The sequence below is a fragment of the Moschus berezovskii genome, chromosome 18 (genome assembly GCF_049115385.1).
Source record: "Moschus berezovskii isolate FMDL1 chromosome 18, NW_MosBer_1.0, whole genome shotgun sequence".
In the NCBI taxonomy this organism is placed as follows: domain Eukaryota; kingdom Metazoa; phylum Chordata; class Mammalia; order Artiodactyla; family Moschidae; genus Moschus; species Moschus berezovskii.
This window is the reverse complement of record NC_142477.1, coordinates 58,899,069-59,020,964: the sequence shown is the minus strand read 5'-3', so window position 1 is coordinate 59,020,964 and position 121,896 is coordinate 58,899,069. Positions and strand designations below refer to the sequence as shown.

Here is a 121,896-nt window from a genome sequence, read left to right as displayed (position 1 = left end):
TCCCTTTGAACAGTTGCAAATCAGATGATCAAGTCCTAGGGGGAAAATCCTGAGAAATAAAAAACACCTCACAGCCCTGCGGCACAGGACTGCAAATTTCGGTCAGATTCAAAAAAACAGAGAACTCAAGTTCCAGGGAAAGAGTACGCTACCAAAAGAACCACACTGGAAGCTGAATGGGGCCCTTCTCCAGCTCTTATATTGTTCTTTCACTCTGTCGACACTCCCTGTGGCCAGGTGCTCTTGTGTAGTTTTCACACGTCCCTCCACTTGAACAGGCTGTCCACTCGCTCCCTTTCACTGCCCACTTCTCTCAATCTTAGCCGCAGCCGCTAGGTTCAACCGCGCTCTTGAAAGGGTGTACAGGGATTTGTCTATCCAGCCCAGCCGGGTTTCGGTCTCTGAAATACACAAGCTCAGAGCGATCCCTCTGCGGAGACAGCTTGCGCGCGCGCAGGCCGGGCAGGGTGGGCACCGACTGCAACCCCTGGTCTCCCGCTCGTGGTTCGCTCCGCCGCTGGAGCTTCGGGAGGAGCCGCCCACCGCCCCTCCTTGGAGCCCCGCCAGCCCCGCCCCGCAGTTCCCGTCACGTGCCTCCGCGCCGCCCAATCAGCGCCTGCGGCGCGTGGGCTCGGGATTCAAACTGCGGCGCCTGGGACTCCCGGCGATCGGCGCTGGTCGCCGCCGCGGCGTGCGGGCCCATGGAGCACCGCATCGTGGGGCCCGGGCCGTACCGGGCCACCAGGCTGGTGAGTGTGCGTGCGGGGGTCTGGGCGAAGCGAGTCCCCGGCCTGGGGCCGACCGCGGACTCAGCCCTCGCGTCTCCAGAGCGAGTCGGGCCGAGCCCTGGAGGCGGGGTGTGTTTCAGGCCAAATTCTAGGTGACGCTTGAAGAAAGGCTCGCCCGGCCGCGGGCCCGGCCCGTCGAGGGTGGGCGCGGCTTGCATCCCGAGACGGTGGCTGGGTTCTCGCCAGTGAACGGCGACTCCGGGTTTAAAGCGCCCGGAGAGCACGACGGCACCCTCCTCCCCTTTCCTGATGGCCGGAACCCTACACCTCGCGCCGGGAGAGGAGAGACCCAGTCAGCCCGTCACTTTCGGGCCGCCCGCCGCCCGTTACGGCAGGGCGTGTCCATGCTTAGTGTCACTTGTGGTGACACTTGAGGTTCTTTGCAGCGGAACCCTAAACAGAGGTGGATCTCTCTGGCCACGTTTCCGGCTCCTGATGGTTCTTTTTCTATCAGCACCCACCGAAATGAAGGGGAAGGGTGGGCCCGGAATGATGGTTTGAAAGAACTTTTTCAGCTTCCCTGGTGGCTCAGACGGTAAAGCGTCTGCCTGCAATGCAGGAGGCCCGGGTTCGATCCCTGGGTTGGAAAGATCCCCTGGAGAAGGAAATGGCACCCCACTCCAGTACTCTTGCCTGGAAAATCCTATGGGCGGAGGAGCCTGGTGGGCTACAGTCCATGAGGTCTCAAAGAGTCGGACACGACTGAGCGACTTCACTTTCTTTCTTTCAGACCCCAGTGGTCCAGGGTGCTGCCTTTTTTTCCTGGGAAAGGAGCGTTGATAATCAGAGTTCTGAGGCATACTTGATTTCTTTGTGACCTGAAGCAAGTGATTATAGTGATTTCATAATGGAATAAGTGGAGAGAACTTGATAATGACCAGGGTTGGTTTTAGACGACTTCTTATGAAAGCTTAAAGGTGATTTGGGAGGAAGAGACTGCACTCCTTGGTCTGTCACCACTTCTGGCCACAGCTAACTTGAGAATTAGGCTCATTGTTCCTTGCACTCCTAGGGATATCCAGGAAAAGATAACAGGATGGAAGAAGTTATTGCCCTCATTTTTGCAAATAATCCACTTCAGACACCCATAATGATTTTTAAAAAAATTTTTAATTGAAGGATAATGGCTTTACAGAATTTTATTGTTTTCTGTCAAACATTGACATGAATCAGCCGTAGGTATACATAGACCCATAATGATTTATTCATTAAAAAAATTCATATAAATTTAGGTTTTCCTTTGGGCTAGTCTCTAAGAGGTATGGATGCTGGTGGCAGGGGACAAGTAGAGTTTTTTAAAAATAGTGTTTTCTTATCAAGTTCCATTTCACAGAACCTCTACCACTTGAAACCATCTGGGGTCAAGGCTATTGGTTGGTCCATTTTTAGAAATGAGATACAGATTGTGCTTTATCAGGGACGTTCAAAAACTTGACTCTCTTTGGGACTGCTTTGGCTGTCCCATGGTTAAGACGTTTCCTTCCAATGCAGGGGCTGTGGGTTTGATCCTTGGTCAGGGAGCTAAGAGAGCACATGCCTTAGGTCCCCCCATACCCCCCCCAAAAGGAAAAGGAACAACACCCTACACCCTCCAAACAAAAAAATATAAAGCAGAATCAACATTGTGACAAATTCAATAAAGATTTTAAAAATGGCCCACATCAAAAAAAAAATCTTAAAAAACAAAAAAAACAAAAAAGCTTACTCTCCTTTGTGGAGGGAAAGTAATATTCTCCTACTTCAGAAAAGAAGAGGACCACAGTGGATGAGATGGTTAAATGGCATCACAGATTCAATGGACATGAACTTGCGCAAACTCCCAGAGATGGTGAGGGAGAGGGAAGCCTGGTGTGCTGCAGTCCATGTGACTTGGCAACTGAACAACAACTGCCAATTTACTCACTGCACAGGGGAAGCAGAGACACTGGATCTTGGGGTGACTTGTTCTCATTCTTCTAGCTTTAGACTAAAAAAATAAATTACATGATAATTGAAACTTTTTAAATCTCGTATTCACAGAATTGTATGAAGCAACTCTATAGATGCAGTCTGACTATTGAAAGACATTCTTGATTCTGAGTCACATTAAAGTATTATCAAAAGAATTTATGAAGAAAAGTACTCTGTTCTTCAGAAGTTTTCAGTTCCCAAGAAGCAATTTTCAAGTCACATTTAGCCAAGACTGATCAAGTTAAATAGGAAACTAAATTATGTGAATAATTGATGAAAACACCTCAGTTTCACCAGAATTTGCTAAGTATCAATCAGTTTTCGACTTTATTCTGTTTGAGAATCTTGCACTTAAACTCAGATTTTTGAAAACACAGAAAGCGATAGGTTCTTTCTTCTAAAAGTGAGAGTTCCTGATATATTGGTGATCTCTGTATTCATTACAGGTACTTTCCCCCCATTGTAAAATCTCTAAGTGTTATCAGCTTTTATCAGTTAAATCAGTTATCCCTCTTTCTCTGCCTCAGCTCTGCTTACCTCCCCGGTTCCCAGTTTACCATTTCCGTCTTTTCCCACCATCACACTCAACCTAATCTTCAGAAAAGCTTGGGAAAAACCTAGTGGTACACAATGAGCAGGCCTTTGCTTCTTCCTTTCATGGCTCACTATACTTTCTCAAACCATGTACAGCTCCATTTTCTAAGGTACCAAAGTCTTATCTGAAAATAACATTATATGGACTAGGTAAATTTCTATGCCCAAACAAATGACAGACTCTGTACGTCAATTCATGGTGAATATGGAAGCTAATTAGCAACTTACTCATCTTCACTTCACAAAAATGAAATAACTTTCATTTTTGTAATCCATGTATTAAATAGTTCTATAAACAAAATCAAGATTGCTGGGAGAAATATCAATAACCTCAGATATGCAGATGACACCAACCTTATGGCAGAGAGTGAAGAGGAACTCAAAAGCCTCTTGATGAAAGTGAAAGAGGAGAGTGAAAAGGTTGGCTTGAAGCTCAGCATTCAGAAAACAGAGATCATGGCATCTGGTCCCATCACTTCATGGGAAATAGATGGGGAAACAGTGGAAACAGTGTCAGACTTTATTTTCTGGGGCTCCAAAATCGCTGTGGATGCTGATTGCAGCCATGAAATTAAAAGACGCTTACTCCTTGGAAGGAAAGTTATGACCAACCTAGATAGCATATTAAAAAGCAGAGACATTACTTTGCCAACAAAGGTCCGTCTAGTCAAGGCTATGGTTTTTCCCGTGGTCATGTATGGATGTGAGAGTTGGACTGTGAAGAAAGCTGATTGCCGAAGAATTGATGCTTTTGAACTGTGGTGTTGGAGAAGACTCTTGAGAGTCCCTTGGACTGCAAGGAGATCCAACCAATTCATTCTAAAGGAGATCAATCCTGTGTGTTCATTGGAGGGACTGATGCTAAAGCTGAAACTCCAATACTTTGGCCACCTGATGCGATGAGTTGACTCACTGGAAAAGACGCTGATGCTGGGAAAGATTGGGGGCGGGAGGAGAAGGGGACGACAGAGAATGAGATGGCTGGATGGCATCACCGACTCGATGGAGATGAGTTTGAGTGAACTCCGGGAGTTGGTGATGGACAGGGAGGCCTGGTGTGCTGTGATTCATGGGATCACAAAGAGTCGGACACGACTGAGCGACTGAACTGAACAAGAAATGATGAGAAAGAAAATTGATTTTTCTGAAAACAGCATAAATCTACCAATACTTTTTTTGAACTTAATTCTGAGTTGTCTGTATCTTCTGATATAACAGGTAAACTTTAAAAGACTTACAGGCGTCATTGAATCTGAGAGTTTGAATGGACTCTGAAGATTCCAGTTCTTTCATTTTATTGTTATCATTTAATCGCCAAGTCGTATCCAACTCTTCGTGACCCCATAGACTGCAACACGCTGGGCTCCCTTGTCCTTCACTGTCTCCTGGAGTTTGTTGCAATACTGTTCTTTACAGCATTGGACTTTACTTTCACCATCAGACACATCTACAACTGAGCATCATTTCTGCTTTGTCCCAGCACTTTCATTCTTTCTGGAGCTATTAGTAATTGCCCCCTGCTCTTCCCCAGGGGGACACCTTCTGACCTGGGAGAGCTCCTCTTCTGGTATCATATCTTTTGTATTTTTTTATACTGTTCATGGGGTTTTTGCAGCAAGAATACTGGAGTGATTTGCCATCCCTTCCTCCAGGGGACCACGTTTTGTCAGAACTCTTCACTTTGACCTGTCTGTCCTGGATGGCCTTGCACAGCATGGCTCGTAGCTTCATTGAGTAATGCAAGCCCCTTCGCTACAACAAGGCTGTGATCTGTGAAGGGGACTCTCATTTTATTTAGGCCTAAAGTGGTGAACTGACATGGTCAAGTTCACACTGCCAGTGTGTGGCAAGTACACCTATATCTAGCACTTGTTTGTCTCTGAAGTCCCTAGCCAGTGCTATATTATAGCACCACTATCATCATATTTTTGATACTAAGAAGAAAAGGAATAATGTTCAAGAGAAAAAAATAGGAAGCACATTTCAATACTCAGAAAACTAAGATCATGGTATCCGGTCCCATCACTTCATGGCAAATAGATGGGGAAGCAATGAAAAAAAACAGTGACAGACTTTATTTTCTTGGGCTCCAAAATCACTGCAGATGGTGACTGCAGCCATGAAATTAAGAGACACTTGCTCCTTGGAAGAAAAGCTATGACCAACCTAGAGAGCATATTAAAAAGCAGAGACATTACTTTGCCAACAAAGGTCCGTCTAGTCAAACCTGTGGTTTTTCCAGTAGTCATGTATGGATGTGAGAGTTGGACTGTGAAGAAAGCTGATCGCCGAAGAATTGATGCTTTTGAACTGTGGTGTTGGAGAAGACTCTTGAGAGTCCCTTGGACTGCAAGGAGATCAAACCAGTCCATCCTAAAGAAAATCAGTCCTGAATATTCATTGGAAGGACTGATATTGAAAATGAAACTCCAATACTTTGGCCACCTGATACGAAGAACTGACTCATTGGAAAAAGACCCTGTTGCTGGGAAAGATGGGAGAAGGCAGTGGCACCCTACTCCAGTACTTTTGCCTGGAAAATCCCATGGACGGAGGAGCCTGGTAGGCTGCAGTCCATGGGGTCGTGAAGAGCCAGACATGACTGAGCGACTTCACTTTCACTTTTCACTTTCATGCATTGAAGAAGGAAATGGTAACACACTCCAGTATTCTTGCCTGGAGAATCCCAGGGACGGCGGAGCCTGGTGGACTGCTGTCTATGGGGTCGCACAGAGTTGGACACGACTAAAGCGACTTAGCAGCAGCAGCAGCAGCTGGGAAAGACTGAAGGTGGGAGGAGAAGGGGACGACAGAGGATGAGATGGTTGGATGGCATCACTGACTTGATGGACAGGAGTTTGAGTAAGCTCCGGGAGTTGGCGATGGAGAGGGAAGCCTGGCATGCTGCAGTCCATGGAGTCACAAAGAGTTGGACACGACTGAATGACTGAACTGACTGACTTCAACACTCAGTGTTGTGTTTTGTAATTTGACTCATGTTGTGAAGCAAAAACAGTTATTAATTACATTTTATCTATGTTGTTCATCTATGTTACTGCATGTAGCAATAGTTTATTCTCATTACTTTCCAGTATTCTGTTGCATGAATTTGTTTATCTATTCTTATGTTGATGGACATTTGGGTTGTTTTTAATCTATTAAGTAACAATAGTGCTATTTTGAACAGTGTGGCTTTTGGTTAACATACTTCTGCTGAATATATATACACACTTAAGAATGGAATTTCTGGGTTACACAGTGTGCATATAATTTCTGGTTGCCGCATGTTCCGGTTGGCACCTAGTATTGCCCGTCTTTTTCATTTTAGTCATTCTGTAGGCATATATATTATTGCATTGGGGATTTATTTGCATTTCAGTGCTAATTCTTGGGCTGGACCATCTCTGCCTATACTATGGTAAATTTGGAGATTCTTTTATGTGAAGTGCCTGTTTAAGTGTTTTTTTCATTTTTCTATTGAATGCCCTTTCTTGAGTTGAATTTTTCATTTTGTCTTAGAAATTCTTGTTATATGTTATCTTACTGTACAGATTGCATTGTTTTTGTGTGTGGTTTTAGGAATTTTAAAAAAAGTTTAAATCTGGACCAACTTAATTTGAAGCATGGCTGATCGTAGTGTCAAATGAAGTAGAAAGATTGATATGCAGAGGGCATAAAGATGGTTGAATTTGACCAGGAGGAAGATATGATTGAGAATCAGAGTAAAATTAAATTGCATGAAGTTAGGAGGTGGTTTAATAAAAATAGGAAAAGGGAAAGACCAGTTAGATGTTTGCATGTTGAGTACCTGCTGTGTTTGCTTTGCCCAGTGCTGAACATCCAGGGAACATGCTTGAATAGACCTGACCTGGGCCCTTGACGCACCTGGTGTTGTGTGTACTCAGGGACGGTTACTGTGTTTGAGAGAGGCCAGCTATCAAAGGGAGGAGAGAAATGGACCACAGGTGCAGAGGTGACTGGGCAGTGGAGAGTATGAAGAGAAACTTGGAAGAAGAGAAAACAAGGTTACAGTGTTGGACAAAATAAAAAGAACATGTTGAGGTCAGAACTATTGCTGAAAGAAAAAGGAAGAGCTGATTTCAGTAGGAAGGTAGGTAAAAAATAAGGTTCAGAGTCTGTAAATTAATAGACTTGAGAGAGGCTCATGAAAGAAGGGAGAATGGTTGTAAGAGTAAGACTGAGTTTTTGGAACTTGTAGGACTGGTGGGATAACTCATCCTACCTTCAGTCTCTCCTTAGGACTCCTAAGGAAATGGAGTAATTATGTAGGAAGAACATCACATGTGAACATTTTATTTAATTTTGGGATGGCTGATAATGGTGTGGATATCTAGATTAAAAAATTTTTTTTTTCTTTTTTAAATTTGGCTGCATCATGTGGCATGTGGAATCTTAGTTCCCTGACCAGGGATCAAATCCTTGCCCCCTGTATTGGAAGCTTGGAATTCTAACCACTGGACAGTCAGGGAAATTCCTAGAATTTTTTTCTTTTCTATTTTTTTTTTTAATAGGAAAGTATTCTGCAGAATTTTTAAACATGCTTTGACGCCAGGAACTATATTTTATATATCTATCTTTTCCTTTCCCCATACAATGTCTTTCGTGTAATAATCAGTCAGTACTTGCTGAATGAGGTAGTTATATTAAATGTCGGGCTCCAAGAATTAAATTATGGGCTCAGTTTTTACTATTAGTTTTGTTCATATATTTCTCATTAATATAAAAATCCATTAAGTTCACATCAAGGACAACTTGATGACAACATTTCCAGTAAATATTTATTGAATGAATAAATGTATTTGTTTATAAGGTTTCTTTAGCATTTAAAGGTCGTAAATAGAAAAAAAAAAAACTTCAACTAGTTATGTTATTAAGACAGTCTTTTAAATGGAAAAACTGCATTCTTGTCCTAAATATTTGGGATGCAGTAACCTTTTAAAAAATTCACTAAATGCTTTCCTCTGTTTTTGCCCCAAGTGGAATGAAACAGTTGAACTTTTTCGCGCCAAGATGCCATTACGGAAACATCGCTGTCGTTTCAAAAGTTACGAGCATTGCTTCACAGCGACCGAAGCTGTGGATTGGCTACACGAACTGCTGAGGCGCAGCCAAAACTTTGGCCCGGAAGTGACCCGCAAACAAACGGTCCAGCTGCTAAAAAAATTCCTGAAGAACCACGTTATTGAAGACATCAAGGGAAAATGGGGCCAGGAAGACTTCGAGGACAACCGTCACTTGTACAGGTAACGGCATGTCAGCCCTAGATGGATCTGGTCAGTCTTGATGAACTTCCTCCTGTGAGAGAACTTGCCTTGTCCCCAGGAGGGATGCTTGTACTTGTTATTTGTTGGGTTGGAGAACTGCTTCTGTTGCTTTGAGAAAACTGATTGTGCTTTTTCTTGGCTTCATAGAGCACCTGTAAGTAGGCTTTTGTTGCAGTGGCTTTCAGTAGTGGAACCTTTTCGTGCCTTCCGTAACCTGGAAGGATGGCTATAGTAGCAGAGTACCTCTCCTGGGGAATCTGAAAGGGTGAAACAGTAGCTCTGGCTTGCACCTTTCTGAGCAACGTGAGGGTGTGTGTTCAGGGGGTTAGTGGCAGAGGTGTCTGATTTGCAAGTAGAGCTAAGGCTTATCATGAAGAATTGTCCTGGAATTCCCCCATGTCTCAGATTAACTCTGCAGGGCATGGCTGCTTACCCCCACGTTTCCGTGCTCTTCTGTGATTGCGTACTTACTATGCGATAATCTGAGGGCAAGGATGTCCCTCTGTTGACACTGCCCTTCTCATTGCACGCTGCTGCTGCTGAGTTGCTTCAGTCGTGTCCGATTCTGTGCGACCCCATAGATGGAAGCCCAGCAGGCTCCCCTGTCCCTGGGATTCTCCAGGCAGGAACACTGGAGTGGGTTGCCATTTCCTTCTCCAGTGCATGAAAGAGAAAAGTGAAAGTGAAGTTGCTCAGTCGTGTCCGACTCTTCGCGACCCCATGCACTGCAGCCTACCAGGCTCCTCGGTCCATGGGATTTTCTAGGCAAGAGTACTGGAGTGGGGTGCCATTGCCTTCTCCATCATTGCACGGTAGGCTGGTTTATTCCTGGAGGTGGAAAGGGCCTGCCTGAGATTCAGGGAGTGGGGGAATACTTGAATGAAAAGAGGAATCGTTGAATTATCTACAGAGAGGGCTACCAGGAGCACCAAGAACCTGTGAGGGATTAAAGGAAGAAATGAAGATGTTGAGCCCTTAGTATTTGCTGTCATTTACTCCAACAGAAGAATAAGGAATGCTCTTACAGCACTTCAGCGCGGCATTTTGGGGCCACTGGGACACCTGGCTTTGAGCAGAGAAAATCTGACTGTTCCCTACCTGAGTCATGTCTTTGGTTCCTTTGGGACTAGCTGCTGAGGAAGGCTGCGGAGCAAGTGGAGGGTGGTCAGCAGCACTCAGGCTAACACCAGACAGTGGTGTATGTTTAGGATCTAATTTCATGGAATTTCATTAGCAATCTCCTCTTCTAGGCATCACGATTGTCAGCTGGGCAATTAGTTGTCTCTCCACTTGGCAGTTATTTCTGGCTTGCTTTTAATTAGAATCTTGGGTGATGTTAGACTGTTCTGAGATCATAGTGCTTATTAGTATCAGGCAGTGGAGACTCTAGCCCTGGTTCCACATGACACACTTCATTGGGAATTGCTTTAGTGATTGTTTCTCTTGGGAAGCTATAATTGCTTGTACCCCATCAAGAGGTAGCTCACACTTCTAGAAGGTTGTCTGGAGGAGTAACTTGGAGTCTGTTTTATTGTGACCTTAGATTGGGTACCATCCATTGAGTCCCATGAGGCTTTCAGAGATGCCAGGCGAGTAAAACAGGAGCCTGTTCTAGGAGCCAGCCCCCCTGTAGTGACTGTCAGAGCATGTTTCACCTCAGTATGAAGACTTAGTCATTTGTTCTTTAAAAATAAAGTTCACAGATAGATTACATTCAACCATGAAATAATGACTTTTTTTTACCCAGTTTCTCTTGTAAAATACTTGTGAGCTGTAAAGGGAATAGTACCGCTTTCATTGTTTACCACTTGAAGACACATAGCTTTCTGTTTTTCTAGTGTTAAGTCCTGTACGTTAACAACTGGTGTTTGATGTTCTCAGATTAATCGGGGATGAAGTCTGTTTAGACAGTCAACCATTTGTTAAGAGGCCCATGCCTTGAGTTGAGAGTCAGCTCACTCAGGAGTGTAGAGGCACCTGTTGGCATGAGGCAGCTTGCAGGACTGAGTGTACAGCTCGGGATGGTATGCTGACTTGCCAGTGCCCCGGGGAGGATTGGGGACAGGCTGCTCTCCCTGCTCAGTGTCCACCTGCTCCTTGTGGCCAAATAGTACCACTGCCAAATCTTAATGAGAGCCCATGATGGACAGTAGGAGCTCGAGGTGTATTAGATTTGAAAAAAAGGTGAAGAATCTATGAGATAAACTCCTACAATGCTTTTAAATATCAAGCTTTGTGGAAGAGGAGCCTCTGTAAATAGTGTCAAAGTTGGAATGGGCAGCTGAGTTCTTACTGGAAAGAAAGGAACTAGCACCGTGGAGCGCCTGTGATGGACCAGAGTCACTGCGTAGTCATCATTTCCCTCAGCACCTGCAGATGTCTCTTATCTAATCTTAAAAATAAGGAAATTAATGAGACCAAAGGTACCAACTTGTCCACAGTCACTCAGGTGGTAGTAAAGGAGAATCTGAACTGAGGGCTCTGCATCTGAGGCCTGTGTTCTTGTGGTGTGCCAGACTGCCTCCATTTCTGCAGCAGGAGGTTGACTAGCTTGTTAACTAATTTAAGGACTGGATGAGAAAACACACAGAATAGTAAACAAGAAATAGTTGGTGTAGTCAACATGTGTTCATATAGTCACATCACAGAATTCCAGGAATGTGTTGAGTCCTGTGTAATACATATTGAATGGTCAACTGTCTTCTTAAATAGAGGAGGTAAGGTAAACTTAATCAGCTGAAATACTTATGTAAATATAGGATGGGTGGCTGCCTGGGTCTGGGTTACAGAAAGGCATAGTTAGACAAAGCAACATGAAATATAAAGACTCAGTATTTTTTGAAGACAGAAATTATACACACACACACACACACACAGAATTTTATAACAGAAATGATGAGTTATGTTTTTACTTTGTAATGTATTAAATCTTATTTCTAGTTTAAAAAATGTATTTATTGTATGATTGCATTCACATATGTTAACTATGATTTTATTTTTCAAGAATCTAAGAGTTAAGTATAGAAAATAGGAAATAGTGAATTTTTGTGTGTTAAAAAGGAAAAGAAGATCTAATATGAGAATGCCCCTAACAATCAGAGATGCTGCAGAGAAAGGTCCAGAGCTATTTACTGAACCACTTCTTTGCTGTTAGTAACGCGGATGACTAGAAAGAGTGGCTAGATTTGCTACCAGTGAAGACAATTACATCATAGTCATCAGGGTCATCATAGGGTCATCATCGTCCAGCCAGACAGATGCTATCACCTGTGTCTAACCAAGCTTTGTGGCCCTCGACTTCAGATGAAGAGAACCTGCACTACCTTGTATTTTTATGAGAAATTTCAGTTTATGTAGCAGTTTCTCTTTATGATCTCATTTGATCTTCGTGACAACCCTGTGAAGTAGACAGAGTGGATATTTCATCCTCAGAGAACCAGACACTTGTCTCTTTGAAACATCTAAATAGAACACCAGGAGATTACATGCTGATCCCTGAATCGCCCATTTATGTATGTGAACAGATAGTTATGTGGGATTATTTGAACCTAATGCCAAAAAAAAAAACCTATGGTTTTTCCAGCAGTCATGTATGGATGTGAGAGTTGGACCGTAAAGAATTTGAACACTGAAGAATTGATGCTTTTGAACTGTGGTGTTGGAGAAGACTCTTGAGAGTCCCTCGGACTGCAGGGAGATCAAACCTGTCAATCCTAAAGGAAATCAGTCATGAATATTCATTGGAAGGACTGATGCTGAAGCTCCAATACTTTGGCCACCTGATGCTAAGAACTGACTCCTTAGAAAAGACCCTGATACTGGGAAAGATTGAAGGCAGGAGGAGAAGGGGACGACAGAGAATGAGATGGTTGGATGGCATCACTGACTCAATGGACATGAGTTTGAGCAAGCTCTAGGAAATGGTGATGGACAGGGAAGGCTGGCATACTGCAGTCCTTGGGGTTGCAAAGAGTCGGCATGACTGAGCGACTGAACTGAATGTAGTAGATTATATAAAAATAGAAGTGTATACTGTGATCGTTGCTTGTTTTGGACTGTTTAATAAGGAGAGCATTTGGTCTATTTTAGATTTTTAGCGGGATAGGTCCTTGATCTGGAGCCTCCACCTGGCCCTTGCCCTGCTCTCATTTCCAGTGCTAGCTCTGGGATGCAGTTGTAACTGGATGGTGCTCACGGTTTACAGAGAGGAATTCACCAGTTCCAGTGTAGTGTGTGTGAGCTAATGTGTTGTTGTTTAGTTGCTAAGTCGTATCTAACTCTTTGTGACCCCGTGGTCTATAGCCCACCAGGCTTCTCTGTCAGTGGGATTTCCCAGGCAAGAATACTGGAGTGGTTGCCATTTCCTTCAGGGGATCTGCTTGACCCAGGGATTGAACCCTTGTCTCCTGCATTGGCAGGTGGTTCTTTACCACAGAGCCACCAGGGAAGCTCTGATCTAATATGTAGGGAACCATTTTCTTTTTATTCTTATTCCTGTTCCTTTTTTTTTTTCGTCCCTCTGTTACTGTCTCTTTATGTGTATCATCTCATGTTCCCAATTCTTTCCCCTTTTCTTTTTCTTCTACTTAGTTTCTCCTTTTCTTTCTGTCTTTTCCCTTATATTTGCTTTTTTTTTCTGGCTTATTTCCAACCTGTTTATTTTAATTTGAACTTAAAATTTGTCATGTAGGTTTTGTCAGCTTTCTTGAATATAAGTTTCACAGTTCTTAATTTAAACACCAGGAGTCATGCTATGCAGTTTCAAAACTTACCCTATAAACCACAGTAATGAAGACTGGTATTGGTGAAGGGGTAGATGGATGCTTGGATCAGTGGAACAGAATCAAGTCCAGAAACACACTTAAGAATATGGCCAACTGACTTTTGATGAAGATGTAAAAGCTCCTTTAAAGGATGAGATCAGTCTTTTTGGCAAATGACGTTGGAACAATTGGAAGGCAACTGTGCTCACCACTATACCACCAGCAGTCACAGCATTGGAACAATTAAACATCTGTTCATCTACATGCAGGAAACGAAGCTCCACCTCAACCTCATTTTTTTATACAAAAATTCATTTAAAGTGAATTATAGATTTCAGTGTAAAACTATGAAAATTTTAGAAAAACAGGAGAAAATCTTTATACCCAAGAGTCAGACAAGGAGCTTTTAGACATGACATCAAATGCATGATTTATAAAAGAAAAAACATGATAAGTTGGACTTCATCAAAATTAAAAACTTTTGCTGTGTGAAAGGCGCTAGTGAGATGATGAGAAGACTAGCGACTGTTGGGGAGAAAATAATTGTAAACCACATGTAAGGGGACTAATGTCAAGAACATATAAAAAGTTTCCAAAACTCAGCTGTGAAAAAACAACTCAAAAAATAGATTTGAAAGGACACTTTATCATTAGCACTAGGGAAATGCAAATTAAAACCCTGGTGAGATACCTCTATGTATCTAGTAGAATGGCTAAAATAAGAATACTGATAATGCTAGAATCTAGTGAGAGTGCAGAGCAATTGGAAATCTCATCCATTGATGGTGGGAAGTCTGGGTTGGTAAACACTTTGAAAAACAAAGTCACTTTGGAAAACAACTTTTCAGTCTTTTTTCAAATTTAACATGTATTACTTACATATGACTCCATATTCTGTTCCAGAGCATTTACCCTAGAGAAATAAAAAATTGTTAACACAAAAATTAGCATGTGAATGTTTATAGCTGCTCCATTAACTCAACTGTTCCTCTGTGGGTGAGTGGATAAACACTGAACATCTGTATGGAATGCTGCTGTGTATATCGGGTGCAGTGAGGGGTGTGACTATACAGAGAGAGCAGGAGAGAGATTTTATGGTGAAGAATGGAAATGTTTCCTAATTGGGATGATGGTTACACAAGTGTCTATTGATAGAACAGTTTATATATACACACACGCAATGGAAAAAATGATCAATTTTGCTATATGCTAAGGTGATGGACAGGGAGGCCTGGCGTGCTGTGGTTCATGGGGTCGCTAAGAGTCGGACACGACTGAGCGACTGAGCTAAACTGAACTGAACTGAAGCAGAGACTACTTTGCCGACAAAGGTCCGTCTAGTCAAGGCTATGGTTTTTCCAGTGGTCATGTATGGATGTGAGAGTTGGACTGTGAAGAAAGCTGAGCGCCGAAGAATTGATGCTTTTGAACTGTGGTGCTGGAGAAGGCTCTTGAAAGTCCCTTGGACTGCAAGGAGATCCAACCAGTCCATTCTAAAGGAGATCAATCCTGGGTGTTCATTGGAAGGACTGATGCTAAAGCTGAAACTCCAATACTTTGGCCACCTGATGCGATGAGCTGACTCACTGGAAAAGAGTCTGATGCTGGGAAGGATTGGGGGCGGGAGGAGAAGGGGACGACAGAGAATGAGATGGCTGGATGGCATCACCGACTCTGTGGACATGAGTTTGAGTGAACTCCGGGAGTTGGTGATGGACAGGGAGGCCTGGCGTGCTGTGATTCACGGGGTCGCAAAGAGTTGGACACGATTGAGCGACTGAACTGAACTGAATAACATTTTTTAAATACTGGAGATTTGAAAAGTCTCTCCAGTGAAAGAAATCCAAATGCTCCTGTGGTCCTGGAAAAGTCTTCATTGTTACCATATGGACAGAGGAGCCTGGCAGGCTACCATCCTTGGGGTCACTAAAGAGTCCGACATGACATGACTTAGTGACTAAACAACAGTATCTTTTGAAGGGGCAGATAAGAACTTCTTCAAGTTAATGGACTATTGGCTCCCTCTAGTGGACACCTTCTGTTCAAAACGGATTTTCTTTTTCTTTTTATTTATTTCCTCAAGTTTTGTGTTCTTATCCTGTGATGGCTAGATAAATTTTGTACCCTTCCTATGCATCAGTTTTTTCATCTATAAAATGACAGGACTTAAAACATTTATTTATTTTGGCTGTACTAGTCACTGTTGCTGTGCATAGGCTTTCTTTGGTTGCAGTGAGTGGAGGCTACTCTAGTTTTGGTGCGTGGGATTCTCATTGCTATGGCTTCTCTGGTTGCGGAGTGTGGACTCTTGGGTTCGCAGGCTTCAGTAGTTGGCACACGGACTTAGTTGTCCCACACCCTGTGGGATCTTCCCACTGTGTGTGCGTGTGTGCTCAGTTGTGTCCAACTCTTTGCAGCCCCGTGGACTGTAGCATACCAGGCTCCTCTGTCCATTGGATTTCCTGCAAGAATACTAGAGTGGGTTGCCATTTCTTACTCCAGGGGATCTTCCTGATCCAGGGATGGAACCCGCATCTCCTGCATTCGCAGGCAGATTCTTAATCACTGAATCATCAGGGGAGCCCCTGAACTAGATCTTTAAGGTCTTTTTCCATTCGAAACTTTCATCATTCCAAATATTGTGTACTTACCACAGGGGTTTTCCAAGGATTAGGTGATGAAGAAGATAAGAAATAAATATGACATTCTTTTCCTCCTCAGTTTTACAGTCTCTCTTGAGAGAGAGTATACATGTATGAAAAAGATATGTGCAGAACCACGGCAGTATTGAGTTTAACCAAAAAATTAGAGGCACTGCACTGACAGTCCTTGTGTTAACATAGCTATTTTGTTTGACTAGCATTATGTTTTCAGTCACTGAAATTTTTTTTCTCATTTTTATTTTTCAATTTTGTATATTTTGTGAAGATAATGCATTCCTGTGTTTCAAAATTTACAAAGTACCGAAGAGTATATTCGAGGAGGGCATGGTAACCCACTCCAGTATTCTTACCTGGAGAATCCCACGGACAGAGGAGCCTGGTGGGCTATAGTCCTGGTGGGCTCTAGTCCATGGGATCACAGAGAGTCGGACACAACTGAAGTGACTGAGCACAGCACAAAGAGTATATTCAGTGAAAATCTCCCTTCTACTCTGCTTCCCCAAGGTGGGGTTCAAGCCTTAAACTTGCACTGAATCTTTCCTATTGTTATTATTTATTCTAAAGTTGTGTTGGCTTTTTTATACCCTAAATTACAGTTTGCCCTGGATGTTCAGTTCAGTTCAGTTGCTCAGTTTTGTCTGACTCTTTGTGATATCATGGACTGCAGTATGCCATGGACTGGCTTCCCTGTCCATCACCAACTCCCAGAGCTTGCTCAGACTCATGTTCATCAAGTCTGTGATGTCATCTAACCATCTCAATCTCTGTCATTCCCTTCTCCTCCTGCCTTCAGTCTTTCCCAGCATCAGGGTCTTTTCCAATTAGTTAGTTCTTTTGCATCAGGTGGCCAAAGTATTGGAGCTTCAGCATCAGTCCTTCCAATGAATATTCAGGACTGATTTCCTTTAGGATTGACTGGTTTGATCTCCTTGCAGTCCAAGGGACTCTCAAGAGTCTTCTCCAACACCACAGTTCAAAAGCATTAGTTCTTCAGTGCTCAACTTTCTTTGTAGTCCAACTCTGACATCCATACACGACTGCTGGAAAAACCATAGGTTTGACTAGATGGACCTTTGTTGTCAAAGAAATATGCTTTTTAATATGTTATCTAGGTTGGTCATAGCTTTTCTTCCAAGGAGCAAGTGTCTTTTAATTTCATGGCTGCAGTCACCATCTGCAGTGATTTTGGAGCTCAAGAAAATAGTCTGTCACTGTTTCCATTGCTTCTCCATCTATTTGCCTTGGAGTGATGGGACTGGATGCCATGATCTTAATTTTTTGAATGTTGAGTTTTAAGCCAGCTTTTTCACTCTCCTCTTTCACTTTCATCAAGAGGCTCTTTATTTTCTCTTCACTTTCTGCCAAAAGGGTGGTTCATCTGTGTATCTGAGGTTATTGATATTTCTCCTGGCAGTCTTGATTCCAGCTTGTGGCTCATCCAGTCCAGCGTTTTGCATAATGTACTCTGCCTATAAGTTAAATAAGCAGGGTGACAATATACAGTCTTGACTTACTCCTTTCCCAATTTGGAACCAGTCCATTGATCCATGTCCAGTTTTAACTGTTACTTCTTGACCTGCATACAGATTTCTCAGGAGGTAGGTAAGGTGGTCTGGTATTCCTATCTCTTGAAGAATTTTCCACACTCTGTTGTGATTGACACAGTCAAAGTCTTCGGCGTAATCAATAAAGCAGAAGTAGATGTTTTTCTGGAACTCTCTTACTTTTTCTGTGATCCAACAGATGTTGGCAATTTGATCTCTGGTTCCTCTGCCTTTCTAAATCTACCTTGAACATCTGAAAGTTCATGGTTCACATGCTGTTGAAGCCTGGCTTGGAGAATTTTGAGCATAACTTTTCTGGCGTGTGAGATGAGTACAATTGTGTGGTAGTTTGAGTATTCTTTGGCATTGCCCTTCTTTGGGATTGGAGTGAAGACTGATATTTTCCAGTCCTGTGTCCACTGCTGAGTTTTCCAGATTTGCTGGCGTATTGAGTGCATCACTTTTACAGCATCGTCTTTTAGGATTCGAAATAGCTCAACTGGAATGCAATCACCTCCATTAGCTTTGTTTGCAGTGATGCTTCCTAAAAGCCCACTTGACTTCCCATTCCAGGATGTCTGGCTCTAGGTGAGTGGTCACACTATTGTGGTTATCTGGGTCATGAAGATCTTTTTTGTATAGTTCTTTCTGTGTATTCTTGCCTTTTTAAAAATATCTTCTGCTTCTCTTAGGTCCATACCATTTCTGTCCTTTTTTGAGCCCATCTTTGCATGAAATGCTCCCTTGGTATCTCTAATTTTCTTGAAGAGATCTTTAGTCTTTCTCATTCTGTTGTTTTCCTCTATTTCTTTGCACTGATCGCTGAGGAAGTCTTTCTTATCTCTCCTTGCTATTCTCTGCAACTCTGCATTCAAATGGGTATATCTTTCCTTTTCTCCTTTGCCTTTAGCATCTCTTCTTTTCTCAGCTCTTTGTAAGGCCTCCTCAGACAACCATTTTGCCTTTTTGCATTTCTTTTTCTTGGGGATGGTCTTGATCTCTGCCTCCTGTACAGTGTTACAAACCTCCGTCCATAGTTCTTCAGGTACTTTGTCTGTCAGATCTAATCCCCTGAATCTATTTCTCTCTTCCATTGTATAATCGTAAGGGATTTGATTTAGGTCATACCTGAATGGTCTAGTGGTTTTCTCTACTTTCTTCAAGTCTGAATTTTATCATTAAGCAGTTCATGATCTGAGCCACAGTCAGTTCCTGGTCTTTTTTTGCTGACACTGTAGACCTTCTCCATCTATGGTTGCAAAGAATATAATCAACCTGACCATCTGGTGATGTCCATATGTAGAGTCTTCTCTTGTGTTGATGGAAGAGGGTGTTTGCTATGACCAGCATGTTCTCTTGGCAAAAAATCCTTTGCCCTGCTTCATTTTGTACTCCAAGGCCAAATTTTCTTGTTACTCCATATATCTCTTGACTTCGTACTTTTGCATTTCAATCCCTTGTGATGAAAAGGACATCTTTTTTGGGTGTTCTGGAAGGTCTTGTCAGTCCTCTTAGAACCTTTCAGTTTCAGCTTCTTCAGCATTACTGGTCGGGGCATAGACTTGGATTACCGTGATATTGAATGGTTTGCCTTGGAAAGGAAGAGAGATCATTTTGTTGTTTTTGATATTGCACCCAAGTACTGTATTTCGGACTCTCTTGTTCACTGTGATGGCTATTCCATTTCTTCTAAGGGATTCTTGCCCACGGTAGTAGATATAATGGTCATTCGAATTAAATTTGCCCATTCCAGTCCATTTTAGTTTACTGATTCCTAAACTGTCAATGTTCACTCTTGCCATCTCCTGTTTGACTAGTTCTGATTTACCTTGTTTCATGGACCTAACATTCCAGGCTCCTGTGCAGTATTGCTCTTTACATCGGACTTTACCTCCATCACTAGTCACATCCACAACTGGGTGGTGTTCTTGCTTTGGCTCTGCCTTTTCATTCTTTCTGGAGCTATTTCTCCACTCTTCTCCATAGCATATTGGGCACCTACCTATGATCTGTCAGTATCATGTCTTTTGCCTTTTCATACTGTTCATTGGGTTCTCAAAGCAAGAATACTAAAGTGATTTGCCATTCTCTTCTCCAGTGGACCACATTTTATCAGCACTCTCCACTATGACCCATCCGTCTTGGGTGGCCCCACATGGCATGGTTCATAGTTTCATTGAGTTAGACAAGGCATATTCAGTGAAAATCTTCCTTCTACTTTGTGTCCCCAAAGTAGAATTGTATTGAATCTTCCTTATTTTTATTATTTATTCTGAAGTTGTGTTGGCTTTTTATACCCTAAATTCCAGTTTGACTTGGATGAGAAATCATTAAATAACTTTCAGATGCACAATAGCAGTAGAGGGGGAAGAGCAGATTAGAAAATACTTTATTGTTTATTTTTTCCATACAAAAGCCTTAGCAAAAAAATATAGAAAAGTCACAATGTTAACAGTAGCTATTTCTGGATAGAGGTTTGAAAGCAGCACAAATTATCTTCTCTCTTCTTAACATTACTTGTAGAATGTATATTGCTTTCATTTTCAGTTTTTTAAATCATAGCAGTAAAACAGGGATAAATCCTTTTGTGTGAAAGTTTACAATGACAGTTGTTGAGTTGCTAAGTCATGCCTGAGTCTTTGCAACCCCATGGACCCCAGCATGCCAGGCTTCCCTGTCCTTCATCTCCCGGAGCTTGCTCAATGTCATGTCCATTGAGCTGATGATGTCATCCAACCATCTCTTCCTCTATCACCACCTTCTCCTCCTGCCCTCAGTCTTCCCCAGCATCAGGGGCAGAATGAGTTCTTTTAGGCACCTCTGCTCCATACCGTTATCCCACTTGCTTCTCTGGACTAAGAAAGCCTCTTGCCATTGTCAGTAAACAGAGGATGTTGCTGCCATTGAGACTTAGGATGAGAAAGCAGAGGATGCTGGTCTCAGGTAGCTGAGGTGCATATCAGAGGAGTGAGTTCCTTAAGCCCAGACTCTTGCATCATCCCATATACATAAAAGTGCTAAGTTCATTAACTTGAGATATGTGATTCTCTTTAATTAACAGTAATCTTTCATCATTCCCACTATCTGGACTTTGTCACAAAACTCCTATATCTTGGCTCTCCCCTAACCTCTTTGGAGCAGTCTCTCAGAGTTATGGTTTCAGTTGACAAGAATAAAAATTCATCCAGAAGAGAAAAGGCACAAAAGTAGCCAAAAAATCTTGGACAGAACTTTTTGCTTTATCACAAACTAAAATGCCATGGGGCTGAACAGTGTGATAATAGACCTGGAATAAATAAATATGGACCTGAATAGAGTAGAGAAAAAGACAAACTTTCCACCCAGTTGCCTTTCCCACAGGCACCTAATATTAGCTCCTAACACAGGATCTTAACATTTGTGATCCTGCAAGTCTTTAGAAGAGAAAGTCCTGCCCCCCCACCCCCAGTTGCCACCTTTCCCATCACTTCTCTACATCCTTCCAGATTGTATCATCCTTTTGTTGTCTGCCTGGTCAGTGCAGGAAGAGTTTGTGAGCCAATCAGTGTGGATGGAAGTTGTGCAGCCTTCTGGAGGAGTGGGTGGAGGACATCTGTCTGGGTCCTGAGAATGGGGTAGGGTCTGGTTGATCAGATGGGAAAGGGAGGGGGTGGGTACTACAGGAGACAGGGATGGTAGGACCACGGCTCTCAGTCAGGTATGCCTAAGGCCGCATTACTGGGAGAAGACGGAGGAAGGAGTTTTATTAATAGGAAGTCATAGGGCTGAATTTGGTGATGTTTCTTAAACATCTGGCTGTGGCATTGACGTTTATGTAAAAGGAAAAAGCAGTCAACGCCCATGTTTTGAGTTGAAATGAAGTCTGTGTTCTAGAATAGAATTAATTGAATAGTAGTAATAGAATAGTTAAGGCAGAGAAACTGGTGAGGTTTTCAGGTAACTGCGGTGGGGGACGGTGTTGCCCAGATGAGAATGCCAGCCATGGGGTTGAAAAGGAAGGACCCTTAGTTTATAGCCAAATTCCAAGCCAGCCCCTAACTACTCTGTAGACCTTCAGGCTTGCCTGAAGTCTGATCCTTATTAAACGTGTTATCCATTAGTCTGAAATCGTTGTTTTTGTTTAGAATCTTTGTGAATATTTAGCATTTTCTTTTACTGATGACTGGAATGTAACAAAAGTCTTTTTCAAGGCAACTGTCAATCCATTATACCTTGTAGTTCTTCAGACACCTACAGTGTTCAGTGGGTGTCTGAGTCTTAGGAATGGCTTTGTTCCTCTTTCCTGTCGCAAGGGCTCTGGGGCCTGGGGTACTGGATGAGCATGTCAGGGTGTCTGTCCCCATACCTCCCACACGGGTCAAGAATGAATGTCCAGGTTGTGCTGTCATAGTTGTGGAGTAATGATGGGAAAATATGCAGTAGACATTTGACGTTTTTTTTGCTGCCACACCTTCTAAACTCCTTTTTGATTTTGCGGGAGACCTTGTTCGTGTGAGCTTTGGTGGGAGACAGGCCCCGCCCCTAGTGGAAGCCTCGGCGGGTGAGACGCTGTCTCCCAGCCCCTGAGCGGTTGGCGTGCGGGCATGCCTCCGCCCTTGGCAGTTGGTGTGTTTTTCCTGGGGCTTCAGACGGCTTAGCCTTTCTTGTGGTGGCAGCGCTGGCTTGGGAGAGCAAGGGCAAGTCACCATGGCGCTAGTGGCGGCTTTCAAACTCACCTGTCACTTGTGGTTCCTGCTGAGTGTGCTGGGGGACTTCCTTTTCTCCCTTGTCCTAGCTCTTTAAATTTTAAGAATTTTCTAATCTCAGTTTTCCAGGCTCAGACTGATATAACAAGCAGTGCCTATGGAAGTGACAAAACTGGGGCAGCTTTCTGGGCCTAGGAAATAGTGCCATACTTTCTGTGTGCCTGAGAGCCAAGCACTGGATCAGATTGGCCCGAAGCCACCAGAGACTTGGACACAGAGCTCAGGATCCCTGCAGCACAGTTGCAGAGTCTACTAAGAATAGTGGTTACGCGTGGCCCGAGGGCTGAAAGTTCTGCACCAGTCTTGCTTAGTCTGAGATTACATTATCATTGCCATCTTTGGATGTGAAAGATGCCAGGAGGGTGTGTTACACAGAAGGTTGAACTGGGTTGTCCTAACTCTCAAACAGCAACTCTTGGTACTGATAAACTTTTGTTTTGTAATGTCCTTTTTCAGGCTTTTGGTGATTAACTCATGCAAATTTTAAATTTGTGATTTATTTTTCTATCTTGGACCTTCATTTTTGGTCATAGCTACATGTTCCCTGTCAGGTTACTTTATATCCCTTCCCTTTATATTTTTTTGTTTTATCCACTTGGTCTTCATGGACTTGCTCTTGAAATTTTTTCTTTTTAAACCCGTGCCCAGATTTCTTTCCTATGAATTTATGATGCCTGGTTATTATCACTAATAGGGAATGATGTGTCATTAATAGGGAATGGAGCAGTGGAATCTAGAAAAATCAAAGGTGCTCAGCTCACTGAATGCTCCCATTTCAGATGGGGAGACAGCTGTTTTCAGTCAGAGAAGGTAGATTGAATAGTAGTTCTCAATACAGTTGACCTTGAAACAAAATAGAGTTGACCCTTGAACATCGTAGGGGTTAGGCATACAGACCTCCTTCACAGTCCAAAATCTGAGTCTAACTTTTGATTCCCCTCCACCCGTCCCCCCAAATTTAAGTACTGAGAGCCTACTGTTGACTAGAAGCCTTATTGATGATAATTAACTGTCAGTTTTAACACATATGTTGTATGTTATGTATCATACTCTGTATTCTTACAACAAAATAAGTTAAAACAAAATGGTAAGAAAATCTTAAGGAAGAAAAAATGCATTTATAGTATTAAACTGTGTTTATAGGTTATATTCATTCTTTTTTTTTAAAGAGTCTACATGTACATGAAAACAAACAGTATTTGTCTTTGTTTGACTTATTTTGCTAAGCATAATACCCTCCAGATCCAACCATGCTATTGCAGATGGCAAATTTTCATTTTTAACGACTGGATAATATTCTACTGTGTATGTATGTGTGTATATATATATATATATACCTACCACATCTTTTTTATCCATTCATCTGTTGATGGACACTTAGGTTGCATTCATGTCTTGTTTGTTGTAAGTGATGCTGCTATGAGATGGTTGGATGGCATCACTGACTCAATGGACATGAGTTTGAGCAAACTCCTGGAAATGGTGAAGGACAGGGAATCCTGGAAAGTTGCAGTTCATGAGATTGCATAGAGTTGGACAGGACTGAACAACATTGTGAACATCGGGGTGCATGTATCTTCCTTTTTAAAATATTTATTTGGCTGCCTTGGGTCTTAGTTGCTGCGTGTGGGATTTTTGTTGTGTCATGCAGCATCTTCTGTTTGTGGCACACGGGCTTTCTAGTTGTCGTGCTTGGGCTTAATTCCTCCATGGCATGTGGGATCCCCACATGTCATCTTGAATTGGTGCTTTTATTTTCTTTAGAGATATACCCAGGAGTGGAATTACTAGGTCATTTGGTAATTCTATTTTTAGTTTTTTGAGGACACTCCATACTGTTTTCTGTAGTGGCTGTACCAATTTACATTCCCACCAGTAGTGTGTAGGGTTCCCTTTTCTCCACATCCTCAGTAACATTTATGTTTATAATTTTATATTTATAGCATATATATTTGCTGCCATTTTGACAGGTGTGAGATGATACTCTGACTGTGGTTTTGATTTGCATCACCCTGATGATTAGCAAAGTTAAACATCTTTCCATGTGCCTGTTGTTTATAAAACTCCTAGAAGAAACCACAGGCACTACACTCTTTGACATGTCTTAGTAATAGTTTTTTTTTTAAGCTGTCTCCTGAGGCAAGGAAAACACAATAAAAAATAAACAAATAAGACCTAATTAAACTTGAAAGCTTTTGTCCAGCAAAGGAAACCATTGATAAAAAGAAGACATCCTACTGAATGGGAGAAAATATTTGCAAATAATATGTATGACAAAGGGTTAATACTCCAAATATATAAACAACTCATACAACTCAATAGCAAAAAAAACAACCTGTTTAAAAAATAGGCAGAAGACCTGAATAGCCATTTTTTCTAAGAAGACATACTTATGGACTGTATTTATTGATAGTGTTAGTTGACGCTGTCTGTTTATAGGATGAATTGTCTGTCAGCACTTCAATCAATATAGTCTTATATGATACAAAACACTGTAGATGTTATATATATCACTAACAGTAGACATTAAAAATGAAGAGATAATATGAAAAAGAAATTAATATTTATTTACAGGTGTAACAGTTCATACTGACTCTTTGTGACCTCATGGACTGTAGCCTGCCAGGCTCCTCTGTCTATAGGATTTTCCAGGCAAGAATACTGGAGTGGGTTGCCATTCCCTTTTCCAGGGGATCTTCCCAACCCAGGGAAGATCCGAGCTACAAGTGCTTCACTAAAAAATCTGCCTGCAATGTGGAGACCTGGGTTTGATCCCTGGGTTGGGAAGGTCACCTGGAGAAGGGAATGGCTACCCGCTCTAGTATTCTTGCCTGGAGAATCCCATGGACAGAGGAGCCTGGCAGGCTCCAGTCCATGAACACGACTGAGTGACTTTCACGTCACTATAATGATTCATGCATTGATAACAAAGAAGTAATAGTATGATTGCTCCACAGTAGCCTACCCTACACACTAATGAACGAATTCTTACAAAATTTTTATGGTGTACAGTATTAAAGTCATATTCATAATACAGTATTAGAAACACTGTTACATTTAAGAAAAAAAAAACTGGTTACCTGTGATGATAGACTGATATTTTCTCCAAATACAAGAGAGAGATACTGCATACTGTACGATAATACACTTTGAAAGCAAAGTAATGAAATAGTTTATTATTCGTTTTATATTAAATAGTTATTTAATTATTTATATTACTAGTTTTATATTCATAATATAAAGTAATATAACTATATTATATAAATATAAATGATATAAAACATATTTAATAATATAAATCATGATTATTTAATTATTTACATTATTTAAAAAATTTTTTTTATTTAATAAATGTACAAAGCACAATGCCAAAAATATTAACAGTTAAAATTTCACCAAATGAAAAAATACTATAGAATACACAGCTGTAAAAAGCTACATTAAGTTATTTTACAACTGCCTCAGGCTTCAAAAAGAAAAAAAAACCCAATGCCCTACCTAAGTTATCCCTCTCTCAAAATACATTATTTTATATTAAATATCACTCATCTTATGCCTGTCTAAGGATAGGCTATCCACTTCAATACAAGTCTTACACAAGATGTTCTACAGAGTGAATATTTAGGTGATGATGATAATGATGTCTCACTAGATTTTCACATGTAGATAAGCATATTAACTGTACAGTATAAAAAGCCTCTTGATGACAGTGAAAGAGGAGAGTGAAAAAGTTGGCTTAAAGCTCAACATTCAGAAAACTAAGATCATGGCATCTGGTCCCATCACTTCATGGGAAATAGATGGGGAAACAGTGGAAACAGTGTCAGACTTTGTTTTTCAGGGCTCCGAAATCGGTGCAGATGGTGATTGCAGCCATGAAATTAAAAGACGCTTACTTCTTGGAAGGAAGGTTATGACCAACCTCGATAGCATATTAAAAAGCAGAGACATTACTTTGCCAAACAAGGTCCGTCTAATCAAGGCTATGGTTTTTCCAGTGGTCATGTATGGATGTGAGAGTTGGACTGTGAAGAAAGCTGATCGCCGAAGAATTGATGCTTTTGAACTGTGGTGTTGGAGAAGACTCTTGAGAGTTCCTTGGACTGCAAGGAGATCCAACTAGTCCATTCTAAAGGAGATCAGTCCTGGGTGTTCATTGGAAGGACTGATGCTAAGCTGAAACTCCAATACTTTGGCTACCTCATGTGAAGAGCTGACTCACTGAAAAAGACCCTGATGCTGGGAAAGATTGAGGGCAGGAGGAGAAGGGGACGGCAGAGGATGAGATGGTTGGATGGCATCACCGACTTGATGGACATGAGTTTGAGTGTACTCCGGGAGTTGGTGATGGACAGGGAGGCCTGGTGTGCTGTGATTCATAGGGTCGCAAAGAGTTGGACATGACTGAGCGACTGAACTGAACTGATAATGAATATTTACCATTCATCAAGTAGAAGTGGATCATCATAAAGGCCTTCATCCTTGTCTTCGCAATGAGTAGGCTGGAGAGGAGGAGAAGGGGGAGGGGTTGGTCTTGCTGTCTCAGGGGTGGCAGAGGTGGAAGAGGAGAGGAGGTGGTGGAAGGGGAGGCATGAGAGGCAGGCACACTTGGTGAACTTTAAGGAATGTATCATAATTTCTGACTTCTGTTTTTGCTTTTTCATTTGTCTGAAAATGTTTCTGTATCGTATCAATCATTCTACCATTTGCTTCAGTTTCAGTGCTTGTATCATAGATGGATCCATGTAGTAAACGAAGTCAGAAGCAGTCTTGAGTAACTAAAATCCTTTGGCACTGCTTCTTCTACATCTTCTTCCTTATCATCTGGCACAGGGTAGGAAGCATCTGTCTCCGTCAAGTTGTCTTTTGTTAATTCTTCTAGTGTGACATCTGTTAGCTCTTGAATTTCTCCAAGATCCGTGTCTTGAATCCTTGCCCTCCACCTTTTTTTCATATCCACAGTATTTTTCATGATTTCCTTGATTGGCTCTGTTGTAAATCCCGTGAAGTCATGTACAACATCTGGACATACTTTTTCTTTAGCAGGAACTTACTGTTTCAGATCTGAGAGCTTTCAGAGCTTTTACCATAGCAACAATGGTATCGGTGGTGTAATCTTTACAGACTTTATGACATTCTGTCAGGGTTCTCTTCCATAGTGTGACAATCCTTTCTATAGAATATCTTGTGTAAATTAGCCTTAAAGGCCCTTATGACCCCTGATATACAGGCTGAATTAGAGACGTTGTATTTGAGGGTAAGGTGGGCTTCTGATGGGGTCACACAGAGTCGGACACAACTGAAGTGACTTAGCAGCAGCAGCAGCAGCAGCAGATCACTTTGACGTCTTCAGTGTTGAACTCATTGGGTTCTGAGTGGCCAGGGGCCTTGTCCAGTATCAAAAGAACTTTAAAAGGCAGTCCCTTACTGGCAAAATATTTCCAGGGACAAAGCACCAATGGATCTGGCCCAGAAAAGGGGTTCTTGTTGACCAGGCCTTCTTGTACAACCAGAAGACTGGCAACTGATGTTTAGTTGTCCCTTCAAGGCTCAGAGGTTCGCAGCTTTATAGACAAGGGCAATCCCGATTGTAAACTCCACTATGTTTGCACGCAACAGTAGAGTTAGCCTGACCCTCCCTGCCTTAGATCCTGGTGCTCCTGTCTCTTCCTTATTAATAAATGCCCTTTGTAGCATTCCCCACCCCCTCAACCCCAAATAATATAGACACTTTGATCTGTATTAAAAACCTGCTAAGGCACATATCTGAGTTTCTCCTCAGTGATCTTCTTAATGGTGTTGGGGAATTCACCTGCTGCTTCTTGGTCAGCAGAAGCTGCTTGTTCTGTTATCTCTGCATTGTTGGTAAGCCAGACTTTTTTTCTGAAATTACCAAACCATTCTTTGCTGGCCTTAAATTCTCCAATTTTAGATTCTTCACCTTTCTTTTGCTTTAAGTCGTCCAAACAATGATTTTGCTTTTTCTCAAATCATATTAGAGTCTATACATCTTTCTTATAGCAATCCTGCACCTACATAAAAGCTGCATTTTTAATGTTAAAAAAAAAAAGTATTTCTCAGAAAGTGAAAGGTTTTTGTACCTGCTGGCTTATTAGTGTCAGCAGCAGCTTCATGAATTTCTTTTCCTTTTTTTTTTTCTTAAAGCAGTGATCCTTACACTGGATTCATTTATCTTGAGCAGCCACACCTTCAGACCTCAATCTCTATGGTACATATCAAGCAGTTCAACTGTTTCTTGTCATAGCATGACTTGTCTGTGCTTTTTAGGCAGCACTTCCAGCATCTCTGGTGGCATTTTGTGTGGGTCCCATGGTGTTATGAAAGGTTTATGGCACCAGACATGATAAAAAAACACATGAGAACTGTGAGAGATCACTTTTTACTTTGAAATACAATTTATTGGAGATATGAGCTGCTCATGTGGAGACGGTCAGTCACAGAGCATTGTAAGCAGATACTGGGAGCATGATCTCACTTTAATGGCAACAGGATGTAACTACAAATTGCTTCAGTAGTACAGTGTGTACACAGTTTTATGTAGTTTTAATATTGCATTTTTATATTGGTTAGATTTTTCTCAACTGCAAATAGTACCATGTACAGTCTCTGAGTTTATGTGTAAATTTTGATAAATTTTAACTTTTTATATAGATTTGTATTTATTTTACAGAAGTAAATGATAAAATAGACTAGTCTCTACATATGGTTTATGCATTCAGGACACTCTCTTTTTCCTCCTAATTTTTGTGATAGTTCTAGGTTCATCTGTGAGTTTTTTCAAATTGTTGCATCTCCAAAAAATTCCCACTCTGTTTATTGAAAACAATCTGTTTGCAAGTGGACCCACACACTTGAAACTTGTGTTGTTCAAGTGATATAGATCATATGGGCATCAATCAGGTCTCAGTTAATCCTAAAACTAACCTTCTGAGAAGAGTGGGAATTTGCCTCGGCACTCAGGTTGTTCATTGCGCATGCGTACTCAGTAGTGTCTGACTCTGCCACCCCATGCGATGCCTCCAGGCTTCTTTGTCCATGAGGTTTTTCAGGCAAGAATATTGGAATGGGTTGCAGTTTCCTCCTCCTGAGGATTTTCAGACCCGGGGACTGAACCCGAGTCTTCTGTGTCTCCTGCCTTGGCAGGTAGATTCTTTCCCACTGAGCCACCTGGGAAGCCTGTAGGTTATAAGACTAGGTTTACAGAAGTCGTGGAAACATGCCTGATACGCAGCATACACTTAAGATTGTTTGAATTGATTTGAAGGTATCACACAGAAAGGAGTGCACATTAATAGAAGATTCTGTTAGTTCAGGTCCTCCGAGAAGGGAAGGATTCACCAGGAAGGCGGTGGATATGCAGGCATCATAATGCCAGGGTTGGGGGGAAGCACCTGGGAAAGATGAAAGAAAGGAAAGAGGAGTCAGGGAATGAGGGCCAAGCCCACAGGGTCCAGTTCTGAAAAGGTCTCGGTCTCGGCCCGGCTGACGTGATGGGAAGTCCTTGGGCAAGCGTTACCTGCTGGGGGGTCTCGTGTCTTCTGGTGGGATTGACCTGACTCCAGTACCTGCACCGTGCTCACTGGTGCTAGAAGCATCCTGGGGGAAGCCTGAAAGGTGCAACAGCTAGAGGCTGGAGGCTGTCCTAGAGGCTGCTGCTCTTGAGGAGGGCTATGAGCTGTGCTCCTCCGTGTCCAGGCACCATCCTTTCTTGTGCCGTGCAGATTGGCTCTTGGGCGCCTTTCTTTTTGAGACAAAATCTAGGAGATGGATATTACATTCTGCTGGAAGAGTATATTCTGCTGCTGCAGCTCATGGCTACGTGAGCTCGTGTATGTAGCTCATGGTCTCAGGGCTGAGACTGGTGCAGATTCTCTCCCTTCTCCACTCTCCATGGTCGATTCCCCCACCCTCAGCTGTCACGTTAGCAGACTTGGGTGGCTTACCTAGAAGTGTGACCTGGAAGTTCATTCTGAGAATCTAGACCCTTGGTAACCATTCGCTTCTCAGGCGTGATGTTTGTGTACGGGCCTGTTCACAGTACAGTGGGGGAGGGGAGCACGAGGTACCCGGGGGTATTTATCCCTTCCTGCCCCCTAGGGTAAGAGCAGCCGTGCTTCCTTCTGCTGGTCAGGATCAGTTACTCCTGCTCCGATAAGGGGTTCCTCTTCTTGCCTTCTGCTCCCTGCCAGATGCTGGCAGGATAACTTCTCTTTGGAGGATGGGACTTCTAACTGCAGAGCCCAGGGTCCTAGGGATGGGAAACACAAAGTCCCCCAGTGGGTCACGGGAAAGATGGTAAGCTGTTCCTGCTTCCACCCTTGGTCCTGGGCGGGTATTCATGTGTGTATTGGGCCCAGCACTGTATAGAGCCCTCTGACTGAACTTGTACACATTCCATTGTTCTGTGTGTCCCCTTGTCTCCAGTACCACACTGTCTCCATTAGAGTAGGTTTGTAATGAATCTTGAATTCAGATAGTGTCCTTTAACTTTTATTTTTTATAAGTTGTTTTGGCTATTCTAATTCTTTTGCCTTTTCATATACATTTTAGAATCAAATTGTCTATTTCTAGAAAAATTTCTTTTGAGATTTTGGAATGAAATTGTGTGGAATCTGTAGGTCAGTTTGGGGATTTTTGATAACAAAATTGAGTCTTCCAAATCACCATGGTATATCTCTCAGTTTATTTAGGTTTTAAATCTCTCAGCAGTGTTTATAGCTTTAAATATACAGACTGCACAAATTTTTTAGATTTAGATCTAAGTAGTTCTTTTTTTGTGTATGCTATTAAAAATAGAGGTAGTTTTCCCTGTAGAAAACTAGTGCATTTCTTTATTTTTTCATCATCAATATCTAATATATTTTATTCTGTTGTAAGTGGAATTTATTTTCTAAATAGTTATTGCTAATCTAAATCAAGAATTTCTTTCAGATCAGATCATGTCTCAAGAATACTCATTTGATCATTTACTTATGTTGGAATCTATTCATACAGAATACAGAGTAATTTCTGAGCTTATAGTTCAGAGTTCCTTAGTGTATCAAGTAACTTTTTCCAGCTTCATCTCTCCTGAAATTCTCTCCTGGAATTCTCCAGGTCAGAATACTAGAGTGGGTAGCCTTTCCCTTTTCCAGGGGATCTTCCTAACCCAGGGATTGAATCTAGGTCTCCCACATTGCAGGTGGATTCTTTACCAGCTGAGCCACTAGGGAAGCCCAAGAATACTGGAGTGGGTAGCCTATCTTTTCTCCAGCAGATCTTCCTGACCTAGGAATCGAACTTCGGTCTCCTGCATTGCAGGCAGATTCTTTCCCAACTGAGCTATCAGGGAAGCCCGTATCTCTCCTTCTCCTTCCCTCAAATACTTTCAGTTCCTGCTACACATTTAAGCAGAATCATGGGATGTAATCATTGGCAGTTTTTCAGCTTTTAAGTGATACAGGACTATATACTGTTATTGGGCTCAAAAAATATGTTGAATGGTTTATAAAGCATAGTGAAACCCAGCAAAATACTGTAAATTTACCTAACCTACGGGTTTCTGGGAAACAGCGGTCTCAGAGAAATCAGCTCCTGTAATAATCACTACTGGGCTGGCTTTTTTATACAAAGGCTTCAGGCTACTAAGGCAAAGAGTAAAAGCTGGGGATGCTGCAGATTTCTGCTGACGCTAAAGGAAAATTTTTAGCATGTATTGTGGAAAGGACTTTAAGTCATTCCATCCCCTGTCATTTATGAATCAGATTTATTAAGATTTATAAATTGTTTTCCTTAGTGTTCAGATGCTTTGGAATGTTGATTGATTGATTAGGTAATAAATTCTATTTTATTTAGAGTACGTTTGTCAAAGGGTAGTAGTTTGGGTATGGATTATTATTGCTTTTTTCCAACTAGTATTTGGCAACTGAGGCAGTGGTAGGAGACCTGGGTTGCTTTGTTGAATGATTAACTGTGGTTAGTTCCTTTTCTTGCCTCAGATTTTTCAGCGTACAGATGTGGAGTTTGTGCTGGATCATTTCTAAGGGGACTTTATCATTTTGGAATCCATGATTATCTTGGGATTAAATTTGTAGTTTGTATTTTATTATTTTTTGACCCTGCTGTACAGTCTGTGGGATCCCAGCTCCTCAACCAGGGATCAAACCCAGGCTGTTGGCAGTGAAGTTGAGGAATCCTAACCACTGGACTGCCAGGGAATTCCTTACAGTTTTTAAAATAAAGACAGATGTTGCCCATTAGAAAGTGAAGGTGTTAGTCGCTCAGTTGTGTCCAACTCTTTGTGACCCCATGGACTGTAGCCCGCTAGGCTCTTCTCTCCATGGAATTCTCCAGGCAAGAATACTGGAGTGGGTAGCCATGCCCTTCTCCAGGGGATCTTCCCAGGGCAGGTAACTCAGGTCTCCTGAATTGTGGGCAGATTCTTTACTGTCTGAGACACCAGGGGAGCCCCCCCCACTAGAGAGAGCTCTGCTCTATTTGAATGTCCTCAATTTTGAGAAATACATTTTTCATGCAAGAGTGTATAAACTATATTTGAACAATTTATATAAGAATAATAAAGCAAACACCTATTACCCACAGTTTCTTCTCTGGAGAGATCCTCAATATCCCGACGTCTGCATTGATCATTTGCTTGCTTATTGTTTTAACACTTAGGCTTGTATCCTTAAATACTATTTTTGTTTCTGAAACACTTTTCTTTGTTTTGGACTTTATATTAAAGATATCAAAGAGTGTATGTTCTATGACTTATTCTTTTGTTTTTCATGATTTTTGAGATTCATCCATATTGGTATACTTAATTATAGTTCTTGGAATTTCCTCAGCTGTATTATATGTTCTCTTATATCAATATAATCTCTATAATCTGTTTTTTTCTCCTGTCAGTGAAGATTTGAGTTACTTTGAGTTTTTTGCTTTTATAAACAATGCTGCCATGAACATTCGTGGGTATGCATCCTTGCCTATGTGTGAGTGTATCTTTAGGTTACTCAGAGTTACTGAGGAATGGAATTAGTGTACAGGTTATGTGTATGTTCATGTGTGCAAGTTCAACTTTACTAGGTCATGCCAATTGTTTTCCATAGTGAATGTGCTAATTTTTATTTCAGTGAAAGTTGCTCAGTCATGTCCGACTCTTTGTGACCCCATGATACAGTCCATGAAATTCTCTAGGCCAGAATACTGGAGTGGGTAGCCCTTCCCTTCTCCAGGGGATCTTCCCAACCCAGGGATCAAACCCTGGTCTCCTTCATTGCAGGCGGATTCTTTACCAGCTGAGCCACAAGGGAAGCCCAAGAATACTTGAGGGGGTAGCCTATCAACTTCTCCAGCGGATCTTCCCAATCCAGGAATTGAACTGGGGTCTCCTGCATTGCAGGTGGATTCTTTACCAACTGAGCTATCAGGGAAGCCCTTTATATCAGTTCAGTTCAGTTCAGTTCAGTCGCTCAGTCGTGTCCGATTCTCCGCGACCCCATGAACCACAGCACGCCAGGCCTCCCTGTCCATCACCAACTCCCGGAGTACACTCAAACTCATGTCCACAGAGTCGGTGATGCCATCCAGCCATCTCATTCTCCGTCGTCCCCTTCTCCTCCCGCCCCCAACCTTTCCCAGCATCAGAGTCTTTTCCAGTGAGTCAACTCGTCGCATGAGGTGGCCAAAGTATTGCAGCTTCAGCTTTAGCATCAGTCCCTCCAATGAACATCCAGGATTGATCTCCTTTAGAATGGACTGGTTGGATCTCCTTGCAGTATAAGGGACTCTCAAGAGTCTTCTCCAGCACCACAGTTCAAAAGCATCGATTCTTTGGCGATCAGCCTTCTTCACAGTCCAACTCTCACATCCATACATGACCACGGTAGTAGGAAATAATTTGCTATTGACTGACTTTAGCTTTTGCAGATCTGGTAAGAGTGAAATGATACTTTATTGCGATATTATTTTGAATTTCCTTGATTACTAATGAGATTGTGCTTGTGCTTGCAGTCAGTCTCTTCAGTCGTGTCTAACTCTCTGCGACCCTATGGACCACAGCCCGCCAGGCTCCTCTGTCCATGGGATTCTCAGTGTCTTTTTTTATTTAATCATAGTTGATTTATGATCTTGTATTAGTATCAGGTATACAACAACAAAGTGATTTGGTTTCATATATATATGTAAATTCTTTTCCGTTATAGATTATTTCAAGATATTGAATGTAGTTCCTTGTGGTATACAGTAAATCCTTGTTATCTGTTTTATATATGGTAGTATGTATTTGTTAACCCCATACTTCTAATTTATCCCCCATACTTCTAATTTATCCCCCACTCCATGTTTATTTATCATTCCTGATTCCATACCTGGAAATGCCTGCTTCATGTCTTTTGTCTTTGCAATAGGATTTTGCTTTTCCTCATAAGTCCTTAGCAGTTTAAAAAAATATATTCTGGATATTAATCCTTTGTCAGTTATATAGATTACAAAATCCCCCATTTTTTTTTTTAACCTTATGATGTCTTATGCATGGAAAAGTTTTTAATTGTGATGTGAATGAATGTATCAGGCTTTTTCTTTGTACCCTCTGGTTTTTATATCTTGCTTAAAAAGAATTCCTGTATTGCCCAAGGTCAGAGAGATACTGTCTTGTCTTGTGTCCTAAATTGTTTTCTTTCGTGGCTGTGCTGGGTCTTTGCTGTGGCGTGCAGGCTTCTCTAGTTGTGATGGGAGCGCTTCAGAGAGTGCAGGCTCAGTAGTCTCAGTTCCCCAACCAGGGGTCGAGCCCACGTCCCCTGCACTGGAAGGTGACTTCTTAGCCACTGGACCACCGGGGAAGTCCCAGTGCCCTCAAGTTTATGGTTTTGCCCATGGTTCTTATTCATGCTGAAAGCAACGATTTTATTTAGCTCATGACTTTTGTGTCAAGAATTTAGAAAGAGCTCAACTGGCAGTATGCCCCTTATCCACAAGGCATTAGTTGGGCTAGAAAAGTCACTTCCAAGATGGCTCCTTTCTCTGCTCACAAATGTGGTGCCTTCGGGCATCTTGGCTCCTTTCTCTTTCTACCTGAGCTTTATCCTCTAGGGCATCTACATGTGTAGGTTCTGCTTCTTGCAGCATGATGGGCTTTGGGCACTTGCTATTCTTACGTGGTTGTTGACTTCTAAGAGGTGTATTCCAAGAATGAACATCCCAAGAGCTAGTATTTGCGATAGGCAAGAAGAGGAAACTGCCAAGTAGCTAAGATCTATGCCTGCAGTTCACAGTGTCACTTCTGTCTGTTCTATTTGTCAAAAGAATCATGGGGCTCACTCACATTCAAAGGGGTAGAGAAATAAAAAATAACCTCCTCCTGTTGATGGAGAGTGTCAAAGCCACACTGTGGAAGAAGCATAAAGAATGGGAGATATTATTGTGGTCATCTTTGAAAAATACAGTCTGACCACTACAACATTTATTTTGAAACTACATTCACCCCCTTTGTCAAAACTCTAAAAATTTATTCTTTTATGGCATCACATATAGCAATCAGTAACCTGTATGTCAACAAAGGTCCGTCTAGTCAAAGCTGTGGTTTTTCCATTAGTCATGTATGGATGTGAAAGTTGGACTATAAAGAAAGCTGAGCGCTGAAGAATTGATGCTTTTGAACTGTGGTGTTGGAGAAGACTCTTGAGAGTCCTTTTCACTGCAAGGAGGTCCAGCCAGTCCATCCTAAAGGAGATAAGTCCTGGATATTCATTGGCAGGACTGATGCTGAAGCTGAAACTCCAATACTTTGGCTGCCTGATGTGAAGAACTGACTCATTAGAAAAGACCCTGATGCTGGGAAAGATTGAAGGCAGGAGAGGGGGATGACAGAGGATGAGATGGTTGGATGGCATCACTGACTCAATGGATATGAGTTTGAGTAAGCCCTGGGAGTTGGTGATGGACAGGGAAGCCTGGTGTGCTGCAGTCCATGGGGTCACAAAGAGTTGGACACGACTGAGCAACTGAACTGAACTGAACCCATAGGTAGCACTTATTATGTACTTGAAACATGTCTACTGTTCCTTGATTAGGTCACAGTTCTGCCTCCTGGATTCTGTGTGGTTCCTGGCTATACCCTTGTACTCTTAGCTCTAAATTTTGAGTCATTTTGATCCATGATTGCAGTGGAATAGCTTTCTAAGATGCTTCCTGCTTATAAAAGTTTGAGATTCTTAGTTGTTTTTTTTTTTTTAATTTGAAATTGCTTAGTCCAAACGAATGTGCTCCTGGTGAATTTAAGGTTCTTTCTTCGTCTCAGAAGAATTTGGAGATAAAGCAGGAAGGTTAAGCAAGTAAAGTGAGTTTATTTAAGCAAGGACCTGCTCTCAGAGGGAAAGCAAGCAGACAGGCATGGAGCTGCTGCCCTAGGTTTCCTTGGCAAGTTGTTTATGAGGGGCATACAAATGAAGGGGTGGAATATTCCCTGGGGAAGGAGGAATTTGGGGGTTGTATTCCTTGATTTTCATCCCAGCTCCATCTTCCCAAGGGAAGGAGGGATTTTTGTCCTTATTTAGTTTACCTGGTGGCTCAGAAGGTGTAGAATCTGCCTGCAATGCAGGAGACCTAGGTTTGATCCCTGGGTTGGGAAGATCTCCTAGAGAAGGAAATGGCAACCCACTCCAGTGTTCTTGCCTGGAGAATTCCATGGGCAGAAGAACCTGGTGGGCTGTAGTCCAGAGTCGCAAAGAGTCGGACACAACTGAGCTACTAACACTTTGACTTTTCACTTCGGCTTAGACCAGAGGTGTCATGGTATTGGTGCATAATGGGTACTTCTTATCTGTAAGTCTACTTTTGTTGTAATGCACAATGAGCAATAGGTTATGTTTGGACTCAGGAGATTCCCATCTTTTCACACATATCTTTGTCTGCTTCCAGGACACTTGTGGCCCAAAATATGTGGTTTCCTGTCAGTTTGGAGGTTCCTGCTTTTCTCTGGCTGCCTATGGGCGCCTCCTGTTTTTAAGATGTATGATATCCTGCCAACTGTCCTCTGTCCCCATTTGTCTGCTCATACCTAGCTACCTGCCTATTGAAACCAATGGTGATTCTGTTAGTACTATTTCTGTGACTCTTATTGTGCTTTAATCCATTAGACAAAAGTTATAGTCATAAATCTCTTTGAGATAGGCTCTATTCTGTTATTAAGTCTGCTGTAGTACAACACTCTAAGATTCCTAAAGTGCTGCTTTATAAGGTACTGCCCTAAATCTCTCTGAGGTTATAGCAAAAGTTTTATAGCCACATACTTGTGATTACTCCGAGACAATAATTTACTAGAAACAGCTTGAATTTGATATTTGTCATAAGGCCATTTTTACTTTGAGAACCTTTTGCTGGGAGAGATGAGGGGTCGAAATAGCTTTACTTTTGAATCATCAAGTCATGACTCCTTTATAGTTCCTGTAAATTCTGCTTAAAAGCCAAAAAGTTCCTTCTTTAGTTTATCTTTCTCTGTCTAAATCTTGTTATCAAGGCTAAAAGAAATAAGTTGGCACTTTCATTGATATGTAATGTCTGTTCTGTCATAATGTTTCTAAACATGTGTGTATTTGTTTTAGATTGCCTTTTTGCACTCTAGATTTTCAACTGGGGGTTATTCTGGAGGGAATAATAGTTGGAGACATTTTTGGCTTCATACGTGGGAGAAGGTGCTACTAGCATCTAGTGAATAGAGGCCAGGCTTACTGCTGCTGCTGCTGCTGCTAAGTCACTTCAGTCGTGTCCGACTCTGTGTGACCCCATAGACGGCAGCCCACCAGGCTCCCCCATCCCTGGGATTCTCCAGGCAAGAACACTGGAGTGGGTTGCCATTTCCTTCTCCAATGTATGAAAGTGGAAAGTGAAAGTGAAGTCGCTCAGTCGTGTCCGACCTTTAGCAACCCCACGGACTGCAGCCCACCAGGCTCCTCCATCCATGGGATTTTCCAGACAAGAGCACTGGAGTGGCTTGCCATTGCCTTCTCCTAGGCTTACTGCTAAGCATCTTATGATGTACAGGACTGCCTCCCGCAGCAAAGAGTCATCCAGCCCCAAATGTCAATAATGCTGAAACTCAGAAATCATGCTTCATACCACCAGTGTTGTCCTACTGTATTATCTTAATTAGCTTAAGGTTGATAGAGTAAGTCACCTCACTTTGCTTTTCATCTTTAAGAATGAATGTCTTAATTATGTTTGATCACTGTGTTTCCATATAAATTTTAGAATCAATTTATCATGTGTCATGAAAAACTTTATATTTTGGTTGGAATTTCATTATAACTATATATCTTCATGAGGAGATTGAGATTTTATGATATTGAATCCTCTTATTCACTAATATGATATTTCTATCAATTTAATTCTTTGATACCTTTTAACAAAACTTTATAATTTTCTTATTAAAAGGTTTGCTAATCTTTTGTGCCAGATTTACTCTCTTGGCCAGTTAGCTGCGAGGCTTGTAATAAGTTGTGTTCTTTTTTTGGGCCTTAATTTCCCAAAGTGAAAAATGTGACATTTGTAGATCATCTTTAACAGGTTTTCAAGCCCCAGATGACAAGATTAAAATTTTAGAAATTGAAAACTTGGAATTTCACAAAATACAAGTAGTCCACTAGAGGGAGCTCTTCTGCGTTTAGTCTCTTACCAGATTGCCAGTCAGGTATGAAGGTAACTGCATCAGCTACTGATGTTAATAGCACACCTCATATTATCAGGGCAGGGGAAGAAGGTGATTCCCTGGTATCTCTTTGGTCACAGTTCTCCACATAAGAAATGTTGCCTTGGTCCAGGGAAGATATCTTTTTTTTTTTTTTTCTGAGTGTGGGAAGACAAGCAACATATTTAGAACTTAGGAGGAAACTTACAGATCATGCAATTTAATTCCTTTATTTAAAAGTGAAAGAGCTATAATTTAGAGACACTTTCACTTTCCAAAGGACAAACAGGCAATTTGTGAGAAAGCCAAGGCTGGAACTCACGTTCATACTTTTCATACTATAGTGAGGGAGAAAAGAAGTAAGCAGTGGATTTGAGTGATGAAATGGGAGTAGGGATTATGTTTATTTTTAAAGGACTGAGAGGTGGGTGGTCTGTGAATTCCCTGGAATTATTATATGTATGTCAGGTCTTCCCAGGTGGCACCAGTGGTAAGGAACCCTCCTGCCAATGCAGGAGACATAAGAGATAGAGTTTTTATCCCTAGGTTGAAAAGATCCCCTTGAGGAGGACATGGCAACCCACTCCAGTATTCTTGCCTGGAGAATCCCATGGACAGAGGAACCTGGCAGGCTATAGTCCGTAGGGTTGCAAAGAGTTGGGACACTACTGAAGCGACTTAACATTCTTGCACGCATATGTATATGAATGTGAGAGTTTGTGTGTATGTGTCTGCACGTGTGTGCACACATTTGCTATATTTTTGATGTGATTGTTGGCTTCTAAGAAATAGAATTGGACTGTGGTAAGCCAACCTTTACTTACAAAGCAGAATAACTTTCACCAGTTTTAGAGATTCATTTAATTTATAATTTGTAATCATTTGGAAATACTGCCTTGGTAACTTGATTACCCAAATTTAAGCTATTTTTCAGTTTATTTATCTTTAATTTGATTTAATGATTTCCAGATCTCATTTTTTTCCTTACTCAAAACTGACTTTTCAAATAAAGTGTGGTTTTTGTATATTCTTTTCATAAGATGGAACTCAACTGCTGTCTATTGTGACTGTTTTTGAAATGTTTCTCCATAGTACTCTTATTATTTATAATTCTACTGGTTTACCTTGATAGAGACTTTCCTTGCAAACTGTAGACATTTAAAATTTCCTTATTTCTGCAGTTGCCTTATGAATAGTATCTATGTTTTACTTGGATTACTTGTTTATGGATATCATGGACAAGATTTTAAGCCTTTAGTTTGGCTTACATAAATAAAAAGTAAAAATAGAAGTCTTTGCCTATTGACTTCTATGTCAACTTTTAAGAACAAGAGTTCTTTTGTTACTTTTTCAATGCAGTACAATATATTCTTCTCTAGCAAGCTAACAGAAAAAGATGCTCTGAGAAAAATATGTATTTAATTGCCTCTGTTGTTCTTTATCAGGTATGCCCTAGCCCAGTTTAAAGAGAGTCAGATTGTATTTAGACTTCTATGTATTTGTCCATGGAGTGATGATACCCAGGGTGGATAAATGCAGAGAAGGGGTATAAACGGCAGAATAAGGATACTGGGACCTGGAGGAGGGCAAGGCAACCCACTCCAGTATTCCTGCCTGGAGAATCCCCATGGACAGAGGAGCCTGGTGGGCTGCAGTCTGAGGGGTCTCAGAAAGTTGGACTGAGAGACTAAGGACAGCACAAGGGTACTGGGAAGCTTTCTGTCTCCTCCAAGATGAAATTTGAGACTGTAGCTTCAATCTCAGTGTGAAGTGTCAGATATTCAAGAAAAGGAGGGTTCATCTTTATTAGAAACAGTTATGAAAATAAATATCAGGCCAAATGATTTTTGTTCTAATGTTCATCTCTTCAGCAAGTATTACTGAAGTTTTATCTATCGATAATTTCAACTTGCATGTATGCTTAGTCGCTCAGTTGTGTCTGACTCTTTGCGACCCCATGGACTGTAGTTCGTAGGCTCCTCTGTCCATGGGGATTCTTCAGGCAGGAATACTGGAGTGGGTTGCCATGCCCTCCTCTTGGGGATCTTCCAAACCCAGGAACTGAATCCAGGTCTCCTGCACTGCAGGAGGATTCTTTGCCATCTGAGCTACCAGGGAAGCTTACTTGCATATTCACCAGCTAAAAATTTCAGCTGGAGTTAGACGGCAGTAAGGGTTTTGAGCTGGGTGAAAGAAATGACTGTCTTTCTAGGGTTAGAGTTCCATTAAAAACATCTTTAATCATGAAAATCAATGAAAAAAATTAAAAATTAAATTTTACTTAAAAATTAAAATTCAATTTTTAATCATTTAAAAATGTGTCACATGTTTGATTCCTGTTTTTTCTTCATAAAGGTGATTTGATGGACGTAATGGATGAATGTTTTTTAAAAAATCATATATTGTTGGGTACAGTTAGATGTGTGTAATGATTTAAGTATGAATTGAGTATCCAGAGTTTGGAATTATATAAATTCTCAAGGGTACAATAAGTGGGGATTACTGTTAAAATATCTGTGTTTCCCACTGACTGTAATAATAGAAATTTTCTTCTTGGTTTTTAGATTTCCTCCTTCTTCACCCCTGAAGCCTTATCCAAAAAGGCCCCCATATCAAAAGGATGTTATTAAATTTCCAAAATGGAATGATGCCCCACCAGGCACTTCACAAGAGAACATCCCGGTGAGGCCACTTGTGATGGTAAGTGCCATTATAGAAGCTGGTGGGCTAGCAGCGGGAGAGAGAGAAAAAGTCTGTGAACCATTAGGCTTCAGTTCAGTTCAGTCGCTCAGTCGTGTCCGACTCTTTGCAACCCCATGAATCACAGCACGCCAGGTCTCCCTGTCCATCACCAACTCCCGGAGTTCACTCAAACTCATGTCCATCGAGTCGGTGATGCCATCCAGCCATCTCATTCTCTGTCGTCCCCTTCTCCTCCCACCCCCAATCACTCCCAGCATCAGAGTCTTTTCCAGTGAGTCAACTCGTTGCGTGAGGTGGCCAAAGTATTGGAGTTTCAGCTTTAGCATCAGTCCTTCCAATGAACACCCAGGATTGATCTCCTTTAGAATGGACTGGTTGGATCTCCTTGCAGTCCAAGGGACTCTCAAGAGTCTTCTCCAACACCACAGTTCAAAAGCATCAATTCTTTGGTGCTCAGCTTTCTTCACAGTCCAACTCTCACATCCATACATGACCACTGGAAAAACCATACCCTTGACTAGACGGACCTTTTAGGCTTAGTTCAGTTTTTTTATTGGCCCCTTGGAAATAGTGGTGTGAAAGCACTTTAAACGGAGAAGGCAATGGCAAGCCACTCCAGTACTCTTGCCTAGAAAATCCCATAGATGGAGGAGCCTGGTAGGCTGCAGTCCGTGGGGTCGCTAAGGGTCAGACACGACTGAGCAACTTCTCTTTCACACAATGGAGAAGGAAATGGCAACCCACTCCAGTGTTCTTGCCTGGAGAATCCCAGGGACAGGGGACCCTGGTGGGCTTCTGTCTATGGGGTCACACAGAGTCGGACACGACTGAAGTGATGCAGCAGCAGCAGCAAGCACTTTGAAACAATATCTTAGCTGTCAGTAGCTGAGAGACTAGTAGCACAAGAAGATTGGCTTTTGCATTTTTCACTCTTGCCCATTGACACTTTGACCGAATAGGTGGTAGCCATTTTCATACATTTAGACTGAGGAGGTTTCTCATAAAACTCCCTTATAATTTCCTTTTCTTTTCTATTCTGTAATTTCCTCAATTCACTTTTTGTCTCCTCTTCCTAAACTTTGTTATAATTATTACCAGTTGAAAGTGTGAAGGTTGGGACATGGAGAATTGTGGAGTGAGCTCTGATGATATGAACAAAGGTATAGTTTGGAGAAACCTAAGCGCACAGTGTAGAACAAACTGCCTTTTTGGGGGCATACTTTTCTCTTGAAATATCCCCAATAGAAAACTACTAAGATTGAGATAATTCTAAAAAATAAAATGTAGACAAAAACTTCTATAGGCAATTTTTTTTTAAGAATTGTTACTAACAACCATGTTTTAAGTTAATTTCGTCTTATAGGACTAGATGTCTAGTTCCTATATTTGCAGAGGTGTGTTGTAAACAGTTTTAGGCAATGAGATTGAATGTGGTTATATTGTATCTCAGTTTGGAGAGAATAATTAAGCAGCTTAGGCAATGGCAACCCACTCCAGTACTCTTGCCTGGAAAATCCCATGGACGGAGGGGCCTGGTAGGCTGTAGTCCATGGGGTTGCTAGGAGTCGGACACGACTGAGCGACTTCACTTTCACTTTTCACTTTCATGCATTGGAGAAGGAAATGGCAACCCACTACAGTGTTGCCTGGAGAATCCCAGGGACGGGAGCCTGGTGGGCTGCCGTCTATGGGATCGCACAGAGTCGGACACGACTAAAGCGACTTAGCAGCAGCAGCAGCCTTTATCAGTAATAATTCAGGAGTGAGACCAGTGACAGAAATGGGGACTCCCTATGGACTTGCAGATTTGTCAGGGATAGTGATGAATGTAGCTTTAATTATGCTTGATGATAAAGGTAGGTGATATTATATGGAAATGTCTAACAGGCAGATGGAGGTAATAGCCCTGGAAGTTAGATGAGAGGTCATATTTGAAAGTCATTAATTTATTAATTCAACGAACATTTATTGAGTGTTTTCTGTGTGCCGTGCATTGTGCCAGGTTCCACAGATACAGTTGAATGTGATATAGTTTTTCCTCCAGAAGAGCTCATACAGTGATAGGTGATTCGGAAACGGTGGGACTACTCTGAAAGATTGAGCACAAAGGGTATTTGAGGATCATTTAATTCATTACTAATGAGGAGAAGTTAATTAAGCTCTAGTTGATAGTTTCTGTGCTCGAGAAAATTAAAATATAAGCTCCATGAAATCAGGTTCATTTTTTAAAAAAACATTTGTATTTAAACACCTAATATGACCCCAGTCAGTAGAGTGGTTATTCAGCAGATGTTTTTTCATTGTAAGATCATCTAGTGTTGTTTATATAAAACAGGTAAAACTCCATATTAAACTAATGTGTATATATGTCATCAATATAATAACTTCCCTTTTCTGTTCTTTTTGGTTCTGTGAACCTGTAGGAAGACCAGCTGCTCATTAGTCACTTTCATGCACCAGTGAAGAAGACAGGGTCTTCCCTCTTCTCTCGTCTATTCTCAGGTTCTCATTTTCAGCAATCCTGAAGTCATCTGCCAGTGACTCCGTTCATCACCCACCCCCCGCCCCCATAGTTTGTCATGTCCCTGATTATCTGTATATTTCTGATAACCTTGCTCTAGCCTTTTCTTGCCTTAACGTTAAATTAAGGGGTGGAGGTTTGAGCTCCTCACTTGTTCCAGCTTCTCTAATGCTTGGGCTCTGCTTCTTGGGAACTGTCCAGAGAAAAAATAGCAGAGTAGGATCTGTTTTCTCAGTTGGGCCTCAATGCAGTCGTTAGATTGATGATGTTAGTAGTCAACAGAGAAACAGTCCATCTTTCTTAAAGGACTTGAGTTTGTCTTCCTTTTTTTAAATCTTACTTTCCCTCTTTCTATCTCTGCCTCCACTTTTCTTGTTGGTTTTGTTTTTGTTCTGTCCTGTCCTCTCTCTTGCCCAGCCATTATATAAAATAAAATGAAGTGTAACAAATAAAACAGTTTCTTGTGTTTGCTGACAGGCAGCAGTGGAGAGTGAGCTCTGGAGACAGACTGCTGGGTTTGAATCTTGGTTCTTTGTTTATTAGCTGTGCAAGCTTGTTTCTCTGTTTCATTCGCTGTGTCTGTGTCCAAGTTTTCTTTTTGGTGAGAGTGGGATGATAACACCCACCCTGGGGTGAGATGCTTATGAGACTCAAGTGACGTTATATCTATAGTGTGTTTACAAGGGTGTCCACTGACACACAGGCTTTGGAAAACTGTTAATTGCTATTGCCATTATTAACAGAGTTGTTCATACCATCTGGTTGTCCAGAGACACACTGTGCTGCTGCAGGTGGTGGGAAATCATGAGGTTCTGCTGGGGCTGGAGGCCCAGGAGGGAGCCCTGTGGGGAGCGCATGTTGGGGGACTGGCTGTAGACCTTACCCTCCACGGCCTGCTGCTTCATCAGCATGAAATTCTGCTTGGTCATGAGGCTTTGTGGGTGTGGGGGGGACACAACCCCCTGGTGCAGGCCATGGGGCACCATGCCCTGGTGCAGGGGCACACCTGTCCTGCTCAGCAAGGACACCTGTCCTGCCCTGCTGCGGGGGCGCACCTGCCCAGCAAGGACACCTGTCCTGCCCAGCAAGGATGTCTGTCTGTCTGGGGTGGCACATAGACATGTTGAGCTCCCACTGCTATGCGTGTTTTTAACACTGTAATGAGATCATGCTGTGCCGTTTTGGTTGCCTATATTCTTCACTTATAACGGTGTATTGTGTCCATTTTTTTATGGTATTAAACATTCAGTATCATTTTTAATATCTGCATCTTGTCTGTAAAGTACTATAGTTTATTTATCCAGTCCTTCACGGTTAGATATGTATTATACCATGTTTTCAACTTTTTCATTCTATGTGTAAACAATTTAATTAGCAGTATCTTTACAGATAAATAATCGAATATTTGTTTAAGATAACTTTTGAAAGTGAATTTGCTAGGCAAATGCAACAACTGACACTCCTGCCTTCAAAAGAGAACACCTAATTTAGACAGTTTATAAAAAAGTACAAATCCACATGATCTTCAAGTTTATTTTGCAATTCAGTAATTCTCAAAAACAAACCCAAAAACCATATCAAAGAACAACTTTCCAACCTTTTATTAAAAAAAAGCACTTTGTAGATGACTTCTTATATGTTTTGCCTTTAAAAGTTCAAAAGTTCCACTCTGTGATTACCAAAAGGCAGTTTTAAGACTTCTGTCTAGTAGCCTAAATGTGAGAAGGGAGATGCTAAGAATATTGACGTGTTAAAGCAGTGTGAGTTTGAACAAATTACTTAACCTCTTTGGACTTTAGTTTTTCTTCACGGTCATATCCAGATGTCCTTGTCGAGCTTTTGTTTTTCTGCCTTCTTCAACTGTCTAAGATCTCAGGACTGCTATCTAACATTGTACTTACTTGATCTTTTCTTTTTTTAAAAAAAGAGTTCTTGAAAGTGATAGACTTTAATGCTATTGTAGGCAGTCACTTAATTTGAATAGTGTGTGAATTTGGATTGATATTCCTCAAGTTAATTTTGAATTAATGAAATTTTATCACTCCTTCTTCACTGATTAGTTGGCACTCCCACAGGAGAAAATAGCTAATGTCATGCTTATTGCCACAGCTCTTTGACAATTCTTGACTGTTCATTTATGACATGATCTGATCTTTAAGAGTTATACTTTATTACTCTGAAGTCCATGCAAAGAAAGTTAGTTTATATTTAAAATGATTATTTGAATAAAGTTTAAAAAGAGCAAAATCAAAGAAGTTTTTATAAAATCATACCACTGTCTACTGAAATGTTTGTTCTCTCTGTCTTTCTCCCCTCCCTTACCCCCAATTAGAATTCTGAGATGTGGTACAAGCGTCATAGTATTGCTATTGGAGAGGTGCCGGCTTGCCGTCTTGTGCACCGCAGACAGCTGACAGAGGCCAATGTAGAAGAAATCTGGAAGTCTATGACGTTATCATAGTACGTGCATTTGATGTTAATGAGAACTTTAATATTTTTTCTGTTTTGCTTCTCTGCTACTCTCTGCATACTTAATTTTCTGAAACTGTATAAAAATCTCAACTTCTGAGTGCGTTGTTTGCACCTATCCTGCTTAGCAAGCAGACTTTAACTAAATTCAGGGAATTTTCTATTATCATTTACATACTAGTTAAGAATAGAACTTTAAAAGTTCTTTATTTTTTTCTTTTGCCCACAAGATCAAAAGTATTTACTTTTTAAATATTTTTATTTTTAAAAATTTAACTGTAGTTGATTTATAATATTGTGTTAGTTTCAAGTGTACAACTTCAGATTCTTTTCCATTGTAGGTTAGTACAAGATACTGAATATAGTTCAACATACCGTGCTTCACAGTAAACCCTTGTTGTTTATCTGTATTGTATATAGTGGCATATGTCTGTTAATCCCATACTCCTAATTTATCCCTCCTCCTGGCCTTTATCCTCTGGTAACCATACATTTGTTTCTATGTCTGTGAGTCTGTCTCTGTTTTGTAAATAAGCCGATGTGTATTGTTTTTTAGATTCCACATGTGACATCATGTAATATTTGTTCTTCCCTGTCTCCCTCACTTCTGTTAGTGCTGTAGTCTATAGGTCTACCTGTGTTGCTGCAAATGTCCATATTTTATTCTTTCTTATGGCTGAGCAATATTCCATCGTGTATATGTACCATGTCTTTATCCATTCATGTGTCGATGGACACTTAGGTTACTTCCATGTCTTGGCTATTATAAATATTGCTGCAGTGAACCTTGGGGCGCATATATCTTTTTGAACTAGAGTTTTCATCTGTTCTGGATATAAGCCCAGGAGTGGGATTGCTGGATCACATGATAACTCTATTTTCAGTTTTTTAAGGAACTTCCACACTGTTTTCCATAGTGATTGCACCAATTTACATTCCCATTTACAGTAGAGGAGGGTTCCCTTTTCTCTACACCCTCCATAGCATTTATTATTTGTAGACTTTTTGATGATGGCCATTCTGACTAGTATGAGGTGGTGACTTGTTTTGATTTGCATTTCTCTAATAATAAGTGATGTAAAGTTTTTAAACTTTCTAGTTACACTGAAATCTTAAGCTTAATGAAATATATAATGGAAAATTTGGTCTTCTCGATATATGATATACAATAGGTAACTAAGTTAATGTCATAGCAGATTTTTTTTAAAAGAAATTTTAAAAATATATTCTTGTAGCAGTTTCTTATCATTGGTTTTTAATATTAACTTAAAAATAATTTTCTTGACATTCAGTGTGTTATGCTTTTAAATTAGTGAAGTACTACATTAATGACAAAAGGGTCTCTTTTAAGTTTGCTTTATATACTCAATGTCTGGCCTTTTTGCCCCATAAAAATCAGGTGAAGCACATGAAAACAGTACATTTTAAAGATCTTCTATAGGGCTGGGTCTTAGGCAGCTGATTTTTAAAAAGTAATTAATATAATCATTGTTTATCTTTTTAGTTTACAGAAAATCCTTGGCCTGGATTCCTTAGAAGAGGTTTTAGACATTAAACTTGTCAACTCCAAGTTCATCATCCATAATGTATACAGTGTGAGCAAGCAAGGAGTTGTTATCCTTGATGACAAGTCAAGTAAGTGCATAAAAGCCATTTTGTTCTCAGTTGACCTGGTACATCAGCTGTACAGGTCCATCTGCTTCTATTTGACCTTTCTGTAAACCCTACTTAAGTTTACCCCTCACTATGTATAGCTTTAGCTTACGTCCAAAGACCTTTATACTAATTGTTTGTATTCAGGAAATGTCATAGGAAGATGAATACCCAGGAGTGAAGGCCTAAGCCATATCCATTTAGAGGCTAGTTCAGTAGTGGCCACATGGTAGTATAAAGTGGTTCTTTATCATCCCCAGAAAATCCCTGAGAAGTGAGTAAGTTTTAATGCCTAACAGATTCTCTGAGTCAACTTTTAGGTGGTCCTGGGGCCTGACTGATTTTCAGAGCTCTCATTGACCTTTTCATTGTGGTGTCTTTGTGTCAGATTTTCTGGGATAGTCTTGGTTTATATCATTTTTGTCCTCTTTTCTTTTTTTTACAAAGGTAGCTTTTTAGATGTTGAAGGTGCTTTAATTTTTTTATACCTTTTTACTCCAAGCCAGTTTACAAATTGGGAAAAATAAACATTTAGGAACTCCCTGTCCTGGTTTTTGATTAAGAAAAATAAAGCGCTTGTAACTGTAGTGAGCCAGAGTCCCCAAACTGATTTAAAAATATCCTTCCTCTGAATAAGAGATGGATCCACATTAGATGCTGTGAAAGTGTTGCACTCAATATGCCAGCAAATTTGGAAAACTCAGCATTGGCCACAGGACTGAAAATGTCAGTTTTCATTCCAATCCCAAAGAAAGGCAATGCCAAAGAATGCTCAAACTACTGCACAATTGCACTCATCTCACACACTAGTAAAATAATGCTTAAAATTCTCCAAGCCAGGCTTCAGCAATATATGAACCATGAAGTTCCAGATGTTCAAGCTGGTTTTAGAAAAGGCAGAGGAACCAGAGATCAAACTGCCAACATCCGCTGGATCATTGAAAAAGCAAGAGAGTTCCAGAAAAACATCTATTTCTGCATTATTGACTATGCCAAAACCTTTGACTGTGTGGATCACAATAAACTATAGAAAATTCCTCAAGAGATTGGAATACCAGTCCACCTGACCTGCCTCCTGAGAAACCAGTATGCAGATCAGAAAGCAACAGTTAGAACTGGACATGGAACAACAGATTGGTTCCAAATAGGAAAAGGAGTATGTCAAGGCTGTATATTGTCACCATGCTTATATAACTTATATGCAGAGTAGAATCCCAGGGACGGCAGAGCCTGGTGGGCTGCCGTCTATGAGGTCGCACAGAGTCGGACACGACTGAAGCGACTTAGCAGCAGCAGGAGCAGCAGCAGCAGAGTACATCATGAGAAACGCTGGGCTGGAGGAAACACAAGCTGGAATCAAGATTGCCGGGAGAAATATCAATAACCTCAGATATGCAGATGACATCACCCTTATGGCAGAAAATGAAGAAGAACTAAAGAGCCTCTTGATGAAAGTGAAAGAGGAGAGTGAAAAAGTTGGCTTAAAGCTCAACATTTAGAAAACTAACATCATGGCATCCAGTCCCATCACTTCATGGCAAATAGATGGGGAAACAGTGGAAATAGTGTCAGACTTTATTTTTCTGGGTTCCAGAATCACTGCAGATGGTAATTGCAGCCATGAAATTAAAAGACGCTTACTCCTTGGACGGAAAGTTATGACCAACCTAGATAGCATATTAAAAAGCAGAGATAATACTTTGAAAACAAAGGTCCGTCTAGTCAAGGCTATGGTTTTTCTCGTGGTCATGTATGGATATGAGAGTTGGACTATAAAGAAAGCTGAGTGCTGAAGAATTGATGCTTTTGAACTGTGGTGTTGGAGAAGACTCTTGAGAGTCCCTTGGACTGTGAGGAGATCCAGCCAGTCCATCCTAAAGGAGATCAGTCCTGGGTGTTCATTAGAAGGACCGATGCTAAAGCTGAAACTCCAGTACTTTGGCCACCTGATATGAAGAGCTGACTCATTTGAAAAGACCTTGATGCTGGGAAAGATTGAGGGCAGAAGGAGAAGGGGACAACAGAGGATGAGATGGTTGGATGTCATCACCGACTCAGTGGACATGGGTTTGGGTGGACTGGTGATGGACAGGGAGTCCTGGCATGCTGCTGTTCATGGGGATGCAAAGAGTTGGACATGACTGAGCGACTGAACTGAACTTACTTCAAACTGTTGATCCTAGGAGTTAGCTGGAGCTGGAATGACCTTTGGTTGTGGGAAGATGGTATAATACTTTCTGGTTTTTATAAATTAATATTAAATGAAGCGCTGGAGGCTCTTGGGCAGCAAGCAGAGCTGACCTAGTAGGAGTCTGAGCAGTGAGAAGGGAACACGTTTTTCTAGGCCATGTTTCCTGACAGGAGCAAAATGTGTCTTTGAAACCTGAAACAGTTTTCCTTTAAAGCCCACGTATCAGGAATGGAGAATGTTAAGAAACAGAAATAAACAGCTTTGCGACTTCTTGAATTGTCAGGTTAATATCAATGTATAAAATTAAGTTACATAGAATGAGAGGGCTATTGCCTTTGAAATACATCTAAAACCCTTCTACATTTTCCTGAGTACAGCAGACATGAATACTTCCAGCTACAGCTGGATGATCAATTTTGTTTTATTAAGTACATACTTGAGAAAGAAGAGAGCACTTCATAAGCCTCAGGTTCATTAGCTCTAACACAAGTCAACCAGTGTCTTTGCAGTTTCACAGACAGTGAGAAGGTGTCAAGTAGAAGCATGAGTGCTGGTCCATCAGTCTGTGGCAGGGCCAGAGGAAGAGATCCTGTACCAAAAAGTTCAGCTGGGGTTTTTGTAGCGATGCTAACCATTATTATTTTGAGTGAATGAGTGAAGTCGCTCAGTTGTGTCCGACTCTTTGCAACCCCATGGACTGTTGGAGCCTATCAGGCTCCTCTGTTCATGGGATTTTCCAGGCAAGAGTACTGGAGTGGGTTGCCATTTCCTTCTCCAGAGGATCTTCCCAACTCAGGGATGGAACCCAGGTCTCCCGCATTGTAGGCAGATGCTCTACTGTCTGAGCTACCAGGGAAGTCATTATTATTTTAAGGCTGTCCTAATATTGATAGCCTGTACTGATATGTCAGTGGCACTTTCTTGCCTTAAGACATTTTGAAAATTGAAACTTGTAAAGTGATTGAACATTGGACATAATTCATCTTTTTGTTTTTTTTAAGATATTTTGTGAACTGGTTTCATAAATGCATTTGATGATTCACACTTTTGCTTTTTCTGTGTTTTTCCTCTTTCTGTATAATTCTTAGGATAATTAATTTGTTTCTTTGGAACAAACTATCAAATTTCTTCTTTTCCCTAAAGTTTTACAAGTACATCTTGTCTTTAGAGAAATTTACAGGTATGGTTTATATAAGAATGAGTTATAACATTGCTGCTAAGGAAAAATTTTTATCTTTTCAGTGTTCTGATACATAAGTAAGTGATTTGTGATTAGCCAATATGTTTCATATTACTTGAGACAAGTATCATTCTTATGTTACCAAGTGTGTATATAATGCTTTGAGTTATATGTAATTGAATAAAGCATCATTTCATTTTCCTTTTTCTGCAGAAGAACTTCCTCATTGGGTACTGTCAGCTATGAAGTGTTTGGCAAATTGTGAGTACTAATTATCTGCCGTTTTTATGAAATTGACAGAAATTAGTGCCCTAATTACAAAATATTTTTGCTCAATGTCATGAACATTGATTTGACGCCTGTGAGACTGGCAGTTAACTGGGGATTCCTGTGCTTTCAGTGATAAATTTGTGATTTAGTGAAAGGACTGAGTTATAGAGCATTTTAAAAGGGATTTTTGTACTTCTGTTTTCTTGTGGGTAAAATCACACTGCAAATAGCATCCACATTGCTTCTTTGAATGCTCATCACAGAAAAGAATATTTAGTAATATTGAAAACAATATTGTAATAGATAACTGGCTGTCAGCAGTTTATTCCTAAGGCATGTATTCTTAAGTATGCCTTATATTTACATTAGATTACTCAGCAGATTCTGTTTCCCACTGGCTTTTTATAGGGCAGTGGTTTAATTTGGAGAGAAATGTTTTAGAAGACAAATCTAATTAGTGTGCAGTATAGTTTGGAAGGAGAAGAACCTGTATATAGAGAAACAAGAAAGACTGTTTCAGTAATTTGGCATTCAGGTGAGGGGTCTGGACAAGACGATTCCTCTGAAGTTTTTCAGAGGCATATGAGGTCTTCTTCATAGGATATCATGGGCACTGTGAAGAAATGAGTTATTAGAGTATTTCACTAACACAAATGAGTTATTAGAGTATTTCACTAAATGTTGAATTTCTCTGGAATTTTTAGAAGTCTTAACTCAAAGAATGGATTCTAATGGTTAATGATTTAAGCTATACAAGTGATTGTAATAAGAATTCTAGTTATCTTAGCTGACTGAAAGGTAATATTTGGTCTTTAGAGTCTTAAAGATCACCTCAGAGAGGTAGTTTCTTTCCTCCCTTTTGAGTAAGACTAGCATGTATAGATGGAGAAGGCAAAGGCAAGCCACTCCAGTGCTCTTGCCTAGAAAATCCCATGGATGGAGGAGCCTGGTCGGCTGCAGTCTGTGGGGTCGCTAAGGGTCGGACACGACTGAGCGACTTCACTTTCACTTTTCACTTTCACACATTGGAGAAGGAAATGGCAACCCACTCCAGTGTTCTTGCCTGGAGAATCCCAGGGACGGGGGAGCCTGGTGGGCTTCTGTCTGTGGGGTCACACAGAGTCGGAAACGACTGAAGTGACTTAGCAGCAGCAGCATGTATAGAGATTGCTGTATAAATTATTAAATTAGTAGGCTCTGAATTATTAATTTCACTGATTAGTTTTGTTTGATTATAGAATGAAACTAAAATAACTGTTAAGTCACTGTGGGTGATCTTAGTGATGATGTAAAAATGATGATATACTATCATCCTGAATATGAATAGCAATGTTAGAAGATCAAATTTCTCTGAGTTTATTAAGATTTTCATTGGGTTTTGGTTCATGTTTTAGAACATCTGAGATGTAGAGTCCTGTGGTTTTAGTTTGGAGGAATGCTTTTTATTCTTGCTCAATCATTTTAAAGAAATTAATCTAAATTATATGTTTGGCCAGAGTTGGCAAAGACAAAATAGAAGCTGTGAATGGGTTAAATGACTCATGTATGACTTTTTGGAAAACCAAGGATCTTGAAAGTTGGTCAACTGGGAGTGAACAGAGGAAGCCAGTATAACAAATCTAAGCTATAATATGTTATAAAGTATATATTAAGGTTTTAGAAAAGGCAGAGGCACCAGAGATCAAATTGCCAACATCCCCTGGATCATGGAGAAAGCAAGAGAGTTTCAGAAGAACATCTATTTCTGCTTCATTGACTATGCCAAAGCCTTTGACTGTGTGGATCACAATAAACTGTGGAACATTCTGAAAGAGATGGGAATCCCAGACCACCTGACCTGCCTCTTGAGAAACCTGTATGCAGGTCAGGAAGCAACAGTTAGAACTGGACATGGAACAACAGACTGGTTCCAAATAGGGAAAGGTGTACGTCAAGGTTGTATATTGTCACCTTGCTTATTTAACTTATATGCAGAGTACATCATGAGGAACACTGGGCTGGAAGAAGCACAAGCTGGAATCAAGATTGCTGGGAGAAATATCAATAACCTCAGATATGCAGATGATACCACCCTTATGGCAGAAAGTGAAGAGGAACTAAAAAGCCTCTTGATGAAAGTGAAAGAGGAGAGTGAAAAGGTTGGCTTGAAGCTCAACATTCAGAAAACAAAGATCATGGCATCTGGTCCCATCACTTCATGGGAAATAGATGGAAAAACAGTGGAAACAGTGTCAGACTTTATTTTTTTGGGCTTCAAAATCACTGCAGATGCTGATTGCAGCCATGAAATTAAAATACGCTTGCTCCTTGGAAGGAAAGTTATGACCAACCTTGATAGTATATTAAAAAGCAGAGACATTACTTTGCCAACCAAGGTCCGTCTAGTCAAGGCAATGGTTTTTCCCGTGGTCATGTATGGATGTGAGAGTTGGACTGTGAAGAAGGCTGATCGCCGAAGAATCGATGCTTTTGAACTGTCGTGTTGGAGAAGACTCTTGAGAGTCCCTTATACTGCAAGGAGATCCAACCAGTCCATTCTAAAGGAGATCAATCCTGGATGTTCATTGGAGGGACTGATGCTAAAGCTGAAACTGCAATACTTTGGCCACCTCATGCGACGAGTTGACTCACTGGAAAAGACTCTGATGCTGGGAAAGGTTGGGGGCGGGAGGAGAAGGGGACGACGGAGAATGAGATGGCTGGATGGCATCACCGACTCTGTGGACATGAGTTGAGTGTACTCCGGGAGTTGGTGATGGACAGGGAGGCCTGGTGTGCTGTGATTCATGGGGTCATGGAGAGTCGGACACGACTGAGTGACTGAACTGAACTGAACTGATGATGTTGAATTCTCATTGGTGATCACAATGTAATGAAGAGTGTAATTTCCCCTTAAGAGAGATTTATATAAAATCCATGAAACTTCTGCTGAAAGGTTCAGGCTAACTGAGATTACCAGTGGAGAGAGAGATATGAGGATTGACTCAGTCCTGTTCTCCACATGTATGAGGTAGTGTTAGGTTACGTGGAAATTCTTGGGAATGGGGATCTGTCTTACATGTATCAAGTGCAGTACTTTAGAAATGGTTGGCACATCCATAAAGATGCTTGCTTGTGTGTCAAAGAAAAAGGGTGGCCAAAGAACGAGGTCAGCCTTTTGAATAATTTTATAAAATTACTGGTTTTTCCAAATTCTCATTCCCCATCTCCTGAATTTACTATGAGTCTGTCAGAGTCATAGTCTGTTGCTTATCCTTATGCTTACTGAATCTGGGTTTCCGTTATTGTTGTCCAGTAGGGAACAGAAAAGATAAGAAACTTTTGGAGGCCTCATGCCTCTTACTCTGTAGGTTTACTGCTCGTCTCTTCCTTGGGGGCGATCTGTTGCAGACCTGGGTGCCTTCATGGTTGGCCATAGGTGAGGGACTGATGTTAAATAAATAATACAAAACCAGGTTAGCTGTTTTTCTTCCTTGTGCACGTAGATTGCAAAAATTCAGTAAAAGTAGATGTAAATAGTTCTTTTCCAAAGTCTTTCAGGAATAACATTTATAAAAACTGATTTAAAAATATATTCTGAAATTCAACATGATGGAAAAACAAAGGATCTTCGAACTTAGCCTTCTCTCATGGGTTTGCCATTCACTGGCATTTGAAAGAAAACTTTTTCTTGGCTTATTTTTGCGTATTTTTGTCAAGAATGATAAAGTGTTCTGTAAGAAATACAACTGCTTAGAATGAACTGCATACTTATCCTTAGAGGGAATAAATAGTTCAAGGTGACGTGTATTGCTTGCTAAGACATGTCACGCAATTTCAACTGACTAAGCTTGGGGAGGAAGCAAGTAAAAATGGCTATGTTTGCCACTATGTTAAATGAGGTACCACACATTTAATAATTTTCATTATCTTAGTCCAAGTTTTTTATAAGCAGCAAATAGAACATTAAGAGGTAAGAGACTTTTTAAGGAGACTGACAAAAAGTGGTTTTCACAATGTTTCAATGGCTTGTGGATGTGAAGGCCCAGAAGCCTTAACTGTTCTTTTTTGTTTGATCCTTTCTCATTAGTTACAGTGATTCTGTAGGAAAAATTTCCTTTCAATTTTTACTGGCTTTTCTGCTGTCCTGAGGGTAGAAATCTGTTCAGGTACAGTAGTTTAGTCTTACGTTCTGCTGGCCCAGAACTGACCAATGCAGTCAACATCACTTTCCTCCATGCTGTGATGGAAATAGACAATGTTGGCCAACCACAATGGCAATGGACCACTTGCCGTTTCCCTCAGGCATGGGCAGATCCAATTGCTCTCTCTACTTGGAGATGTAAATCCTTCCATCTGTATATGGATTGTTGTGGGCCTTTGCTGCTAGCTCAGTAGAGGCTTGGGGCTTCTCTGATGGCTCAGATGGTAAAAATCCGCCTGCAGTTCAGGAGACCTGGGTTCGATCCCTGGATAGAGAAGATCCTCTGGAGAAGGGAATGGCAACCCATTCCAGTATTCTTGCCTGGAGAATTCCATGGACAGAGGAGCCTGGCAGGCTGTGGTCCATGGGGTCACGAAGAGTCAGACATGACTGAGTAGCTAACACTTTCACTTTCACCGCAGAGAGCTAAGCGTTTCTTGTTCCTCTTTGGTCCCTGATATAAGGGGATCTTTGGTTCACTCGCTTACTCCTTGGAAGGAAAGTTATGACCAACCTTGATAGTATATTAAAAAGCAGAGACATTACTTTGCCAACCAAGGTCCGTCTAGTCAAGGCTATGGTTTTTCCCGTGGTCATGTATGGATGTGAGAGTTGGACTGTGAAGAAAGCTGATCGCCGAAGAATCGATGCTTTTGAACTGTGGTGTTGGAGAAGACTCTTGAGAGTCCCTTGGACTGCAAGGAGATCCAACCAGTCCATTCTAAAGGAGATCAATCCTGGGTGTTCATTGGAAGGACTGATGCTAAAGCTGAAACTCTAATACTTTGGCCACCTCATGCGACGAGTTGACTCACTGGAAAAGACTCTGATGCTGGGAAAGGTTGGGGGCGGGAGGAGAAGGGGACGACGGAGAATGAGATGGCTGGATGGCATCACCGACTCTGTGGACATGAGTTTGAGTGAACTCCGGGAGTTGGTGATGGACAGGGAGGCCTGGCGTGCTGTGATTCATGGGGTCACAGAGAGTCGGACACGACTGAGCGACTGAACTGAACTGAACTTGGTTCACTTATTCTAAGGTTCTTGGTTTCTTGGTTGTTCCAAGTTTCTTAGAGTTACTTTGCAATATGGTTCTGCTTGATAAATTATCTTTTATTTTTAAACTTATTTTTAGCAGAAAACATCAGTTTGATTCTGCTTTGGTATTATTTTCTATTATAATTTTGTTTATTACAAATTCATTAAATGCCACTATTCACTCAAAAGTGTTGGGTAAATAAAACCTAGACTCTTAGATAAAAAAATTGAATAGGAACTTAGAGGCCACTTTATCTAGTCTTCCATGGTCTCTGAGGAGCTTTAACATTAAAAAAATTTTTTTTTAGTACACATTATCTTTTGATGGTGATCAAATGGAGAGTTTTATAATCAGAATGAATTTAAGACCCAATGTAAAATCTCCTTTTCAGAATATCTTCAGGAAAAAGAGTATACATTCTTATTAGTCTAATATTGTTTACAGGCAGAAATTGTTTATTTCACTCAATTCTAATTCTAGAACTTTATAATATAGCAATGATAAAATAATTAAAAACTTTAAAAATTGCTTTATAGATTATGTTCCATATGTGAGGTAGTTACTATATTAGACTAGGCAAATATATATTTCAAAGAAATTTATCACTGTTTGCATTTAATAAAAATACCTTTCAGAAGGTCATAAGAGTCAGGTTTTTTTTGAAAATGGAAATGAGCCAGTGTTTTCCTCATTGTTTTATAATAGACTTCAGTTGAGGCATAAAGCATATTTATATAAGTAAAATGTATGATATCAGTTTTCCTCTTGAAAACTTTTCTGATTTTGCATATCTGTACATACCACTTATATGCACAGAGACTAATATCAATACTTGCAGGTGATTGCCTTACTGATGTTTTTCTTTCTCTTTTTTAACAGGGCCTAATTGTTCAGATTTGAAACAGCCTATGTGTTTAGGATTTGAAAAAGATGTCTTTAAAACTATAGCTGATTACTATGGTCACTTGAAAGAGCCTCTACTTACGTTTCACCTTTTTGATGCCTTTGTCAGTGTATTAGGTAAGTTGGAATATAGTGAACATGTATTTTCATTATTGATATGCAAACATTTCATTTTTCTTTATCTTGAGACTTCCGTTAGCCCAATTTCCATAGTATTTTTGAAATAAAAACAAATGAGATGCTTGCCTAGTTGGAGTCTTGCTCTATGCATGAGGAAACGAAAATAGTTAAGCTCTATTAATAAACCTAAACATGGACCAGTAGTTTTATTTCTTAGGAAAGAATAATATGTTCATGTCATTTTTATACAAAAAAAATAAACATCTATTGATAGAGAAGAATGTAAATTTGACATTTACTGTTCATGACTACTCTGGATATGACTTCATGAATAGTCAACTGTGAGAGACAAATCATTTAGAAATCTTTTTATAGAAATAACAGAGTTTTGTAGGATTATTTGTTATTTGTGACATGTAAAATAAATGTAGTAACTATTATTCTCTAAAACTTATTGTGATTTCTTACATATATTTATATTTCAGAATGTTGTATACTGTCAAACATGGTAAAAGAGGGAAGAATCAATATTATTGGTGTAGGTCTTTCTGACATTGCTCCTTTCTCTTTGGAAATCAGTTTTTTCTGTTCCTATTGTGGTTGTTGAATAAGTATTATTGTTTTCTTGTAAACAAATGTTTAATGACAAAATCACTGTGTGGTTATCATATTCTGTTATGTAAATTTGTAGAAATTCACGTCCTTTTGGTTTTGAGTGTTGTGGAGTTTAGCAATCTTCACCTTCCCATTCTTCCTTCCCTTTTTCATTCTTGCTTCCCCTTTTCTTCCCTTTCTCCTGTCCTATTTTCTTCTTAGAAAGTATGTATGCTGCCACAGTATCCTAACAAAGTATCAACAATATGTAAGTAATATACCTAGTCTCTTAGCACAATACTTTAAATTTTAAGATTTCACAGGATTTCTGATAAAAAGCAACATGAAACAATTTTAAATCATGTATCTAAGAGGGAGTTTGTTTCAGAGAGATCAACATTAAGAACAGATGAAGGGTTGAGGCCTGTTACTGTGTTTTGAGATCACTGGATCTTGATATTTTGTTTTCCACCAAGGAGTATTGGAGGCTTGTGTACTTATGAATATCATGCCTGATGATGAGGACTAGCTGTTGTTTAATATGCATAAGGACTAATTGAGTAGATTCTCTCCATAGCTCCTTAGTGCCTTTATGCCACTGTTAAGTAATTCCAAAGACAAGATTACAAACCAATTCTTATATTTTCTTGTCATTGTCCATTTTCATAATGTTTTCTCGTAAAATGATCTGATTTTGAAACAAAAGAACTTGGAATTTAAAAAAATTGTATTTAAAAAAATTTATTTTATGTTAGAGTATATTTGATTAACAGTGTTGTTAGTTTCAGATATACAGCAAAGTAATTCAGTTATGCATAAACATAACTGTATCCATTATTTTATTACCCATTTAGGCTATTACAGTGTATTGAGCAGAGTTCCCTGTGCTATACAGTAGATCCCTGTTGGTTATCTATTTAAATATAGGAGTATGTACGTATTAGTTCCAGATTCACAGTCTACTCCTGCCCATCCTCTGGTAACCATAAGTTTGTTCTCTAAGTCTGAGTCTGTTTCTGTTTTGTAAATAAGTTCATTTGTATCATTTTTTTAAAATTTCAAATATAAGCGATAGCATGTTATCTCCCTTTCTCTTCCTTCACTCAGTATGCTCATCTCTAGGTCCATCCATGGTGCTGCAAATGATGTTTCATTCCTTTTAGTGGCTGAGTAGGTCCATTTATATATGTACCACAACCTCTTTTCCCATTCATCTGTTGATGGACATTTAGGCTGCTTTCATGTCTTGGCTATTGTAAACAGTGCTACAGTGAACATTGGGGTGCATGTATCCTTTCAAACCATGTTTTTCTCTGGATATATGCTCAGAAGTGGGATAGCTGGGCCCCACTCTAACTCTATTTTTAAGGTAGCTCTATTTTTAGTTCTTAAGGAACTTCCATACTTGTCTCCATAGTGGCTGAATCAATTTACATTCCCACCAACTGTGTAGGAGGGTTCCCTTTTCTCCAGGCCCTCTCCAGTATTTATTGCTTGTAGATTTTTTTTTGATAATGGCCATTCTGACTGGTGTGAGGTGATATCTCATTGTAGTTTTGATTTGCGTTTCTTTAATAATTATTGATGTTGATTATCTTTTCATATGCCTCTTGACCATCTGTATCCTTGGAGGAATGTCGAGATTTCTGCCCATTTTTTGATTGGATTGTTTGTTTTTTTGATATTTAGCCACACAAACTGTTTGTAAATGTTGGAGATTAATCCCTTTGGTCACATCGTTTGCAAATATTTTCTCCCATCTGTGAGTTGTCTTTTTGTTTTCTTTATGGTTTCCTTTGCTGTGCGTGTGTGCTAAGTTGTTTCAGTCGTGTCCTACTCTTTGCGACCCTGTGGATCATAGCCTGCCAGGCTCCTCTGTCCATTAGATTCTCCAGGCAAGAATACCGGAGTGGGTTGCCCATGCCCTCCTCCAGGGGTCTTCCCAACCCAGGGATTGACCCCACATCTCTTACATCTCCTGCATTGGTCGGCAAGTTCTTTACCACTAGGGCCACCTGGGAAGCCCCCATTCTTTTTTTTAAATTTATTTTTAATTGAAAGATAATTGCTTTACAGAATTTTGTTTTCTGTCAAACATCAACATGAATCAACCATAGGTATACATATGTCCCCTCCCTCGCCCCCATTCTTTTGCTGTACCCAAGCTTTTGAGTTTAATCAGGTCCCATTTGTTTGTTTTTATTGCCATTACTCTAGGGGATGTCTTGAAAAAGATATTGTTGCAATTTATGTCAAAAGAGTGTTCTGCCTATATTTTCCTCTAAGAGTTTTATAGTGTCCTTGCTTATATTTAGGTCTTTAATTCATTTTGAGTTTATTTTTGTGCATGGTGTCAAAGAATGTTCTAATTTCGTTTTTTTACATGTGGCTGTCCAATTTTCTCAGCACCATATATTGAAGGGACTGTCATTTCTCCACTGCATGCCTTTTCCTTATTTGTTGTAGATTAATTGACCATGGGTGTGTGGTTTATTTCTGGGCTTTATTTCCTGTTCTATTGATTTATTTTTGTTTTTGTGCCAGTTCTGTACTGTTTTGATGACAATAACTTTGTAGTATAAGAAGAAGTCAGGGAACCTGATTCCTCCAGCTCCGTTCTTTTTTCTCAAAATTGCTTTGACTATTTGTGTTTCCATACAGATTTAAAATTTTGTCTTCTAGTTTTGTGAAAAGTGACATTTTATAGAAATTGCACTGAATCTGTATATTGCCTTGGGTAGTATAGTCATTTTGACAATATTGATTCTTCTAATCCACGAATAAGGTATATCTTTCTATTTTTTGTCATCTTCAATTTCTTTATCAGCATCTTACCGTTTTCAGAGTACAGATATTTTGCCTCCTTAGATAGGTTTATTCCTAGATATTTTCTTCTTTTCGTTGCAGTGATAACTGGGATTGTCTCTTTCTCTTTTTGATCTTTCATTGTTAGCATGTGGAGATGCAACAGATTTCTGTGTATTAATTTTGTATCCTGCAACTTTACCGAATTCATTGATGAGCACTAGTAGTTTTCTAGTAGCATCTTTAGGATTTTCTATGTATAGTATCATGTCATCTGCAAACACTGACAGCTTTATTTCTTTCCTAATTTGGGTTTCCTTTATTTCTTCTTTGATTGCTGTTGCTAGGACTTCTAAAACTGTGTTGAAAAAAGTGGCAAGAGTGGACATCCTTGTCTTACACCTGATCTTAGAGGAAATGCTTTCAGCTTTTCACTGTTGAGTATGATGTTTGCTGTAGGCTTGTCATATATGGCTTTTATTATGTTGAGGTGTGTTCCCTCTGTGGGAACAGTCCATAGGGGTCGCAAAGAGTTGGACTCGACTGGGTGACTGAACAACAACAGTGTTCCCTCTGTGCCCACTTTCTGAAGAGTTTTTTTTTTGTCATAAATGGATGTTGAATTTTGTCAAAAGCTTTTTCTGCATCTACTGAGATGATGTGGTTTTTATTTTTCAGTTTGTTGATATGGCGTACAACACTGATTTGCGAATATGGAAAAATCCTTGTATCACTGGGATAAATCCCATTTCATTACGGTGTTTGATCTTTTTAGTGCATTGTTGCTTTCAGTCTGCTGCTGTTTTGTTGAGGATTTTTGCATGTGTGTTCAGCAGTGATACTGGCCTGTACTTTCCTTTCTTTGTGACATTGTTGTCTGGTTTTGGTGTCAGGGTGCAGGTGGCCTCATAGAATGATTTTGGGAGTGTTCCTTCCTCAGTACTGTTCTGGAATAGTTTCAGAAGGATAGGTCTTAACTCTTCTTTAAATGTCTGATAGAATTGTTTGTTGGGATTTTTCAAATCAATTTCACTTTCAGTACTTGTGATTGGTCAGTTCATATTTTCTATTTCTAACTGGTTCAATCTTCAGAAATTGTATCTTTCTAAAAATTTGTCCAGTTCTCTAGATTTTCCATTTTATTGGCATATAGTTGCTTGTAGTAGTCTCTTATGATCCTTTGTATTTCTGTGGTGTTCATTGTAACTTCTTTTTCATTTCTAGTTTTGTTTATTTGAGCCTTTTCTTTTTCTTGATGAGTCTGGCTAAAGGTTTATTTTTTTTTATCATTTCAAAGAACCAGCTTTTAGTTTCATTGATCTTTTCTGTTGTCTGTATTTCTTATTTTTGTTCTAATCTTTATGATTTCTTTCCTTCTACTAACTTTGAGTGTTTGTTCTTCTTTCTTTGCTTGCTTGAGGTTTAAGGTTAGATTGTTTATTTGAGATTTTTCCCTTTTCCTGAGGTATGATTGTATTGCTACACACTTAGATCTTAAAGGGGCTTCCCAGGTGGCGCTAGTGGTAAAGAACCTGCCTGCCAATGCAGTAGATGTAAGAGATGCAGATTTGATCCCTGGATCCAGACGATCCCCAAAAGGAAGAAAAGGCAACGCACTCCAGTATTCTTGCCTGGAAAATCCTATGGACAGAGAAACTTGGCAGGTTACAGTCCATAGGGTCGCACAGAGTAGAACTGCCTTTGCTGTGTTCCATGGATTTTTGATTGTTGTGTTTTGTTTTCATTTGTATCTAGGTAATTTTTCAATTTCCTCTTTGATTTCTTCAGTGACTCATTGGTTTTTTAGTAGCATATTGTTTAGCCTCCATTTGTTTGTGTGTGTTTTTTTTTTTTTTTTTACAGTTTTTTAATTTATAGTGGATTTCTGATTTCATAGCACTGTGGTCAAAAAAAGATGTTTGATATAATTTCACTTTTCGTAAATTTACTGAGGCTTGCTTTGTGGCCAGAATGTGGTCAATCCTGGAGAATGTTCTGTGCGTGCATGAGAAGAATGTGTGTTCTGCTGCTTTTGAACGGAATACTCTACAAATAGCAATTAAATCATCTTGTCTAATGTGGCACTTAAGGCCTGTGTTTCCTTATTGATTTTCTATCTGGATTATCTGTCCATTGATCCAAGAATGGTGTTAAAGTCCTCCACTATTATTGTGTTACTGTCATTTTTCCTTTTGTGGCTGTTATAATTGCTTCATATATTGAGATGCTCCTATTGGAGCTGGGTACATATATATATTTACAATTGCTATATCATTTTCTTGGATTGATCCCTTGATCATTATGTAGTGTCTCTATTAATTGAGTTTGTCTGGTGTGAGTATTGCTACTCCAACTTTCTTTTGATTTTCATTTTCATAGAAAACCTTTTTCTATACCCTCATTTTCAGTCTGTGTATGCTCCTACATCTGAAGTGGGTGTCTTATAAACATCTTGTATACAGGTCTTGTTTTTATATCCATTCAGCCAATCTGTGTCTTTTAGTTGGAGCACTTAATCCATTTATGCTTAAGGTAACTATGGGTACATATGGTCTTATTGCCATTTTGTTAATTGTTTTGGCTTTTTTTTGTAATTGGATTTGTTTTTGTAGGTATTATTTCTTCCCTTCCTCTTTTGTCCTTTTGTGATTTGTTGACTAACTTTAGTGTTGTGTTTTGGTTGTGTGTCTATTGTAGATTTTCAGTTTGCAGTTACTAGGAAGTTTTGATATAGCAGCTGTTTATAAATAAGATTGTTTTAAGTTGCTGGTCTTTTAATTCCAAATGTGTTTCCAGTATTCTGTATTAGTTTCTCTTCTCACAGTTGCTGGTTTTGATATCATATTTGTTTGTGGATGATTTCCAAGCTTTACTCTATGTTTGACTTTACTGGTGAGCTTTTTCATTTGTAATTTTCTTGTTTGTAGTTGTGGTCTTTTCTGCCTAGGGAAGTTCCTATAGCAAATATTGCAAAGTTGGTTTGGTGGTGCTGAATTCTCTTAGCTTTTGCTTGTCTGTAAAACTTTTGATTTCTCCATGGAATCTGAATGAAAGCCTTGCTGGTTAGAGTATTCTTGGTTGTAGGATCTTCCCTTTCATTATATTGTTCCAGTTCTTTTCTGGCCTGCAGAGTTTCTCCTGAGATATCAGCTGATAACCTTGGGAATTCCCTTATATATTATTTGTTGTTTTTCCTTTTTTGTTTTTAATATTTTCTCTTTGTATTCAGCTTTTGTCAATTTGACTATTATATGTCTGAGTGTGATCCTTCTTGGGTTTATCTTGCCTTTTACTCAGTATGTTTTGTGGACTTGGGTGACTGTTTCCTTTCCCATGTTGGGAAATTTTCAGCTATTATCTCTTCAAATATTTTCTCAGGTCCTTTCTCTCTCTCTTCTGCTTCTGGAACCCCTATAATACGAATGTTGGTATGTTTAATTGTTGTCCCAGAGGTCTCTTAGACTGTGTTCATTTCTTTTCGGTCTTTTTTTTTTATACTGTTCCATGGCAGTGATTTCTACCATCTGTCTTTCAGTTCACTTATTCGTTCTTCTCCCTCAGTTATTCTGCTATTGATTCCTTCTTGTGGATTTTCATTTCAGTTATTGTATTGTTCATCTTTGTTTATTCTCTGTTTCTTTGTTAAACATTTCTTGTATCTTTTCAATCACTGCGTGCATTCTTTTTCTGAGCTCTTCGATCATCTTTACTGTCAGTACTCTGAGTTCTTTTTTTAGGTAGATTGCCTAGCTCCACTTCATTTAGTTGTTCTTGTGGGTTTTTATCTTGTTCCTTCATCTAGGATGTATTTTCTGCTGTTTTGTTTTGTCTGACTTTCTGTGGTTATGATTTCTATTCCACAAGCTGCAGAGTTGTAGCTCTTCTTGCCTCTGCTATCTGTTACCTAGTGGATGAGGCTGTCTGAGAGGCTTGTTCAGGTTTCCTGATGGGAGGGGGTGGTTTTGCCTACTGGCGGGTGAATCTTGTCCCTCTTGGGGGCAGAGCCATGTCAGAGGGTGTGTTTATCTGAAAGTTGTGTGTTCAGGAAGACTAAATAGCTTATCTGCTGATGAGCGTTGGCTGTATTTCCACCTTGGTGGTTTGGCCTGAGGTATGCCAGCCTGGAGCCTGTGTGCAGTTGAGTGGGATGAAGTCTTGGTGAAAAAATGGTGGCCTCCAAGAGAGCTTAGACCAATGAGTACTCCCTAGAACTATTGCCGCCAGTGTCCTTGTCTGCACAGTGAGCTGCAGCTGCCCCCTGCCTCCGCAGGAGACCTTCAGTTCCAGCAGGTAAGTCTGGCCCAGTCTCTTATGATGTCACCACTTTTTTCCCCTGGGTCCTGATGAGCATGAGACCCTGTGTGCACCCTCAGAGAGTAGAGTTTCTGTCTCCCCAGTCCTGCGAATTCCCATGATCAAACCCCACTGGCCTTCAAAGCCAGATTCTTAGAAATTCTTCTGTTGCCAGATCCCCAGACTGGGAAGCTTTACATGGACCTCACAGTTTTCACTCCTTTGGGGGAGCTTCTGTGGTATAATATTTTTTGGTGTTTGGGTCACTTACCCAGGATGTGTGGGATGTGATTTTATCGTGTCCCTGCTGCCATCTTGCTGTGGCTTCTTCTTTGTCCTCCGATGTATATCTTTGGGTTGGTTCCAGTATCTTTTTGTTGATGTGTGTTCAGCAGGTAGTTGTGATTTTGGTGTTTCCATAAGAAGATGAGCTCATGTCCTTCCACTCCGCCATTTTGTCTCCTCTCCCCATATGGAAAATTTGAACTTGTTGTAAGTGATATTGTACCACTATTCTCTGTAACCTAACAACACAGCTAACGTCCTTTCAAATTTATTTTTATTTTGAGTTCAGTCTCTTCTGGAGATAACTATGATGGTTGAGGACATCAAATCTGTGGTTGAGCAGAGACACGTGGGTCACCATTGTATATGTTCTGTGTATAGTCTAAATGACAGGAGGCTTGCACTGCAGCCTGGACTTGCTGTATAACTTCTTTGGTTTTTGACACCCCTGAAATTGGCAGGGTCAGTTGGAAGCTTGGTGGAAGCTAACTGAAAAAATTCTCATTTGAGCAACTGGCTTCTAGAAAATCAAATGGAAGGTGTTTGAAAATGTATGAAATACAGTTTCAATCAGTTATATTTGTGATAGCACTTGTCTATCCTAACCCCAGTTACTCATTTTGATCTCATCTAGGAATTGAAGCTGGTTGTTTCTAAATTGATGGCAGAGTCAGCCACCATCTAATAGAGAGTTTGAGGTGGAGAAGGATGGTTAGAATGAAGATTTATTATACTTCAGTTCAGTTCAGTCGCTCAGTCGCGTCCGACTCTCTGCGACCCCATGAATCACAGCACGCCAGGCCTCCCTGTCCATCACCAACTCCCGGAGTTCACTCAAACTCATGTCCATCGAGTTGGTGATGCCATCCAGCCATCTCATTCTCTGTCGTCCCCGTCTCCTCCCGCCCCCAATCCTTCCCAGCATCAGAGTCTTTTCCAGTGAGTCAACTCGTCGCATGAGGTGGCCAAAGTATTGGAGTTTCAGCTTTAGCATCAGTCCTTCCAATGAACACCCAGGATTGATCTCCTTTAGAATGGACTGGTTGGATCTCCTTGCAGTCCAAGGGACTCTCAAGAGTCTTCTCCAGCACCACAGTTCAAAAGCATCAATTCTTCGGCGCTCAGCTTTCTTCACAGTCCAACTCTCACATCCATACATGACCACTGGAAAAACCATAGCCTTGACTAGACGGACCTTGTTTGGCAAAGTAATGTCTCTGCTTTTTAATATACTATTTAGGTTGGTCATAACTTTCCTTCCAAGGAGTAAGTGTCTTTTAATTTCATGGCTGAAATCAGCATCTGCAGTGATTTTGGAGCCCCCCAAAAAATAAAGTCTGACACTGTTTCCACTGTTTCCCCATCTATTTCCCATTACTTTGGCCACATCATGTGACTAGTTGACTCACTGGAAAAGACTGATGCTAGGAGGGATTGGGGGCGGGAGGAGAAGGGGACGACAGAGAATGAGATGGCTGGATGGCACCACCGACACGATGGACATGAGTTTGAGAGAACTCCGGGAGTTGGTGATAGACAGGGAGGCCTGGCGTGCTGTGATTCATAGGGTCTCAAAGAGTCGGACACGACTGAGTGACTGAACTGAACTGATAGTGAAAATGTACGATGTAGTTATGGAAGACCATAATTTGTTTATATGGATAACAGATTATCTAATATAGTAATCCTGTTAGAATCTGGGAAAGCCTATCATATCTAAGTACATGCAAACTAGTTGTGTAGGTTGAATCCCAGAAGGACTGACTCATTTCTTAAACCTTTTTTCTTACTTTGATTGAAATAGGATACCCTTAGACAAAATACTTTAAAGTAGATAATCAGTCTACTTTGTGTGGAAGCTAATTCTATAGCAGTTTCAATGGAAATGGGTTTCTTTTGAGGGTCATTCCTTTGCTTCTTGCATGAAATAATGCTAGCTTCTTGCCAGAAATGTGACCCTGAGAACAGTCACTGATAGGTGGAATAGGATATTGAAGAGTTCTTAAAGAAAAAATTGAAAAAAAAGGAAAAGGACTTTTTTTGAGGTTTAAGACTTCCTGTTATAATTAAGAAAATGATTTACTTTGGCTCAGCACTCTGACCTAACAACATAACTGAATAGTAATCTTCTTTTCCAAAATGTCAGTTTCTTGTGTCAACATTGGAGTTTGGCTGACTCTTGAATAGGGTGAATGGGATAGCAGAGCAGCCGTCACTCACACTGCACGTGCACTCACGTCACATGCTCCCTGGAATCCATTGATTGTGTAGCTTGCAATAAGTTGGCATTACTGAGGAAGAAGCAAGACATGAAGCACAGAAGAGCATGGGAACAGGAAAGAGTGTTTAGGAAAATTGAACGACTTGTTGTGTATCGTGTTAAAATCTGAGATCTTAGAGTATGGGCCAGATGTGTCTCATAAATACATCTGGTTTAACCTGTGTGTTTTAAAAAGAAAATTTATGGAATTCCAGTTGAGCTATTTCAAATCCTGAAAGATGATGCTGTGAAAGTGCTGTACTCAATGTGCCAGCAAATTTGGAAAACTCAGCAGTGGCCACAGGACTGGAAAAGGTCAGTCTTCATCCCAATCCCAAAGAAAGGCAATGCCAAAGAATGCTCAAACTACCGCACAATAGCACTCATCTCACACGCTAGTAAAGTCATGCTCAAAATTCTCTAAGCCAGGCTTCAGCAATATGTGAACCGTGAACTTCCAGATGTTCAAGCAGGTTTTAGAAAAGGCAGAGGCACCAGAGATCAAATTGCCAACATCCGCTGGATCATGGAGAAAGCGAGAGAGTTCCAGAAAAACATCTATTTCTGCCAAAGCCTTTGACTGTGTGGATCACCATAAACTGTGGAAAATTCTGAAAGAGATGGGAATACCAGACCACCTGACCTGCCTCTTGAGAAACCTGTATGCAGGTCAGGAAGCAACAGTTAGAACTGGCTATGGAACAACAGACTGGTTCCAAATAGGAAAAGGAGTACGTCAAGGTTGTATTTTGTCACCCTGCTTATTTAACTTATATGCAGAGTACATCATGAGGAACGCTGGGCTGGAAGAAGCACAAGCTGGAATCAAGATTGCCGGGAGAAATATCAATAACCTCAGATAGGCAGATGACACCACCCTTATGGCAGAAAGTGAAGAGGAACTCAAAAGCCTCTTGATGAAAGTGAAAGAGGAGAGTGAAAAGGTTGGCTTGAAGCTCAACATTCAGAAAACAAAGATCGTGGCATCTGGTCCCATCACTTCATGGGAAATAGATGGGGAAACAGTGGAAACAGTGTCAGACTTTATTTTTTGGGGCTCCAAAATCACTGCAGATGCTGATTGCAGCCAGGAAATTAAAAGACGCTTACTCCTTGGAAGGAAAGTTATGACCAGCCTAGATAGCATATTAAAAAGCAGAGACATTACTTTGTCAACCAAGGTCCGTCTAGTCAAGGCTATGGTTTTTCCCGTGGTCATGTATAGATGTGAGAGTTGGACTGTGAAGAAAGCTGATCACTGAAGAATTGATGCTTTTGAACTGTGGTGTTGGAGAAGACTCTTGAGAGTCCCTTGGACTGCAAGGAGATCCAACCAGTCCATTCTGAAGGAGATCAAGGTGTTCATTGGAAGGACTGATACCAAAGCTGAAACTCCAATACTTTGGCCACCTCATGTGAAGAGTTGACTCACGGGAAAAGACTCTGATGCTGGGAGGGATTGGGGGCGGGAGGAGACGGGGACGACAGAGAATGAGATGGCTGGATGGCATCACTGACTCGATGGACATGAGTTTGAGTGAACTCCGGGAGTTGGTGATGGACAGGGAAGCCTGCATGTCGTGATTCATGGGGTCGCAAAGAGTTGGTCACGACTGAGAGACTGAACTGAACTGAACTGAAAACTTTAGGAAATGGGAAATTTACATAAGAATTTATGATTTGCTTTCTTTAAAAAATTGGAAAATCTGACAGTTTTAGATTTTAAATTTTCAGTGGTATAAGCTGCTATAGCTGTGTAATGAGTGCCTCCACTAGAGGGAGCCCGTGTTTCAGGGACATGAATTCGAATTTACCAAGACTCCAGGGCTCCCTATTGTTCTCAGATGGTGAAGTCAAGTTCACTTGACCCCTTTTGCTGCTCATTTATTCCATTTGTCTGCCCTATAGGCAGGTGGGCTTGCGGCTTCCAATTTTTGTGCTAATAGTCTGGAAGGCTGAACAGCCCTTTGCTTTCCTTTTCTCGTAGAGGTGAAATTTAGAAAGTGCCATTGAAATTCACTAAACTGATTATCTAACGTCTGGTGGCTCAGTTGGTAAAGAGTCTGCCTGCAATGCACGAGACCCAGGTTTGATCTCTGGTTCGGAAAGATCCCCTGGAGAAGGAAATGGCAACCCGCTTCAGTATTCTTCCCTGGAGAATTCCATGGACGGAGAAGCATGGTGGGCTACAGTTCATGGGGTCACAAAGAGTCTGACACTACAGAGTAACTAACTTTCCCTTTCAGACTAGATGTGATCATCTAGCTCAAAGGCTGAGATCTCCACCTGTGTTTTTTAATCTAGAAATATCCGTGAAGTTAGGTTTTCTGCTTTTTGATTCTTGTGTGGAGTGACTTGTAGAGATCTGTGGAGCTGTGTGCCATCTCTCTTCGTCCTCATGCTTCAGATGGTCTCAGGGTCCTTATCCCAGGGTCATCCTTAGGGAAAAGCAGTTCATTTTTTCAGAGAGTGCCTGTTTGGTGTGCTTGACCAGAGAGAGGGACTCGCCCATGTTAGTCCAGAGTTCTTGCCGGTGATCTCTGCTGTCAGGCCCCAGGGCTTATGGCCTGAGCTTTCGAAGTTGCCAATGGGCCAAGTAAGCATACTGAATCACCTCCAGATGTAATGACTACTGTTATGTCAGGACTGTTGGAATAAAGTGAGTTAGGTAGTTCTTAAAGATAGAAATTTAGGCAACGCCTAGACATTTGCTGGCTATAACTAAACACATACATTATTTATAAGTATACTAGTAATCAGAATAATTAACAAAACTTGGGGAAAATTAAGACCTGTTTTAGACTATTCAGTAGGATTAATTCCAGCTGGATTAGAGAATTAAATTTTTTAAATGCAAATCTAAAATAGTTGATATTTATCTGATGTTGGGTTGGGTGAAAGACTTTCTAATCATAAAAGCTAAAGAACTCATAAAAGAAAGCAGTTTGGGACACTTTTGTCAGAAAGGGGGCGTCATATTGTTTGTGCGTGACTCTGTGTCTGCCTTTAAGCCAGTTCACAAAGGCAGCTTGCTTGCTTTTCCTTAAAAGTCTCCGGAGAAATAGTCTCACTTACTGTGTCTCTTTTTAGGCAGAGAGTTCTTTTTTTTTTAACTCTTTATTTTATATTGGAGCATAGCTGATTAACAATGTTGTGATAGTCTCAGGCTGATAGCAGAGGGACTCAGTCATATATATACATGTATCCACTTCCCCCAAACTCCCCTTCCCATCCAAACTGCCACATAACATTTGTAGGCAGGGAGTTCTTACCAATTGGTGTGTAGTTTGAATTCTTGCAGCTTAGAATAAGCCTTTTCCTTTTTATACCTCTTCTCAGTGGAAATGAAACTGTGACTTAACTTTTATATTCTTTTGGTTGTTCGAAAACTACAGTGAACCCTTCTCAAGTCTCTTGTATGCTCTGGCTGAACAGACATGGTCCACTGGCTTTTTGGAAACTCCAGCCCTTCTCAAAAGTATATAAATTTCACTTCCATAAGGAATAGCTTGTTGTATATGTTAATGGAATGATCAGGTCTGCTTTGCAAAAATGAAAGCTTGTGTTCCCAATGATTTGAAAATAGAAATCTAATATCATCTTTGGAGAGTGGGAAGGAGGGTGACAAAGATAGGTGTCACATAAAACACTGGAGAATTCTGAACCTGTCACTTGGTCATTATGGCCAAAAGTGTCACCTAATTTCTAAAACATAGAACATTGCAAATTCCCATTGATTTTGATTTTATTACTTTCATAAGGAGCAGTTGGGTTTCTTTGAGATGTAATTATTTATTCACTTATCCATCCTTCAGTTCAGTTCAGTCACTCAGTCGTGTCCAACTATTTGCGACCCCATGAATTACAGCACACCAGGCCTCCCTGTCCATCACCAACTCCCGGAGTTCACTCAAACTCATGTCCATCGAGTCGGTGATGCCATACAGCCATCTCATTCTCTGTTGTCCCCGTCTCCTCCCGCCCCCAATCCTTCCCAGCATCAGACTCTTTTCCAGTGAGTCAACTCTTCACATGAGGTGGCCAAAGTATTGGAGTTTGAGCTTTAGCATCAGTCTTTCCAATGAACACCCAGGATTGATCTCCTCTAGAATGGACTGATTGGATCTCCTTGCAGTCCAAGGGACTCTCAAGAGTCTTCTCCAGCACCACAGTTCAAAAGCATCAATTCTTTGGCGCTCAGCTTTCTTCACAGTCCAACTCTCACATGCATACATGACCACTGGAAAAACCATACCCTTGACTAGATGGACCTTTGTTGGCAAAGTAATGTCTCTCCTTTTAAATATACTATCTAGGTTGGTCGTAACTTTCCTTCCTTAGTTCAGCTAAATAACAGAATGTTTCTCTGATTGAAAAAAGTCTCAGATGAATTGCTTAAGTAATTTGGCGACTAGTTTATTTTTTCATTTTATTTTATTTCACCAATGGAAACATGAAGCTCAGGTAGCTTATTGGTTTGTTGACCTAGTTGTACCTACTCTGGTAAATTGCTCTTCTTTTCTGGGCCTGTTTTCTCATTGTGATAAATAGTAATGCCTATCATACTTATGGGTATGAAAATATGGAACTTAACGTGATGGGTAACACATTTTATATTAGGTATTTTTTGCTTGTTTCATTTTGAAAAGTACAAAGTATTGGAACAATGCATAAGTTAAGATAGGAAATTCATATGTTGCTATCTAGCCATGTCTTCTCTCAAATGATAGGAAGATTTTTTTATGTAAAACTATTTGTGATAGAGCTTTATAGTCTATGATTAGGATAAGCACTATTATATCATTCTGAAGTGGCAGTAACAAGTTACCTCTGAGGCTTTAGAAGGCTCTTGTTATTTTCTCAAGAGAAGGAGGATTCAGTGATTTTGTGATGATGAGATTTTAGAAATAATGAAAGATGAAAAAAATTACTCTTTTAGTTTTTATTTAGCAAAATGAGTCCAAAGAATAAAATAACTAAAACAGTGAAACTCTTTGAACCTTAAACAAAAATCAAGAAGCTCTTTAAAATCAGTGAGTACTTCAAGTACTTGTTGAAGATGTCCGAAGTTCAACTGTAGACTGTCATGGATATTTGTAAGCTAAATTCTCTTGCAGTCATTTTTTTCCTGATTCTTGTAGTGTGCTTTTGTCAAGGGAAAAAACAAAAGACTAGGTAATGGTTAGCAGTGAGAAAGAAGTTAGGAAATAGAAACAGACAGCTCAAATTAAACAGTTTTTGGAAATTTAAGTATTCCTACATGTATTTGAACTAAGGAAAGCAATACAGAGCACTCCAAGATTCAAAGGCAGAACTAAAAATGGTGACATTTGAACAGATTGAAAAATAATATCCTTGGGACAGGATGCCCAGAAGAACTTAAGTATTAATAGAAATATCAAATCTTCTCTTTGATCACATCTATAGCACTTCATGGATCACCTACCCATGAGGATTTTCAGTTCTTATCTTCAACTCAGATCTGCCTCCTAAATTCAGGACTGCTGCTGCTGCTGCTGCTAAGTCGCTTCAGTCGTGTCCGACTCTGTGTGACCCAATAGACGGCAGCCCACCAGTCTCCCCCGTCCCTGGGATTCTCCAGGCAAGAACACTGGAGTGGGTTGTCATTTCCTTCTCCAATGCATGAAAGTGAAAAGTGAAAGTGAAGTCGCTCAGTCGTGTCCTACCCTTAGCGACCCCATGGACTGCAGCCCACCAGGCTCCTCCGCCCATGGGATTTTCCAGGCAAGAGTACTGGAGTGGGTTGTGATTGCCTTCTCCGAAATTCAGGACTAGAATATCTACTTGACTTCTGACTGTATATTCTTGGATATTTGTTATATGGAGTCCTCAGTTCAAATTTAGTAGTTCATAGGCCATTGTTTCAGAAACTATCATGTTGGATGTGAATTCTATGTAGTAGAACAGCATTAAAAAAAAAGAAATAAACCCATAGAATAGTGTATAAAATGTCATAGTGTACTGTATATAATGAGTAGGCATGTTTATAAACTTTTTTGTTTTAAATACCTATGTATTTGTATATATATTATTGTGATATGAGATGTATTTCTTAATTTTAGTTGTAGTAAAACATTTTTGGAAAAAAATACTCTAAATTTCATCTCTACCTACCTACATAGTAAGATGATTGTGGGGACTTATGTGAGGTTCCCACAATCTTATGTGATTGCCACCACAGTGTGAAGGCTTCTCAGAAAGTATTGTTCAGATATTACTGGTATTAGTAGATAACTGTGAAAAATGCTTGCCTTATACACATGGTTCATCCTTTACACATGATTTAAAAAATCACATGATTTGTCCTTTACATTTAGATAAAAATATCTTTTACCTATGGCTCATATTTTATAGGGCTATATTCAGTTTTTCATCCCTAATCTTCAGGGATAAACTACATTCTATTTTTATTTTGTGGGAGGGGAACTGGCAGTTGTTTTTATTTTGAAACCAGCTTTCATTTTGAATTCTCAAGAAAATGGTTTTCTGGACCCTTGTAAAAGAGCTAGTTTCAAATATAGCTTCATTGAGAAATTCTCTGTTCTTTTCATTCTCTAATCCTTGCTTCAAGTTGAAGAATGCCATTTTATTTGTCTATCTGTTTGTTGAATATTTGTGCATGTTCTTTCAACCAACATTTTTGTTTCTATTAATTTATCCTTAGGAAGTAATTGGCTGGTATTTACGGCATGCATGCCTAGACTGTTTGGACTCAAATTCTTCTCTATTATTGACTAGCTGTGTGATTTGAGCAAATGATATAATCTTTTAAGCCTCATTTTCCATTATATGTAAATAAAAATTATAATAGTATCTACCTTGTAGACATTATTGTAAAGATTAAATGAGATATTTTTAGAGTTTAGAACACTATTAGATTCATAATAAAATGCTTAATAAATGTTAGCTATTTTCATCACTTTATAAATTAGGTTTATCATTATGAATATTAGTTGTTCTTAGTTTTAATTTCAATTAAAAAATTTAATTTGAATATAATTACAATGTTATGTTAGTTTCTCCTGTACAACAGCGTGACTCAGTTGTATGTATCCATGTATCCCCTCCCTCTTGAATGTCCCTCCCACCCCCGCAACCCACCCCTCGAGGTCATCATGGAGCACCTAGCTGAGCACCCTTTACTTGTTTAGCAGCTTCCCACTAGCTGTTCTGTACATGGTAGTGTATACATGTCAGTGCTACTCTCTTAATCCGTTCTACCTTCTCCTTTCCCCACTGTGTTCACAAGTCCATTCTCTATTCCTGTTTTTATCTCTTGTGTCCACGAGTCTATTCTCTATTCCGTTTGCATCTCTATTCCTGCCCTATGTTAATATGTATATCAGTTCAGTTCATTTCAGTCACTCAGTCGTGTCCGACTCTTTGCGACCCCATGAATCATAGCACGCTTCTCTGTCCATCACAAACTCCCAGAGTTCACTCAAACTCATGTCCATCGAGTAGGTGATGCCATCCAGCCATCTCATTCTCTGTCGTCCCCTTCTCCTCCTGCCCCCAATCCCTCCCAGCATCAGAGTCTTTTCCCGTGAGTCAACTCTTCACATGAGGTGGCCAAAGTATTGGAGTTTCAGCTTTAGCATCTGTCCTTCCATTGAACACCCAGGATTGATCTCCTTTAGAATGGACTGGTTGGATCTCCTTGCAGTCCAAGGGACTCTCAAGGGTCTTCTCCAGCACCACAGTTCAAAAGCATCAATTCTTCGGCGATCAGCTTTCTTTACAGTCCAACTCTCACATCCATACATGACCACGGGAAAAACCATAGCCTTGACTAGACGGACCTTGGTTGGCAAAGTAATGTCTCTGCTTTTTAATATGCTGTCTAGGTTGGTCATAACTTTCCTTCCAAGGAGCAAGCGTCTTTTAATTTCATGGCTGCAGTCAGCATCCACAGTGATTTTGGAGCCCCCAAAAATAAAGTTTGACATTGTTTCTGCATCTATTTCCCATGAAGTGATGGGACCAGATGCCATGATCTTTGTTTCCTGAATGTTGAGCTTCAAGCCAACGTTTTCACTCTCCTCTTTCACTTTCATCAAGAGGCATTTTAGTTCTTCTTCACTTTCTGCCATAAGGTTGGTGTCATCTGCATATCTGAGATTATTGATATTTCTCCCAGCAATTTTGATTCCAGCTTGTGCTTCTTCCAGCCCAGCGTTCCTCATCATGTACTCTGCATATAAGTTAAATAAGCAGGGTGACAATATACAGCCTTGACGTACTCCTTTTCCTATTTGGAACCAGTCTGTGGTATTAAGTAGAGAGTGAAATCTTTTAATTGATAATTAATAATTGCTGACCATTCACTTTTAATACCAAATTAAAAACAAGTTGTACTTATTGAGAGGAAGTTAGTTGTTAATTATATATTTAAGGGATTCACAGGTTTGAATCTTAGCTATGAGAAAAGTCTAAAGGTCTTAACTACTTTGGGCTTTGGTTTTCTTATTTGCTAAATGGGGCAATATTTCCTATGTTACAGGATAGTCAAAATGATTAAATGTGAACAGATAAAATTGCTTAATATATAGTAACTGGGACCTAGAAAGCATTCAGTAATATTCAGTCTTCCAAGATAGCGGAGCAGAATTTTTAAAATTTCATTTGATTGTTAAACAGACAAAATAGTGGTATAACTGATCTCCCAAGTATTTTCAGTCACTTAATATACTAAATTTAGCACCTATAGTGTTCTAGGCATCAGAGCAGAAAATAAAAATTATATACTTGCTAGACAAACTGTGGAAAATTCTTCAAGAGATGGGAATACCAGACCAGCTTACCTGCCTTCTGAGAAACCTGTATGAAGGTCAGGAAGCAACAGTTAGAACTGGACATGGAACAACAGACTGGTTCAAAATTAGGAAAGGAGTACGTCAAGGCTGTATATTGTCACTGTGCTTATTTAACTTGTATACAGAGTACATCATGTGAAATGCCGGGCTGGAAGAAGCACAAGCCGGAATCAGGATTGCAGTGAGAAATATCAATAACCTCAGATATGCAGATAACACCACCCTTAGGGCAGAAAGTGAAGAGGAACTAAAGAGCCTCTTGAAAGTGAAAGAAGACAAATAGATAGGGAAACAGTGACAGACTTTATTTTGGGGGGCTCCAAAATCACTGCAGATGGTGACTGCAGCCATGAAATTAAGACACTTGCTCCTTGGAAGAAAAGCTATGACCAACCTAGACAACATATTAAAAAGCAGAGACGTTACTTTTCTCCCAAAGGTCCATCTAGTCAAAGCTATGGTTTTTCCAGTAGTCGTGTATGGGTTTGAGAGTTGGATCATAAAGAAAGCTGAGTGCTGAAGAATTGATGCTTTTGAACTGTGGTGTTGGAGAAGACTCATGAGAGTCCTTTGGACTGCAAGGAGATAAAACAAGTTAACCCTTGAGGAAATCAACCTGAATATTCATTGGAAGGACTTATGCTGAAGCTGAAACTCCAATACTTTGGCCACCTGATGCGAAGAACTGACTCATTTGAAAAGACCCTGATGCTGGGAAAGATTGAAGGCAGTAGGAGAAGGGGACGACAGAGGATGAGATGGCTGGATGGCATCACCCGACTCAATGGACATGGGTTTGGGTGGACTCTGGGAGTTGGTGATGGACAGGGAGGCCTGGTGTGCTGTGGTTCATGGGGTCACAAAGAGTCGGACACGACTGAGCGACTGAACTGAATGTTTTGAATAATTTCTGCAACTGGTTCAAGCTCCAGCTTCTCCACTTAAAAGCTGTGTGACTTGGCCTTGGTCCAGTATGACTGGTGTCCTAATAAGAAGAGGATATTAATTTTGGACACAGACTGAGGGATGACATGGAGGTCAGAACAAGAAAGCAGCCATCTGTAAGCCATAGAGAATGGCCTCAGGAGAAACCATACCTACTGAAACCTTGATCATAGTTTCTAGCCTCCAAAACTGAGAGAAAAAATTCTGTTGTTTAAGCCACCCAGTCTGTGATATGTTGTTATGGCAGCACTAGGAAACTAATATAAACAAGTATATAGAGAAAAAGCTCCACAACTCTGCATGGGAACCTCCTTGAATCTCTTGCTGAATACACACTAAGCTGTGCATTTCTAGGGTGATAGTCCTCAAAATAGGGCAAATCATAACCACAATGAGATACCACTTAACACCCACTAGGATGGCTATATAAAAAAGATGGTTAACAAGTATTAATGAGAATGTAGAGAAATTGGAATCAGGTGAGAATATAAAATGGCAGAGCCATTTTGTAAAACAGTTCTGTAGCTCCTTAGAAAGGTAATCATAGAGTTACCATGTGATTCAATAGTTTCACCCTTAGGCACATACCCAAGGCAATTGAAAGTATATGTCACTGCAACTTGTACATGAATGTTCATAGCAGCATTACTCAGAATTGTAAAAAAAAAAAAAAAAAGTCCTTCAAGTGATAAATGCAAAAAAGCAGTATATTTATACAATGGCGTATTGTTGAGCCATCAAAAGGAATGAAGTACTGTTGACATGCTACAATGTGAGTGAATCTTGAAAACATCATTCTCAGTGAAAAAAGCCATACCCCAAAAATCACATATTGTATGATTCCATTTGTATGAAAGATTCAGAACAGGCAAATCTATAGAGACAGAGATTAGTGACTTCCAGCGACTGAGGGGAGGAGAAAATGAGGAATGACTGCTAACAGGTATGGAGATTTCTTTTTGCAGTGACAAAAGCATTCTAGAATTAAGATGGTGGTAATGGGCATAATTTAGTGGATATACCAAAACCCATTGAATTGTATATGTGTTTTTTTTTTTAGGAGTTAAAAAGACTAGGGGTAGAGGGAATTAAACTGAATACAGCCCCATGACATATAGGCTAATATCAAGTAGTCTAATTACAGGACTTCCCTGGTGTCTTAGACAGTAAAGAATCTGCTTGCAATCAATGAGACCCAGTAGACTTGGGTTCGATCCTTGGGTCAGGAAGATCCCCCAGAGGAGGGCATGGCAGTCCACTCCAGTATTCTTGCCTGGAGAATCCCATGGATGGAGGAGCCTTATAGACCATAGTCTTAGGGTTGCACAGAGTTGGACGTGACTGAAGCGACTTGCCACAGCACAGTCTAATACACATGTATTTGGAATCCCGGCGGAGGGCTTCCTTTAGAATGGCTCATGTAGCCTTTTGCCATGTCCTGAGCATTCTTGAAGCACTTTATTTTTACCACTACAGGCTCAACTTCTACTTTCTGTCACCAACCCTGGAATCAGCCATTTCTTTAAGAATTCTTGGTTTCTTTTTGTAGAGAATGATACTTAAAAGCCAAGATCTAGTGCCAAATGTACTCATTGTTATTGGTGGTATTGTTCATAGAAAGAAAGCATTCTCAAATAGCACTTTAAAAAGTAACCCTGCAGGACTTCCATGGTGGTCCAGTGAAGAATCTGCCTGCCCATGCAGGGGACTCGGGTTCAGTCACTGCTCTGGGAGGAGTCCACATGCTGCGGGGCAACAAAGCCCATAAGCTGCAGCTACTGAAGCGTGCCGTAGAGCCCACGCTCTGCGGCAAGAGAAGTGACCGCGATGAGAAACCCGTGCACCACAACAAAGACCCAGCACAGCAAAAAGAAAGTAACCCTGGAATTTAATTTCTAAATTTTCATTGAAAGTACTGTTTGGAAGGATGGTGGTGTAATAGACATCCATGTGCCTGCCACCCTGACCCAGGACATTTTGCAAGGCTGCAAAGGTATCCATGTATTTCTCTGTATCTTGAAGCAGAATCACTAAGTTGTTTGATATTCATGTCTTTACTGGTTCTAGCTAATTGCTTTCCAGAGTTGTTCTGGCAATTTACACATCCATTCGTGATATATTCCTATTGGATTGTTCCTACCAATAAAAAGACTCTGATGCTAGGAAAGGTTGGGGGCGGAAGGAGAAGGGGACGACAGAGAATGAGATGGCTGGATGGCATCACCGACTCTGTGGACATGAGTTTGAGTGAACTCCGGGAGTTGGTGATGGACAGGGAGGCCTGGCGTGCTGTGATTCATGGGGTCGCGGAGAGTCGGACACGACTGAGCGACTGAACTGAACTGAACTGAACCAGTCCTTTAATTTTATTAATCTGATGGGTATGAAAAGGAATCTTCTTACTGTTTATTGGTCATGTGGGTTTCTTCTTGAGTAAAATTTTTTTCTATCCTTTACTCATTTTTTTTCTTTTGGTTGTTCTTTTTTGTCATTCTAAAAATACATTCTAGGTACTAATCCTTAAGTCTAGCAAATATAATTTCATAGTCTGTGACTTGTCTTTTGATTATAATCACAAGGTAAAAAGCTTTTATGCTTTACTTTGGTCAGACTAATTTGTATTAAGAAATCTTATACTCATTTAATAAGGAATAGAAGAGATCATGGGGTGAATGAAATGAACCACCACCTACCACACCAGGGGCCTTCTTGCCTTCCAAAGATCATGTTGTGTATATGGTGGGCTTGGAAGGGAATCCTTCATTATGAGCTTCTTCCAGAAAACCAATCAATTAATTCCAATGAGTTGACTCACTGGAAAAGACTCTGATGCTGGGAGGGATTGGGGGCGGGAGGAGACGGGGACGACAGAGAATGAGATGGCTAGATGGCATCACCAACTTGATGGACATGAGTTTGAGTGAACTCTGGGAGTTGGTGTTGGACAGGGAGGCCTGGCCTGCTGTGATTCATGGGGTCGCAAAGAGTAGGACACGACTGAGTGACTGAACTAACTAACTAACTAACAGCTCTGAATTAGACCAACTGAAAGCAGCACTTGACAAAAAGTGTCCAGAATTAGTCAAAAGAAAATGTATAATCTCCCATCAGGAAAACACAAGACTTTCTGTTTCTTTGATGACCAGGCAGAAACTGTTACAGTTGGCTGGGAAGTTCTGATTCATCTATCATATTCACCAGATATTGCATCTTGGGATTTCCATTTCTTTTGGTCTTTACAAAATTCTCTTAATGGCAAAAATTTCAATTCCCTGGTAGACTGTAAAAGGCATCTGGAACAGTATTTTGCTCAAAAAGATAAAAAGTTTTGGGAAGATGGGATTATGATGTTGCCTGAAAAAATGGCAGAAGGTAGTGGAACAAAATGGCGGATACGTTGTTCAATAAAGTTCTCGGTGAAAATGGAAAATGTGTCTTTTAGTTTTACTTAAAAACCAAAGGAACATTTTGGCTAACCCAGTATCTATATCTTTATCTACACACACACATACCTTCTTTATCCGTTCATTTATTGATGGGCACTTCGATTGATGCTGGAATGGAACAGGGGTGCATACATCTTTTATAAATTAGTGTTTTTGTTTTATTCAGATAAATACCCTAAAGTGGAATTGTAAGATCGTATGATAGTTCTGTTTTTTGATTTTTGACAGTATTTTCTCCCATTCAGGAATTGGTGTTTTCATTTTGTTGATAGTTTTCTTTACTGTACAAAGGCCTTTTAATTTGAGGTAGTCCCATTTGTCTAATTTGCTTTTGTTTTTTGGAGACATACCCCTTCAAATATAATAAAGACTAATGTCAAAGAGCATACTGCTTATTTTCTTCTAGAAGTTTTATGGTTTCAGGTCTCACATTTTAGTTTTTAGTTGATTTTGAATTTATTTTTATGCATAGTATGAGAGTACTCCAGTTTGATTCTTTTGCGTGAAGTTGTCCAGTTTTCCAAGAAACAATTATTGAAGTGGCTATCTTTTCCCCATTGTGTGTTCATGCCTCCTTTATTGTAGATTAATTGCCCATATAAGTGTGGTTCATTTCTAGGCTCTCTGTTCTGTTCCATTGATCTGTGTGTCTGTTTTTGTGCTAGTACCATACTGTTTTGATGACTGATGCTTTGTAGTATAGTTTGAAATCAGGATATACGATACCTCCAGTTTGTTCTTCCTTCTCAAGATCGTTTTAGGCATTCAGAGTCTTAATGTGTTTCCATAAAAATTTCTTCTCTAACCTTGTTTCTGACTTCAATGTTCTTTGCACTCTGCTCTGTCTTTACACTACTCATTGCTGTTCCTCAAACACTCCAAACATATTCCCTTGTCATAATCTTTGTAATTGCTATTTCCTTCACCTTGAAAATTTGTTTCTGTGATATTTACCAGGCTTGCTCTCATTTTCTTCGGATCTCTGCTCAAATGTCTTTAGAGAGTAACCGCCAAATCTCTTGGAGTATTTTCCCATCACTCCCCAGCTCCTTTTCCTTTTTAACTTTTCTTCATACCCAAAGTCCTTAGTCTAGCATTCAAGACCTTCCAGGATCTCATCTCTGCTGACTTTTTTAGCTTATTTTCTACTGGGCTTTCACAGCCTATGCTGCTGTCCCGTTGAGTGACTTATAATTTCCCTAATATGCCCCTTGCAGGTGTTTCTTGCAGCGCCCCTCACATTTTCTACTTCATAGGCCTCTTCTTCTCACAGTGCACAAGCTCTTCAAAGAGAGCTAGCATTGTTCCTGGCATGTTGTATGTGGCCAGTAAATATCTGCTAAATGTAGAAGGTGATTTGGTCTCATAAGTCAGAGACTAGTTGGAACTTGAAAAGGTTGGATGTGGACCAATACATTGGTGAAAGCAATTTCATCTCTTTAGAAGGCTTGAAGATGGACAAATACAGTTGAAGAGAACACAGTATTAGAATACTCTAGTTTTTAGCAAAATCATACTGGCTGAGGAGGGTTGACATGTAACACAATTAAATCAGCACACTTAGCTAGAAAAAAATAGCTTAATTGGAAGGAAGCATTATTTGACAGGTGTTACTTAGAAAGAAGTAGAGTCTTTGGCAGTGGAATGACCCCAAGAGCATTAGTCCTGTTATTTAGTCCATGAGAGTCAGGTGGTATGGTGACCCTGCTCATCATAAGGAAATAGTACAAAAGGAGAGACTTCAGGACAGGGATGGCACATTCATGTTCTTGCCCGTGCTGTCTTGGGTCTCTTACACTATCTGAGTGTTGAGTGTTACATTAGGCTTAACCTGACTGCTCTTGATTCAATGGGAAAGAATGCTATGAAAATTTTGTTTTACCAAAATATACAAGCAGCTCCTACAGCTCAATTCCAGAAAAATAAACGACCCAATCAAAAAATGGGCCAAAGAACTAAACAGACATTTCTCCAAAGAAGACGTAAAATTGGCTAACAAACACATGAAAAAATGCTCAACATCCCTCATAATCAGAGAAATGCAAATCAAAACCACAATGAGATACCATTTCACACCAGTCAGAATGGCTGCTATCCAAAAGTCTACATGCAGTAAATGCTGGAGAGGGTGTGGAGAGAAGGGAACCCTCTTACACTGTTGGTGGGAATGCAAACTAGTACAGCCACTATGGAGAACAGTGTGGAGATTCCTCAAAAAACTGGAAATAGAACTGATCCAGCAATCGCACTCCTGGGCATACACACCGAGGAAACCAGAATTGAAAGAGACACATGTACTCCAGTGTTCATTGCAGCACAATTTATAATAGCCAGGACTTGGAAGCAACCTAGCTGTCCATCTGCAGACGAATGGATAAGAAAGCTTTGGTACATATACACAATGGAGTATTTTTCAGCCATCAAAAAGAATGCATTTGAATCAGTTTTAATGATGTGGATGAAACAGGAGCCTATTATACAGAGTGAATAAGCCAGAAAGAAAAACATCAATACAGTATACTAACGCATATATATGGACTTTAGAAAGATGGTAACCTTAACCCTGTATACGAGACTGCAAAAGAGACATAGGTATATAGAACAGTCTTTGGGACTCTGTGGGAGAGGGTGAAGGTGGGATGATTGGGGAGAACGGCATTGTAGCATGTATATTATCATAAGTGACCAGTCCAGGTTCGACGCATGATACAGGATGCTTGGGGCTGGTGCACGGGGATGACCTGGAGGGAGGACATGGGGAAGAGGGAGGTGGGAGAGGGTTTCAAGAAAGGGAACACATGTACACCCGGGGCGGATTCATGTCAATGTATGGCAAAACCAACCAATATATTAATGTAAGGTAATTTGCCTCCAATAAAATAAATTAAAAAAAAATTCTTAATGAAAAAAAAAAAGAATTTAGTTTTAACTGTCAAGTTGTGGGAGGGAAAAATGGCTGTCTTTGTTTTATATATTTGCCATGCCTAGTTGATGGTTTGTATTTTCTATGCTCATTTGTGACAGTGGATCTGTAGCAGTTAGCCCTGTATAATTGAACATGTGAACGTGCTTTATATAATTTTAGTAATACATATTTTATAAAAATGTGAAATAATAGAGTCAGGTAGGCTATAGGTTTTTAAAGGAATAAAACCTTTTATTTTTCCTCCCCTAAATCAGGTTTGTTACAGAAAGAGAAAATGGCCATCGAAGCCTTTCAAATTTGTTGCCTTCTCCTGCCCCCTGAAAATAGGAGAAAGTTACAGCTGTTGATGAGGATGATGGCAAGGATCTGCTTAAATAAGGAGATGCCACCACTGTGTGATGGCTTTGGCACCCGAACACTGGTAGGTTGATTTCTGACATCTAAGAGGATTGGAGTTTTGGGGATGAAATTCACTCGAGTCAAATTTACTAGTTTGGCAACCAGAGGAAGGTACAAGGCAGGCTGGCTTAAAGAGCCATGGCTTGAAATCCACTCAGGCTGGTATTATTCTTTCGGTCTGAGTGACTTAAAGAAGATTTGTTGTTGTTCAGTTGCTTCGTCATGTCCGACTCTTTGTGACCCCATGGACTGCAGCATGGCAGGCTTCCCCTGTCCTTCACTCCTGGAGTTTGCTCAAATTCATGTCTATTGAGTTGGCAATGCTCTCTAACCATCTTATCTTCTGAGGTCCACTTCTCTTTTGCCTTCAATCTTTTCCAGCATCAGGGTCTTTTCCAGTGAGTCAACTCTTCACATCAGGTGGCCAAAGTATTAAAGAACATAATGAAAAGTAAAGAATGAGTAGGGGTGGACTCTGAGTGTAGAGACAGCTGCTGCATTCTGCCTGCTGTCAACACAAAGAGAAGGAAGTGTGGACAGGCAAGATCACCGGCCTCTCAAGAAACCACATTCTCTCCTTCAGGACAAAGAGGGTTGCAAAGCCTTTAGGAAGAAATGAAATAGAGTTGGACCGGACAACTTAGAAAGAGAGAGAAAATGTGTGTCTTTCAGGCTGTGACCCAAGGGTCCATGAGTGAGGATATTTCTTAATATATTCTCAATCTTGCTTAAAAAAGTAGGCTGATTCTGATTTCTCCTTTATTGTGTCAGCATGTGTTTTAAAATAGGGTTTAGGTTTAGAATTATTTACTAGTAAGTTTTTGAATTTTCCTCAGAAAATATCTTAAAGCAGAATTGATGTCTCATTGGTAAGTACATCCTTTCCATATGCTGCTGGACCACTGTGTATGCCTGAGGGTTTACTGGCCCACTTTTAGAGGTGTGGCACGAGATCAGAGGGCCAATCAGTGCCCAGAAGAATGATTCTTAACTTTTTATGGGTAGGTGGACGTGTAGGTGGGCTAATGGACCTTTCTGAAACCCTAAAGAAGACTTTGCACCTATTTCCCAGAAGAATGTATATGTAAAATTTGCATACAATTTCAAGGCATTCCCAAATCCCTGGGGTCTAGAGTCCCCAGGCAAAGAGTGTCTGTGTGTGTCTTCCTCTGTGCATGCACGTGAGTGAAGATAAAGTATCACCTGTAGTATGTGGATGAAATGAAGTCTTATTAAACAGAATTACACAATGTCATGTGTATTGGTGTTTTTAAGATTGAAGTATAGTTGATGTACAATTTAAGTTGCAGGTGTACAATATAGCGATTTACAATTTTTAAGGGTTATAGTCCTTTTTCAGTTATAAAATATTGGTGATATTTGTTGTGCTTTACAATATATACAAGTAGCTTGTTTTATACATAATGGTTTGTAATTCTTAATCCCTTACCCCTACATTGCCTTCTCTCCTTCCCTCTCCACACTTCCCTCTCCACATTTTTTTCTCTGTGTCTGTAAATCTGTTTCTTTTTTGTTGTATTCGTTAGTTGTATGTTTTGGATTCCACATATAAGTGCTATCATACAGTATTTGTCTTTCTCTGCCTGACTTATTTACATACTTATTGGTTTTGAGATAAGATTGTCAGCAATAAAATTTGTAGGAAAAGGGGAAAAAAGTCCATCATCCTAAAGGAGATCAGTCCTGGGTGTTCATTGGAAAGACTGATGCTGAAGCTGAAACTCCAATACTTTGGCCACCTGATGGGAAGAGCTGACTCATTTGAAAAGACCCTGATGCCAGGAAAGATTGAGGGCAGGAGGAGAAGGGGACGACAGACGATGAGATGGTTGGATGGCATCACCGACTCAATGGACATGGGTTTGGGTGGACTCTGGGAGTTGGTGATGGACAGGAAGGTCTGGCATGCTGCAGTTCATGGGGTCGCAAAGAGTTGGACACGACTGAGCGACTGAACTGAACTGAAAGGATTGTATTAAGAATGGAGTAGTTAAAATGAATTCTATGGAAGCAACTGCTATATTTTTTATATTTCATTACTTAATGCACTTCTGATAGTTTTGTTCAAAGAGGATTGTCAATGCACTTACAAAATCCTGGAGAAAATAACAGTTAACTAGGAAAAACTATGATGTTTGAAGCACACAGATTGTGCTAGAAGATTTTTTTTTTAAAGTAAAATAATAATGAAATTAGGATATTATAAAGCACTTTGAACTTAAGAGTGCTACATGGATTCAAGTCACGATGATGATAATAAATTTTCAGAACTTGTTTAATATACATTTAAAACATCTATAAAAGGAGATATCTTTAAAAACTGCTTAGACAAGCATCTCTGCTAAGTCCCTGTGAGATGTGAGGCACATTCTGTTCATGCTGGTTGATGAGAAGATTACCCATCTGAGATGACCAGGTGTGTCCAGGTGACAGGTAAGATGGGCACCCTGTGCTGTGGGTCATTTCTCTCTGACTAGTCAGTTACTTTTTGCAAAATAGTTCAGAGTAGGTAAAAAACCAAACCAAAACAAAATCCTCATCTTCTGTTTGTTTAAAAATTTACTCCCTTGACCTCATTATTATTATTTTTTTAGATGGTTCAGACATTTTCTCATTGCATCTTGTGTTCCAAAGATGATGTGGACTTGGATGACTTACTAGCTGCTAGGTTGGTGACATTTCTGATGGACAATTACCAAGAGATTCTGAAAGTCCCTTTGGCCTTGCAGACCTCCATAGAGGAGCGTGTGGCCCATCTACGAAGAGTCCAGGTAAAGGAAGGGATGTTACCAGTCCTATGAAATTGCCTGCAAAAGTCATGTACGTTTGCTAGACTTCTTGGCATTTTTTGTTAATGAAGATTCAGTTAATTTTTACAGTTCTTACAGCTGGGCTTGGTACATAGTAAGCATTGCATGTGTTTGTTCTTGTCTTTGAAAAATGTGTGGAATACCCACTAGGTTTTGTGGTGTCAATCAGTGCTGCATACTTTTGTTCACAAATCCTTGAATGGGTTTGTTCAGACTCTGCATATACTTCCAGATGGAAGTGATTTATGTGGAATAATACCTTGATTCGCAGTAGCCTTGCCACTTTTTGAATGAGAAAGCTGAGGCACAGAGAACGTAGGTAATTTGTCCAAGGTTACAGAGCTAGGATTCACATTGATGAACTCATTCTCCAGAATCAGTGCTCTGAACTACCCTGCCATCCTGCCTCGCCGTAAGCCATGGAGTGGCAGAAGAGCTCACCTGGCTTCAGAGCCATAGGACCTGGGGCAGACCCCTGGCTCCCCACTTTCCTGATTGTTTGGTTCCGACCAAGTTTCTTAACCCCTCTGGATTTCAGTTTCTGCAGGTGTTAAAATAGTCCATACCTATTCTATGAAGTTGTTGTAAAGAGTAGATACTTTTTATTGTTTTTATTTTCATTCTGGTAACTATATTAAAATGATGCAAAAGAACTATAATGTGTTACTATCATGTGGGCCCCACAGTAGAGTTTGTATGTCAGCTTGTGGGAGCAGGAACTCTGGGTAAAGGCAGGCAGAAGGTCTACTTGGCTCCTTCTGAATGACTGGATCTCTTTCTCATTAAGCATTTTTTGAGGCTCCACAAATAAGGACCAGTGAACTGCTATCTCCCAAAGTATCATTAAATAATTATCTGTTTTTTAATGTGCAATTTAAGAATTAAAATCAAAGGTTTTTTTTTTTCTATTTTTTGGTAATTACCAACCTAATACATTGAAAGAATTTGGAAAATATAGAAAATACACTCAAATATCAGAGTAACTCTAAATGTTGAGTCAGTGTTAGAGTCTTTTTAGATGTTTTTCTATTTCCCCTTCCCCCTCCTTTCCTTCCATCTCTCCTTTTATAACTTACTTTATAAGAAAGTTACCTACTTTTTCTTAACAATACAGCAAGAAAAGTTTCCACATCATTAAATATGATTGACCCAAAATGGCCAGGAGCACAAACTCAAGCTAAACTGTATTTGAATTTCTGATGTGCCCTTTATTAGCTGTGTGACTATGGCATGTTTTGTAATGTCTCTCAGGGCTTCCCTGGTAGCTCAGCTGGTAAAGAACCCGCCTGCAATGCAGGAGACCCTGGTTTGATTCCTGGGTCAGAAAGATGCCCTGAAGAAGGGATAGGCTGACCACTCCCATTCTTGGGCTTCCCTGGTGGCTCAGATGGTAAAGAATTCACCTGCAATGTGGGAGACCTAAGTTCGATCCCTGGGTTGGGAAAATCCCCTGGAGGAGGACATGGCAACCCATTCGAGTATTCTTGCTTGGAGTATCCCCATGGACAGAGGAGCCTGGTGGGCTGCAGTCCATAGGGTCACAAAGAGTCAGACATGACTGAGCAACTAAGGACACACACACACACATATAGCATCTCTCAGCGTTAGCATCTGTCTCAACATTTCTTTTCTCATCCGTAAAATGGGATAACAATAGTTAATACCTATCTCTAGGGCTATTTTGAGGATTGAATAGTTTAAGACATATAAAGTACTTAGAATAATGTTTATCACACAGTAAGCCCTCATTTGGTACTGCTGTTGTTATTATCAACGTTATTGTTAGATTATTCCATAGTATCATTATAATTAGTAATATAATATTCTATAATATCATTATAATTAGTAGTGTAATATTCTATAATAAAGATATGCCATATTTTGTTTAAATGTTTTTCTTTGGTTTAGTATTTAGATGGTTTTCATTTTCTTTATTTTGCAAGCATTATAACAGTAACTTTTTTATAGCTAAGTTTTTTTCTTGTTTGGCTCCTCTGATTATTTTCTAAGAATAAATTCCTAGGTGTGGCATTGCATGGTCAAAGATCATGAATGTGTGTTAAGCACTGATTGCATACTGTCATATTTCTGTTTTGAGTGATTGTTTCAGTTTGCATTCCCATCGTTGGTAAAAAAAATATTCATTTCTTTACACCCTTGCCTACTTTGGGTATTATTTATTAACATACATACCTTTGCCATTTGAATGAGTGAAAGTGTAATCTTACTGTTGTTTTGGTTTAATCTCCCACCTCCCTTTGATATTTTATGAGCCAAACTTTAAAAAGAAAAAGGAAACGTAATAACTTTCACTGCATTTCTGCAAGCAACACTGCAGGCAGTGACTCTGTTGCTCTGTGTCTTGGACTTGTGTGTTCACACCGTACAGGCGGGTGTTGCAGGAACTTAGCCCTGTGAACCCTTCTCTGTCAGCCGAAGAGCAGAAGGCTGAGCGATGATGAACTTAACTGCAGAGCAGTGTGATCCTGTGAAGGGGCACAACGATGGCCCTGAATAAAATCAATAACTCTCTGTCCAGTTACATTTTCTCTCATAGAAGTACACACTCAAATTGCCAAACAGTTGTTTGTTTTTGCCCTCAGAATCTATAGATCTCTGTTCTCTCACACAGGCCTCTCTGTCATATAACATTTGGGGTCGTGTCTTTCTGAAAATGGAAGTGTTACCTGGACTGTTCTGGTGAATTGTTTGGGGCAGTTTCCTGGTTGACCCTGGGATAGATAAGCAGTGAGATCTGCATTGTTTTTGACACCTACCTTCTGTTGGCTTTGTCTGTAACCCTCTTCCTCTTGCACAGGTATCTGTTGTTCTTCTCATTTCCTAGGCTTCAGCCTGGCATATTTTACTTGGGCCTCACTGTTTATTCTGGCTCTTCTAGTGCTTTTTCCAGACTTTCTGGTTCAAATAAAAATTAAGTGTTGTGTGTGTGCCCCTTTTCCTTATGGGTCTGTTTTCTCTCTCTCTCTTGTTGTCTAAATGACTCAGTAAACTGGTGCCAAGGCATGAAATGTACTTGATGAAATAACCCTTCTTGGCAACACATTTATTTTTTAGAGAAAATGAACTTCTTGGACTCTAAAATTAAATATTTTTAATGCATGTTTTTATCTTTCTATTTTATAGATCTTGGTGCCTTTTTCCCTCTATGTCTCCCTTCTTCCTTTTGTCCTATGCAGTATCTGCACATTTGTTTTCACTTGTTTCCCACTGTGAATGTGTTTGGAGATGGGATGTGTGCAGTACTTTCCTGTCCACAATGTCTGGGCCAGAACTTGTACCTCTGCCCGTCCCCAAGGGAGGGGCGAGCAGACTCTGCAGATGTGAGAAGAACCTGCATAGTTCATCTTGTGTGTCTGGAATCATTTTAGTCAACATGTTTATTAGTTTATGTGTAAATTTCAGATCTTATTAGTAGAGGGCACAAGGTTTATTTGCTTAGGAAAATGACTTTTAGGTTTAAAGAGGCAAAAATTCTAATTTAAAATTGTGGCTTATATGATTTTTTTGACATTATGGAAGCACTTTTACTTTGCTTTTTTATAAATTCATTTTATTTATTTTTTAATTTAAAAAATTTAGTTTTAATTGAAAGATAATTGCTTTACAGCATTGCATTGGTTTCCATCAAACATCAACATGAATCAGCCATAGGTTTACCTGTGTCGCCTGCTACTTGAACATCCCTCCCAACTCCCTCCCCATCTCACCCCTCTAGGTTGTTACCGAGCCTGTTTGAGTTCCCTAAGTCATACAGCAAATTCCCGTTGGTTATCTATTTTACATGTTACTCTCTCCATACCTCCCACCCTCTTCTTCTGCTTCCCCCACAAGCTGTGACCATAAGTCTGTTCTCAATGTCTGTATCTCCATTGCTGCTCTGCAAATAGATTCATCAGGATCGTCTTTCTAGATTCCATATATATGTGTTAGTATATGATAATTGTTTTTCTCTTTTGACTTACTTCACTCTGTATAATAGGCTCTGGTTTCATCCACCTCATTAGGACTGACTCAAATGCATTCCTTTTAATGGCTGAGTAATATTCCACCATATATATGTATTACAGCCTTTTTATTCATTCATCTGTTGATGAACACCTAGGTTGCTTCCACGTCTCAGTTATTCTAAATAGAGCTGCAGTGAACATTGGGTTACATGTGTCTTTTTGAACTTTGGTTTCCTCAGGGTATATACCTAATAGTGAGATTGCTGGGTCATGTGGTGGTTTTATTCCTAGCTTTTTAAGGAAACTCCATACTGTTCTTCATAGTGGCTGTATCAATTTGCATTCCCACCAACCATGCAAGAGAGTTCCCTTTTCTTCACTCCAGCATTTATTGTTTTTGATGATGGCCATTCTGACTGGTGTGAGGTGATATCTCATTGTAGTTTTGATTTGCATTTCTCTAATAACGAGCAATGTTGAGCATTTTTTCATGTGTTTACTAGCCATCTGTATGTCTTCTTTGGAGAAATATCTGTTTAGATCTTTGGCCCATTTTCTGTTTGGGTTGCTTGTTTTTCTGGTATTGACTTGTATGAGTTGCTTGTATAATTTTGAAATTAATTCTTTGTCAGTTGCTTCATTTGCTATTATTTTTTCTCATTCTGAGGGTTGTCTTTTCACCTTGTTTATAGTTTGCTGTGCAAAAGCTTTTAAGTTTAATTAAGTCCCACATGTTTATTTTTTGTTTTATTTTCATTACTCTATGAGGTGGGTCATAGAGTATCTTGCTGTGATTTATGTCATAGAGTATTCTGCCTATGTTTTTCTCTAGGAATTTTACAGTTTCTGGTCTTACATTTAGGTCTTTAATCCATTTTGAGTTTATCATTGTGTATGGTGTTAGGAAGTGTTCTAATTTCATTCTTTTATAGGTAGCTGTCCAGTTTTCCCAGTACCACTTACTGAAGAGACTATCTTTGCCCCATTGTATATTTTTGCCTCCTTTGTCAAAAATAAGGTAACCATAGGTGCATGGGTTTATCTCTGAGCTTTCTATCTTGTACCACTGGTCTATATTTGGTTTTGTTCCAGTACCATACTGCTTTGATGACTATAGCTTTGTAGTATATTCTGAAGTCAGGAGGGTTGATTTCTCCAGCTCCATTCTTTCTCACAGTTGCTTTGTCTATTAGGGGTCTTCTGTGTTTCCATATGAACTGTGAGATTTTTTTGTTCTAGTTCTGTGAAAACTGCCATTAGTAATTTGATAGGGATTGCATTGAATCTGTAGATTACATTTGGTAGTGTAGTTATTTTCACAACACTTTTACTTTTCATTATAGAGTGTTTCCCAGTCAAGTTGAATGTCATAGCATTCCTTCTAGGAGATACGCTGTACTATCTGAACTAATTTCTGTAATTTATTTGAAAATGTACTTTCACTAATATACCATTTGCCTCAGATAAAATACCCAGGAGCTGACATGGATATCACTTTATCTGCTCCATCATTTTGCCGTCAAATCAGCCCAGAGGAATTTGAATACCAAAGAGCATATGGCTCCCAGGAACCTCTGGCAGCTTTGTTGGAGGAAGTAATCACAGATGCCAAACTCTCCAGCAAAGAAAAGAAGAAAAAATTGAAGCAGGTAAAAGGGGTATTCTTCCTAAGTCATTTCTTCTCCCTACCATTCTTATGTTGTTTTTTCCTTTTTATTCTCTGTTTTAAGAGATTTCATATAAGTCTTACCTTCTGAGACAGAGCAGTTTTGAAAGTATTGTTATACATTTCATGCATTAATTTACACAAATGTGGTCAGTTTTGCAGATCTTTATTCCCCACTGTAGATCTTTTACCATTATTGAGATCCTCATTTATGAGGCTATTCTCTAATATTTGTCCTTGGTTTTGATATGTGGTTTGATATGAATTTATTGTAAGCCCTCTTGGAGGAGGTCACCATTAACCCCACCATAGAGCTGCCAGAACTTACATAGGACTGGGAAATAGACTCTGGGAGGGCACAAAGAGAACACTGTGCACCAGGATCCAGGAGAAAGGAGCAGTGAGCCCACAAGAAACCAACCCAGACTTGCCTGTGAGTGTCCAGGAGTCTCCAGCGGAGGCGTGGGTCAGCGGTGGCCTGCTGCAGGGTTGGGGACACTGAGTGTAGCAGTACACGCATGGGATCTTTTGAAGGAGGGCAGCATTATCTTCATCTCCTCCACCATGGTTTGGCCCCAGGCAAAGAGCAGGGTTCCACCCATCAACAGAAAACTGGATTAAAGATTTACTGAGCATGGTCCCGCCCAGCAGAACAAGACCCAATTTCCCCCTCAGTCTCTCCCATCCAGAAGCTTCCATAAACCTTTTATCCTTCTCCAGCAGAGGGCAGACAGACTGAAAACCACAGTCACAGAAAACTAACCAATCTAAACACATGGACCACAGCCTGTCTTAACTCAACTATGAGCCATGCCGTGTGGGGCCACCCAAGACGGATGGGTCATGGTGGAGAGTTCTGACAAAATGTGGTCCACTGGAGAAGGGAATGGCAAACCACTTCAGTATTCTTGCCTTGGGAACCCCATGAACAGTATGAAAAGGCAAAATGATAGGACACTGAAAGATGAACTCCCCAGGTCAGTAGGTGCCCAGTATGCTACTGGAGAAGAGTGGAGAAATAACTCCAGAAAGATGGAAGATGGAGCCAAAACAAAAACACTCAGTTGTGGATGTGGCTGGTGATGGAAACAAGGTCTGATGCTGTAAAGAGCAATATTGCATAGGAACCTGGAAGGTTAGGTCCATGAATCAAGGCAAATTGGAAGTGGTCAAACAGGAGATGGCAAGAGTGAACACCGACATTTTAGGAATCAGCGAACTGAAATGGACTAGAATGGGTGAATTTAGCTCAGATGACCATTAGATCTACTACTGTGGGCAAGAGTCCCACGTAGTCAACATAGTCATCATAGTCAACAAAAGAGTCCGAAATACAGTACTTGGATGCAATCTCAAAAAGTACAGAATGATCTCTGTTCATTTCCAAGGCAAACCATTCAATATCACGGTAGTCCAAGCCTGTGCCCCAGCCAGTAACGCTGAAGAAGCTGAAGTTGAATGGTTCTATGAAGACCTACAAGACCTTTTAGAACTAACACCCAAAAAAGATGTCCTTTTTTCATTATAGGGGACTGGAATGCAAAAGTAGGAAGTCAAGAAACACCTGGAGTAACAGGCATATTTGGCCTTGGAGTATAGAATGAAGCAGGGCAAAGGCTAATATTGAGTTTTTCCAAGAGAACACACTGCTCATAGGAAACACCCTCTTTCAACAACACAAGAGAAGAATCTACACATGGCCATCACCAGATGATCAACACCGAAATCAGATTAATTATATTCTTTGCAGCCGAAGGTGGAGAAGCTCTATATAGTCAGCAAGAACAAGACCGGGAGCTGACTGTGGCTCAGATCATGAACTCCTTATTACCAAATTTCAGACTAAAATTGAAGAAAGTAGGGAAAATCACTAGACCATTCAGGTATGAGCTAAATCAAATTCATTACGATTCTACAGTGGAAGTTAGAAATAGATTTAAGGGACTATATCTGATAGAGTGCCTGATGAACTATGGGTGGAGGTTCATGACATTGTACAGGAGACAGGGATTAAGACCATCCCCATGGAAAAGAAATGCAAAAAAGCAAAATGGCTGTCTGAGGAGGCCTTACAAATAGCTGTGAAAAGAAGAGAAGCGAAAAGCAAAGGAGAAAAGAAAAGATATACCCATTTGAATGCAGAGTTCCAAAGAATAGCAAGGAGAGATTAAAAAAAAGCCTTCCTCAGTGATCAATACAAAGAAATAGAGGAAAACAATAGAATGGGAAAGACTAGAGATCTCTTTAAGAAAATTAGAGATATCAAGGGACTATTTCATGCAAAGATGGGCTCAATAAAGGACAGAAATGGTATGGACCTAACAGAAGCAGAAGATATTAAGAAGAGGTGGCAAGAATACACAGAACTATACAAAAATATCTTCATGACTCAGATAATCACAATGGTGTGATCACTCACCTAGAGCCAGACATCCTGGAACGTGAAGTCAAGTGGGCATTAGGAAGCGTCACTATGAACAAAGCTAGTGGAGGTGATGGAATTCTAGTTGAGCTATTTCAAATCCTAAAAGATGATGCTGTGAAAGTGCTGCACTCAATATGTCAGCAAATTTGGAAAACTCAGCAGTGACCACAGGACTGGAAAAGGTCAGTTTTCATTCCAATCCCAAAGAAAGGCAATGCCAAAGAATGCTCAAACTACCTGCAGAATTGCGCTCATCTCACACGCTAGTAAAGTAATGCTCAAAATTTTCCAAGCCAGGCTTTAATAGCACATGAACCATGAACTTCTAGATGTTCAAGCTGGTTTTAAAAAAGGCAGAGGAACCAGAGATCAAATTGCCAACATCTGTTGGATCATCACAAAAGCAAGAGAGTTCCAGAAAAACATCTATTTCTGCTTCATTGACAAAGCCAAAGCCTTTGGCTGTGTGGATCACAACAAACTGTGGAAAATTCTGAAAGAGATGGGAATCCCAGACCGCCTGACTTGCCTCTTGAGAAACCTGTATGCAGGTCAGGAAGCAACAGTTAGAACTGGACATGGAACAACAGACTGGTTCCAAATAGGAAAAGGAGCACGTCAAGGCTGTATATTGTCACCCTGCTTATTTAACTTGTATGCAGAGTACATCATGAGGAATGCTGGGCTGGAAGAAGCACAAGCTGGAATCAAGATTGCCAGGAGAAGTATCAATAACCTTAGATATGCAGATGACACCACTCTTATGGCGGAAAGTGAAGAAGTAAAGAGCCTTTTGATCAAAGTAACAGAGGAGAATGAAAAAGTTGGCTTAAAACTCAACATTCAGAAAGCTAAGATTATAGCATCTGGTCCCATCACTTCATGACAAATAGATGGGGAAACAGTGGAAATAGTGGCAGACTATTTTTGGGGGCTACAAAATCACCTCAGATGGTGACCTCAGCCATGAAATAACCTTCCTTCCAAGATGCTTACTCCTTGGAAGGAAAGTTATGACCAACCTAGACAGCATATTAAAAAACAGAGACATTACTTTGCCAACAAAGGTCCGTCTAGTCAAGGCTATGGTTTTTCCAGTAGTCATATATGGATTTGGGAGTTGGACTATAAAGAAAGCTCAGTGTCAAGAAATTGATGCTTTTGAACTGTGGTGAAGTTCAAAAGACTTGGAGAAGACTCTTGAGAGTCCCTTGGACTGCAAGGAGATCCAACCAGTCCATCCTAAAGGAAATCAATTCTGAATATTCATTGGAAGGACTGATGTTAAAGCTGAAACTGAATACTTTGGCCACCTGATGCAAAGAGCCGACTCATTTGAAAAGACCCTGATGCTGGGAAAGATTAAAGGCGGGTGGAGAAGGGGATGACAGAGGATGAAATGGTAGGATGGCATCACTGACTCAATGGACATGAGTTTGAGTAAACTCGGGGAGTTGTGATGGACAGGGTGGCCTGGCGTGCTGTAGTCCATGGGGTCACAGAGTTGGACACTACTGAGCGACTGAACTGAACTGAACTGAACTGATGATGTGAATTAGTGGAACAGTTGCTTTAAGTTCAGAGAAGCTATAAATGGGGACAGTTTTTTTTTTTTTTTGAAAGACAAATCAGATTGAGTTCACAAGTGTAAAATGTCCAGAATTTTGACATTTCTGTTTTAGATAGCCAGTATCAAATTGGTTTCTTGCCTCAGGCATCACTAAAAGTTTCAGTTCCTATTAAAGAACAAGGTTTTCAACAGTTTGAATAGTTTTAAACTGAGAATACCTTTAACTTGATCTTTTTTAAAAAATTGAAGTGTAGTTGATTTACAGTGTTGTGTTAGTTCAGAATTCTGTCTTCATCATTTTTAAAGTATTGATTCAAGAGCAAGTCAATGGTATTTATTTTTAGAGACTGAATCCTGCATAGCTTAATTTCTGATCACACCATATACATACACATATGTATACTTAGGGCATGAGAGTTACATAGGGCATGTATCTATACATATGTATACATAGGGTAAGTATGTATACACACATAGGGCATGAGGATTCTAGACTCCCACTGTATTTTTCTCAGAGTAATTTTGGAGAAGAGTTCAGTGGTGAGGATCAAAGGAAATACATACTGCTTCTTCATAAACTTTTTGTAAAATAGTGTATACCAGCATGCTTTTTCTTCCATTTGGGCAGAAGCTGGTGGGGCTGAGTTGGAGAAGCAGGGAGATAGGGACATTTTTTTTTTACATTTTCTTTAAAGATATTCTTTAACCATGTAGAGCATCAGTCAGAGTTACTTGTGACTGCTTTAGAAGGGAGGTCTATTTATAGTTGGCAGGGGAGAAATTTTAAGAGGGATGACTAAAGTGAGACATTTATTTGACCATTCAGTTCACTTTAGTTGCTCAGTCGTGTCTGACTCTTTATGACCCCATGAATCATAGCACACCAGGCCTCCCTGTCCATCACCAACTCCCGGAGTTCACTCAAACTCATGTCCATCGAGTCGGTGATGCCATCCAGCCATCTCATTCTCTGTCGTCCCCTTCTCCTCCTGTCCCCAATCCCTCCCAGCATCAGAGTCTTTTCCAGTGAGTCAACTCTTCACATGAGGTGGCCAAAGTATTGGAGCTTCAGCTTTAGCATCAGTCCTTCCAATGAACACCCAGGACTGATCTCCTTTAGAATGGACTGGTTGGATCTCCTTGCAGTCCAAGGGACTCTCAAGAGTCTTCTCCAGCACCACAGTTCAAAAGCATCAATTCTTCGGTGATCAGCTTTCTTCACAGTCCAACTCTCACATCCATACATGACCACGGGAAGAACCATATCCTTGACTAGACGGACCTTTGTTGGACAGTTCAAAAGCATCAGTTCTTCGGCGATCAGCTTTCTTCACAGTCCAACTCTCACATCCATACATGACCATGGGAAAAACCATAGCCTTGACTAGACGGACCTTTGTTGGCAAAGTAATGTCTCTGCTTTTTAATATGCTATCTAGGTTGGTCATAACTTTCCTTCCAAGGAGTAAGCATCTTTTAATTTCATGGTTGCAATCAGCATCTGCAGTGATTTTGGAGCCCAAAAAAATAAAATCTGACACTGTTTCCACTGATTCCCCATCTATTTCCCATGAAGTGATGGGACCAGATGCCGTGATCTTAGTTTTCTGAATGTTGAGCTTCAAGCCAACTTTTTCACTCTCCTCTTTCACTTTCATCAAGAGGCTTTTGAGTTCCTCTTCACTTTCTGCCATAAGGGTGGTGTCATATGCATATCTGAGGTTATTGATATTTCTCCCAGCAATCTTGATTCCAGCCTGTGCTTCTTCCAGCCCAGTGTTCCTCATGATGTACTCTGCATATAAGTTAAATAAGCAGGGTGACAATATACAGCCTTGACGTGCTCCTTTTCCTATTTGGAACCAGTCCGTTGTTCCATGTCCAGTTCTAACTGTTGCTTCCTGACCTGCATACAGGTTTCTCAAGAGGCAAGTCAGGTGGTCTGGGATTCCCATCTCTTTCAGAATTTTCCACAGTTTGTTGTGATCCACACAGTCAAAGGCTTTGGCATAGTCAATGAAGCAGAAATAGATGTTTTTCTGGAACTTTCTTGCTTTTTGCATGATCCAGCTGATGTTGGCAATTTGATCTCTGGTTCCTCTGCCTTTTCTAAAACCAGCTTGAACTTCTGGAATTTCATGGTTCACGTATTGCTGAAGCCTGGCTTGGAGAATTTTGAGCATTAAAGATGAATCAGATGTATAGAAAGTGGAATTCAGTGATTTATTTAACAAAAAGAAATGGATTTGTGTTGATGACAACTTTTGATCTGTTTTCTTCTTATTCTCTCTTCTGATGGAAAGCAGTAAATATTAAAACCAAACAAAAATAGGAAAATATTAGGTCAGAAACTTATTTTAAAATTATTAAACTTATTTTAAAATTACAGTGCCCAATTTTATTGATTTTTTTTTTGACTCTTCTTGGATCTTTTTTGTTTTTTAGTTTCAAAAATCATATCCTGAAGTCTATCAAGAACGATTTCCTACACCAGAAAGTGAAGCACTTCTGTTTCCTGAAAAACCTAAAGCAAAACCACAGCTGCTGATGTGGGCGCTAAAAAACCCCTTCCAACCATTTCAAAGAACTAGAAGTTTTCGGATGTAATACTTGGATAGAGACCTCTGTTGTTGCTGTTGTTTTGAGTGAATGATTGGCTATAGGACTCTGGTGGTGGAAGAAAGCGGCACATAAACCACAGACTACTGAATTATAAAGATCTCCTGACTCCAGGAAACACTGAGCCATTATCAGTATTTTTATAAAACTCAGTGCTATCTTTAAAGGGTACAAATCTGTTAAAAATAATGAGACAGCTATATACAGTGGTAATGTTAACATGTTTGTAATTGTTAAAAATTTAAGGTGTCTTCGTTTTTTTATTTGTTGTTTTCTATTGTATTTGTGAAATATTTGTGTGTACATCCTAGTTACTGATGTCTGTGATGGTCATGACGGAAAAGTATTGTACATAGTGGAGTAAGAAAGACACTGGGCACTGTACTGTGATGCTATTGACCTAATAGCCAGTTGTGGTTTCTGGTATATAATTGTTTTTCACTGTTGCACCAAGATTCTTCATGTTCTTTATTACAGTGGCTATGTCTTTTATTGCAGATTTGTTGGATGCTGTGACAGATTTTATGAAAGCTGGTTCTTCTATGATGTACATATTAGTTGGTGTTAATTTGTATGTGAAATAGATTTTCATGTGCCTACAGTGGTATAAATTCAGTCTTGGCTAAAGATGGAAAATTGAACTGGATAAATTCTTTTGGTCTCAGTAGCCCTGTGATTCTAAGTCAAATCTTTGTTGTTTCATGAAAAACAAATAGGTTAAGTAAAATGAGACTACTTCCTTTATAAGTATATTTTCCCCAACGTCCTCAACCTTTTAAAGTAAACGGAATGTAAATAAAAGCCATTCTTTTTAATACTGTACATGGCATTTCTTTTTTGGCATTTATTTAGGTCAGTCAGAGAGCATCTTCAAATGCTAAGCATCATTGCCTTAGCCAGTGTTCTCATATCAATCATTTATTTCTAAAATAAAGTAAGAAGTGAGTTTGGGCTTTTGTACTAGACTTATAATAGGAGATGATTTGTCTATTTCTTTTGCTTTGCTTTCCCCTCTTGCCAATAGTGGTACACTTAAATTATAGAGCATCTGAAGGCTTCTTCCAAAGAGTGATTGCCCAAAAAGCTAAAGAGCAACACTCAGTAATTGGCTTGCTCTGCTGTTTGGACTGATTTTTCTTTGCACTTGAGATCTGCCCCTGTTCTTTTGTAGCAGAATGCCTCTTGCAATTGACTCTGATATTGCCCCCTCAGAGATGCAAAGAAGTGTAGTACCCCTTATTTTGCCAGTAAGGAAAGTACTGGGAAATTGTTAGTGTTTCAGCATTTATTCTTTGACCTTGGAATTGTGTTTAGAGTGAAGAGTAAGGACTTTTTGCTTTATTTATTTGTTTTTTTCAAGGTCTTACTTCGTCTTTTTTTTTTTTTTTTAATTTTAATTGGAGGCCAATTACTTTACAATATTGTATTGTTTTGCCATACTTTGACATGAATCCACCCCGGGTATACGTGTGTTCCCCGTCCTGAACCCCCCTCTCACCTTCCTCCCCATGTCATCCCTCTATTTATTCCCCAAGGTAGAATTGACTTTAAAGTCTCCTATTGCTTATCTTTGGAAATATATGTTACTGTTTTCTGTTTTCTTTGTTTTCCCTTAAAATTACTGTTTTTGTTGTTGTGTATAATATACTTATGGAGAGATCATGAAACATAGCCACTCCTACATGTGAAATTGAGGAGTGGATGAAACCAGTTTTTCAAAGTTGTGCCCCAGTTAACATCCCATCAGCAGTGTACCATCCTCACCCAAACTTGCTCTTGTCAGAGTGTGAATTGTCAGTGTGGCAGATGTGTAATGGTATCTCATCATGGTTTTACATTGCATTATTAATATGGCTTTTTCATCAGTTCACGGTTTTTGGACTTCTTTCACCTTTGTTCAAATTTTAATATCAGCTTATCAAGCTACACACACATGCATACACGGAGTTGAGATTTTGATTGTATTGAACGTATAAATCTACTTGGAGAGAATTGCTATCTTTGCAATATTAAGTTTTCTAGTCCATGAACTTGGTTTATCCCTCCACTTTAGAATAAGTGAGAAATTTAAATTTCTCTGTAAAGGTTTGCAATTTTTTAAATTAGATTTCTTGGCAGATATTTGATACTTTTTAAAAAAGGTTCGTATCAAAATTCCCTAGCATCAACAGTTATTATTTACCTTAAAAATACCTTAATGCTCGATCCTATTGTAAATGGGATTATTTTTACATTTCCATTTTCTTTTTGTTGCTTATGTGTTGTAAATATAAACTAATCTTTGTGTACAAATTTTTGTACTCAACAACCTTACTACACTTTCCTATTAACTCTAAATATCTAGTGTGATTCTACTGGATTTTCTGCATTTACCACATAATAAGCAATAGTGCCACTTTCTGTTTTTCATTTCTGTAGTTGACAGCATCTGAAATGTCCCCAGTGATCCCTGTGTCTTGGTGTTTATGCTCTTGTGTAATCTCTCCTTGATTGTGGTTTGGCTCTCATGACGCTTTTAACAAACAGAGTGTGGCAAAAGGGATGGGGGTTTTATCTTTGAGATTAGATTACAAAGAACCTGGCTTCCATCTTGCTTGCCCTCTCTTTTATTCTCTTCCTGGCTTGCTCAGAGGGAAGCCAACTGTTCCCTCATGAACTGTCCTATGGAGAGGCCCCTCAGGCAAGGAACTGACGTCTCTACGGAATAGCTGTGAGGATGGGAGGCCCGCCAGCAGCTGTGTGAGTGATCTTGGAAGTGGATCTTCTGTCGCCTGCCAGCAACCTTGTGGGTGATGGAAGTGAATTCTCTGTTGGTTGAGCCTTGTGATGAAGACAGCCTTCACTGACACCTTGATTGTAGCCTGTGAGAGACTGGGCTAGGCTATGCCTGGATCTGGACCCACAGAAAATAGAAGATAATGTTTGTTGTTATAAGCCATTTAATCCTAGGGTGAGTTGTTCTGAAGCAACAGATACAGTATACTTTGCACTTCCTTCTTTCCTGCCTCCCTGCATCCTTCTCTCTTTCACTTTTTAAAAAAACATTGTGAAACGTCACTGTCCCTAGTGATGCCTTTGTTTGCCGTGTTTCTGCATTCATTCTTAGTTTAGTTTTTTTCCTTATAAACAACATAATTGGAATATTTTTTTAAATAAGTCAACTTGATAGTCTTTATTTTTAATTGTAACATTTAGACAAATTATATTTAATTACTTTATGTTTTGGTGTAAAACTTTATTGATATTTTGTAACACTTTGTCTCTACTATCTTGCCTTTGTTTGAAGTTAAAAAATAATTTCATGTTTTCTTCTATTGAAATGTAAGCATCTCATTTCTAATCTTATTGGATCCCCTAGAAACTACATCATGCATATTAATTTATCAAAGTTTAAAGGTAGTCATTATCTTTTAACCCTCCTCAGGCTCTTCAGGAACTTGAAAGCACTAAGAACACTCTCCCAAATTAGATATTATTATTGTAATATATTTTAATTTTATTGTTTAAACATTATAATACGTTATTACATATAGTCTTTATTAGACTTACATATTTTACCACTTTTTTCTTCTGAAAGTACATTCTTTAGAATTTATGTTTAATAAGTTGTTAGTTTTGTTTCTCTGAAAATATTTTATTCTGCTATTATTCTTTTATAAAACAGCTTTGTTGTGATACAATTCACATACCATACAATTAACCCCTTTAAAGTGTAGTTAGCACCAAATTAAATGGTTTTTGGTATGTGACATTTAACATTTTTTAAAGTTGTGGTAAAATATAGGTAAGATAAAATTGGCCATTTTAACCATTTTTAAGTGTATACTTGCTATAAGGGATGCCCTCATTTTTCATTTCTGCTGCATGTAGAATTCCAGGTTGATGGTTATTTTATTTCAGTACATTACAGTTATCATTTCTTTGTTAGCTGGCTTGTGTTACGGTGAGAGGCAAACTGCCACTCTGTCATTCCTTTGTAGATAATGTATCTTTTTTGTGCAAACTGCTTTTTTCAGATTTTCTCATTGTTTTTGGTGATCTGCAGTTTTTGATGCTATATGTAACTTACATGATGTGGTTTTTAAGTAACTATTCTACTTGAGATTTATAGGACCTTTTAAGAAGATTGAAATCTTCTGTGACTTTAAATACTACTGCCTTTGTCACAATCTCAACTCTGCTTTTGAATCTCTTTTAAACATATTTTAGATATTTTCTATCCTCTGTCTTTCTCCAGCTTCCATAATTTTGTCTTTCTGTGCTGCATCCTGGATAATTTCTTCAGTCTTTCTTCCATTTCAACACTTTTCCCTTTAGGTATGTCTCAGTTCAGTTCAGTTCAGTCGCTCAGTCGTGTCCGACTCTCCGCGACCCCATGAATCACAGCACGCCAGGCCTCCCTGTCCATCACCAACTCCCGGAGTACACTCAAACTCATGTCCACAGAGTCGGTGATGCCATCCAGCCATCTCATTCTCCGTCGTCCCCTTCTCCTCCCGCCCCCAACCTTTCCCAGCATCAGAGTCTTTTCCAGTGAGTCAACTCGTCGCATGAGGTGGCCAAAGTATTGCAGTTTCAGCTTTAGCATCAGTCCCTCCAATGAACATCCAGGATTGATCTCCTTTAGAATGGACTGGTTGGATCTCCTTGCGGTCCAAGGGACTCTCAAGAGTCTTCTCCAACACCACAGTTCAAAAGCATCGATTCTTCGGCGATCAGCCTTCTTCACAGTCCAACTCTCACAACCATACATGACCACGGGAAAAACCATTGCCTTGACTAGACGGACCTTGGTTGGCAAAGTAATGTCTCTGCTTTTTAATATACTATCAAGGTTGGTCATAACTTTCCTTCCAAGGAGCAAGCGTCTTTTAATTTCATGGCTGCAATCAGCATCTGCAGTGATTTTGGAGCCCAAAAAAACAAAGTCTGACACTGTTTCCACTGTTTTTCCATCTATTTCCCATGAAGTGATGGGACCAGATGCCATGATCTTTGTTTTCTGAATGTTGAGCTTCAAACCAACCTTTTCACTCTCCTCTTTCACTTTCATCAAGAGGCTTTTGAGTTCCTCTTCACTTTCTGCCATAAGGGTAGTGTCATCTGCATATCTGAGGTTATTGATATTTCTCCCAGCAATCTTGACTCCAGCTTGTGCTTCTTCCAGCCCAGCGTTCCTCATGATGTACTCTGCATATAAGTTAAATAAGCAAGGTGACAATATACAACCTTGACGTACACCTTTTCCTATTTGGAACCAGTCTGTTGTTCCATGTCCAGTTCTAACTGTTGCTTCCTGACCTGCATACAGGTTTCTCAAGAGGCAGGTCAGGTGGTCTGGGATTCCCATCTCTTTCAGAATGTTCCACAGTTTATTGTGATCCACACAGTCAAAGGCTTTGGCATAGTCAATGAAGCAGAAATAGATGTTTTTCTGAAACTCTCTTGCTTTCTCCATGATCCAGCGGATGTTGGCAATTTGATCTCTGGTGCCTCTGCCTTTTCTAAAACCTGCTTGAACATCTGGGAGTTCACGGTTTACATATTGCTGAAGCCTGGCTTGGAGAATTTTGAGCATGACTTTGCTAGCGTGTGAGATGAGTGCAATTGTGCGGTAGTTTGAGCATTCTTTGGCATTGCCTTTCTTTGGGATTGGAATGAAGACTGACCTCTTCCAGTCCTGTGGCCACTGCTGAGTTTTCCAAATCTGCTGGCATATTGAGTGCAGCACTTTCACAGCATCATCTTTCAAGACTTGTAATAGCTCAACTGGAATTCCATCACCTCCACTAGCTTTGTTAGTAGTGATGCTTTCTAAGGCCCACTTGACTTCACATTCCAAGATGTCTGGCTCTAGGTCAGTGATCACGTTATCGTGACTATCTTGGTCGGGAAGATCTTTTTTGTACAGTTCTTCTGTGTATTCTTGCCACCTCTTCTTAATATCTTCTGCTTCTGTTAGGTCCATACCATTTCTGTCCTTTATCGAGCCCATCTTTGCATGAAATGTTCCCTTGGAATCTCTAATTTTCTTGAAGAGGTCTCTTGTTTTTCCTATTCTGTTGTTTTCCTCTATTTCTTTGCATTGATCACTGAGGAAGTCTTTCTTATCTCTCCTTGCTATTCTTTGGAACTCTGCATTCAGATGCTTATATCTTTCCTTTTCTCCTTTGCTTTTCGCTTCTCTTCTTTGCACAGCTATTTGTAAGGCCTCCTCAGACAGCCATTTCGCTCTTTTGCATTTCTTTTCCATGGGGATGGTCTTGTTCCCTGTCTCCTGTACAATGTCACGAACCTCCATCCAGAGTTCATCAGGCACTCTATCTATCAGATCTAGTCCCTTAAATCTATTTCTCACTTCCACTGTATAATCATAAGGGATTTGATTGAGGTCATATGTCTAGTTTCCTATTAAATACCTATATGAAATTTATATCCATTTTACAGCTCAGGAAACAGACTTAGTAAGACTGGGTAACTTCCCCAAGACTACCCAACTTGTAAGTAACATAATAAGCAGTCATAACCAACTCTGTCTGACTGCACAACCCAGGCTCCTTACTAAGATGTCTTCTTATCTCCCAAGGACACAATATGCTTTATATTTTTTATGAGCATTTTTAAGATCTTATGTATAAGCTCACATGTTATTTTTCAGCCTATACTTTCTAAAATTTAATATTTCAAATTTCCTTTTGATTTGCAGTGTTTTCACTGTCTTAACCTAGCATTTTGCCAAATTCATTTCCAGTTTCTTCTGGTCACTTCCTACAGATATCTGCCAAAGGTTTTCCATTGTATTTTCCACAAATTCCCACAAAAAAGACTTCAACAATGATGAAAACAAGCTGTTTCTTTGAAGCTCTATGGGTGCAATCATGTATTTACTTACAGATATGATTTTTAAGATATTTTTAATATTTATGTATAATTGCTTTTATCTTTAGGTATGATCAGTAGAAAATATTCAAGAGATTATCATTGCTCTGAGAGACTGTGGTAAGGAATTCATCAAATGAGTGTTCTGTATAGAAGATCTGAGAGTACCACAGCAATTTTTTCAGCTTGAATATACCACTTGTGTGAACTTGGTGATGAATTCAATCATTCATCATTCTAATTTCTTCCACCACTTCATGTTCCTGCATCTTCCTTCAGGGAAGTCATATCTGGGTTCTAGCAAATGTAACAGACATGAGGGTCATGGCTTAGCATTTGTGTTGTCCAGGAGCTTGATTCTGCTTCCCACCTCTAGAAGAGAGTTTCTGTACCTTCTTATAGAAAACGTAACTTAAAAAGAGCTGGTATTTGTGAACTGTTAATGTACAAGAAGAGGAAACTAAATATTCCTATCTTGCAGTGTCATAAAAGTCTTTCATCATGATTAAAAGAGGAATCAGTTAAAGAGGCTTTTTCTATATGGGCTTAGCTGTATCAAGTTATATCTTTGTTTATACCCTCAAGAATAAAAACCTACAAACATTAAAGTCTTGGAGTAAAGTAAGAGTGTTATTACCTACTAAAGTCAAAGACAATTTAGCTGTGTGTCTATCCATCATCATCGTATTTGCCTGTTTGAAGTATTCACTTCACAATGACACATTGTTAAGTCATATCTGACTCTTTTTGACTTCATGGACTGCAGCACACCAGGCTCTTCTGTCCTTCACTATTTCCTGGAGCTCAGATTCATGTTCATTGAGTAGGTGATTCTATCTAACAATCTCATCCTCTGCTGTCCCCTTCTCCTCTTGCCTTCAATCTTTCCCAGCGTCAGGGTCTTTTCTATTGAGTTGGCTCTTTGCATCAGGCCACCAAAGTATTGAAGCTTCAGTATCAGTCCTTCCCATGAATATTCAGGGTTTATTTCTTTGGATATTCTAATTTTATGACATTTGGAATCATTCTTCCATTTCCTTGTTTAAAACCATATAACCTGCAAAAAAGTATAATACCTTGATATCATTGCATATTGAATCTTCCACACAAACAAATTACTGTAAAATGTGAACTGTGATTATCAAGCCTTAGAAAAATTATTTACCTGGAAATCCCTCGGCTCAGTGGTAAAGAATACCTGCCAATTCAGGAGGTGCTAGAAACTCAGGTTTGATCCCTGGGTTGGGAAGATCCTCTGGAGGAGGAAATGGCAGCCCACTCTAGTATTTTACCAGGGAAGTCCCATGGACAGAGGAGCCTGTCCATATCCATGGGGTGATAGAGTCAGACATGACTTAGCGATGAAACAACAACATAGACTGATTATCAAGCCTTAGAGAAATTATTTGCTCCTGGGTATTCAAAGTGGTTTGAAATTTGGGACCCAGTACCACATTCATTAACAGAGAATTTGCTTATTTGTATCAACATGAAAATGCATTTATTATTGAATCTTATAGAAAAAATAGACCACCTGGAATAAGTGGAGGATATATTCAGTAATTTAATAGTATAACAAGTAACTTCTGATGAACTTTTTGTGTTTCAGTCTCTACTTAAGATTAATGTTCAAACTTTTAATTTGAAGAAATAAAATGGGAAGAATAATGAAATTAAAGGGTACTAGCCCAATAAAAAATGTTACTTTCAGTTGTTTAGGGCATATTTGTGTTGCTACGTAAATATCATCATTTCTAGTGCATCTAAGATTTAGTTAAAAATCTGTTTACAGTTTTGGTAATTCTATCTTGGAGAATTGTTATGTGAATTGTTTGCTTCAAGAATCTAGAATGTATTTTTCATAAACTGTGCCTATTTCAAAATAGAGAAGAATATATGTATTTGTCTACATCCTGTCAGTTTATCATACCTCTTTTGGGGCTCCTCGCCAAGACCGAGAACACTTACAGTGCTCAGAGCCTTTTGCCTTTTGCAGCGAATGTTATTCTCTTCTCATCCATCCCCCACAGATTTTGCACATTGCTGCCAACATCTCTCCGATAGTAATAACATGGTAGTCTTCTTAAGTAGTCTAGTAAAACAAAGTCTTATTGTTTTTAAAGGACTAAAGATTAGTTTTATAGGTAGAGTATGTTTGATTTTTTAAATTGAAGTACTTTTATTTTGATCAGGTAATAAGGCTAATCCAACACGGGAGTAAAGAAGCCTTTTGCTCACTGTTTCTGCTAAGAACTTGTGACCTTTTGAAGGATCTCAGCAACAGTGATAACCATGATAGCAGAACAGTGTGCTGCTAAAAATAGGATAAAATGCAATCTCTGACTTTCTGAGAGCCCATGAGTCCAGTTTATCTCTAATTACTGATACCTTTGTTTATGTACCAAGTTTTAAAATCAGGTGTGTTTTAGACTCACTATTAAAAAAAAGAAAAACTAAGCCAAACCATGGAAAACTCTTGAAGATTAGAGTCATGTGGTGGAAAAACTACTTCACATAAGATCTGAACACGGAAAACAAAAAAATGATATCAGCCTTCTTGCTTACTGATTCTACATAATTTATTCAATGTGGATTTTGTCCATATGCAAGTTTGGCCTAAAAGACTCCAATCCTTTAGAATCTTTTTGATACTAGCAAGGATTTTAAGACTTTTCTAAATAGAATGTACTGGGTGTTGAAATCTGATTGGGTAATATTGCTTCAGTGTTTATCTGAAGCAATAATAAAAATTTATTGACAAATTAACATTTACTAATAAAAAACGTATACTGATATCATTTGTAAATTTCTTAAAACTTTCTACTTATTGGAGAAGAAAATGGCAACCCATTCTGGTATTCTTGCCTGGAAAATCCCATGGACGGAGGAGCCTGGTAGGCTATAGTCCATGGGGTCGCAGAGTCGGACACGACTGAGCGATTTCACTCTTACTTTCCTACTTATTAAACTACTAAGTATAATTAGATACAATTTAAGATGATGGTTTTGATTTCAAACGTTTCTTACTTTTGCCTTTTCACAGAGAATTGAATTAAGTCATCTCTTAAGGCCCTAGGAGGTGTCTGGTTTAGGCTATTTCACTTTTTCCAAGTCATGATCCATATAACAAGGACAGTTATTCCCAGCAGGGGTCAGTCTTGTGTTGGTAATTATTGTACCAAAAGAAAAACTAAGGATTTTACTTAAAAGGGAAGTATATTTGAGTAGTTACTAAGCCATTAATTGTGGAAAGAAGAAACTTAAAAATAATCATCTCTATTGCAACAAGACGGGGACGACAGAGAATGAGATGGCAGGATGGCATCACCGACTCGATGGACGTGAGTTTGAGTGAACTCCTGGAGTTGGTGATGGACAGGGAGGCCTGGCGTGCTGTGATTCATGGGATCGCAGAGTTGGACACGACTGAGCGACTGAACTGAACTGATTGCAACAAAAGTAACTGTGGGTAATATTTTGGCTCCTCTATTATTATATTTTCCCCCAAAGCTTTAGAAGGCTTGCTAATTACAATCCCAAAGTGAGCTATAAATGGTGAAAAGGAGCAGTTATCTAAATGCAGCAGCAGATAATTTGAGATAAATATCAGATTATTAGACTTTAAAGTGGAAAAATTTGCCTGCAGGATTCAGGTTAGGGAGAAATCCCACAGAGGTGGGATAATTTTGTGCAAGGCAGTTGCTTGCCTTAGCTGCCTTCTACAGTGTGGGAATAACTGCCTGTCCTCTTTCCTTAACATAAATTTTGTTTTACTCTCATCCCTGAAACTAAGTTAATCTTTTGATCTCTAAACCAAGCACTTTATAATAGATGCAGAGATGGAAATCTGGGATAAAACGTGTGTTTTCAGATAATGCCTTTGGTGGTGCTGATGTCAACATACTATAAGCAGCCAGACAAGCATTGCCCAGAAAACATCTTAGAGGTTCCTGAGATAATCAGTGTGTTGGCAACAGCAGTGACAGCACAGGATAGCTCAGGGAGGCTCTCATCTGCCACACCTGAAACAAACCTGATAAAGCAAACACAACCCCAAGGCAAGATGCTTAGTCCTTTCTTTCCAGCTCAATCATTGCCCAAGGGTCCTTCCCACTATGGAATTTGTAGAGCCAGTATTGTTAGAAATGAGAGTACTTGGATTTTAGTTTCTGGCATTACTAGTAAACAGTTGGGCAAGTGGACCCAAGCAAGTCACAAACTCAACAGCAGCAGCAAAGTGTTGAATGCCTCCTGTTGGTCAAACTAATCCTAAGTGTAGACAATGACGATCTTTGGTTTAGGTGATTGTGTAATAGGGAAGAACGTTTGTTTTCTATTACAAGTTAATCACTAAAGGGGCGTTGTCTGTAAGGTTAAATTATATATACTGGTCCATCTCTGGAAACCCTGCCTCCCAAGTAATAAAGCATTAACCTAAAGTACCTTTGTTTAGTTCATGGAGAAAACCAGGCCCAGCTGTGAATGACTGCAGGGAGAAAGAAATTAACACATCTCCTTCAGAGGCTGGTCTGAACCAGGAAATGTTTCACTTGATCCCCTCCTCTTTCACTATAAAAGAAACCTGAATTCTAACTGTGCAAGCTGGTTCTCTGGATCACTGGTTCATGATCTCGGTCTGCTGGCTTTCCAAATAAAGTTGCTATTCCTTGCCCCAACATCTTGTCCCTTGGTTTGTTGGCCTGTAATGTGGCAAGCCGTATGAGCTTGGACTCGGTAACAATTTGTAAGGTCACTTCCAGTTCTAGTGTTTTGTGATTTTTTTTTTTTTAAAAAACATTTCCCACACTTAGCTCTTCATTGTCTTGTGCTTATTTTCCTACCTACATCCTTTTTTCTTCTGAGTGGAACAGCTTCTCGCAAGCTCAGTTCTGCATCAAATAGAATAAAAGCTGATCAGGATGGTTTTAAAGTCAATGCTTCATGAAATGCTTTTTTTCTGAGGAATGTTATCTTCATCCTTAGCTTGTCATAATGTATGTAACTTATCTGCCCCTGTTTATGTTATTGTGCCACTTGGTTTAATCCACAATATCTAATGAGTGTTTTCCGTCATAAGGGTCAATATTTGTGTGTTATATATCTGTACCTATTTCATCAAAGTTGTTGATAAAATACTCAGGGAATTTTGGTAGGCATTGTGCCAGCTAGATTGGTGGAGCTAACCTTCAGTCTCCTTACATATGTTTTATTTTCACTAGCAGGTTGCTTTTCACCTACATTGTCTCCAGCAAGACCAAAACAAATATACTTTTCATTCCATGAGCACTATTTTACAGTGATTTCACTTGTATTTTCTGACTTAATCCTTGCAAATCCCAGACAGATGCAGATGAGGAAACTGGGGTTCAGAGTGGAACCCAATTACAGATGCAAAACTCTGGTCTTCTCTTTGATGATCTGGTACTTTTCCACTTCACCACACTATCCCTGTGGAATCCTGTCACTGTCAGGCAAGGTACGTAGCCTTGATCCAAACAAATCTGTGAAAGTGGTGGGGGGTTCAGTTCAGTTCAGTCGATCAGTCGTGACCGACTCTTTGTGACCCCATGAATCACAGCACGCCAGGTCTCCCTGTCCATCACCAACTTCCAGAGTTCACTCAAACTCATGTCCATTGAGTCGGTGATGCTATCCAGCCATCTCATTCTCTGTCATCCCCGTCTCCTCCCACCCCCAATCCCTCCTAGCATCAGACTCTTTTCCAGTGAGTCAACTCGTCCCTTGAGGTGGCCAAAGTATTGGAGTTTCAGCTTTAGCATCAGTCCTTCCAATGAACACCCAGGATTGATCTCCTTTAGAATGGACAGGTTGGATCTCCTTGCAGTCCAAGGGACTCTCAAGAGTCTTCTCCAGTGGGGGGGTGGGGTGCGCTTATTTTTGGTTCCCCATATCCTCCACCTGTGCCTCTTCTTTCTTATTGGAGTCCTTTTCTCTTCATCCCCCCACCTCCATGGCTGTGCTCATATGCATGTTGAGCATCGGTTTTCTATGAAGTACCTTTTAGGAGCTGGTGAAACAGCTTACTGCCCACATGGTAGTGCCCTCTTACTTCAGGGTCATCACTATGATGCTAACCTTTGCCCTCAGTATAACTTATCCGGGCTGCACTACATTTCTTTACAAAGATTGGCTAGCTATCCAAGTAGTTAGAGTTCTTTGACTCAGTCATGTTTTTTGTTATTGTTGTTGTTGTTGTTTGGTTTTTTAAAGAGCATTGATATGCCACATCGAAAGAAGATGGCTCCAACTCTGAAGGAACTTTAGCTCACTGAGGAAGATGAACTTGTCTATGTGTAACTCTAGATGATGATCTCAGTGCCACAGAACCTGGTAGAGTGGAAGAGTCACAGAGCAGTTTTTCCAAGGCAGTTGGAGGAATATGGAAAATGTCACTCAGCAGCTGATACTTAAGCTGAGTCCTGAAGAATGTGTCCACCAGTGAGGAAGGCAAGGCAGAAGGCATTTCCTCAATGGGACCAGCATGAAATAAGGCTCTAGTGGCAGCTATAAATAATTCCACATTGTCCCTATAATACTAATATTTTAATAGAGCATCTTAAATAGCTTTATCTAAAGGCATGAGTAATGAGATTTCAAGAATGTGACAGAGTGAGCAGGGGATTTATTATAAGTGAGGCGTTTCGTGGCATCTCTCCAGTAACTTTTCCAAGGTGACTTCCTCTTCTTATCCCAGGCCAGTCGATCCAAATTCCAGTGCTCCTTGGAATTAACTTTCGGATCCTTTTTATGCTGCTACTACACCATGGTGTCTCTTTCTGTTTTCACAGGGCATGCTAGTGTTCATTTGTACCAGTGCTTTTCCAAACGTTGCAAAAAATTGTTGCTTTTGATGAATCTTCTTGTGCTTTACTTACAAGAGTGATCCTTTTTATTTGCCCATTTCTATTTTTCCATCAACAGCCTGATATTCCATGCCTCTGGGTCTGTACTGTTCCATTTCATAACTGTTTAATGAATGTTAGAACTGGCTCTGCAAATGCATTGCCTTAATCTTGTTGCCTGCAGTGAGACACTTTTAATATTTTCTCCACATGTGAACTCAGTGTTTTCCTTTAGCTTTTCTTTAATTTCCATGTAGTTAGTCCCCTTCTACTGTAGGGAGCCTGGATATTTATAGATTCCTCCCTTTCACTCTAGCTTCAATAATTTGCTTTTTGCATTCAGTGAACACATCCATCATAATAAATGCTCCTTTCCCTATTTATATTGACTGGCACATACAAACCAGGCTTCATTTTCACATCATTATTAATATTCATGGTAATCTTCAGTAGTTTGGGAAGGTGGTATTAGAACTGCCATAGGGCTTCAGGTTGTCCTATTAGATCAAATGACTCATGCCATGACGCCTGGTTTCAAATTTTATCATTAAGTCAAAACTGAGGTTACTTGTTTTTTTTTCCTTAATTGACAATCTAAAATGAGATTATTAAATAAGCATCTCTAAATTATTCCTCATTTCATTAAAATGTTTTTGATTAGCTTTGTATGAACCAGAAGATGCAGAATATTCCCATTATCAATGTGAAATATTTTCAAAATCAAAAGCCCAATTATATAAACTTTTGTTAAATCCTTCAGTTCAGTTCAGTCGCTCAGTCGTGTCCAGCTCTTTGCGACCCCATGAATCACAGCACCCCAAGCCTCCCTGTCCATCACCAACTCCCGGAGTTCACTCAAACTCATGTCCATTGAGTTGGTGACACCATCCAGCCATCTCACGCTCTGTCATCCCCTTCTCCTCCCACCCCTAATCTTTCCCAGCATCAGAGTCTTTTCCAGTGAGTCAACTCTTTGAATGAGGTGGCCAAAGTATTGGAGTTTCAGCTTCAGCATCAGTCCTTCCAATGAACACCCAGGATTGATCTCCTTTAGAATGAACTGGTTGGACCTCCTTGCAGTCCAAGGGACTCTCAAGAGTCTTCTCCAGTACCACAGTTCAAAAGGATCAATTCTTCGGCGATCATCCTTCTTCATAGTAATTTTTTCTATCATTTATGCATGTCATGGGTATACAGATGGCAAGAAAGGATAATTGGCAGCTGATTGCCGAAGAATTAATGCTTTTGAACTGTGGTGCTGGAGAAGACTCTTGAGAGTCCCTTGGACTGCAAGGAGGTCCAACCAGTCCATTCTAAAGGAGATCAATCCTGGGTGTTCATTGGAAGGACTGATGCTGAAGCTGAAACTCCAATACTTTGGCCACCTCATGCGACAAGTTGACTCACTGGAAAAGAGTCTGATGCTAGGAGGGATTGGGGGTGGGAGGAGACGGGGATGACAGAGAATGAGATGGCTGGATGGCATCACTGACTCGATGGACATGAGTTTGAGTGAACTCCGGTAATTGGTGATGGACAGGGAGGCCTGGTGTGATTCATGGGGTCGCAAAGAGTTGGACACGACTGAGCGACTGAACTGAACTGAACTGAGATTACTTTCTTTAAGCAGAACCAAACTGGGTATTCAGTTCAGTCGCTCAGTCGTGTCCGACTCTCCGCGACCCCATGAATCACAGCACGCCAGGCCTCCCTGTCCATCACCAACTCCCGGAGTACACTCAAACTCATGTCCACAGAGTCGGTGATGCCATCCAGCCATCTCATTCTCTGTCGTCCCCTTCTCCTCCCGCCCCCAACCTTTCCCAGCATCAGAGTCTTTTCCAGTGAGTCAACTCGTCGCATGAGGTGGCCATAGTGATCATCAAACTTTCTGTAGCTTCGGCACATTTCCCAGAAAATATCTTCAAAGTAGCTCTGTGTTTCTGAGAATTTCTTGGGCCAGTCATTCTGCTATGTCAGGCCTATGCTTTCCTATTAACTAAGCACTTTGATTGTTCAGCACCCTCTTCAGGTATCAGCAGAATTTCCATGATTCAGTTTCTCTGAAACTAGGATACATTTTTCAATTGATTCTGTGTCATAGTTTAATGGTAGCATTAAGCATTTTTTTATTTTAGTGCACAAAAATGAAAGGTATCCTAGATTTTATAAAATGTGGCATTTTATTTTTCTCTTTCCTTTAAACTACTTTGTTGAGTTATGATTGACATAAAAAAGCTATACAATTTCAATATATACAACTTTATGGTTTAGGAAATAAATGTACATTCATGGACAAGCACCACATCTGTGCCATAAACTTCTATCACCTCCAAAAGTTTCCTTCTGCCCTCTTTGTTTAATATTATTTTTTTGTGTGTGATAAGAGCACTTAACATAAGATCTTAAGTACAGAATATGGTATTGTTACCTACTGAAACTACATTACATAGTAGCTCTCTAGGATTTACCCATCTTGCATAACTGAAACTTTGTACCCTTTGACTAATACCTCTCTGTTTTCGCCTCCCCTGCTGCTGCTGCTGCTAAGTCGCTTCAGTCGTTTCCAACACTGTGCGACCCCATAAATTGCAGCCCACCAGGCTCCTCTATCCATGGGAGTGCCCAGGAAGGAGTACTGGAGTGGGTTGCCATTGCCTTCAATTCCCTGGTAATCACTATTATACTCCCTCCCTCCTTTGAGTTTGACTGTTGTAGATTTCTCATATAAGTGGTATCATGTAGTAAATATTTATCCTTCTGTGTCTGGCTTATTTCATATCATGTCCTCCAGGTTTATCCATGTCACAAGTGGCAAGATTTTCTTTTTAAGGCTAAATACTATTCCATTGTATGCATATACCACAATTTCTTCATCCACTTGTTCATCAGTGGGTACTTGGGTTGCTCCCATATCTTGGACCTTGAACGTGGGAGTGCAAATATCTCTTCAAGATCCTGATGTCAAATTGCTTTGGATATATTTTTATTTTCTAGGGACAGATATTCAGGTCTCAGTGACTTTGTGTATTGAGTAAACATTCTTGAATGTTCTCTGAGCTTCTTTTCTGTTTCAATCTTTTTTCACAAGCTAAACTTCCAACTTGTTCATTTATTCTCTTCAGTTAATGAAAGTTAAGCATTTAACAGGAGGTAAAGTTTTTTGAAATGTACTTTGTACTCTCCTGTCCTGAATGTCTGTGTATATCACCTTATTCCTAGTCAGGTGGAGACATCTTTCTGTAGCTGTGGGTGGGAAAATGGGAAATTCTAGAACTAAGAGAGAGTTGCTGCTGCTGCTGCCACTAAGTCGCTTCAGTCGTGTCCGACTCTGTGCGACCCCATAGAGGGCAGCCCACCAGGCTCCCCCGTCCCTGAGATTCTCCAGGCAAGAACACTGGAGTGGGTTGCCAAGTTAGGACTTTTTAATAAGAATGCAAAGAAAAAAGTCAATGATCAGCCTTTAGTTACAATAGGATGTTTTTCAATAGCACTGGCAGCATGAAAGTGTTGATTTTGTCAAGGAAGAAGGAATTTCCCATATTTCTTTAGAGCCCCAGAACATATTAAAAGAAAAATTTTGTAGGGCTAGATCATAGACTTCCCAGGTGGCATTAGTGGTAAAGAACCCACTTGCCAATGCAGAAGATGTAAGTGACTTGGGTTTGATCCATGGGTGGGGAAGATCTCCTGTAGGAAGGCATGGCAACCCACTCCATGGGGTTGCCTGGAGAATATTCTTGCCTGGAGAATCCCATGGACAGAGGCTCATGGGGTCCATGGGGTCACAAAGAGTTGGACATCACTGAAGCAACTTAGCTCACTTAGATCAGAGCATAGACTATCCTTTCTAAGTCCAGAGGGTTTGATTTCTCTAGGAAGAAGGATTTGGATTACAGCAAGCAGAGGCTTTACCCTTTTGGTTCCATAAGATAATGATTCCTGTTTTTTCTTTAAGGTATTTGATTTCTCCATCTTAGAACTGTGAGTCAAATGGAGAGAGTATTAGAAACATCAGGAAAGGCACAGAGGGATCTAAGAATGTTTGATCTAGTGCTCTGCTCCCTGTCAAAGCATGAGGGAGGGCAAGGACTCTAGTTCTTAGTCAACGCAAGCCTGTCACTCTGGGCCATGAGCGAGAGCACCATCATGGAGTTACCTTGGAGGAACCTGGAGGAAGAAGACTGAGGCTGTGCTCCTGGCTCCCCAGGGCCTGTGCTTGGTGTACAAGGGATCATGCCTAAAGTTTTCCACAGCCTTAGAGGGCCGGGGGACCTCAGTGGGCTAGCTCAGAGTGAAGAGACTGTAGTGTGAGGAGCCTGTAAGAGCAGAGACCCACTACCACATAGAATCCTGGCACAGAAGCTGCCTGCTTACAGGCAGGAGTGAGGAATTGCAGCAGGGATCAAATGGCCCACAAGGCCAAAAATATTTACAGTCTGGTCTTTCCCAGAAAAATTTTGCCAGTTCCTGCTGTAGGAAATTTTGAATTTTAAGACAGTAATCATAAATATAGTAATTGATCTGAGACAATTGAAGGTACTAATGACCTCATAGAAAGGCATAAAAGAGTGGATTATTTAATTTGCTGATTTATTGCAAAAGAAAATTATGAACTGCCTTAATTTGACTGCTGTAACAAATTACCACAGACTCAGGGGGCTTAAAGAGCAAACATTTATTTCTCATAGTTCTGGAGGCTGGGAAGTCCAAGATCAAGGTGCTGGCAGCTCTGCTGTCTGGTGAGATCCCACTTTCAGGCTTGCAGTCTGCCAGCTTCTTGTTGTGTCCTTACATGGCAAAAAGAAAGCTAGTTTGTTGCCTCTTCTTATAAGGGCACTGAAGAAAGCTGATCGCCAAAGAATTGATGCTTTTGAACTGTCGTGTTGGAGAAGACTCTTGAGAGTCCCTTGGACTGCAAGGAGATCCAACCAGTCCATTCTAAAGGAGATTATTCGTGGGTGTTCATTGGAGGGACTGATGCTAAAGCTGAAACTGCAATACTTTGGCCACCTCATGCGAAGAATTGACTCACTGGAAAAGACTCTGATGCTGGGAAAGGTTGGGGGCGAGAAGGGGGCGACAGGGAGTGAGATGGCTGGAGGGCATCACCGACTCGATGGACATGAGTTTGAGTGAACTCCGGGAGTTGGTGATGGACAGGGAGGCCTGGAGTGCTGTGATTCATGGGGTCGCAAAGAGTTGGACACGACTGAGCGACTGAACTGAACTGAACTGAATGCCATTCATGAGGGTGGAGCCTTCCCAAGATAATTCCCTCCCAAAGGCCCATCTCCTAATACAATCACATTGAAATTAGGGTTTCAACATATAGATTTTATTGGGGGACACAAACATTCAGATCATAGTAACATGAATAATGAAGAAATCATATATTCTCTGAATTAAGCTAATTGATTTGTTTGGAAAAAAAGAAGCAAAGAATCAAATTCATAACTAACAGTAGCCAATGATGCCCTACATTTCACTATTAAGTTTCAGACAGAATCAATATTGTTATAATGAAAAAGTGGAAGGACTATGTGATGAAAAAGCATATCTCATCTTGACAGGCTAAAAGGACTCATTTTATTAAATATATATGTATGGTTTAAAAATTAATTGTCATAGCTATTTGTTAAATATTTCATAATTCCTCACTTGACTTTTAAATCAAACATCAGTCTTGATTATGTCAGATAAGAAGGCATCTGATATATTTAAATTTTATATTTGTCCAGGATTACTGGGCAAATCCTGACTTTCTTAGTGCCCATAGGATACAGCCTTATAGTAAGATTGTACCGGCTACCATAAATTACTTTGCTTTCCTTTCCCTCTCACCTCCTGCCATTTCTGTGGAGGGTGGATGAATTTGCTGCCCCAAAGCTACATGCCTTGGGTGTATCAGGCAAAATAATCACAATATGGATTTGTACATAAATAGAGAAGGAGTTCCTCTTCTGTCCCTCTTCCTTTGGCTGATGCCTCTTAAATCACAGCTGTGTTGGGTGAATAACTGCAAATATATTAAAAACCATTGAATTTTACCCTTCAATGGGTGAACTGTATGGTATGTGAAACATATCTCAATAAAATCAGAAAACTCACAGGAGAAAATAAAAAACTTAGTGCCCAGTTCATGGCATACAACCATAAAGAAAAATACGGCTCGTCACCTCCTACTAGAAACAGATAGATGAGAGTATCAAAAGTGCACGGTAATTTAAAACAAGATAATTCAAACATTTGCTTCTGTTGAAGATCATAAAAATGCTATTCTAAACAGTGTATTTAGGTAGGTAAACAAACCATCAGGACGAAGCTAATGTGCTTTATTACAATGTAAGGAGTATAATACTAGGCAGAATGGAGCAGAGCTGTTATTTTCTAGGTTTAAAGTAATTAAATTATGTATCTGGAAACCCAGCTTTGTCTTATCAATTATGTAGTATTTCTAGGGTCTCTGTGAGGTCCTGTTGTGTCTGGGCTGAGATGAGTAGCACACTCAGTAGGCAGTAATGAGATGATTTTAATTTACAAATTCAAGAACAAACATTCAGGTTAGTTCCATCCTTTTAAAGAGTGATATTAAGAAGTGTTAAAATGCACTCATTTTAACAATGTTTCCGTTGCTCAAAACACTTTTGGCATCATTTTCTTTGTCTTTTTCAGTCAGGAAAATGTCAAAACTTTATAATCATATCTCATTTATGTGTATGAATGTGTTTGTCCATATATAGTATGAATTAGTATCATCACTTGTTTCCAAATGTCTTTTGGCTGTTTCAAAAGTCAAATCTACCGTTAAAGGGAAAACATTTGCCACTATTGAGAATATTCCAAAGTATGGGCTGAAAGGGGCTCACAGAACTGGTTGGAAGATTAAGACTGAAGCACGAGGCTTGGGAATTTGGCAGGGCCTTGGTACAGGAGGTCGCAGTAGAGGTCACACCACTAAGTCACGTGGTTTCGCATGTTCCTACTAGCAAGTTCACTCTTAAGACTTTCACCTCCACTGCTGCCAACTGGCCATGGAGTCTTGTATCACTTCTTTTAGATGTCATAGTCCCAGTAGGAGTGTTGGTGCAGCCTGAGCATGTGAGGTTGGGGTGGTGGGGAGATGGGATGTGTGAATCCTTTGTCTTGCTCTTTGATCCCACCTAAATTCATACAACAGCAGATTTCCCCACAAATGTTCATTACTGATTTATTTAAACATTACTGATATTATAGATGCATCTTTGGATTCTTTTATTAAAATGAGCATCTGTCAAATGTTTATAGTTTAATAAGTAGAAAACAAAACAATTGTAAAAAGATGTTTTTCTAGGCAGAGTTCGAACCTGTGCCTTGATATTGGGGAGACAGGAGAGAAGGCTGCTATACCCCCAGCTCAATGCTCTTCTGTCTCCCAAAGGGTGGCCAGAACCTTGACCTATAGAAAATTCTACTTGGTGGTGCTATCACCTGGACACAATGTGAGAAATCAGGTAAAAAGGAAAGAGAAGTGTAAAGTGTGCTCATGTTTCTTTATCCTCTCCCTTACCAATTATCATTGCAGTTTCACTCAGAACTTCAGTTTAATCTCTTGTCTGATTTGGGAGAAAGTACATTAAAAAAATAAAAAGGAATACTGGCAAGAAACCGTAGCTGGAAAGGCAAGGGTTCTGTTCTTCTTTGTTAAGAGATTAATGTTCCTAAATTCCCAGGAGACTCTCCTGGCTATTGTGACCACTTTTTTTTTTTTTTTTTTAAGTTGAAAAAGTGTGATCTTGGGGAAACTCAGGGGAAACATTTTTGTTTATTTTCTTCTCAAAATAGAGGCAGGAATAAGGCAGGGGAAAGTGTAGATGAGTAAATATAGCCACTGTCACCTTAGCATAATTGGTGATAAAGTGCTGGTGCATCTTATTTTTATTCAATTGAGTCATTTTTTAATTGGCTGTCCTTGAAATAGTGGTTGTTTTTTTTTTTTCCCAGCTGACTTCACTTCTGTTTTCCTGCTAATGACCTTTTTTCAGGGGTGGGACAACTATA

At 40.0% G+C, this 121,896-nt stretch overlaps 1 protein-coding gene across 1 annotated transcript; it reads left to right on the top strand.

The window, feature by feature from the left end:
* The first annotated feature begins 658 nt into the window (after positions 1 to 658).
* DEPDC1B (DEP domain containing 1B) lies at positions 659 to 100,598 on the top strand. Its single transcript, XM_055422020.2, has 11 exons — positions 659 to 749; positions 8,331 to 8,596; positions 41,578 to 41,713; positions 46,570 to 46,697; positions 48,211 to 48,341; positions 51,944 to 51,991; positions 58,102 to 58,242; positions 84,891 to 85,057; positions 87,651 to 87,827; positions 93,298 to 93,483; positions 99,941 to 100,598. The coding sequence occupies exons 1-11, from the start codon at positions 702 to 704 to the stop codon at positions 100,100 to 100,102; spliced, it is 1,590 nt and encodes a 529-aa protein (XP_055277995.2). The 5' UTR covers positions 659 to 701; the 3' UTR covers positions 100,103 to 100,598.
* Positions 100,599 to 121,896: the final 21,298 nt, after the last annotated feature.

Bases quoted from the DNA above. Each gene is read 5' to 3' on its own strand.
- DEPDC1B (XM_055422020.2), top strand. From the start codon at position 702: ATGGAGCACCGCATCGTGGGGCCCGGGCCGTACCGGGCCACCAGGCTG. The intron at 51,992-58,101 runs GTGAGTACTAAT...CTTTTTTAACAG, and splicing joins TATGAAGTGTTTGGCAAATT to GGCCTAATTGTTCAGATTTG. The intron at 87,828-93,297 runs GTAAAGGAAGGG...CATTTGCCTCAG, and splicing joins CCCATCTACGAAGAGTCCAG to ATAAAATACCCAGGAGCTGA.